Source organism: Bufo gargarizans, chromosome 6 (assembly GCF_014858855.1).
Source record: "Bufo gargarizans isolate SCDJY-AF-19 chromosome 6, ASM1485885v1, whole genome shotgun sequence".
Classification (NCBI taxonomy): domain Eukaryota; kingdom Metazoa; phylum Chordata; class Amphibia; order Anura; family Bufonidae; genus Bufo; species Bufo gargarizans.
Genome location: NC_058085.1, coordinates 121,775,909 through 121,881,974, shown reverse-complemented (window position 1 = coordinate 121,881,974; position 106,066 = coordinate 121,775,909). Strand labels below are relative to the sequence as shown.

Below are 106,066 nucleotides of genomic sequence, written 5' to 3'. Positions count from 1 at the left end.
ATTGGATTTTATCGTACATTCCACTTGTCTGTTTTGAATTATGGTCGCAATGAGGCTGCTAGTCAAACAATACCATCTGTAAATGACCAACCTGAGCCTCATTTCGGTCACCAATACGCATAATTTTTATCTAAATGCTGCTTAATTACGTAGCAGTCACGTTAATTCATACTGCTAAATTATACTGCTAAATTACACTGCTGTTTTATGATTTAAACCATCTTAATCATTCTAATAAATACTAGTTACCAAATACCTTAGGTGTGCCCAATCATTCCCTTGCATGTTATATATTGTGCGTTTTTCACGCAACGCAGGCCCCATAAAAGTGAATGGGGCTGCGTGAAAAGTGCGGATGCGGTGCGATTTTCATGCACGGTTGCTAGGAGACGATCAGGATGGAGACCCGATCATTATTATTTTCCCCTATAACATGGTTATAAGGGAAAATAATAGCATTCTGAATACAGAATTCATAGTACAATAGGGCTGGAGGGGTTAAAAAAATTTATAATAATTTAACTCACCTTAATCCACTTGTTCGCGCAGCCCCGGCTTCTCTTCTGTCTTCATCTTCCCTGTGCACAGGAAAAGGACCTGTGGTGACGTCACTGCGCTTATCACATGATCCATCACCATGGTGATGGATCATGTGACGGACCATGTGGTGAGCGCAGTGACGTCATCAAAGGTCCTATTCCTCAAAGAAGAAGACAGAAGAGAAGCCGGGCTGCGCGAACAAGTGGACTAAGGTGAGTTAAATTATTTTTTTATTTTTTTTTAACCCCTCCAGCCCTATTGTACTATGCATTCTGTATTAAGAATGCTATTATTTTCCCTTATAACCATGTTATAAGGGAAAATAATATAATCTACACAACACCTAACCCAAACCCGAACTTAATACGGAGGGAGTCAGGGTCACCTAGGATTAAGCCCACAGGCAAACAGAAATAAAGAAAACAGACTTAACTTGTGGAAGCAGTAGTAACAGCTTCTAGCATCAGCACACTCCAGTAAGGGCAAAGTGATGCAGTAAGGGAGGGGATTTAAAGGGATGCAATCAGTGTAACTAGATGACAGCTGAGAGAGGGAAACGAGATGATAAAACAAAAGCAAAACAAAAGAACCTCAGGCAGGAGATTCCGAAGAACGTCTGTCAGAGCTTCTCAAATGTCTGGCGGTGACAGTACCCCTCCTTCTACGAGTGGACTCCGGACACTCAGAGCCCACCTTCTCAGGATGGGACCTATGGAAAGCCCTGATGAGACGAGTGGCCTTAATGTCCGTCACTGGGACCCACATACTCTCCTCAGGACCATAACCCTCCCAATGAACGAGGTACTGGAGAGAACCGCGGACAACACGGGAATCCACAATCCTAGAGACCTGAAATTCAAGATTACCATCAACCACAATCGGAGGAGGAGGCAAAGAGGAGGGTACAGTGGGTTGAACATAAGGTTTTAATAGGGACATTATGGATCTTCCAAGTCTGAGGAAGATCAAGACGGTAGGCAACGGGATTGATGACGGACAAGATTTTGTAAGGCCCAATAAACTTAGGACCCAACTTCCAGGAGGGAACCTTTAATTTTATATTCTTAGTAGACAACCATACCAGATCACCAACATTCAGGTCCGGACCAGGAACACGTCTCTTATCCGCCACACGCTTATATCTCTCACTCATGCCCTTTAGATTATCCTGAATCTTTTGCCAAATAGATGACAAAGACGAGGAGAATCTCTCCTCATCAGGTAAACCAGAAGACCCCTCTCCAGAGAATGTCCCAAACTGCGGATGAAACCCATATGCACAAAAAATATGGTGACTTATCAGAGGACTCCTGACGACTGTTATTTAAAGCAAACTCAGCAAGGGACAAAAAAGAACACCAATCCTCCTGATTCTCCGCCACAAAACAGCGCAGATATATCTCCAGATTCTGATTGAAGCGCTCTGTCTGACCATTCGACTGCGGGTGGAAAGCAGAAGAGAATGACAACCGAACCCCCAAGCGAGAACAGAAAGCCTTCCAGAATCTGGAAACAAACTGTGTGCCCTTATCAGAGACTATGTCTGAAGGAATACCATGCAATTTGACAATGTGATCAATAAATGCCTGCGCCAGCGTCTTAGCATTGGGCAAGCCAGGAAAAGGAATGAAATGCACCATTTTGCTAAAACGATCCACCACCACCAGAATCACAGTCTTCCCCGAGGAACGAGGCAGGTCCGTAATGAAGTCCATGGACAGATGTGTCCAAGGACGGAAGGAATGGGTAACGTAAGGAATGGACCTGATGGCCGTGTATGAGGGACTTTGGCACGAGCGCAGGTCTCGCTGGCTGCCACAAAACCCTCAACCGACTTACGAAGCGCCGGCCACCAGAATCTCCGAGCGATGAGATCCACTATGGCTCTTGCCCCCGGGTGCCCAGCAAGGACAGTATTGTGGTGCTCCTTAAAAATCTTGTGTTTTAAAGCGAGAGGCACAAACAACCTCCTAGGAGGACAAAGATCAGGAGCCTCTGACTGGGCTACCTGAACCTCTGCCTCCAATTCAGGATAAAGAGCAGAGACCACCACACCTTCAGCCAAAATGGGACCCGGGTCTTCAAAATTCCCACCTCCCGGAAAACAACGTGATAGAGCATCCACCTTCACATTCTTAACCCCAGGGCGGAACGTGACAACAAAATTAAACCTTGAAAAGAACAAAGATCATCTGGCCTGTCTCGGGTTCAGACGCTTGGCTGACTCCAAGTAGGCCAGATTCTTATGGTCAGTAAACACGGTAATAGGGTGTCTGGCTCCCTCTAGCCAATGGCGCCATTCCTCAAAAGCTAACTTGATGGCCAACAACTCCCTATCTCCCACATCGTAATTTCTCTCTGCGGAGGAGAGTTTCTTCGAGAAAAAGGCACACGGTCGCCATTTGGCAGGAGAGGGACCCTGAGACAAGACCGCACCCACACCCACCTCAGAAGCGTCCACCTCAACTATGAAGGACAGAGAAATATCAGGTTGTACCAAGATGGGAGCGGAAGCAAAACTCTCCTTGATACTAGAAAAGGCCTTACGCGCCTCTACCGACCAGGAGGAAAAATCTACCCCCTTTCTAGTCATATCAGTGTTTAACAACAGAGGAATAATTCAAAATAAACTTCCTGTAATAATTGGCAAAACCCCAAAAACGCATCAGCGCCTTCTGATTCTCAGGAAGCTCCCACCCAAGCACAGCGCGGACCTTCTCGGGGTCCATGCGAAAACCAGAAGCGGAGAGAAGAAACCCCAGAAATTGAATTTCTGGAACTGCAAACACACATTTTTCCAGTTTAGCGTACAATTTATTCTCCCGCAGGATGAGCAAGACCTGACGTAAGCGTTCCTTATGAGTTTTGAAATCAGGAGAAAAAAATCAAAATGTCATCTAGATACACTAATATAAATTTCCCCATTAAATGATAAAAAATGCTGTTCACAAAATGCTGAAAGACGGCTGGAGCATTCATCAAACCAAAAGGAATAACCAAATTCTCAAAATGGCCCTCAGGGGTATTGAAGGCCGTCTTCCATTCGTCTCCTTCTCTGACCCTGACCAGGTTGTATGCCCCTTTTAGATCCAACTTGGAAAAAACTTTAGCCCCAACAATCTGGTTAAACAGGTCCGGGATCAGAGGAAGCGGATAAGGGTCACGAATTTTGATACTGTTCAGCTCCCTGAAATACAGACATGGTCTTAAAGAACCATCTTTTTTCTTAACAAAGAAAAAACCAGCGGCAACAGGTGACTTCGAGGGTCGTATGTGTCCCTTTCTCAGACTCTCAGAGATATAAGCACGCATAGCGACCCTTTCAGGTTGGGAGAGATTGTATAAACGAGATTTAGGCAGCTTGGCGCCTGGGGTGAGATTAATAGGGCAATCGTACTCCCTGTGAGGGGGCAAGTCCTCAACACCACTCTCAGAAAACACATCTGAAAATTCAGAGAGAAAAGATGGTACAGTCTTAGTAGAAACCTCAGAAACAGATGTCGTGAGGCAATTCTCTCTGCAAAAGTCACTCCAACCAATTATTTGCCTCACTTGCCAATCAATGGTGGGGTTATGTTTAGTGAGCATGGGTAGCCCCAACACTAGAGGAGTAGGCAACCCGCTTAGGACGAAACATGACACATCCTCAACATGAGTATCACTCACAATCAAACGGATATTGTGAACTATGCCCGTTAATGATTTCTGAGAAAGTGGAACTGAATCAATAGCAAAAACAGGTATATCCTTTCCCATAGTGCATACCTGGAAACCATGAGTTATAGCAAATTGATTATCAATGAGATTGACAGCTGCTCCACTATCTACAAAAATCACACAAAAAATATTCTTGCTCTCTAGCGCCACCCTGGCAGGTAGGACAAAACGGGAACTACAAGCAAACGGAAAACCTTAAATTTCCACATGAACCTTGCCAATAGTAACAGATGGAACGTTTTTAGAGGATTTTTTTCTTTTTGTTTCTTTATTACTCTCAAAAAACTCCCTGAATCTCCTAGAGGGATAAACATTTGCCAAATGATTTATACCTCCACGACAGAAACAAACCTTCCTTTGAGAGCTGAATCCTCTATTGTCAGAGGCAAGCAAACCCAGCTGCATGGGCCCCTGCTCAGAAGGGATTGAGAGCGACTGAGACCCCTGTGCACTGAATGAGACCGCCACACTGTCCTTGGACTGAGTATGACAGGAAGGAGTGATCTCTCCTCTCTCTCTAAGACGCCTGTCAATACGAACGGCCCGAGACATGGCAGAGTCCAAGGAGGTAGGTCTCTCATGAAAGGCAAATGCATCTTTCAATCCCTCTGAAAGACCATGGCAAAATTGACTTCGGAGTGCAGCATCATTCCAACCAGTATCAGCTGCCCATCTCCGAAATTCTGAACAGTATATCTCTGCGGACTGTTTACCCTGGCATAAAAGACGTAGTCTAGACTCAGCCAGAGCAATACGATCCGGATCATCATATATCTGACCCAGGGCTAAAAAAAAATTCATCCACTGAACAGAGGGGCCGTGCCCCCACCGGCAGCGAAAAGGCCCAGGACTGAGCGTTATCCCTGAGCAGCGAGATGATGATCCCCACCCTCTGCTCCTCATCACCAGAGGAATGGGGAAGTAGGAGAAAATTGAGTTTGCAAGCATCTCTAAAACTAACAAAATTCTCACTACCCCCGGAGAACGTATCCGGGAGCGAGATCTTAGGCTCAGAACAAACTCCATGAACGCAAGCTGAACCGGTCACCTGAAACTGAGAAACAGTTTTACGGAGATCTGCTACCTCCAATGAAAGACCCTGCATGTGTTCAGTCAAAAGTGAAACAGGATCCATGCTTGAGACGGTTTTATAATGTCGCGGAAGGTGTACAGAAAACTAGAAGACACAAAATGAAGATCCGACTGACTGGATCCAAAACTAAGGAACCAAAGGGAGAGCCCTGCAACAGACCTGGCTCTCTCCCTAACTGCTCAGCCTATGCAAAAATCTCAATGGTAGATGATCGCATATCCTCGTTCCTCGACTGTATAACACCTGAACACCCTATAATAGTGAGGGGACACGACCACCAGCTCCCTACACTTGATACAGAGGGAGTCAGGGTCACCTGGGATCCAGCAAACAGGAAAACACAAATAAATGAACAAAACTTATCTGTAGAAGACTCAGTAGTAGCATCCAGCATGCACACACTCCAGGAAGTTGTATAAACTGCAAAGTGATGCAGTATGGGAAGGGATTAAAAGGGATGCAATCAGTGCAACTACATAACAGCTGAAAGAGGCTAACGAGATGAGAAAACGAAAGCAAAACAAAAGGAACCTCAAGGAAGAGGTTCTGAAGAACATCTGTCAGAGCTTCTCAGATGTCTGGTGGTGACAGGAATGCTAAGTTCCACAGAGGACGCCTTATTCCTCTATTATATATATATATATATATATATATATATATATATATATAAAACCAAAGAATAATTTAGCCAGAGTAACAATGGAGCTGGACACTCCGTGTTAGAGTAGGTCTCATCTGATTAGAAGCCACCTTGACGTCTGGTAGATGGGCCTGACATATTTTTGATCAATTATATGCGCTAAGAGCTTCTACCCCGCTTAAGGCCTCATGCACACGACAGTATTTTTTCACGGTCCGCAAAAACCGGGTCCGTAGGTCCGTGATCCGTGACCGTTTTTTCGTCCGTGGGTCTTCCTTGATTTTTGGAGGATCCACGGACATTTTTGGCCGTGCAGAGCCAAACGGATCCGTCCTGAATTACAATGCAAGTCAATGGGGACGGATCCGTTTGACGTTGACACAATATGGTGCCATTTCAAACGGATCCGTCCCCATTGACTTTCAATGTAAAGTCTGGAGTCCCTTTTATACCATCTGATCTGAGTTTTCTCCAATCCGATGGTATATTTTAACTTGAAGCGTCCCCATCACCATGGGAATGCCTCTATGTTAGAATATACTGTCGGATATGAGTTAGATCGTGAAAACTCATTTCCGACAGTATATTCTAACACAGAGGCGTTCCCATGGTGATGGGGACGCTTCTAGTTAGAATATACTACAAACTGTTTACATGACTGCCCCCTGCTGCCTGGCAGCACCCGATCTCTTACAGGGGTCCGTGATCAGCACAATTAACCCCTCAGGTGCCGCACCTGAAGGGGTTAATTGTACTATCATATCCCCCTGTAAGAGATCAGGGCTGCCAGGCAGCAGGGGGAAGACCCCCCCCTCCCCAGTTTGAATATCATTGGTGGCCAGTGCGGCCCCCCCCTCCCTCCCTCTATTGTAATAATAGGTTGGTGGCACAGTGTGCGCCCCCCCCGCCCCCCCTTCCTCCCTTTATTGTAATAATAGGTTGGTGGCACAGTGTGCGCCCCCCCATCGACCCCCCCTTCCTCCCTCTATTGTAATAATTCATTGGTGGCACAGTGTGCACCCCCCCCGGCCCCCCCTTCCTCTCTCTATTGTAATAATTCGTTGGTGGCACAGTGTGCGCCCCCCGGCCCCCCCTTTCTCCCTCTATTGTAATAATTCATTGGTGGCACAGTGTGCGCCCCCCCCCTTCCTCCCTCTATTGTAATAATTCGTTGGTGGCACAGTGTGCGCCCCCCATAGGCCCCCCTCCCTCTATAGCATTAACAACATTGGTGGCCAGTGTGCGGCCTCCCATCCCCCCCACCCGATCATTGGTGGCAGCGGAGTTCCGATCGGAGTCCCAGATTAATCGCTGGGGCTCCGATCGGTAACCATGGCAACCAAGACGCTACTGCAGCCCTGGTTGCCATGGTTACTTAGCAATAGTACAATAGTAAAAGATTCATACTTACCTGGGAGCTGCGATGTCTGTGTCCGGCCGGGAGCTCCTCCTACTGGTAAGTGACAGTTCATTTAGCAATGCGCCGCACAGACATGTCACTTACCAGTAGGTGGAGCTCCCGGCCGGACACGAACATCGCAGCAGCCAGCAGGTAAGTATGAATCTTCTACTATTGTACTATTGCTAAGTAACCATGGCAACCAGGACTGCAGTAGCGTCCTGGTTGCCATGGTTACCGATCGGAGCCCCAGCGATTAAACTGGGACTCCGATCGGAACTCCGCTGCCACCAATGATCGGGGGGGGAGATGGGAGGCCGCACACTGGCCACCAATGTTGTTAATGCTATAGAGGGAGGGGGGGCCGATGGGGGGCGCACACTGAGCCACCAACAAATTACTACAATAGAGGGAGGGAGGGGGGGGGCGCACTGGCCAACAATGATATTCAAACTGGGGAGGGGGGGTCTGCCCCCTGCTGCCTGGCAGCCCTTATCTCTTACAGGGGCATATGATAGTACAATTAACCCCTTCAGGTGCTGCACCTGAAGGGGTTAATTGTGCTGATCACGGCCCCCTGTAAGAGATCGGGTGCTGCCAGGCAGCAGGGGGCAGTCTTGTACACAGTTTGTAGTGTATTCTAACTAGAAGCGCCCCCATTACTATGGGAACGCCTCTGTGTTAGAATATACTGTCGGATATGAGTTTTCACGAAGTGAAAACTTAGATCTGAAAAAGCTTTTATGCAGACGGATCTTTGGATCCGTCTGTATGAAAGTAACCTACGGCCACGGATCACGGACACGGATGCCAATCTTGTGTGCATCCGTGTTCTTTCACGGACCCATTGACTTGAATGGGTCCGTGAACCGTTGTCCGTCAAAAAAATAGGATTTTTCCACGGACCCATTGAAAGTCAATGGGTCAGCGAAAAAAAAAAAGGAAAACGGCACAACGGCCACGGATGCACACAACGGTCGTGTGCATGAGGCCTAATAGTAAGTATGGGCATCATGTATTTGACCCTGTTCACACATTCACCTGTTCACCCAGTCTTAGTGCATTTAGTAGTGTGCTGCTACTTTATTTGTGTTTTTATACATTGTTGTCTTGGCAGCTTACACCTGCGATTCTGTCTGGAGGTGCTGTTCTTTTCTTTGAATATATATATATATATATATATTGTAGGGGATTAGCTCTTTTCCAGGGGTTGCAAACACATGCTTCTTCACAGACACCAGGATTTAGGGGCAAAACTGTGCTTTATTGTGGCACACAGCATAAAGAAAAACACACAAAGCCAAAATAAAATACCTTGCCCGTCTGGGCCCTATCTAAACACATAGGTTTCCCTGACTCACCTAAAGCGTACCACAGTTCACACCCGTGATGAGATGCAGCTTTCCCAGCCCAACCTTCAGCAGCCTCCAGTCTGCTCTCACACCAGTGTCTCTTGGGGGATAGTGGTCTCTCAGCCCTCCTTGCTCAGACCACACAGAGCCACTCCAGCGTTCTGTGTGCAAGTCCCCCAAAGTCCAGGCTATTGCATAGCCTCGTGGCCTGGCCTATCTGAGACCACACTGACAGAGCCTCACCAGGCCTCTGTCTGCACACTCTCCAGAGTGAGACACACCCAAGATCCAGTAGCAGGATTAAATAGGATCCCTGGACATGAGCATGCCCTAAGTCCCGGACTGGAACCTGGGGAAAACAGCACTTCAATGTTCACATTGCCACTATATATATATATATATATATATATATATATATTTATATATAATGGATCCTTAATATGGCTGTGTACTTCTGTGGGTGTTTTTTTGTGGTGTCACATTGCACCAAAAAATAGCGCCAAATGTATTAAGAGTCCTACCTACATGTTCAATAAACACCCTTATCATAATTTTTCAAATATACATTCATTATTGATTTTACACACCGCTTCTTCCGCCTGTGCCCTCTGCGGAAACCTTTGCCGTAGAGCATTGGTGAAGGGTACCCTGTACTATGCCAGACTTTAACTGAGCGAGGACAGACATGAGCTCTGCATAGAACATAACTGCTCCTGCCTCTCCTTTAAACCCAGGCAAAGAAAAACCAGTATGTTTCTGCACATCCTCCACTGGGGTCTATGCAGTGCACTGGTGTTAGGGATAGATTTGCTGGAACCAAGATCAGCATAAAACATCCCTTTTCTACAAGTCATCTTTAGATATTGTAATCTGGCTTTCTTCAGTTCAGTGCATGCAGTGCTGCTGATTGCACCCAGTGTGATGTTGCTGATCAGCAGAAAGTCTCCAGCATTATCTGAGCGGTAGCTGCAGCTTTATATGTAAAGTTCTCTGCTTCCTGCTGCTCATCTATATTTAAGATGGCCTCCCCTGCAGTTTTATTGCAATTAGCTGTATAATCCGCCTTGTCTCTTCCTCGCCATGCGTGTTTTTCTCCTAACATCCCCAGAGGCTGTCACGCTGAAATGTGGATTCACGGGAGGGTTGAATCTTCTGGTTAAGTGAAACATCTTTCCCTTCATGTAATGGATATTAACAGCACATGAGATGATCTTCAAAGCTAGCCTTACACTTGCGAGGGAGGAGAGATGTCAAGGATCTTGGTCCTATTTTTGCTTTTCAAGTGATCCAGATGTATTGAATAACTAATAAGAAATTGACATTACACCATCGATGATACAGATGTAATACAGTTTGTCCTTGGCTGCTCATTTCCCCTCTGGCTATCATGGTATTACATGCTCCCATTCTACTGAGTGCATGGAAAGACTGCTTCTTAAGGGCTATCCTCTGTGGCTGATGTAAGGGGGCTTCTGCCCAGGACCCCCTGATTTGAGCTAGAGTGGATGGGTGTTTTTGACGTCGAAACGGCTCTAATAGGCCATGTGGAAAAGGGCGTGACACAGCCCACTTATCAAGACTGGCTTGTGCTTTGCTAGTCTCGATATTTCTTGTCATAAATTAAATGCTTCCTCCGGTAGTCCGCGCGCCTGATTGAAATCTTCCCTAGCTTAGAGCTGGTATACATTTCAATCTTCATTTATGCCATTAAACTGGTGATGAATGTGCCAATGACCCCACCCTCATTGAACAGCAGAATAAAGTAGAGACAGGTGAGTTGATTTTAGCGCTCTGTCATTTATAAGTTAAAAGTAAGTTGTTGCTGAGAACCAGCATCACAATCATTGCAGACTGGGCCTGGAAAAGAGTCACGGCCACCTGAGTCATGGTTATTCATGAATTCTTGCTCTCCCTGCCCACCTGCTGATGATTGACACAGTGGCGTGCCTAGGGTGTTTGGCACCTGGGGCGGGTCCTTTCTCTGGGCGCCCTCCGACCCAATACTTGACCACATACCTCTTACATACAGGGACATCTCCTGTCATGTAGACCTTCTCTTTCCTCTTCTCCTCCATTAGACTGCCATGACAAATTCTTTCAGCCGCATCTTGTCTCTACAGAGTTTGTAACACAGACATGTTAGATATCTCAATTTTTCCATCAACCTCCCCATCCTGGTGTCCCCACAGTGTCATCCTGCTGCCACCCCCAATACTGTGCCTGTTGTGCCCCCCAATGCCCCAGTTACTATACTGCTGAAAAAATAGTGACCCCAGTAGACATAATTGGGGTCATTTATCAAACTGGTGTAAAGTAAAACTGGATTTCCAAAAGAGCTGACAAATATGAAAGGTGAAATCTGATTGACTGCTATGGGCAACTAAGCCAGTTCTATTTTACACCAGTTTGATAAATTACCCCAAATGTCCTTATAGTGTCCACAGCAGCTATAATGTCCCCTAGAGTGCCCCCAGTAATAATAACACCCTATATTGTGCTCCAGGTAATAATCCCTGTAAAGTGTCCCCAGAAATAATAGAATTGCCTCTACAGTGCCTCCCCAATAGCAACAACCCCATAGTAATTTCCCCCCCTCCCCCCCCCCACACAGTAATTTCCCTCACACTGCCCCTATATAGTAATTTCCCCCACACAGTAGTTTCCCCCACACTGCCCCCACACAGTAGTTTCCCCCACACAGTAATTAATTTCCCCCACACTGCTCTCACATAGTAGTTTCCCCCACACTGCCCCCCCACAGAGTAATTTCCCCCACACAGTAGTTTCCCCCACACTGCCCCCATGCAGTAGTTTTCCCCACACTGCCCCCACATAGTAGTTTCCCCCACACTGCCCCCACACAGTAGTTTCCCCCTCACTGCTCCCACACAGTAGTTTCCCCCCCTGTCACGGCAGACAAGCACTCAGACACACAGAAAAACCAACAACCAGGCTCTGAGCGAGAAGCAGGCGAAGGGTCACCTCCTAGCTAATCCCTGACCTCTCTCCCTGCACTGCTCAGCCCACAGGCAGACCTTGGTGGTAGGAATGCTGTGTCCTCGTGCCTGGGCTAATACACCCTAAATTCCCTGAGATGGTGAAAAGGGGAAATAGGAGCAGCCTGCTCACACAGAACCTGGATGGGAGAGAAGACACCAACACTACTAAAACAGCAAACAACAAAAACAGAAACCACACTTATCTTATCAGAGCTGGGACAGAAAACCTTCCTTCCTTGCTTGCTTCCTAGGCCAGACTGATTTCTATAACCCGCTCAGAGCACTGGAATTGAGAGCCATTTAAACTAATGACCCAACCCAGTGCACCTGATGGGAGGCGGATCCAGCACGACTCCAAAACAAACACTAAACACGTGCTGCTATTCTGGCCGACCTCCGCACATAGTCAGAGCCGGGCATGACAGTATTCCCCCTTCTACGGGTGACCTCCGGACACCCCGGACCAACCTTATCCGGATGGGATCTATGAAAAGCCCTCACCAGTCGGCTGGCACTGACGTGGCAGCTTGTGAAACCTGTGCTCGGTCAAAGGTTGCTCATACTCGACCGGGTGGTTCACTTCTTCCATTGTCTATTCCGTCTCGTCCCTGGACGCACTTGTCTATAGACTTTATTACGGATCTACCGAGTTCCTCCGGGAGAACAGTAATTTTGGTGGTAGTTGACCGTTTCAGTAAAATGGCTCACTTTATATCTTTATCTAGTCTGCCTAACGCCGAGACCCTTGCGCGGATTTTTCTGGATAATATTGTGAAATTGCATGGTGTTCCTTCGGATGTGGACTCCGATAGGGGCACGCTCCGATAGGGGCACGCAGGATATGACCCTGAGGAGAGGATGTGGGTTCCTGCACGGGATGTGCAGGAACCCACATCCTCTCCTCAGGGTCATATCCCCTCGAGTGTACCAGATACTGAAGGGAACCCCGAAGAACTCTAGTCGAGAACCCTGGAGATCTCAAACTCCAAATTTCCATCGACCAGAACAGGAGGAGGAGGCAATGGCGATGGTTCCACCGGTTTCACGTATTTTTTCAGTAAATACCTGTGGAACACATTATGAATCCTCCAAGTTTGCGGAAGATCCAGCCGAAACGCTACTGGGTTGATCACTGCAGATATTTTGTACGGACCGATAAATCTTGGACCCAGTTTCCAAGATGGCACTCTCAACTTAATATTTTTAGTGGACAACCATACCAGATCACCCACACACAGGTCCGGACCAGTCACATGTCTCTTGTCAGCCATTCGCTTATACCTCTTACCCATCTTCTCCAAATTCCCTTGGATCTTCCGCCAGATGGTAGACAAGGCATCCTAGAGGAACCAGTCCCAGAAAAGGTACTATACTGAGGATGAAAGCCGCATGCGCCGAAAAACGGCGACTTACCCGTGGACTCCTGCCTACGGTTATTCAAAGCAAATTCTGCTAGAGACAAGAATGAGGACCAGTCCTCCTGATTCTCAGCCACAAAGCACCTCAAGTAGATCTCCAGGTTTTGATTAGTACGTTCTGTCTGTCCATTCGACTGCGGATGAAAAGCCGAAGAGAATGAAAGTTGAATGCCAAGCTGAGAGCAGAACTCCCTCCAAAACCTGGAGACAAACTGCGTGCCCCTATCGGAGTCCACATCCGAAGGAACACCATGCAATTTCACAATATTATCCAGAAAAATCCGCGCAAGGGTCTCGGCGTTAGGCAGACTAGATAAAGATATAAAGTGAGCCATTTTACTGAAACGGTCAACTACCACCAAAATTACTGTTCTCCCGGAGGAACTCGGTAGATCCGTAATAAAGTCTATAGACAAGTGCGTCCAGGGACGAGACGGAATAGACAATGGAAGAAGTGAACCAGCCGGTCGAGTATGAGCAACCTTTGACCGAGCACAGGTTTCACAAGCTGCCACGTAATCCTCAATGCTCTTACGTAACACGGGCCACCAGAATCTCCGGGACACAAGATCAAAGGTCGACTTACCACCAGGATGCCCAGCAAGGACAGTATCGTGATGTTTCTTAAATACCTTGTATTGCAGGCCCTCAGAAACAAACAACCTCCCTGGGGGACAAGAACCAGGAGCCCCCTCCTGGACTCCCAACACCTCCATCTCCAATTCGGGGTACAGAGCGGAGACCACCACCCCATCAGCCAAAATCGGAGCAGGATCCTCTGAATCACCTCCCCCAGGAAAGCTGCGAGACAAGGCATCTGCCTTGACGTTCTTAACCCCTGGGCGAAAGGTAACCACAAAATTGAACCTGGTAAAAAACAGTGACCATCTGTCCTGTCTAGGGTTCAGATGCTTGGCAGACTGCAAGTAAGCCAAATTCTTATGGTCTGTATATACCGTAACGGGGTGAGACGCCCCCTCCAACCAGTGACGCCATTCCTCAAAGGCCAACTTGATAGCCAGCAACTCTCTATCTCCAACACCATAATTCCTCTCGGGGACCGAGAGCTTCTTGGAGAAAAAAAGCACACGGAACCCATTTGCCAGGAGATGAACCCTGCGACAGTACCGCTCCAACCCCTACTTCAGATGCATCAACCTCCACAATGAATGGCTGAGACACATCGGGCTGCACCAGAATGGGAGCAGACGCAAAACGCTCCTTAATAGACGAAAAGGCCTGCAATGCCTCATCCGACCAGACAGAGACGTCAGCGCCCTTCTTAGTCATATCCGTGAGAGGTCTTACAATGGTGGAATAGTTTGAAATAAATTTCCTATAATAATTAGTAAACCCCAAGAACCGCATCAAAGCTTTCTGACTCTCTGGTCGGTCCCATTCCAGAACCGCCCGGACCTTTTTGGGGTCCATACGAAAACCAGTGTCAGAAAGCAGATATCCCAAGAACGGAAGCTCCTGCACCGAAAATAAACATTTCTCCAATTTAGCATATAATTTATTCTCCTGAAGGATTGTCAAAACCTGTCTCACATGATCCTGATGGGTCTTCAGATCAGGAGAATAAATTAAAATGTCATCCAAATAAACCACCACAAACCTCCCCACCAGGTGATGAAAAATGTCATTGACGAATCGCTGAAATACTGCTGGCGCATTCGTCAACCCAAAAGGCATAACCAGATTCTCAAAATGACCCTCGTGAATATTGAAGGCCGTTTTCCACTCATCCCCCTCCTTGATTCTGATCAGGTTGTAGGCCCCCTCAAATCCAACTTGGAGAACACCTTGGCTCCCACAATCTGATCAAAAAGGTCAGAAATCAAAGGCAGGGGATATGGATCCCGGACCGTAATATGGTTCAATTCCCGGTAATCCAAACACAGTCTCAGCGATCCATCCTTTTTCTTTACAAAGAACAAGCCTACTGCCACCGGAGACTTAGATGGCCTAATATGACCTTTTGCCAAACTCTCGGCGATATACTTTCGCATGACCTCTCTTTCGGGTTGAGAAAGGTTGTAAAGCCGAGATTTTGGCAATTTAGCCCCAGGGATGAGATTAACTGGACAATCATAGTCTCGATGAGGGGGTAATTCCTGAGCCCCACCCTCCGAAAAGACATCCGCAAAATCTGAGAAATACTGAGGTAAAATCGTAGTGGACACCCCAGAGATAGATGTGCCAAGACAATTATCCAAACAAAACTCACTCCAACCAATGATTTGTCTCGCTTGCCAATCTATAATTGGGTTATGTTTAATCAACCATGGCAACCCCAAAACTATAGGAGCTGGCAAATCCTTCATGACAAAACAATAAATAATTTCAACATGTGCATCACCCACCCTTAAGTAAATACCATGAACAATGTGAGTAAGACTCCTTTGAGAAAGAGGGGAAGAATCAATTGCAAAAACTCGAATCTCATTCTCTAAAGTGCAAGTACTTAGTCCTAGATTTTGAAGAAAAAGAGAGTAAAATAGGTTTACCCCAGCACCACAATCAAGGAATACTTCAACAAAAAAATTTGCGCCACCACAGCTGGAAGGAGAAAACGGGAACTGCAGGGAGCTTGCATACCTGCCTGCTCCACCACACCATTCACGCTACCAAGTGACAGGGAAGTTTTTTTTTCTTTCTTTTTCACTTCCACCTGCGGTTTAACATAAGGACAAGAAAAAATAAAATGACCACTCTTTCCACAATAGTAACACAGTTTGTGCAATTTCCTAAAGTCTCTACTATTAGAATGGCAAGAAACCTGACACAGCTGCATGGGTTCCTCCGCTATCCCAGAGTTACCTGTAACATCACCCGGGGAGGTAGTAGAGACAAAACCACTTGCAGAAGGGATCCCTTGCGCGGAGGGAGCCCTACACCTTTCTCTGATACGTCTATCTAACCGTACTGCTAAAGACATGGCATTCTCCAAAGAGTCTGGGTATTCATGAAAAGCAAGGGCATCCTTCAATCTCTCAGATGACCCTTGACAAAACTGACTACGTAACGCGAGATCATTCCACTCTGATTCCGTAGCCCATCTCCTAAACTCAACACAGTAAGCCTCTGCAGTATGTTCACCCTGAAATAAATTACGTAACCTCGATTCCTCCACCCCCTTTAAGCAGAGAAATGATTATTCCTATCCTCTGACTCTCATTACCTGACGACGATGGACGCAGCCGAAAATACAATTTGCAGGATTCTCTAAAACGGATGAAGTCATCCGTACCCCCTGAAAATCGATCAGGAAGAGCCACTTTAGGCTCCACACAAATTTGACCTGCACCTGATGCCAGAGCATTCTGACACCGTGTGACCGAACCACGTAGCTCCGCAACCTCTAGGGATAGCCCCTGCATGCGGTCAACTAACGCTTCAATTTACGCCATCATGAAACCACTGAGCAATGACAGTCAAAGTTTGGACGGGTTATAATGTCACAGCGGACAAGCACTCAGACACACAGAAAAACCAACAACCAGTCTCTGAGCGAGAAGCAAGGGAAGGGTCACTTCCTAGCTAATCCCTGACCTCTCTCCCTGCACTGCTCAGCCCACAGGCAGACCTTGGTGGTAGGAATGCTGTGTCCTTGTGCCTGGGCTAATACACCCTAAATTCCCTGAGATGGTGAAAAGGGGAAATAGGAGCAGCCTGCTCACACCGAACCTGGATGGGAGAGAAGACACCAACACTACTAAAACAGCAAACAACAAAAACAGAAACCACACTTATCTTATCAGAGCTGGGACAGAAAACCTTCCTTCCTTGCTTGCTTCCTAGGCCAGACTGGGCCAGACTGATTTCTATAACCCGCTCAGAGCACTGGAATTGAGAGCCATTTAAACGAATGACCCCACCCAGTGCACCTGATGGGAGGCGGATCCAGCACGACTCCAAAACAAACACTAAACACGTGCTGCTATTCTGGCCGACCTCCGCACATAGTCAGAGCCGGGCATGACACCCACACAGTAGTTTCCCACACACTGCCAGCCACACACTGCCCCACACAGTAGTTTCCCCCACATTGCCCCACAAAGTAGTTTACCCCACACTGTCCCACGCAGTAGTTTCCCATACACTGCCCCCCACACAGTAGTTTCCCCCACACTGCCCCTACGCAGTAGTTTCCCCCACACAGTAGTTTCCCCCACACTGCCCCCACACAGTAGTTTCCCCCACACTGCCCCCACACAGTAATTTCCCCTACACTGCCCCCATATAGTAATTTCCCCCATACTGCCCCCACACAATAATTTCCCCTATACTGCCCCCACACTGCCCCATATAGTAATTTGCCCCACACAGTATTTACCCCCACATTGCCCCATATAGTAATTTGCCCCCCATAGTAATCCCTCCTATAATTATTTGCCCCATAGTAATCCCTCCCATAATTATTTGCCCCCACATAGTAATCTCTCCCATAATAATTTGCCCCCACATAGTAATCACTCCCATAATAATTTGCCCCCACATAGTAATCTTTCCCATAATAATTTGCCCCTACACAGTATCCCACCATAATATTTTTCCCTCACATGTCCTCCTGTGTGTCCCGCCCCATGTCCCCCAAAGTTGGCACATAAAAGTAAAAATAAAATAAAAAATACAATAAAAGCTAAGTACTGACCTGTGCTTGCTCGCAGAGGAAGGCTTGCACACTTCACTGTGCTGCTGCGTTCCGGCACAGGCACGCTCGATGACATCATCACGCATGCCTGCGCCAGGATTTCACTACCGCATAGGACTCAGGCCTACTAGGCTTTAAGCCTATGGCAGTGATCGGCAGCGGGCCAGGGAACTATGCACTCCCGTGCCCCGCCGCAGTATGTGGGCGTCAGCACTCCAGCAATGAGTGCTTCCATCTGTATTGATGGAAGCCCTCATTGCTTCTGGCACCTCCCCCCCCCCTTCCCCGAGAGCCGGCAGCTGGGACGGACTACACCCCTTCCCCCAGGCACGCCACTGGATTGACAGTCTTCTACCTAGTTTTCTCCCTTTCTCTCTAGGAGAGAACTGCCAGTCATCAGCAGATGAGTGAGAGTGCAGGAGATTATGAATAACCATAAGTTTTCTCATGTAGATTTGACTCTTTTCAAGGCCTGTGCTGCAATGATTATGATTCTTGGCAACCACTTACTTTAAGCTCATGAGTGATACACCGCTGAAATCAGCATTTCTGTCACAAATTTATGATGCCCTCAGTGAGGTTAGCATAAAGTTGATGACAGGTTCCCTTTAACCTCTTAAGGACACAGGGCGTACAGGTACGTCCTGTGTATTTCCGATCAGCGGTGGGCGGTGATCGGAACAGAGTGCCTGCTGAAATCATTCAGCAGGCACTCTGTGACAACGCCGAGGGGGGTCCTGTGACCCCCCCCCTCCCGTATCGGCGATTGCTGCAGCGCTTTCGGAAGTTTCTGATCCCCGCGGTCCGTGATCGCCAGGATCAGAAACTTCAAAATGCCTTTTGTTATGTTTAACCGCCCCCCGCAGCCCTCTTTGTGATGTGCCGGCGCGCGCGCGCGCGCGCGGGGGGGGGGGTGTCGATGCGGGAGGGCGGGCCTTTTTTTTAGGATGGCCAAGCTTGTAAAGCAGAGTGTCAGCACATTGCTGACACTCTGCTTGAAACGGCTGACATCATCACACAGATAGGGTAACGGCCAAAGAGTGAGAAAGGCGCTCATAGGGTAAGTAAATCCTTCAAAGAGCTGGTGGATACGATAGACTCACCTGTTGTGGTTGCACCTGAAGTTAAGTGCAACCGTATTGCAGGTGAGCTGTGAGGTATAAAAGGTGCAGGTCGGTGCTGCCAGATGCGTCAAGAAGCCCCTTGGGACGAAGGCCAAGTCGCCACTTGGGTATATATTGGAAAACATGTCTTAGCTTGTCACTGTGGAGTGATCAAGCTGGTAGACGATCATAAGGCGCATTACCATGACCCGGTACAGGATACAATAAAGTTTATTTTGAGACAACGCGTTTCGGGGTCTCGACAGCCCCTTTATCAAGTCTGTGTCACCCTAGCTTTTTGTGCAGCTGGGTGTGTACTGCCTGGTTTCTTCTAAAAAAGGCGCATGTCCGTACCTTGATTTTGTTCTTGTTGCACTTGGAGTGAGTGTAGTGGTTCACCGCTACAGTCCTATGTGCGGCACGTGTAGAAAGGGCGCGCAGGCAGAGCCCTCACTCCAAGTGCAACAAGAACAAAATCAAGGTACGGACATGCGTCTTTTTTAGAAGAAACCAGGCAGTACACACCCAGCTGCACAAAAAACTAGGGTGACACAGACTTGATAAAGGGGCCGTCGAGACCCCGAAACGCGTTGTCTCAAAATAAACTTTATTGTATCCTGTACCGGGTCGTGGTAATGCGCCTTATGATCGTCTACCAGCTTGATCACTCCACAGTGACAAGCTAAGACACGTTTTCCATCATCACACAGATGTCAGCCGTTTAACCCCTTCCATGCCCGTCCATAGGGAAAGCTGTATGGAAGGGGTTAACAGGGAGGGAGCTCCCTCCCTCTCCCATCGGGGGCTGCTGTGCCTTTTCAGCCCCCCGATTCTTGACGGGATCACAGAGGGAGGGGGCCGCCCTCCCTCCCCATCACCCGCTGCTCTGTTGTGGTAGCGGGTGATGGTTACCATGGCAACCGGACACATTCACAGGCTTCGGGCTTTCCATGGTGCTGATCAGACTTCTGCTAAAGGCAAAATTCTGATCAGACTGAGTGTAAAGTGAAAATACAGCACATTACACTATATAGTGTACTGTATTGTATTATACAGACATCAGACCCACTGTATCTTCAAGAACCAAGTGGGTCTGGGTCAAAAAAATAAAAAAAGTGAACATTTTTTCAAATAAAAAGCCTTACATAACAAAAAGTGTAATATCAAGCGATCAAAAAGGCATATGCCCCACACAATTGTGCCAATCTAACCGTCACCTCATCCCGCAAAAAATGATACCCTACATAAGACAATCACCCAAAAAAAAAAAAAACTATGGCTCACTAAAAGTTTTTTTTTGTTGTTTCAAAAATGATATTATTGTGTAAAACCTAAATAAATTAAAAAAAGGTATACATATTAGGTATTGCCACGTCCGTAAGAACCTTCTCTATAAAAAAATATCACATGACCTAACCCCTCAGGTGAACACCGTAATAACACCGTAAAAATAAAAAATAAAAACTGTTTCAAAAAAGCCATTTTTCATTGTCACCTTACATCACAAAAAGTGTAATAGCAAGCGATCAAAAAGGTATACGCACCCCAAAATCATACCAATAAAACCTTCATCTCATCCTGCAAAAAATGAGACCCTAACTAAGACAATCGCCCAAAAAATAAAAATAAACTATGGCTCTCAGACTATGGAGACACTAAAATGATTTTTTTTGTTTAAAAAATGATATTATTGTGTAAAACTTAAATAAATTAAAAAAGTTAACATATTAGGTATCCCTGCGTCTGTAACAACCAGCTCTATAAAAATAGCACATGATTTAACCTGTCAGATGAACGTTGTAAATAATAAAAAATAAAAAGTGCCAAAACAGCTAATTTTCCATTTTAATCCATTTTTTCCCGTAACAAAGCAAGGGTTAACACCATGTCCCATTTGAAACCCCCCTAATGCACCTCTAGAGTAGAAACTCCAAAAAGTGACCCCATTTAAGAAACAACACCCCTCAAAGTATTTAAAACAGATTTTACAAACTTTGTTAACCCTTTAGGTGTTCCACAAGAATTAATGGGAAATGGAGATGAAATTTCTTAATTTCAATTTTTTTTTTACTTTGCCTCACAACAAGTGTAATATAGAACAACCAAAAATCATATGTACCCTAAAATAGTACCAACAAAACTGCCACCATATCCCGTAGTTATGTGCCCTGCTGTGTGCCTGTACGGCAGTTTACGACCACATATGGGGTGTTTCTGTAAACTGAAGAATCAGAGTAATAAATGTTGAGTTATATTTGGCTGTAAACCCTTGCTTTGTTACTGGAAAAAAATTATTAAAATGGAAAATCTTCCCAAAAAGTTAAATTCTGAAATTTTATCTCCATTTTCCATTAAATCTTATGGAACACCCAAAGGGTTAATAAAGCTTGTAAAATCAGTTTTGAATACCTTGAGGGGTGTAGTTTCTTAGATGTGGTCACTTTTATGGAATTTCTACACTAGGGGTGCATCAGGGGTTCTTCAAATAGGACATGGTGTCAAAAAAAAGGCCATCAAAATCTGCCTTCCAGAAACCATATGGCGTCCCTTTCCTTGTGTGCCCTGTCGTTTGGTCATACAGCAGTTTACGACCACATATGGGGTGTTTCTATAAACTACAGAATCAGGGCAATAAATATTGAGTTTTGTTTGGCTGTTAACCCTTGCTTTGTTACTGGAAAAAAATGGATTAAAATGGAAAATTTGCCAAAAAATTGAAATTCTGAAATTTGATCTCCATTTGCCAATAACTCTTGTCAAACACCTAAAGGGTTAACAAAGTTTGTAAAATCAGTTTTGAATACCTTAAGGGGTGTAGTTTCTAAAATGGGGTAATTTTGAGTGGTTTCTATTATGTAAGCCTCACAAAGTGACTTCAGACCTGAACTGGTCCTTAAAAAATGGGTTTTGGAAAATTTCAGAAAAATTTCAAGATTTGCTTCTAAACTTCTAAGCCTTGTAATGTCCCCAAAAAAATAAAATGGCATTCCCAAAATGATCCAAACATGAAGTAGACATATGGGGAATGTAAAGTGATAACTATTTTTGGAGGTATTACTATGTATTATAGAAGCAGAGAAATTGAAACTTGCAAATTTGCTAATTTTTCAAAATTTTGGGTAAATTTGGTATTTTTTTATAAATAAAAATGAAAAAAAATTTAACTACATTTTACCAGTGTCATGAGTCATGAAGTACAATATGTGACGAAAAAACTGTCTCTGAATGGCCTGGATAAGTAAAAGCGTTTTAAAGTTATTCACATATTAAGGGACACTGGTCAGATTTGCAGAAGATTGCCTGGTCCTTAAGGTGAAAATGAGTCCGGTCCTTAAGGGGTTAAAGATAGATGTTCTGGGATACACACTCAAACTATGTGAAGTCATTTAAAGGGGTTGTTAAGCATTTTGGTCAAAATTACCACATCTGTCACCTCAGTCACATTAGGCTGCAGTTCCAGACAAAATCCAGGCAACTGGAAGAAAGCAGACATGCTTTTCTACCCATTTACAAATCCCTTAAAAGGGTTGTCCAGCAGCTAGTTTACGTCTGAGGGGATGTTCCCTTTAAAAGGGTTGTCCCACAAAATATATTGTTTATCATTAAATCCTGACCATTATTATAAACTTTTTTTTACATTTTTTTTTACATGTATTAAAACAATGATCATTTCCCCAGATAATGCAGAAATGTTAGTATAGTGCCACCTGCGGTTTATGTAGAACAGCCTTTCTGTGTCCACCTGTCTCACGCTCTTATCAATTGCCCAGCATTTCTTCAGACACGTAGAGAAGACGTTTCAGCCTCAGAAGCAGCTGGCTTACCATACCAGGGATCTCTCCGCCTACCCAAAGGACCAATTCTGAGCATGTGTGTCCACCGTAGCAAATTTCCTGAGGTGGACAGACATTTGCACTATTACTGTCACTAATATCGGGGAGGGGAGAGACACCAGAAAGATAACAGAAGGGAGACGACAAAGAACTAGGCCTCAAGACTAGGGAGAGGGAAAAGGTCACCTAGGAAACCCCTAGACCTGGCCCTGACTCCTGTCAGTATGTATAGGCCCTGAAGGTGGGAAAATACATACGCCGGAACCTAAAACCTAGGAGCCCTAAGATGCCCTAGAGGTAGCGATAGGGAATGAGACTATTGGTTCCTTCCCAGGTGAACGAACCAGTGTCTCCCTGAGGCCTAGTAACAACAAGCACAAGGGAAGCAACCAAATTCAAAGAGCAGTACAACTTATCTTCTTATCTTATAGAAAATGGATGAGCAGGAACACAGGTAAGGTCCACATACCAACTCTTCCAAATTCAAGCAGAGAATATCAACCGCATGGTATGAAGTGTGAAACCAAACTAAATAGGTAGGCAGTAATGACTGCCAGCTGCACCTGACAAGGTGTGGTCATTAACAAAAAGTCATAATCAAGAGACTGTCAGTTAACCGCACGTGCAGTCTCTCCAATCTTCTAACCTCTGTCACAGAAGGTGCCGTGACAATTGCATTTATAACTGGACAGTTATCATGCATATATGAGGGCAATCATCACCGACGGCCGAGTGTTCGTGAGACATGCCAGTCCTTGAAAATATTGCAGCACCAGAACTGTAGCATGGATCTGATACTCCCCTGATACTTCCCATCACGCCTTGAAGTGCCAGGGTGCACTGTGCAAGATGGGTGTGATTGCATTTGTGGGCATTATACTCTCCACAGAGAGTGGAGCATTCTAGTCATTTATAGCTAACAATGGAATAGATCACAAGCACAGTTAAAAGACCTTTCTAGAGAGCATGTCAGGGACCCATATAAACCTGAACCCAGCCCTGTTTTCATTTTCTGTGTAGATCTCATTTGGGAGAGCTCTTGACTGGTAGTAGGACTCTGTATACAACCCCTCAACAGTTGGGAGCATGAGGTCTATCTCGCATTGATCCTAGAAATGTGTTTACATGGACTGGTTACAGCATGGGGACTACTTTGACACCCTCCAATAATGTTATAAATTCTGATCATCTGGTAGGTTCAGGTGAGAGTTTTACTATAAAGATCACAGGTTATGGGGTGTATTGTCCCCACATAGTACAACATATCAAATATTACTTGTAATGGCTGCACATTAGTATGCCTATTGGCTTCATAGTTGCTTTTTTTGGATTCATCTTAATTTTGTAGCATATTCTTTTCGGGAACTTGGGTTTTAACACATTTTGTAACCCCACCTGGGCCTACAAGGGGATTTCCGTGAAATCAAGTAAGCATCTATATGGAGTTTATATGTCTTCCCCATCAATGTTTGGCTCTACTTCAAAGACTGATTTCTTCATGCAAGTCTATATATATTGTTTGCTTCCTCTACAATTGTGTACTCAAGATAGGGGAATAGGAATGCAGGCAACATGGGGACAGGGGCTGATATGAGGGAATACTTTCTGTTTGTAGAGCAGTGCGATATCTTTATGCTATATAAATATAGGAAGTTAATTCTATAGAGTTATTTATTGCTTAAAGGGGTTGTCTGAGATAAGTAAAAAAACCTTGGATAAGCCCTTATGTTATTCTCCCTCCAGAGCTGTTGTGGGCAGTTCTGGTCAGGTTATCAAAGAGCAGCAGTGGGTATGAGCCAGGATACAGTACCTGACTGCTGCAGCCAATCACTGTCCTCAGCGATCTACCTTGTGGCCTCTAGAGAATGGGAGCTGAGCTCCATTACACAATGGACCCATACTGTTTAGTTTCTAGTGGCTAATGAAAACATCTGCTCTTGGGGGTGACGGCGGTTGTTCTCCTACCAATGTGAATATTGATAACCTATCTGAAGAATAGGTCACGAATATCTAAAAGCTGGAATACCCCTTTACAGGATTTGTAAATCTGCCTCATTATTTAGAGCTACATATACAGTTCCGCTGTCATTGGAAATGGGCAAACAGTTTGTTGACAGACACATCCTTAAGAGTATATTCACACCCGGCAGATTTGTTGCAGAATGATCATATATAGCTAAACCCTCACGCTGGTGATCAAAATGAGATTTTAGCCAATATATTCCGTGGGCTCCGATATGTTCTTGACCGGAATGTATTGGCTAAAATTTCATTTTTAACACCAGCGTAAGGGTTTAGCAATATATTATCATTTGCAAATTGTTGTAGTGCACCTTTTGCAGCGATTTATCTATTCTTAGTCTCATCCACACATGTATACATTTTTGTGTAGGAAGTTGTTGTGGCACGTGTGGTCCGTTGGTGGCATCCTCCATTATATGCATTTTTGCTGGGGATTGCCATTAGCAACGAACGGACCACATGAGGAGGATTTGCTCCCCCAGTTATAAATACGCTACAGTATTTGGGGTTCTGAGCACTTCCTCTCATTTAGGCTACTTTATTCAGTTATTTGGTTCTGAAAATTATGTCCCCAGCTGATGTCATCTTCTGACAACCATACATTTTTTTTTTAGTTATTATTGCGGCATACATCATGCAGGAAAAATGACATATTAACTTTATTCTGCTGGCGAGCATGATTACAGAGAAACACATTTTAATTTTTTTTTTTTAAAGTTTTGCTACTTTTACTCAGTTAATGCATTTTTGAAAAAAAAATAATCATGTTTTGTGTCTCCATTTTCTGGCAACCAGGGAAAATGTGAGAGACATATTTTTTTTATTTTTCTGAAAATGGTCTTGTGACATCTTCATTGGTACCATTTTAGGCTAGTTTCACAGTAGCGCTAAACTGTTCTGGCAGGCTTTTCCATTATAGGAGTTCATCACATCCGACATAGTCAGAAGCTGCCCAAGCACCAGCAGGCCCCATTGGCCATAATGGGACCCAGCGGGGATTCGTCCTGTTTCTGGCATTAGTGCCCTGATTCAACCGGACAAATTCTGTGCAAACTGCAGCGGGGAAGGGTAGTATCAGGCTGTGTCTCTGGTAAAAAATTAGGATTAGACTACATATAACTTTTTGATCGTGTGATGGTATGATTTTTGGGAAGTGAGGTACCAAAAAATGGCTGACAGGACGAGTCACATAATATTTTTATAGAGCCGGTCTTTACGGATGCAGCAATGCCTAATTTGTCTATTTTTATTTATTTTATTTTTTTGAGACTTTTATAAAAAAAAATATTTTATATAACACTTTTACCTTTTATTAGTCCTATTATTGGTTTTCAACTTTTGAGGGTCTGATCGCTATTTCATGCTGTATCATCCAGTACTGTACCTGTCCATTTCACATTGGCAACCATCCAGCCGATGGAGTTAGAGAGGGAGCACCCTCCCTCTGTACACCCATTAGATAAGGCAGTCAGCATTGACTGTGGCATAAGGGGTTAATCCGCTGGTTCAGCAATGTGTGTATATATATTTTCAAAATAGGGCAGCACTCCTTATAGGTAGCAATCCGGGTGTCAGCGTTCAACCCTTGATCCTGGGTACATGAATATACAAGAAATCCATGGCACTCCTCTGTAGATGGTGAAAAAACATGTGTACTTATTCACACAGGTCACAGCGACGTTTGAGTCCCCTCACGGAACCTTTCTCAAAACTTGCTTGAGAAAGGTTCCGTGAGGGGACTGAAACGTCGCTGTGAGATGTGTGAATAAATTATTTAAATTGTTAGCAGGCACACTTTCAATTGGAGTAACGTATTATTTATTGAACCAATTAAAATAACGCATACATATAGGATAAATAAATATATAGCAAGTAGATATAATAATGTGTATGTGAAATATCGTACATAAAACAGCATAAAAATTCGAATTAGCAGCGTAGGGACTCAATTAGCAGCATATATAGTTGTACTCCTCCAGCTCAATAGTAGTTCCAAAGCATCATAAGAAATCAAACTAGCAGCATAGAAATTCAATTAGCAGCATATATAGTTGTACTCCTCCAGTTCCATAACAGTATGAGAATTCAAATTAGCAGCATAAATCACTGAGTAATTAATAAAAAATCTTCCAGATGAACCAATGATTCAAATAAAAGGGTGTCAGTTCAATCCGTATATAATATGGGACCACTGTGAACGTGATACTGTCTGCAGGGGTGTATCTATCACGAGGCAAACAAGGCGTTTGCCTAGGGCGGCCCTTGCCAATAGGGCGGCAAAATGCCTTGTTTGCTTAGTGATAGTTACACAATATGCTAAATATTTTTTTTGCCCCTTCTCCGAACCGATCCGGGGGTCGTCTTATACGCCGGGTATACTCAGATGCGATGGTATATTCTAACCGCCAGGCATTCCCATGGTGACGGGGACGCTTGCCTGGGGGTTAGAATATACAGGGCCACGCCACTCACAGGAGTACATTTATAAACTAATCAGTAACTTTAACTTTAATCATCGCTGATCTCTTTATTTGGATACCTTACTCTTAGCTCTGGTAACAGCAGGCAGTGTGGGCGGCGCTCACTCACTGATGTCACGCGCCTGCTTCTCCCACTAGGCGGCGCATGCGCGTGACATCAGTGAGTGAGCACCGCCCGCACTGCCTGCTGATTGCAGTTTATAAATGTACTCCTGTGATCGTCGGGGAGGGGGATCTGTGGATGGCACTGTTTAGGGGGGATCTGTGAATGGCACTATTTAGGGGGGATCTGGGGATGCCACTGTTTAGGGGGGGGTCTGTGGATGCCACTGTTTGGGGGGGGATCTGTGGATGGCACTGTTTAGGGGAGGGGGATCTGTAGATGTCACTGTTTAGGGGGGGATCTGTGGATGACACTATTTAGGGTGGATCTGTGGATGGCACTGTTTAGGGGAGGGGGATCTGTGGATGTCACTGTTTAGTGGGGGATCTGTGGATGACACATTTTAGGGTGGATCTGTGGATGGCACTGTTTAGGGGGGGATCTGTGGATGGTACTGTTTAGGGGAGGGGGATCTGTAGATGTCACTGTTTAGGGGGGGAATCTGTGGATGGCACTGTTTACGGGGGGGATCTGTGGATGCCACTGGGTGGTGGAAAAGCCTGGTTGCCAGCCTCTTGCCCCAGGATTATGGGCCCTCTCATCAGCACATGCTAAACCTAAACCCCATGGCGATTTGACTGTGTTTGTGGCATCTGAGCGCTGTTTGGATATATTGAGAGCTCAGATCCAAGTCATCTGGGGATATGTTAAATGTCTATGTTTACTGTAATGGTTGGGACATTGTATATTTGAGTAGTGATGTCTGTCCTATTGTCTCCACGTGTGTATTGGCGATTTCCTTTTGTCCTGAGAGATAATTGAATTACTCCTCGGTTGTCTCCAGGACAGAAGAAATTGTGTATAATCCTGCCTGTGATAATTACATCAACCCATTGTGTAAGGTAATTGTATCACAGGCAGAGGGGAGGATTTTGTGTGGGAGTGTTTTACTGTATTGTACGTGTTTATTGGTTGTTTTTACAAAACCCTGTGGGTGGTACTAGTGTGTAACAATGTTATATAAGAACAATAAACACACAACTCTGGCTGTCCACTGCTTGACCCTCAACACGGAGCCTCGTCTCGTTCTTGGGGGGATTCACTGTATGCTGTTAGAGACTGATTGCTAAGAGTGTAAGCCGCTTGGGTGTGTTTCCTATTCGTCTGCTAGCAGCTATTCGTGAGGTTCCGTTCGGAGTTTGGAGCATTCCCTTGTATGCCGTTACAGGGGGATCTGGATGGCACTGTTTAGGGGAGGGGGATCTGTGGATGGCACTGTTTAGGGGAGGGGATCTGTGGATGGCACTGTTTAGGGGGGGGGGATCTGTGGATGGCACTGTTTAGGGGAGGGGATCTGTGGATGGCACTGTTTAGGGGGGGGGATCTGTGGATGGCACTGTTTAGGGGGGATCTGTGGATGGCACTGTTTAGGGGGGATCTGTGGATGGCACTGTTTAGGGGGGATCTGTGGATGGCACTGTTATCGGGAGAGGGATCTGTGGATGACACTGTCATGGGGTGGATCTGTGGATGGCACATATAGCATAAGATGCTATATAGTGTCATCCACTGATCCCCCTCCCCATAGCAGTGTCATCCACAGATCCCCCTCCCCATAACAATGCCATCCACAGATCCCCCTCCTCATAACAGTGTTATCAACAGATCCCAGTCAGTTCCCTGGACTGGAGAAGATCGTCTTGAAGACAGGGAGGGCTGGGCATTCAGGGGTAGTCTTTTACAGCGAGTATAGCCCAAAGCCTTTATTTTAAATGGAAAAGTTGGGGGTCGTCCTATACGCCTAGTCGTCTTATATGCTGGAAAATATGGTACTCCCTGAGCCTGCTGTCTTCAAAAACTGTAAGTACTTAAATGACAGTAATTCACAAAAAAATCTATTACTTAGTTGTTTTATGGGGTAAGGGGGTTGGGACCCGTTGGGTGGTTAGAGGGGGGAGAATTAGGAAGGGGCTAATACTGTACTATCTCTAGCTGCACATTGTTTTAAAAAAAAAAAAAAAGTCATCTGTAAAATACATTTGTGTTAGAAGTTGTGCTTTTTTAATTTTTAGAATAATGATACAGCCATTTTATTTAATGTATTTGTGCTAATTTCTGTGCTGTTGGAGGGGGGGTGAGGGGCAGTATTACACAATCTTTATATATTTTCTTATACATATACAGATTGTGTGCCCCTCACCCCCCTCCAACCAACACAGAAATTAGCACAAATGTATTAAATAAAATGTCTGCCTGTATTATTATTCTAAAATTAAAAAAAAGCGCAACTTCTGACACACATACTTTGTATTTTACAGATTTTTATATATTTTTTATACATCTGTAAAATACTAAATATTTGTGTCAAACTAGGAATGTGCATAGTTTTTTTAAAAATAACTTTTAGATGATAGACATTTTATTTTATTTCATACATACATTTGTGATGATTCTTTTACAGAAAGGAAGATGTGACGCTCTAACAGGAAAGGGTGGGGCCTAAAGATAAAGGGGTGGGGTTTACAGAGGAAGGGGTTTGGCCTTGACAGGAAGGGGTGGGTCAAATTTATATTAGGGGGGTGCCTGAGTTTAGTCTCGCCTAGGGCAGCACAAAACCAAGATACACCACTGACTGTCTGAATCAGCGTTAATAATAAATGCCTGGGCATTTATTAATACCACTGATTCAGACAGTATCACGTTCACAGTGGTCCCATATTATATAAGGATTGAACTGACACCCTTTTATTTGAATCATTGGTTCATCTGGATCTGGAAGATTAAATTCATTACTCAGTGATTTATGCTGCTAATTTGAATTATCATACTGTTATGGAACTGGAGGAGTACAACTATATATGCTGCTAATTGAATCCCTACTCTGCTAATTCGAATTTTTATGCTGTTTTATGTACGATATTTCACATACACGTTAATATATCTACTTGCTATATATTTATTTATCCTATATGTGTGAGTTATTTTAATTGGCTCAATAAATAATACGTTACTCCAATTGAAAGTGTGCCTGCTAGCAATTTATATAATTTTTACCTACTGGATTGGGTGTGCCAATAGCAGCTGCACCTTTTCTTGTGTGTGTGTATATATATATATATATATATAGAAAAATGAGACGAAAAGGAGCCGCACTGCTGTAAGTACGTACAAGCGGAGTGCCAGCGGCTGTGAAGGCGATCCCCCTTCAAATAGTTAACAGGAAGAATTCCACGGCACATCCAAGGCGTAAAATAAGATCAACTTTTATTCACCAGACAGATCCCAGGAGGTGGATCGAAACGTCGCTGTCTGGTGAATAAAAGTTGATCTTATTTTACGCCTTGGATGTGCTGTGGAATTCTTCCTATATATATACATATATATATATATATATATATATATATATACATATATATATATATATATATATATTTATATATTTAAGCAGGGGCCTGACTGTCAGTAATAGCCAGGCCCCTGTCCCTGATTACAGCTTCTTTTACTTTCTGTACATAATTATAGAAGCAGCCATCTTGCCGGAGCTGTTGTTCACAGCATTTAGAGAGATGCTTTACAGCAGCCATTGTAGACCATGTGCATAATGGACGGGAGGAAAACTCATTGACTTCTATGGGATAGTTTTGTGGACATGCAGTGTGACCTGTGCAGAGGGTATTGTGCAGGGAGGGAGAGTAGATAAGTTGTGACCATCACCTATTATGAATGGTTGATCCTGTGGTATTTGTAAAGAGGTGTTTTCTGTCATTGTAATCTTGCTTATGATGATAATCAGATGAATGCTGAATAGTGATCTCTATAGATTGTGAAATGTCATTCTATTATTAGGATTAGTGGCCAGTGCGAAAAATGCAGGTTCATACATACATCCAAACACAGAATATACCCGTAGGCTATGGACATAAAAAACATAAACTGACCACGGTGCATGTTGTAAACGTTTAATGGTTGAGTGCTTTCTTTATATGGCCTCTCCAGTGTTTCTACCCTGGGTCTTTTTGCCTATTTAAGTGCTAAATTTCTGCAGCTTGCCATAATAACCTTAAAAAAAACAGATATAAAACATTTATACAGTTCTTCTCAGTACAAAAACCTTTACACAAACTTCAACATCGTACATGAACCTGTCCAGACAAGCTCTAACCTGATTAAACTATATAGCCTGAAAGGTACATACGTGTCTTTGGGCTACATAACTGCACAGGTATCTACATAGACTTATATGAACATGAATACTTGCACAGGTTATACCTATATAGATATATAGGCCTATATGCATAACTGGATATGTGCATGCACACATCAGGGCTTTTCTGATTAAATGTTGCTATGTCTATAACAGGGTCATTATGTTATAGCAACTAATTGCAGCATTTTATCTGATAATCTTGCTTGGTGTGTGTCATGTGTATTACTTGTGATATGGATAAGAATTATAGTTTCCTACAGCTAAAGAGTCACCAATTTGAGAGCACTGGCCTTGTGTTTGGTGGTTGGCTGAGAGGCCTAAAAAAATGGCTGTCCACATTTTATATAAGTAATGTAGGTACACTTTATATATTAATGTCAAATTAAAATGTGAGCATGGTGTTCATTAGACTGTGATCTGGTCTTGACGAAAACCATGGGTTTGTCTGACGACAGTCTAATATGTATGGGGCCTTTATGGAAAAATGGGATAGGACATATCCTACCACTGCAAAGTTGTACTCCATATACACTACTCACAAAAAGTTAGGAATATTTGGCTTGTGGGTGAAATTTCAGGATGAACCTAAAATGCACTTTAACCTTTACAGGTGGACTTAATGTGACCTTTTCTTAACTTTTGAATGCATATGTCCAACTGTTCAGTGCTTCATTTCTTTTTGGACAACTTGCTATTCTCTAACAAGAAGCTAAACAGCAAAAATCACAACAGGTGTTTGATCCATGAATCGCCAAATTTCCTGGTTCAAGTAGAATTGCGAGACTTTAAGCAGTATGTTCTCAGACAGAAGTGGCCACCTCTCATACTGATTACCGCTTCATTGTGAAAGATGAACTGCGGAACCTGATGATGAATGCCACACAATTCCAGTTACAATTATTTCCAATAAAAGGGAGGTGAAAGGCACCCAAGTGTCATGTCAGACCATTCAAAACCGTTTACATCAGCGTGGTCTGCGTGAAAGGGTACCTGACCACAGGCATCATTGTCTTGCATGAGCCAGGGAGCATCTACGCTGGACGAGGAACCAGTGGGATTTATTGCTGTTCACTGATGAAAGTCAATTCACGATGAGCAGAAATTAGGGCCATCAACAATGTTGGAGACGTCAAGGAGAGGGCTATGCATCAGCTACTGCTGTCACCAGTGGTGTTACAGTGTGCGCAGGTGTGTCTAGTCAATAAAGAACTGCCCTACACTTTGTGAATGTTACAGTGACAAGCCTATACTACTTGAATAACATCATTAATCCAGTCATTGTGCCTCTGCATGAACAACACAGGCCTAATTTCATCTTCATGCACGACAATGCGCCAGCTCATTGAGGTCGCATCATTAGGGAACGGCTGCTGAAAACTGGGGTACCTCAAATGGAGTGGCCTGCACTTTCTCCAGATCTGAATCCCATTGAAAACCTATGGTATCAGCTGAGTCGCTATATAGAGGCTCGTAACTCTGTACCCCAGAACCTCAATGGCCTGAAGGCCTCCTTTCAAGAAGAGTGGGATGCCATGCCTTAGCAGACAATTTGTTGACTTGTGAACAGCATGAGACATTGTTGTCAAGCTGTAATTGATGCTCAAGGCCACATGAAAAGTTTTTTAAACATTTTTTGTGGGGATATACCCACCACTTTTGTTGGCTTTTTGTTTAATTGTTTTAGATGAGGAAATCGCCATTGCATGCTTCTACTTAAATGCCCTACTTTCATGATATAATATTACTGTGACATGAACTTTTTTCCCATAAATTTCACCCGAAAGCCAAATATTTCAGATTTTTTGTAGTAGTATATACCCATCTACAGGGATGTCTTTTTCATCTGAGAGAACTCTTGTGGTGGCCATACAAGATAATTGGAAGTGAATGGTCATCTCATCTCTGACTTCCTTGCCAGTACTAAAGAGCCTGCCTTAGTGACAGGGTACTTCTTAAAGGCCGGGAAATCCTATATCCTTGTAACTTCCAGTCACCTGATATGGCCACCACAGACTGCTACTGATATGGCCAACAGAGGGACCTGCTAATATGACCACCACAGAGTGCTGTTGATATGGCCACCACAGAAGGTTGCTAACATGGCCAACAAAAAGTAGATGGTGTAGGTTGGGACATCTCTACTTGTCTTATGGATTAGGGATCTACAAAAGATTTTCTTCTGAGTTTTCCATGTCCTGGTAGAGTTACCCTCATATGCTGGCTTTCTCCTGGTTTCATGTTCTCTTGTACCATAACATATATTTTTCTATTATACACATATGTGAAGTGTGTTTATTCGCTGCCCAAACAGCAAATCCTGTATTATTTAAATATACCCACTATACACCAACCTCCCAAAATACAACACACACTATATACAGCGAGATTTGTATGTTTCCATGAATACTTACTGTATATACATAATAAACTTGTAGCCTGCGGAATTTCAATTGCAGGGCTGCAACCCAATATATATGTATTTATATATAATTATTACCCTTCTGTTTCCCCCAATAAGAAAATAGCACAAAGTGGATTGTACATATATTCTTCTTACAAAAATATCTCCCGGTCTATAACCTATTGTATAGCACTCACTGTCCCTCCTGCAGTTTTGTAGGGTGTTAGAAGTCTCCTTTATTAGTGCCTAAAAGCACAGGAGGGTACTTATGTCCATCACTGACCAGACTCACATAGCGCAACCCATGTAGTGTCTTCATCATCACTGTATGTCTCGCAGTGCCCCCTCATATAGGTATATCTGTATTTCTTTTCCAAGTGCCAAGTATACAGCACCCTGTGCCATACACTTTCGGATTAACACACAGTGTTCCGGTCACTGCGTATTGGGTTCCAGTTTGTAGGACAGCTCAAAAAGCAAGTTCTGATTGTCGATGACTTGAAACTGGCGCACGTAAGCTTTATTCTGCAAATGAGTCGGAGAGACATCTGAGTCCAGCCCTACAGTAAAATGAAAGGCAGAGTAAAAAAAAATCAAATTAAAAACTAGGTTTACAATGTATTATACATCGTATGTAACCGTTTTAAAAATGTTCAGCTGTTTATATATAATGTGATATGCAAATTGCGAAACAGACAACATGACCTCTGTAGCTCAGTGTGCAATATGCTTTATATTAGTGTGTGATGTTGATGCTCTGTTTTTTTTTTATTAATGAAAGAGTTAAAAAAAAACTAGGATTACACGGAAGATAAGGGCTACTACCTAATATAATGTGTCTGTGTAATAAGATCAATCAGGGGCAATACCAGGTTTGACCACACGGTGGAGCCATGAGTATAGTTCTACTCTTATATTAACCTGAGGGCTAGAAATAAGATGTGAAGCTGAAATCATACTTGATCACCATGACCGCTTACATGTAGCAGTTGCCAAAATGATTAGACTATAACAAAACTTAACGTGGCCACATTGTCACCACGTTTTTTTGTTTGTTTTGTTTGTGTGTGTGGCTATACCAATGGTAGGCAGCTGGCAAACCTTTTGTGTTAAAATTCTGGCGTTTTGTCTTCTCTTCCATCTGTAGAGTGTACAGTACACAGCTCCATGCATGGACATACACCGTTACTTTCCATAATGAAAGGGAGATACTGAAATAGCCGCGTGCACCCTCTGGGCTGTTTCTGTATATCTCATACACTATATTAGATAGTAAGCATGCATGTCCTGCCATCTTTGCGCTGCAAATAGGGAACATAGGACATTCAGTGTAATGTGCAGACCCTGGATGCAGTCAAGGGTCACATTTTAGACTCTCAGCTGACGATCTATATTGGCTATACCGAAATCCTATAATAAATAAACATTTCTCCTTTTTGTGGACATATGGTGCTTTGATTTGTGTACAGCTTAGCTAATCAAATAGTAACCTTATGGATGGCTGGCAATTTAAGTCATTGTAATTCCAACTGCTATAGTCGGTAAACTTGGAAGTAAGTGTGTACCTAGCTCAGATACCTAGATGCAGAATGATATTTGATGACCCCTTTATGCACTTACTCATTTGGCTGCTCCGGTATTTCCGCACAGTCCTCACTTTCTCTGCTATAGCGTGCTGTGAAGTAAAGAGAGAACAGTCACCATGACAACCCCACACTCCCTGTATCATTAAAACAACTGTTCTGTCACTTCTGGTAGTGGATATTATTCCAAGTGAAAACCCTCTTTCAAAGGGATATTTTTAGTATAAGACTCAAAAAAGGTCCTGGTCTTCAGACAGCAAATATTCTACTGCAGATTATGTTCTTGGTGGACACATACAGGGATCTGCGTGAGCTGTAGGCTTTATCTCTCATGTTCACAACCATGATTGGCCCATGTAACATGGTCTATGTGTTGGCTGCATCTCCCTGGATGACCAAGACTTCCCTAACTGTATCATAGTCATTTTTGATATAGTCAATTCGGATTAGGGGAGCCGTGGTCAGCCTGGGAGATGCGGCTGATACACCGAACATGTGGTTCCCGGGCCGGGTCATGTGCATGAGCCCTTGAATGTACTATTAATCGAATTTCTTGCAAAAACTCCAAATTGCAGATTACTATTATTGGTGACTCACCATTTTCTCCACATTTACAAGTCCATCGAGGAAGGTTTTGCTTCCCTCATGTAAAAATGTAAGATCTGTGAATGAAAGGTCAAATATATAAATGACAACTACATAGAATACAGTGTAACTAGTTTAAGACCTTGTGATATCTAGCCATATTCACATTAGCATCACAACTTCAGTTTATAATAATAGGGTCATTTAGGCTGCTGTCAAAGTTAGTGTCATGTTGTGCAGTTCTCAGAAGTAATGGAAACTCTAATGGAACCCCCTTTGGAGACTCTACACAGATATGGACCAGGGTAGCAGTTAAAGCAGCTGCTTTGAAATTAAGCAACTAAAGGGCCGCATCTCCGATCAGAAGTGAGGTGCAGTTTATGGAGAAAAGTATTGGAACACACCTCTTAATCATTGAATTCAGGTGTCTGATTCAGTCCCATTGCCACAGCTGGGTAAAATCCAGCACATAGACACGTAGTCAGCCTTTACCAACATTTGTGAATAAATGGCTCATTCTAAAGAGCTCATTGAGCATGGTCCTATAATAGGATGCCACTACAGCAACAAGTCAGTTTGTGAAATTTCTTTGCTCCTAGATATTCCACCATCAACTGGGAGTGGAATTATTGTAAAGTGGAAGCATTTAGGAATAGCAACAACTCAGTCATGAAGTAACAGTCCATGTAAAATTACAGAGCAGGATCGCATAGTGTATAAAAGTCACCAATACTCTGCTGACTCAATAACTGCAGAGCTCCTAACCTCCTCTGGCATTAACATCAGCACAAACATTGTGCATCGGAAGCTTTATGGCATGGGTGTCCATGACCAAGCAGCTGCAAGAAAGCCTTACATCAGGCATCCTCAAACTGCGGCCCTCCCAACTCCCACAATGCCCTGCTTTAGGCCGATACCTGTAGGCTGTTTGGACATGCTGGGAGTTGTAGTTTTGCAACAGCTGGAGGGCCATAGTTTGAGGATGCCTGCCGTACATCATCAAGCACAATGCCAAGTGTTGGAGTGATTTAAAGAATGGGGCCACTGGACAGCGAAACGTGTTCTGTCAAGTGACGAGTTATACTTCTCCATCTCGCAGTCTGATGGACAAGTCAGGGTTTGGGGAATGCCAGGGGAATGTTACCTGCCCTACTGCCTTTTGAATCCAGGGGGGAAAAAAGCAGTCTGGTTTGAGAGCTGCACTTATACAAGCAGACAAACAACATGAGTTTGTGAGCGTTCGCGTGTTTGAGTTCAAGTGTGTGTTTGTATTAAGTGTGTGACTTTAGATTACGTGACTTGAGATTCAGGAACTTAGGGTACTTTCACACTTGCATTAAACTTTTCCAGTATTGAGTTCCGTCCTAGGGGCTCAAAAAAAAAGAACATTTTTATCCTAATGCATTCTCAATGCAGAGCAATCCATTCAGTATGTATTTGAATGTCTTCAGTTCAGTCACGGTACGGTTTTTGTATGGAGAAAATACTGCAGCATGCTGCAGTATTTTTTCCGTCCAAAATTCCGCTACACTTGCCAAAATGCTGAATACGGGATTATTTTCCATTTGAAATGCATTAATGCCGGATCCGTCCCCAAGTGCTCCAGAAAAACGGATCCGGTTTTGCAGTCTGCGCATGTGCAGACCTTTAAAAATGTGAAAAAGATAAATACTGGATCCGTTTTCCCGGATGACAACAGGATTGACGAATCCGGTATTGCAATGCATTTGTGAGACGGATCCGGATCCGCCTACAAATGGTATTCGTTTGCATACAGATACCCGGATCTGCGGAACTGCCTGCCGGAATCCAACAAGGAAAGTGTGGAAGTACCCTTAAGGAGGGTACTACAGTAAGTTAGATTCTTATCACTGCACCATATTGTATTTTTTCTCTTTTTCTTGCGTAATCCCCATTTAGCATGTGTTCCATTATTGACAGCGCAGTCCAGTGCACATTTATGCAGTCCTGGAACAGCCATTTGAGGGTGCATATCTTTGTTCAAAATGTGAGCAAATTTCCCGTTTGGAATCACACATTGAATATCTAAACAGGCGAATTTCAACACTGAGAAGCGTTGACAATTTGGAAAAGAGTTTGCTGCTCAATGAGCAAGCACTCTATGGGCTAGATGTTGGGGAGGTTTGTAGCGAGGAGGATAAGGGAAGTGAGGTAGCTGGATAACAGTTAGAAAGCGGGGTAGAGGGAAGAGTGCCAGGGAGGCTAGACCTGATCTGACACACCCCAACAAGTTTGCAAGGTTGGCAGATGAGGGGGATGTCAGTTTAGGGAGAGCACTGCTGCAGCCATACCCTTCCTTTGCCAGTCAGGGGAAGGTCAGCTCCAGTAAGCAGGGGACCAGGGGAGCAGGGCAGGACAGACAGGTGCTGGTAGTGGGAGGCTCAAGTATTAGGGGTACAGATAGGGCGATCTTTCACAAAGACCGGGATCGTCAAACGGTGTTTTGTCTTCCTGGCGCTCGAGTTCGACACATTGCGGATCGGGTTGACAGATTACTGGGAGGGGCTGGAGAAGATCCAGCAGTCATGGTCCATATCGGAACCAATGACAAAGTTAGAGGTAGGTGGAGCGTTCTTAAAAATGATTTTAGGGATTTAGGTCACAAGCTTAGGGCAAGGACCTCAAAGGTAGTGTTGAGGTCCTGTACCACGAGCCACACAAGAAAGGCAGCGGGAGATTAGGGAGGTTAACAAGTGGCTCAAGAACTGGTGTAGGAAGGAGGGGTTTGGGTTCCTGGAGAACTGAACCGACTTCCCTGTCGGCTACAGTCTCTATCGTAGGGATTAGCTGCACCTCAATGGGGAAGAGACAGCTGTGTTGGGGGAGAAGATGGCTAGAAGGTTGGAGGAGTGTTTAAACTAGGGACTGGGGGAGGGTAATTACGTTATAGGATGAGAAGATAGAGTCCGGGGGCTAATGGGACTGGGGGAGGAATGGAAGGAGGAACTAGAACAGTTCAGAAGGAAAGGTGTAGGGTAAAAAGTATACATAAACCTCTTAATTGTATGTATACTAATGCCAGAAGCCTGACTAATAAAACTGGGGAGCTGGAGTTGGTGATGTGTGAGAAGGACTATGACATAGTGGGAATAACTGAGACGTGGCTGGATGATGGCTATGACTGGGCAGTTAATGTACAGGGTTACAGTCTGTTTAGAAAGGATCGCTAAAACCGGAGAGGGGGAGGAGTCTGCCTTTATGTAAAGTCCTGTCTAAAGCCCATAGTCCGAGAAGATATAAGTGAGGGACATGAACATGTGGAGTCACTGTGGGTAGAGATACATGGCAGCAAAAACAATAATAAAATACTAATAGGAGTTTATTATAAACCACCTAATATACCAGATTCCACAGAAAATTTGCTACTAAACGAGATAGATGAGGCGGCAGATCATAATGAGGTCGTTATTATGGGGGACTTCAACTACCCAGATATAGGCTAAGAAATTGAAACCTGTATCTCATAAAGGAAACAAGTTCTTGGCAATAAGCAAAGGCAATTTACCTTTCTCAACTGGTTCAGGACCCAACTAGAGGGACAGCCATACTGGACTTAGTATTAACCAATAGACCTGACAGAACAACAGATGTGCAGGTTGGGGGACTCCTGGGAAATAGTGACCATAAAGTAATAACCTTCCAAATGTCATTCAAAAGAGTGTTTCTTCAGGGAGGAACAAAAATGTCAAACTTCAAAAAAGCTAAATTTAGCCAGCTAAGAGAGACCATAGGCCTAACTAACTGGGACAAAGTCCTCAAAAATAAAAATACAGCCACAAAATTGGATATTTTTAAAAGCATGCTAAAAACTTATGGGAATAAAAAGTTAAGGAACAAGAAAAAAACTATGTGGATAAATAGAACTGTAAAGAAAGCAATAAATAACAAAAATAAAGCATTTAAACTAATAAAACAGGAGGGTAGCGAGGAACCACTGAAAAACTATAAAGTAAAAAAAATGTAATATGTAAAAAACAAATAAAGGCAACTAAACTAGAGACCGAGAGATTAATTGCCAAAGAGAGCATTACTAACCCTAAAATGTTCTTCAATTATATAAATGGTAAAAAGTATAAATCTGAAGGTGTCGGCTCTCAACAGAGTAATGAGGGAAGAGTTTCAGAGGAAAATAAACTGTCAGATGAAATGCAGAATGTAAAAGTAAATTCCCCATTAAAAGTGCCCTGTCTGACCCAGGAAGAAGTACGGTGGCGTCTTAAAATAGGCAAATCTCCAGGACCAGATAGAATACACCCCTGTCTCCTAAGAGAATTAAGTAATCTCATAGCCACACTTTTATTTCTGATATTTAAGAACTCTGACAGGGAGTTTTCCACAGGATTGGCGCATAGCAAATGTGGTGTCAATATTCAAAAAGGGTCCAAAAGCAGAGTCCGGAAACTATAGGCCAGTAAGTTTAACATCTGTCGTGGGTAAACTGTTTGAAGGTTTTCTAAGAAATGCTATCTTGGAGTACCTCAATGAAAATAAGCAAATAACACCATATCAGCATGGATTCATGAGGGATCGGTCATGTCAAGCTAATTTAATCAGTTTCTATGAGGAGGTAAGTTCTAGACTTGACAGCGGCGAATCAATAGATGTCGTATATCTGGACTTCTCCAAAGCATTTGACACAGTACCACATAAAAGGTTAGTATATAAAATGAGAATGCTCGGACTGGGAGAAAACGTCTGTAAGTGGGTAAGTAACTGGCTCAGTGATAGAAAACAGGGTGGTTATTAATGGTACACACTCAGATTTTGGGTCACTGTCAGTAGTGGAGTACCTCAGGCGTCAGAGCTGGAGAGGGTTCAGAGGAGGGCAACTAAAGTCATAACTGGAATGGGTGCACTACAGTACCCAGAAAGATTTTAAAAATTAGGGTTATTCACGTTAGAAAAAAAGACGACTGAGGGGGAGATCTAATAACTATGTATACATATATCAGGAGACAGTACAGAGATCTCTCCCATCATCTATTTATCCCCAGGACTGTGACGAGGGAACATCCTCTGCATCTGGAGGAAAGAAGGTTTGTACACAAACATAGAAGAGGATTCTTTACAGTAAGAGCAGTGAGACTATGGAACTCTCTGCCTGAGGAGGTGGTGATGGTGAGTACAATAAAGGAATTCAAGAGGGGCCTGGATGTATTTCTGGAGTGTAATAATATTACAGGCTATAGCTACTAGAGAGAGATCGTTTATCCAGGGAGTTATTCTGATTAGAGTCGGGAAGAAATTTTTTTCCCCCTTGAGTGGGGAAAATTGGCTTCTACCTCACAGGGTTTTTTCTTTAACTAGAACAAAGATTGTGAGCCAGGTCCTCTCAGTTAACATCACTGTCTCACCTCACAAATGCTGTTCTGGATGAATGGGCATAAAAGTCCCACAAACATTGCAATATCTTGTGAAAAGCCTTCCCCGAAGAATTGAAGCTGTTTTAACTTCATAGGGTGCCTTTATAGTTAGAGCGGGATGTAAATGCTCCTTTAGGTGTCCCAATACTTTTACCCATATAGTGTAACTTTAGCTAATGGAAGGGGAGAGTTGGGCAATAATTACAGATCACACAGAGAACAAGCACCAGTTTCTGTTGCAGAAAGAACTGTGTAATTGATCATTTTCTACAGTAGTTGCACAGTGCTAGTTGATTTTTTTTTTTTATGGAGCACTGGTGGTCCTCAGAATCTGAGAGCCACACTTGATAGGCAGAAAGGCTGTAGCACAAATTAAAAGGACAGAACAAAAAGATCTACTGAAAGGCTAAAGCACAAAGTTAAATTACAGAGCCATAAGATATACAGAATTATCAGGAGAAGAAAGTTGAGGGAATAAGCTTAATCATATGTGGCATTAATATCTGCTTACCTTTCAAGATCAAGGGAATAAATGGGATTACTGGGGGTCGCATACGGGACACCATTTCCCGATATGACTTGTGATTCCTGCAGGGATCCTAAGGAAAGAAGGTCACAATATTATTAGAATACAGAATATAGCTCAATGAATGTTAGTTTAAGAACATTCTGGTGCACCTGATAGCCTGTGTCACACTAGCCTGTGAGTCGGACCGTAGAACCTATCAGACAGTGTTCACACACTATAGGTAGGTTTAGCGGCCCCGCGCCAACTGAGATACCTTGACGGGGTGCGCGGTCTCCGATATGTTCTTGAACTGAATATATTGGCTAAAGTCTCATTTTAACATCTAGCATGAGGGTTTAGCCTTGTATTTTCATTTGCATATACAATGATCCCTCAAGATACAATGGCCTCAGGATACAATATTTTCAACATACTGTACAATGGTCTGTTCTGACCCATCGTAAGGTGAAACCAGACTCAACATACATTGTCTCAGACTCAGATGTAACCAATCAAGGCCACTTCTCTGGTAAATAGCTGTATCAGTTGCTAGTTAGCAGCTATTCCTGACTGTTATATGTAAGGACTTGTTTTATCTGTCTTAGTTATCTGCTTATTTTTCTTAAATTCTCATTTTCTCTTATCTTGGATGACATTTTGGGGCTTTGAAACCGATTACTCAACTTACAATGGTTTCAACATACAATGGTTGTCTTGGAACCAATTAATATTGTATCTTGAAGGACCTCTGTATTGTAGTGCACCTTTGCAGTGAACATTATTGAACATTAGGTTTACCCTAAAGAGGTTTAGCACAATTTACGGGAATGAACGACCATTGAAATAAATGGCCAAAAGGCTCAAACCGCTGGTTACTTATGCCTAATGTGAGTTATACATTTCTCTGTATTCCTGTATAAAAAAAAAAAAAATAACACACAAAAAGAGTACCATAGAAACTTTGGGAATCATCACTTCTAACACTATCTGCTCCAGCACTGGCAGCAATCGTGTCTAAAGTATGCACTGCTGTAATATAGAGGTGGAGAGATAATGGAATGAAGGGTCTTCAATTGTCAGTTTGAAAAAACTACACTACACCAATTGAAGCACTAAACAAATGCAAAAAAAAAAAAAAGGAGAGAGGAGACGACCACCATAGACTTTATTAACATTATAACTCACCGTTAAGTTTTCAAACTTTCTAAAGAGATTCTTAAACTTTCCAGGTAATTTCTAGAAAAGAGAGAATGGATTTGTTGACACATATTTATCATACAGCATTATTAAGGGTTGCTCACGTAATACAAAATGAAATGTGTTTGCAGTCTCATTTGTATGTAGCTGAGATACTTGTGCTTATTGAACCTCATAATAGGAATCAAGAGGACTATATTATCTTTTTTTACTTTGGTATTATATTAGCTATATTGCTCTCATTGGTAGGTAATCTCTTATCTTCATGGAATTGTCTGCTTGGGAGCATAACTAATAGGTAAAAGGGCTACCAAAACTTGTTCTAAGGCCTCTTGCCACAAACGTAAGGGTTCCGTGCCTGTGCTGCGGAACGCATACGGCGGTTCTGCACTACACGGGTCACCAGCTGTGTGCATTCCGCATCACGGATACGGACCCATTCACTTGAATAGGTCCACAAATCCGGAGATGCGGTGCGGAACGGAAGCATGGAACCCCACGGAAGCACTACGGAGTGCTTCTGTGGTGTTCCTTTCCGTGCTTCCATTCCGCAAAAAGAAATAACTTGTTTTATCTTTTTGCGGAACGGACGGATCACGGACCCCATTCAAGTGAATGGGTCTGCGATCCGCATGCGGCTTCTCCGCGGTCGGTGCCCGTGCATTGTGGACTGCACTGAACCCTTATGTTCGTGGGCAAGAGGCCTAAGGCTGGTTTTCAGGTGAGATTGTATCTGTCCATTATACTTACTCTCGCTTTATGATACACATCTGGTTTTGTCTTCCACAGTCAGGATTTTTATGCAGTTTTTGAAGTCAGGAACAGATCATAAACAGAGGACAGGTATAAAGGAAAGACAGGCTCTTCTCCTTGGTTTGAATCCACTCCTGGCTTTTGCATGAAAAAAGCCTGAACATGGAACCCCAACGTTAGCATATTAGACGCTCCTGGGGAGGTGGCCACTTCAGTTAAAGTGTCATGCAGGAAAGCAGTTGTTTGGATCAAGTGAGTGATAACAATATTTGAGTATCAGGTAGCCATGTCCATGTGTGCCTCTGCAGACAAGAGAGTCTCTGCCTTGGAGAGTCCAATATGCCCAGGACAAGGTCAACAGTATTCTGAAGGACATTATGCCTTGTATATAAGGCCCATGCATATTCTAAAGGAGATTCTGAAAAGTCATATATTTAAATTCCATAATGACCAAAACAAAAATGTAGTCATGTAAACTACCGTATTTTTCGCTTTATAAGACGCACCTGATGATGAGACGCACCTAGGTTTTTGAGGAGGAAAATAAGAAAAAAATATTTTGAACCAAAAGGTGTGCTTTTGGTAGGTTTTGAACTAATGGTGGTCTGTGGATGCCGCACTGTTGTGGGGAATCTGTGGATGACGCACTGTTATGGGGTGATCTGTGGGTGACACTAATGGGGGATCTGTGGGTGACACTAATGGGGGATCTGTGGGTGACACTAATGGGGGATCTGTGGGTGACACTAATGGGGGATCTGTGGGTGACACTTATGTCATCTACAGATCCCCCCTCAGATGCATCAGTGTGGAGGGAGGAGGCGGAGACTCATGGCGGGGCCCGATGCAGTGACTCTACGCTAATACACCGGGCCCCGCAACTCTTAAATACATTCAATCCAATCTAAATGTATACAGCACTCTTCGGTACTTACTGTAGTACCGTAAGTATAGCATTAAGACGGCGCAGACCGGCAGCTCCCTTGGTCACGCGCCGCCTGCCCCGCCTGCCGCAGCTCCCTCCTCATGCGCCGCCTGCCTGCTTATCTCACTTTATGAATGAACAGGCAGGCGGGGACAGCAGCGCATGACCGAGGGAGCTGCGGCAGACGGGGCAGGCGGCACATGACCGAGGGAGCTGCGACAGGCGGTGCATGACCGAAGGAGCTGCCGGGCTGTGCCGTCTTAATGCTATACTTACGGTACTACAGTAAGTACCGAACAGTGCGATATAAATTTAGCTATAGATCGGATTGAATGTATTTAACAGTTGCGGGGCCCGGTGTATTATAGAAGAGTCACTGCATCGGCCCCGCCATGAGTGTCCCCGCCTCCTCCCTCCACACTGATATTTCGCTGGCCGCGCCGTGCAGCATAGCGGCCAGCGAAGTATCCGCTTTATAAGACGCACAGCCATTTCCCCCCCACTTTTGGGGAGGGGAAAGTGCGTCTTATAAAGTGAAAAATACGGTATATCAATTCTACACTTTATTGTTCCTCATAGTGATCTTTTATGAGATGTGAACTGGAATACCCTGTTTTACATTATAAATACAAGCAAGAAACATATGTTATAGATCTAGACAGATACCACAGAATGATGGCCCATAATAGTATACTTTGCCTCCATAGTTCATTTTGATATGTGATTGAGTGTTGCCCTTTTTGGTGTGACCTCGGTACCTCTTCTATGATGAGTGAGTGTTTTTATTGTATTGTGTTTATCATACACCTACTAAAGTACATCTAGTTTCTTCAGTGAATGTATAGTGTTTGTCATACGTCTTTCAAGGGTAGAAAGCTCATCTTACCTCCCAGGTAACACGAAGGCGGCTCACGGCACCATTATCCAAACCCATCACTATAGCAAAAAAGGATAGGAGGTCCTGATTCTGTTTACAACTGCGGAGAGTCCAAGTTAGAAAGAGATAATGAAAAGTGGTGGCCAGAAAAACAGGGGGTAATTTATCATGAGGGTAAAATTTGAAGTCAGTTTTGCTTGAGTCTGCGTTGGAGTACTTTATGCCGCATTTATCAATTGTCCCATGTTACTTGATAAATTCGGCTTATCCTTAGACCTAACCTGAAGAAGCTACTCCAGTTGTCATACTCCACCCTCCTCCTGGAGTGAGCTTGCGACTTAAATCTGATAAATCTGGGGTGAACCTCATAACTTAGCTAACCACACACACTTTTCCACTCATAGTGGTGTAAAAATGAAAAAAGTCGCTTAAATTTTATGCAAGTCAGTACAAAAAGTTGCAAATGTGCTATTTTTGCGACTTTTGGATGCCAGAATTCTGGAGTGAAAATATGATAAATCAGTGTGACCATACAGAACGTTCACTGGAAAGAAGGCACAACCTGGTCTACAGTGGCACCCTGCCACAGGTGCTGAGGTGGAATAAAGTGCCATGGCAATGACGGTGTAATTCAATACTTCCTTTCTGCAGTGAATATAGCAGTGTACTGTCATCACACATGGTGGAACACTGGTAAGGTGGTGGACCTGGGTATGCTGGAGCCTAAAATCATCCAGTGACAATTACAGGTATTTGGTAGGACAACAAAATATATACAGATGTAATGTTCAGGTAGAATAGGGAAAGAATTCAGACAAGTGGAGGATGCAATCATGTAGAAGAGCAAAACACTTACATGGCTGCTGTTTTTATGAATTTCTTGAGGAGCTGAGTGCGTCTCGCTGGTGCCTCACATAGAAGGGTTTGAGTACTGACCCAGTGCTGTACCTCGCTACATCGTTGCAAAAGGAGCTCTAGATTCGCTGTCTCCCTGCGTCCTCGCTCCACATGGAATACATAATCTACAAACTCCAGCTGTAGAGACATAAGGACATTTCATAATGAGCCTTCTACTATTTAAAGTGTCATCCAGGATTTTACTAGTGATGGTTTATACTCTGGATACAGCATCAAAGTCTAATCAACGGGGTCCAATACCCTATACTCCTGATGATCAGCTGTTCTGCAGTAGTATTTGTGCTGGACAGAACTACACAGCTCCATCTACTTCAGTGGGAGCAGCTCTGCAGTAACCAGCCCCATCCACTACACAATGGACAGAGCTGTGTAGTGCCAGCGCTGGAGTTACACTGACACGGCTGATTGGCGGAGGTGCAGGTTTTTGGAACCACAACGAGGGTAGGCCATTACTTGTAAAACACATTTTAAAGGTTATGTACACATTTGCCAAAATTGTTTTCATAATCTCAGTGCTGCTAAAATACACCTGTAAGAAAATTAAGCAAATTTGCAAAAAGCCCCATGCGGACCATGCATCTCTATAGTATTAGACTACAAACAAAACCTGTGTACGATGGCGGATGGGGATCTTAAAGTGGCCCTGGAAAAACACCCAAAAGTGGCCCCATGTCGTAGGCGGATCCAAATTGACAAAAGACAGGGCTAACAAAAGTAGGAGGGCCAGTAATATTGTAGTGCAGCACAAAATACTGCTGAGAGCATCAGATCATTATAGAACACCAGGACGAGGAGACAGAAGCATTCAAATAGCGTGCTCTCTTTCCCCGCTGCAGGAGATGGAATCGAGACTGGCCCATAGACTTTTTATTGAGCCTGTCTCCTGCAGCGAGGAGAGAGAGTGTGCTATGTGAGTGCTTCTCTCTACTCGTTTTACCGATCAGTGGGGGTCTCACAATTCAGACCCCCACGATCAAAACCTTTGATATGTTGCTATGACCTAGCTCTTTAGAGACTTTGGGGCACATTTATCAAGACCAGCGTTTAAGAAGCCGGTCTTATTAAAGCCCCATCCCTGGTGGTGGATTGCCGAAGTTATGAAGAGGCGCTGGCCTCTTCATAACTATGGTGTATTCAGCGCCGCTTCTAAATGTAAGACAGCTTCTGAGCTGTCTTTCATTTAGACCTTTTTGTGCACCTGAAACAGGTGTAGAAAATGGTAAATGAGATGGGCCTGACGGCCTGTCCTTATCCTCGCCCACCTTTTTAGACCTGATGTAAGCGGGTCGAAGTTGCAGATTGTGACTTATTTAGGCGTATTTCAGCTATAGATGTGAAGTCTAAATTCTGCTTTAGATTGAATAGAGAAGAAAACATAAATTAACATCAGTACAATGGAGTTACTAATGTTGGTGAGAAGTTTTTCTTTAAGTACCAATATATGGAAGAGGGACTGGTGGCATGGAGTCTCATTGAAACAGACATATATTGATGCAGCAAGGTGGTAGCTGGGTACATGGTAATGTCACATCTTTTTTTTCTTGACTTCAATGGGCAGCATTACCAGCAGGATCTTTTAGCTCATACTCGCGCTTCGTCAACATTTTTTTTTTATTTGTTACAAAGTGAAATAACTGCAGTACGTCTTGCTGTGAAACAATATGGTGTCTGACTGAATAATTTTCTAACCTGCTGAGTTGCCAGTGCCCCCTCCCAGCATCTTGCAGGAATTTAGAATTATATGCACTGCTAAACCACAAATTATAGGTCACAGTTAAATTTTCCATAATGTCTGTTGTTTTCTAAGCAATCAAAGATGCGAAAAAAGAAAATGTTGGGTAAGAAAATACTTGCCTTACGTCATCTTCATCAATAATAAACTAGTGGTTAAATCTTAAGCCAACTTTCTATCAGCCCCATAATAAATAAAATCTACATTACGTCTAAAACACAGAAAAAAACTATTTATAATATACTAGTTATTATTCATGGGGGAAGCTTAGTATGGTACCTGCAAGGGAAATGTAGTCTGCACCCATCTGATAAATGGTTGCATTGACCTTTAAAACGCAGGAGCTGCTTGTAACGGCACCCCGGGCATAAAAGGGGGTAAACGCCGTTTAAGAGATATTCCCTGTCCAGATGCAGAGGCAGCAACTAAAGACACTAATCTCCCGAACTGGAAACCATATGAATGCTGCATACAGCCGAATAGGAAAAACCATATGAAAGGTTTACACTCCTAGCAGTCGAGCTGGAACAGCATACAATAAATCCCCCCCAAGAACGAGACAAGGCGTCGTGTTGAGGGTCAAGCAGTGGACAGCCAGAGCTGTGTGTTTATTGTTCTTATATACACATTCTTACACATTAGTACCACCCACAGGGTTTTGTAAAACAACCAGTAACCCCGTACAATACACTCAGACACTCCCACACAAAATCCTCTCCTCTGCCTGTGATACAATTACCTTACACAATGGGTTAATGTAATTATCACAGGCAGGAAAATACACAGTTTTACACAAAGTCTTCTGTCCTGTAGACAATTGGGAAGTAATCCAATTTATCTCCAAGAGCAGAGGCAAAACTCCATTAGCCACATGGTAGCAAAAGACAATAAGAGACATACAAATATTTAACTGTGCAGCTATTGCATAAAACATAGACATTTAACATATCCCCAGATAGCCCAGGTCTGAGCGCATATTATTAGGTGAATGGCACTCAGACTAAACGAATACAGTAGAATCGCCATGGAGCCAAAGTCTTTCACATAGTCTTTTGTTATCCAAATGGGTTCCATGGCATAGCCATCTGGGGTATCACTGTGCAAATAGGGCAAGTACCAAATGACCCGGCTTTCATGTCTTTGCAGGGGAAAATCAAGCGTTTCAACATAGGACCATAGTCTAAAGGGAGCAGGCGGGCAACCAGGCTTCTCCAATGCAATGTGGCGAGATTGGTCTCATCACACCGCTCTTTGACGGGACTGTTTGCCGAGTAGGAGACCCCCTTATATTATGTCTATAAACCCTAATAGAACATATTTAAGGGGACATTAAATGCAAAAGTAGAACCTAAACAGAAAACCTCTGCAAGGCCCGTCAACATTAGATTACTAGAGGCTCTATTAACTGGGATTTGTTGGTAGAAATGTAATGTCTTTAGTTAACTGAAAAATAACCTCTCACCATGAAGTGTAATCTGTAGTCGGCATGTTATGGAGCAGGAGGAGCTGAGCAGATTGACATATAATTTTATGAGAAAAGATTAAAAAAAAAAAATGAATTTTATACATCACTGATTGATTGTATTCTCTCTCTAAATTAGATAACTGTCAGTCATTGATAAGACGGCCCTTAACACAAAAAAAGCAATGGCTTAAAGGACATCTGTCAGCAGATTTGTACCTATGAAACTGGCTGACCTGTTACATGTGCAATTGGCAGCTGAAGGCATCTGTGTTGTTTCCATGTACATATGTGTCCACATTGCTGAGAAAATGATGTTTTAATATATGCAAATGAGCCTCTAGGAGCAATAGGGGAGTTGCCATTACACCTAAAGGCTCAGTTCTCTCTTCATCTGCTGCTTCCTCCCCACTTTGATTGACTTTAGGTCAGGGTCAGGCATAATGATGTTTTTAATGTCTGGCCCTTTTAATCAAAGTGCAGAGGATGCGGCAGTTGCAGAGAGAGCAAAGCCTCTGGGTGTAACAGCAACTCCCCCGTTGCTCCTAGAGGCTCATTTACATATAATAAAAGATTATTTTCTCAGCAATGCAGGCACATATGAACATGGGACCAACACAAATGACTTCAGCCGCCAAGTGCACATGTAACAGGTGATTTTATAGGTACAAATCTGCTGACAGATGCCTTTTAAAGAGAACTTTTTACCATAAAATGCTGTGCTATCTCTAGGCAGTATGTTATACAGCAGGAGGAGCTGAGCAAATTGGTATATGGTGTTGTGGGCAAAGATTGTCATTTTATACACTTTAAAACAGCTATCTCTGTATATACAGTTACACAGGGAACGCTATCAAGCAGGGCCGGCTCTAGGTTCATGTGGGCCCTTGGGCGATAAATCTCAGTGGGCCCCCTTGTGGCATTTGTCAAACGTCACCACGGCATCTGAGAGTGTTGCCGAAGTGCGGGCTTCATGCTCAGACGCGCCTTCCCCCAGCGGAGATCGGGAAACCCTGTTCTAAAAATGAGTCGCAGCCTGTACTAGGCTTCCAGGCTCATTATTAGTATATCCCAGATCAGGCCACCAGGTGGCAGCACTTAACTGTGATATATCCAGAGAAGACACAGTCGGCACTCCGTATGTCAGTGATGCGGCCCAGGGTAAATCCACACGTACTTGCACAAAGAGGACCGGCACTCACTCAAGTAGTAATTATGGAATATTTAATGGTCACATACAGAAGGCAAGTAACGCGTTTTTTTGCTCCATCGCCTGCAAACCCTGGAACCTAAAGGGTTAAACCGTGATTATGATTTAAATAGCTTTCTTTAATGTGTGATGAGCCTTGCTAGTTTTGCAGTCACCTTTTCAACATGCTTTCCTTAGTTTTTTCCACAGAGAACTTGATTTACGTCAATTACTCCCGTCATCTAGTATATTTGCCTTGTCAGGGCGTAAGTTCACTAAGAAGCATATAGTATACAGTATAATGTATCAAGTATAATAGTATTAAAGGGTTTCTACCACCAGAAATACTGTTATGTAGCTGACTGACATTAGCGATGCGCTAATATCAGCACTACATAAGAGTATGTTTCTAACAGTAGTTCCTGCAGCCGTTTGTTAAAAACGTACTTTTATAGATATGCTAATGAGCCCCTAGGTGCTATGTGGGCGTCATTAGCACCTAGAGGGCTCCGTTCACTAACCATTTCAGCCACCCATCGCGTCCCTCCAGCCCGCCCCGCTCCTGTTGATTGACGTGAAACTTCTCAGTATCGAGTACCAATTCCCGCGCCTGCGCCGTGCGCTTCTGTATTCGGCGCAGGTGCAGTGGGTGAATGCCGTGCTCCTGGTGCCGGCTTCCTTATTGTAACATAGTTGGCGCAGTGAGGGAGACGGCGCCGGGAGAATACAAAAGCTCACGGCGCTATGATCATAGAACTGATTCCATATATGGGCATATCCATATATGGAGTCAGAGCAGGAACTCCTAAGCCAGGAAGAGTCCCAACTCTTCGGGATTCCCCACTGTTCAGCAATCTGCCATTAGACCTGAGTGCCCCCCCCCCCCCCCCCAAGAGCAGTGGGCCGGGTGATGACACTGGCCCTGTGAATGGGCCTTGAGCTCAGCAGGAGCAGAGATTTATAAAATGTATGAAATTACTTTTTTTTAACCACAAAACTATATGTCAGTTTGCTCAGCTCCTTCTGCTCTATAACAAGCTGCTTGCAGACTGCACTGCATTTGGTGGTGAAAGATTCTCTTTGAAGCCTCATGAGCATGACATAGCCTTATGCGAGAAGCTGTAGAAATGCCGTACAGTGCTCCATGCTGTAACATATTATAGAGTTATTCTTCCTAGAAGCAATACTAATAGCTCCATGATGAAACATCCAATGCAGCATGCCACCGTAAGACCCCTCTCACTATTATAGGACTTGTATTACAGTTTTGTACAACCCGGAGGTTACACTAAGTTTTAAAACGCTCATGTACAAGAGGTGCTCATGACAACCACCATGCATAGGTACCAGGTTCCCACACCTTAACAGACTGCAAGATGAATTGGCCGCATCCACAAATCTTTCATCTATTGTAACACTACGATATACTGTAGCTATATTACCAAATGGTGTGAAAATGCGGTTTAAGTGCGAAAAAACACAGTGCAATGTGAAAGCTCAAAGATTTTCCATCCCATTGTAATACTTCCACATCAGGTTGCCCCTTAAGATATAAATGATGTACAGCTCTGAGAAACTTTCACATATGTTTATGTAAATGCATTCATTAACCCTTTATGTCCCCGTCTTCTGTTTTCTTTTTTATAGGTCAACTCCACAATTTGGAACTCCGCCTTAAAGGGGTTTTCCGGGTTCAGGGCTGAACCCAGACATATACCGATTTTCAGCTCTCCAGCCACTCTGACATGAGCATTGGAGTATTTCATGGACAAGGGCTTGTTTGTCTATATTTTCACACTGCTAGGTGGAGGCTTAGCAGAGTTGTCGGTGATGTCACCGGCACTGATGGGCGGGTTTTAGCGCTGTCCGAGCTGTTTTACAGACGAGGGCAGCGCTAAAGCCCACCCATCAGTGCCAGTGACGTTACCGGGCTCACTTCTAGGCATATTTTTTATGTTGACAACTTCCCTCTTTTAAGATATGGTCGAAGACAAACCCCAGAAACTAAAATGGAAAAATGGCCACATGATCTTGTTTAAGGGCTCTTTCACACGAGCGGATGCCGTGTGTGGAAGCCGCTGCGTGAAAGACAGCCAAGCCCCGTCCCGGACAGCAGAGACATGGAGCATTAACATGATTGATAATGCTCCGTGCCTCTCTGTGATCTTTTTACTAGAAAATCACAGTGAGATAAAGTTGTCACCGTGAGTCACAATATTATGACCACGTCCTACTTTTGAGGTCAGCTGCTCGTAGTTTATGAATGGATGGCTCATGGGCATATAAGGTGTGCGATAAGCTGGCTGCACACATATCCCTCATTGCAGTCATTGGTAAAATGGGCTTATCAGAGTAGTATCATATGATATACTATACCATGTTGCCGCAGCGAAGTAGCAGCCAGCAGAGTACAGACACTACATTGTTCTGTCCCACTGTCATTCCTCTTAAAAATATATGAATAAATTGACAACAGGACATTACCATTCCACATGTCAATGTGGTGTGTTCCTGCTAAGTTAGGCACACACTCTGCTTACGGGAGGAATAACAGAGGAACAGCACACTGCAGAGTTATAAAAAAAAAAAAAGATTCTACAGAATAGTTTTTTTTCCCGAGCATGCAAATATTTAGTACAACAGACATGTCAGTAAAGCTAACAGAGCCTCTTTAAAGGGGTTCTCTCACAAAAAGAATTACTATGCAAAAAATTCAAAATAGGGCATTTCAACTGAAGTATTATTGCAATATGCATTTAATAAAAAATATTGTTCTTTTTTTTATATACATTACATTTTTCTCTCTGGTAGCGCCCCCTGCTGTTTCTCCTATGGCTTAAATTCTAGTCCACATTTCCTGCATTCAGTGGTGGAAAAATTGCTCTGTAGCTTCCCTACTTCCTTCCTCCCCTACTTTCAGTTCTAATGCAGTGATCTCATAGAGAAGCAAAAGAAGCAGAGGAGCTTTTCATGCATTCCTCCCTACCTCTAAATTCATATAAATATATGGCTATATTCTTCTTTAGATAGTGGGAGGCAATGCATGCCATAGTGCAGTTTATTAGTGGACTCTCTGGTGCTGTGTGTGACTATTGTGTTATGCTGGGGAGGAAGGTGTTAACAAGAAATGACAATGCACTTCTAACAGATGCAGGTTGATTATCACATGGAACAATCTGTTTCCCACCCACAGAAACTGAATAGTTAAGAGCTCCAGAGAGGTGAGGAAAAAAAGAAAAGGATAAAAACTACACTGGAGAGTGGTGATTTTTTTTCTGTGTGTGTGTGTGTGTGTGTGTGTGTGTGTGTGTGTGTGTATCTATATATATATATATATATATATATATATATATAGATACACACACACACACACATATACACACACAGTCAGGTTCATAAATATTGGGACATCAACACTATTCTAACATTTTTGGCTCTATACACCACCACAATGGATTTGAAATAAAACGAACAAGATGTGCTTTAACTGCAGAACGTCAGCTTTAATGAGGGTATTTGAGGGTATTTACATCCAAATCAGGTGAACGGTGTAGGAATTACAGCAGTTTGCATATGTGCCTCCCACTTGTTAAAGGACCAAAAGTAATGGGGCAATTGGCTTCTCAGCTGTTCCATGGCCAGGTGTGTGTTATTCCCTCATTATCGCAATTATTATGAGCAGATAAAAGGTCCAGAGTTCATTTCAAGTGTGCCATTTGCATTTGTAATGTGTTGCTGTCAACTCTCAAGATGAGATCCAAAGAGCTGTCACTATCAGTAAAGCAAGCCATCATTAGGCTGAAAAAAAAAAATCAGAGAGATAGCAAAAACATTAGGCATGGCCAAAACAACTGTTTGGCACATTCTTAAAAAGAAGGAACACATCGGTGAGCTCAGCAACACCAAAAGACCCGTAAGACCACGGAAAACAACTGTGGTGGATGACCTTAGAATTCTTTCCCTGGTGAAGAAAACACCCTTAACAACAGTTGGCAAGATCAAGAACACTCTCCAGGAGGTAGGTGTATGTGTGTCAAAGTCAACAATCAAGAAAAGACTTCACCAGAGTGAATACAGAGGGTTCACCACAAGATGTAAACCATTGGTGAGCCTTAAAAACAGGAAGGCCAGATTAGGGTTTGCCAAACAACATCTAAAAAGCCTTCACAGTTCTGGAACAACATCCTATGGACAGATGAGACCAAGATCAACTTGTACCAGAGTGATGGGAAGAGAAGAGTATGGAGAAGGAAAGGAACTGCTCATGATCCTAAGCATACCACCTCATCAGTGAAGCATGGTGGTGGTAGTGTCATGGTGTGGGCATGTATGGCTGCCAATGGAACTGGTTCTCTTGTATTTATTGATGATGTGACTGCTGACAAAAGCAGCAGGAAGAATTCTGAAGTGTTTCGGGCAATATTATCTGCTCATATTCAGCCAAATGCTTCAGAACTTATTGGATGGCACTTCACAGTGCAGATAGACAATGACCCAAAGCATACTGCAAAAGAAACCAAAGAGCTTTTTAAGGGAAAGAAGTGGAATGTTATGCAATGGCCAAGTCAATCACCTAACCTGAATCCGATTGAGCATGCATTTCACTTGCTGAAGACAAAACTGAAGGGAAAATTCCCCAAGAACAAGCAGGATCTGAAGACAGTTGCAGTAGAGGCCTGGGAGAGCATCACCAGGGATGAAACCCAGCATCTGGTGATGTCTATGCGTTCCAGACTTCAGGCTGTAATTGACTGCAAAGGATTTTGCAACCAAGTATTAAAAAGTGAAAGTATGATTTATAATTATTTTTATGTCCCATTACTTTTGGTTCCTTAACAAGTGGGAGGCACATATGCAAACGGTTGCAATTCCTGCACCGTTCACCTGATTTGGATGTAAATACCCTCAAATTAAAGCTGACAGTCTGCAGTTAAAGCACATCTTGTTCGTTTCATTTCAAATCTATTGTGGTGGTGTATAGAGCCAAAAATGTTAGAATTGTGTCGATGTCCCAATATTTATGGACCTGATTATATATATATATATATATATATATATATATATATTTCAGGTGAAACAAAAAAAAAATTGAATATCATGCAAAAGTTCATTTATTTCAGTAATACAACCTAAAAGAAATTGCAATAATGCAACTTAAAATTAGAATATTGTGAAAAGGTTCAATATTCTAGGCTCTAAGTGTCACACTCTAGTCAGCGAATTAATCCATACCCCCTGAGCAAAGGGGACCTGAGATTGTGACTTTGGGGTTTTCATAACCTATAAGCCATAATCATCCAAATTATACCAAATAAAGGCTTGAAATATCTCGCTTTGCATGTAATGAGTCTCTCATATGTTAGTTTCACCTTTTCAGTTGCATTACTGAAATAGATGAACTTTGCACGATATTCAAATTTTTCGAGTTTCACCTATGTGTGTGTGTGTGTATGTATATATATATATATATATATATATATATATATATACTGTTTATATACAGTTTATATAATATATATATTGTGAGGATTCGCTCTGATAGGCAGGGTAAGGCTGCTTTCAAACTCGTGTTTTGTGCGGATTCGTCTTGTATCTGCACAGACGGATCCGCACGAATAATGCAAACGCTTGTATCCGTTAATAACGGATCCGTTCGCATTATTCATAAAAAAAAATCTAAGTCAAAACGGATACATCTTGACTTAAATTGAAAGTCAATGGGGGACGAATCCGTTTTCAATTGCACCATATTGTGTCAGTGAAAAACGGATCAGTCACCGTTGACTTACATTGTAAGTCTAGACGGATCTGTTAGGCTCCGCATAGTCAGACAGTCACCAAAAGGCTGCAAGCGGCGTTTTAGTAACAGTATAAAAAACGCAATGGAGACCAAACGCAGCCAAATTGATGCATTCAGAACGGATCCTTATCCATTCAGAATGCATTGGGGCTTAACTGATCCATTTTGGGCCGCTTGTGAGAGCCCTCAAACGGATCTCACAAGCGGACCCAGAAACGCCAGTGTGAAAGTAGCCTAAGTGGATGCAGTACAGAGGCAAAACAAGTTGTCAGCGTTTATTCACACAAAAGGCAAAAGAAAAACGACTAACAGTCATTGTGTTAATTCACACAATGAAAAGTCCATAGAACAGACACGTCACCTTGCTAGCCGTTTTATCCCCAGCAGTCCACAGCAGGCTTTAGGGGGCCTGTTTGCCGGCATGCAGCCCTCATGCGGCTCTCAACCTTCCAGCACAGCACCATTCTTCAGATCCCAAAACAGAGACTTAGCTGCCGAGCCCAGCTGCCTATTTAGAGGACAGCCAGGTGCTGCCAAAACCCGGACCAGCACTTAAACTCCGGTCCGGTATTTGATGTCACCTGGTTGGAAATCAGCCCAGCTGCCCATGTTGGGAGGAAAATACCTGCCTTCCCAAACAAAACCCCTTGCTATGTCACATGAGCCAGCCTCACTGCGTGTGCCCACATCCTCCACCAAATGTGAAGATTTGCTCTGGTAGGCAGGGTAAGCGGACGCAGTACAGAGGCAAAACAAGTTTGTAAATCAAAATGTCAGTGTTTATTCACACAAAAGGCAAAAGAAAAACGACTCCTTATAGTCATGGTGTTATTTCACACAATGATAATTCCATAGAACAGACACGTCACCTGGCTAGCCGTTTTATCCCCGGCAGTCCACAGCAGGCTTTAGGGGGCCTGTTTCCTAGCGTGCAGCCCTCATGCGGCTCTCAGCCTTCTAGTATGGCACCATGCTTTAGATCCCAAAACAGAGACTCAGCTACTGAGCCCAACTGCCTATTTAAAGGACAGCCAGGTGCTGCCAAAACCCGGACCGGCACTTAAACTCTGGTCCGGTATTTAATCTCACCTGGCTGGAAATCAGCCCAGCCGCCCATGTTGGGAGGAAAATACCTGCCTTCCCAAACAAAACCCCTTGCTATGTCACAATATATATATATATATTGTGGGGACTCGCATACCTGCCTTCCCAAACAAAACCCCTTGCTATGTCACAATATAAATATATATATATATATATATATATATATATATATTGTGGGGACTCGCATACCTGCCTTCCCAAACAAAACCCCTTGCTATGTCACAATATATATATATATATATATTGTGGGGACTCGCTCTGGTAGACAGGATTAGTAGACGCAGTATAGAGGTAACAACAAGTTCTTTGGATCAAACAGTTCAGTGTTTTATTCACACTTTAAGCAAGTGACAAAACAAGCAGTCATAATCAAACAAAAAGTCACCTTGCGGTGTTGGTGGTAATTCACACCATGCGGCAATTCTGCCTCAAAGAGTCCTTGCTGATAGCAGCACCAACCTGTTTTCACGCCAAACAGGTAGCAAGCCTTCATCCAGACACAAGGCTCCCAGATCCCAACACAGTGACATGGCACTTAAAATCCGGTCCGGTATTTGACCTCACCTGGCTGTAAATCAGCCCAGCAGCACATGCTGGGAGGAAAATACCTGTTTTCCCAGACCAAACCTCTCACTGTGTCATAATATATACAGTATATGTATGTATGTATATATATATATATATATATATATATCTGACTCCTAGTGTTTCAGTTGCATATTAAACAGTTAGTTTTGTTTCATACATGAACCCTATGAATTTGTAAAGCGCTGCGGAATATGGTGGCGCTATATATAAATAAATGGTATTGTTGTTCATATAAATATATATATATATATATACATATACATATATATGTAATTTTTTTTATTCCTGGGATAACCCCTTTAATGTAGCCGCTGACTACATCTTCAGGTTCATTATAATACTCCATTATTTGACTACTTCTTTACATAGTCATTTGTTCTATAATTTGCAAAACTGACACCAGATCTTATTGTTTGTATGTAGTCAGGATGTATGGAATAAATACACAGAATAGAATTTGATGGCGATTTTAGGAGTCTAGTAATCAGAGCTCTGTGTAGTTACAGCAGCAAGTATTGGCTTCTTCATGGGAAGACAGCATGTCAGATGACACTTTCATCAATAACCCATCTTCCTTGAGGCAATGAGGACTCAATAACCACACAACCAGGCTTATTTAATAAGAGAAGCTAAATGCTGTGTGCAGACGTGGCCAGCTTTGCTCTTTTGCAGCGTTTGCAAGATAGCTTCCATTTAAAAACAGCGCGTGTGACCGCCGCACCACAACCATGCCGGGTGAACCCGCTGTGACATTATCAGGGCACTTACACATTTCCATAATCCCACTACCCTAATATATTATCGGTGGGTAATACCTGGGGAGCTTTTATTAATGCTTCAGGGTGATGACTGAGGTTAATTGGTAAATATACATTTTTTGGATCACCCTGTTGTATTATTATTAAAAAATTAATTTGACGTTTCTTATGTTTTTTTTCTTATGGAAGCTGGGTGACAACCAACATGTCTGGCGTTATACTTTTTATAGTGGTTTCCACCCAGCTAACCCTGTAGCACTACGTAAAAAATAACTCCGTAATGTATATATTTCCCATTGACATGCCTATAAATAATATAGAATAAGCTTGTGGATACAGCATCATGGAACATGCAAGAGGTGAGTATATCCGAGGGGCTGTGGCTGACACTGTGGGTGCAGTCTGGCCTACACTATAGAACAGGAATCGGCAACCTTCGGCACTTCAGCTACCATGAAAGTACAACTCCCAGCATGCACACTTTCTTAGCTGTTCTTGTAACTCCCACAGAAGTGAAATGAGGATTCTGGGAGTTGTAGTTTCAAAACAACTGGAGTGCCGAAAGTTGCTGATCCCTGCTGTAGAGGATATTGATATTTGCATTGTATGGTACCATTAGATGGTTCCACGCTCACTATGGTTTGCACTGTAGAAGTGTACACTGTGGCTGGCACCGTATAGGAGTACTGTGTAGTATGCATGGTTTGAGGGCACTCTATAACTGTTAATCATTGCAAAAGGTGCTACTGACAACAGTGGCATATTATTGTGGTGCACCTTTTGCAGTGATTTATGGATTTTTATATTCTCATCCATACTTTATTCCATCTTGTGTAGGATGTTTTTGTGGTGCATGTGGTCTGCTGCCGACATCCCCCATTGTATGCATTTTTGCTGGGGATTGCCGTTAGCAGCGGACCACATGCAGAGGGATTGCTCCCCCGGGTATAAACACGCTACAGTGTTTGGGGTTTTGAGCACTTCCTCCCATTTAGGCCACTTTATTCTGTGATTTTTATTTTATTTTTGCACTCTATAACTGCCAATACACTTTGGTCGGCTGTGATCAAGAATTACTAAGGTCAATACAAATTAACGTTAATGTGGATTTACACGTAACATGTTTCAATGGGTTGCAAATGAAGATTATTAGGGAGATCTATCCAAATCAGTCTAAAGGAAAACCAGTCAGATATTAGCTTTCATCTTCCAAAGGTACACTGAAAAATGAAAGGATCAATCTGATTGGTTGTTATGGGCAACCAAGCTAGTTTTTCATTATGCCAGGTTACATCATAAATCCCCCCATATTTTTTAAATGTCAAAGGGTGAATTCTCAAATACTTCTGGGAGCACAGTGTGGTTGATACTGTATGGGAATACACTGTGGATAGTGCTGTATGAGGGCACTCAGTGACTGGCACTGTATTGGGGGACACTGTGGTTGGCACTCTCTGATAATAGGCTGTGATTAGCATTGTATATGGGCATTCAATGACTGGAACTGTCTGGGAGTATACTGCACTGTATGAAGATTGACACTCTATGGGGGAAATTGATTATGACAAGTCCAGGAAATATGCTTCATTAAAAGCCGGTATTATAAGGAATGATGTTCCTCCTAAAATAAATTGATAGTTAGAAGTCATTTGAGAGTTCCTCGGCCTGGGTGAAGTCTTTTTCCATGTACAGATGGATTGAGTGCACGTGGGTTTAGACATATCTGAGGTCTACTCCAGCAGACTGCTGTGGCAATTTGTGCTGTGAAAGATTTATAGATTTTGCTGTGTGTTTTGTCAGACAAATTCTCACCTCAAAATAACCCAGCATGGTGTTCAGTTCTGCACAGGGTTTGACAGGTAAAGATTTAGCTCCTGAGGCAATAATAGACTCAACTTTTCACGAGACTATATCAACTGCAAACCAGTCATTCCGTTTCACAACACCCAGACTAATTATTTGCTCTGCCACTCCCCTTATGTCGTGAGTGTGTTGTTCCCTGGATTTCCACCTTCCCAGGGGCCTTCTTTGTACATAACCCACAAGATCTGAGGTCTCAGTGAGTTACCTTTATCTTGACCTGCTCTTCTCTTAAGCCATATTTTACTTTCACCTATATATACTCCTTTATGGTCATGGACTAATATAACCCAGTTTACAATATTTTTTTCACATTAAGATGATTGTCTGCAGAGTGGTGTGCAAAGACATCTGAAACCTTGATAATGATGTACAGATATTTTTGCCCATGTATTTTCTTGTCCAGTAGCTCATTGAAGAGGTTGTATGAGATCAGACAAACATGGCTACTTTCTTCCATATCACCCTTGTTTGTGGGCTGTGTCTGGTGTTGTAATTCAGTCATATTCACAAAATCTTACCCACATTATATTACTATATAATGTCCAAATAATACATACTATTCAAATAATACCCCCTAAAGAGCCAAAATAATGCAGTGTTGAGTTTATCTCCCACATTATCTTCATTTACTGATAAAGTCCACTCCAACATATTGTCAAAACTCAGTTCATGTTTGAAAATGTTAGAGTAGTGGACAACTAGGAACAAGGTGGTCAGAAACCATATCAGTAATCATGAACAGGTCATTGAGAAACTTGAAAGCCAAAACAGAACATATGACATTCTAGAAAAGCAATGGTCATGTGGTCTCCTAGAGCAGGGTTTCTCAGCTCTGGTCCTCGGGACCCACCTACTGGTCAGGATTTGAGAATATCCCACAGAATAATTACCTGTGGTAAGTCCTGATGCATGGACACTAATTATATCACCTGCTCAATACTAAGGAAATCCTGAAAACATGACTGGTAGGTGGGTCCCAAGGACCGGAGTTGAGAAACCCTGTCCTAGAGTCAAAACCCACTTGTGGCATTATCTTTCAGAATGTCTAATACTGCCCTAGCAGTGTGAAGTACTGTTAAAACGTAACTTAAAAGGACAAAAACCCGACCACCAGGTGTCCAGGAGACAGCGCAGTGGGCCGGCTCTCCGCAGCTTCAGTAGCTCCCATTGCAGTGCATGGGAGCCACGGAAATAGCATAGCACAGCATGCTATGCTGTTTCTGAGTTAGGGGCTTAGTTCCATCTCTCCTTAGTAAAGCGAGATGAGACAACACCTTTCAGCATTTTTGGGTCAATGCTTAATAACTGAAGATGCAGCCCATGGGTGACAGTGCTAATGGTGTTCTTGTGGAGATACAATGCTGAAGTTCCTGTAACATGGACTCATATGAAACACTAGATCTTCAAGTTCTCACTGCCAAGTATAGGGAAATGACAGCCAGGATCCACCAATTATAAAGTACATAATAGAAACTGACTCACCTCATGTACACAGCTGAACAGCTCCCAGTGAAAAGCACTAAGATGATTGGCAAGATCTTCTGCCTCGATGCGATGAATATGAGAATCCTCTGGTGGTAACTGAACCTCTTCTGGTAAAGGAACCTAAAGGACAAAGGGATATTAAATGTAATAATATAATCAACTAAACTTTTGGGAAATAGCCTGGCTCTTCTTCAGATGACTTAAAAAATTTGTATCATTACACTGCATTCAAAGTTATACTGTACGTAGGTGTCGAAGACTTGAAGATTAGAAGGGTTTGTAGATCTTATTTTTTAGATCATTTTTGTTTGTCAACCTTAAGGAACATTAAACATAAATCACTTAGTAAATGATATTACATAATGTATTCCAAGACATGCCTCCAAGCACAATTAGGGCTCATTCACACGAACATATGCTGCCCGTTGCCGTATTGCGGTCCGTATTTGCGGATCCGCAATACACGGGCACCGTTCCGTGTGTATTCTGCATCACGGATTCGGACTTATTCACTTCAATGGGTCCGCAAATCTGGAGATGCCAAACCGCAAAAATAGATAACTTGAGCTATCTTTTTGCGAAACAGATGGATCGCGGACCCATTAAAGTGAATGGGTCTGCGATCACTATGCGGATGCCCCACAGACGGTGCCCGTGCATTGTGGACCGCAATTTACACATGGTGGTGTGAACAAGCCCTAAGGATAACCTTTGTTAGTATATGCCTAATCTTTAGTAGTTAAGAAATCTACAGTACCAAAGCTGATGCCAGCTAACACAGGTTCAGGTTGTGAAAACTGTTCTTACCAAAGAGCGCAATTCATCTCGATTGCACGCAAATAGGTGGCTGTTTATCCCCAGTGTGGTGAAGATACAACCATCATCTGGCTTCAAGAGAACTTTGTCTGAGAAGAAAGAGTGGAAGAGTAAGCAGAGCAAGAACCATAAACACTAACCTTTCCAATGTGTAACTAATGACTAATTGTAGAAAACTGGAAATTATGGTGGTCCCTCATGTTACAATATTAATTGGTTCCAGGACGACCATTGTTCAGTATGTTGAAATCATTGTAACTTGAGTCCATAACTCAATGAAAAACTAGTAATCGGTTCCAAATCCCCAAAATGTCATCCAAGATAAGAGAAAATGAAGATTTAAGAAACATACCGTAAGCTGCGATGTAGGAGCGAGCGGGGACTCGGAGAGGGACTGGGAGGAGGATCTGGGGGCTGGCAATAGCGGCGGGGCGGTGCAGTCAGTGTAGTATAGCCCCGCCCCGCCGCTCCGGTATACTAATATAATATGTCATATTCAATTAATAGTTATTAAACATGCCCCCTCACTCCTATTACTACCTTACATCCTAATCGCTTCTGTAGAATTCAGGCAGGCCGGGCGGGCGGCAGAGTAACTCTTGTCACGTGCCTGCGCCGCCTACTTTATAAATGAAGCAGGCTTCGCAGGCAAGTGACGTCAGTGAGACGCGCCAGCCGCCCGGCCTGCCTGCCTAAATTCTACAGAAGCGATTAGGATGTAAGGTAGTAATGGGGGCATGTTTAATAACTATTAATTGAATATGTCATCTTATATTTGTATACTGGCGGCGGCGGGGGAGGGGGGTCTGTGGATGGCACCCATAACAGTGCCATCCACAGATCCCCCCCTGTAACAGTGCCATCCACAGATCCCCCCCTGTAACAGTGCCAGCCACAGATCCCCCCCCCTGTAACAGTGCCAGCCACAGATCCCCCCCTGTAACAGTGCCAGCCACAGATCCCCCTGTAACAGTGCCAGCCACAGATCCCCCCATAACAGTGTCCGTCATCCACAGATCCCCCCCATAACAGTGTCCGTCATCCACAGATCCCCCCATAACAGTGTCCGTCATCCACAGATCCCCCCATAACAGTGTCAGCCATCCACATATCCCCCCATAACAGTGTCAGCCATCCACAGATCCCCAGTAATAGTGCCACAATTAGTTCCAAACCCACTAAACACACAGCACACCTTTTGGTTAAAAATATTTTTTTTCTTATTTTCCTCCCCCAAAACCTAGGTGCGTCCTATGGGCCGGTGTGTCTTATAGGGCGAAAAATACGGTAAGTAGATAACTAAGACAGATAAAGCAAGTCCTTTCAGTCAGGAATAGTTGCTGGAAGCTCTAAACCACTTTTTAGGATAAGGACAGGGGTTCCTTCAAGATCCTGTGTAGCACACAGTGTTCCAGAAAGAAAAAAAGAAAAGGAGCCACCCTACTCTGACTTTAAATAGAGGAGCCCATCCTGGCACAGACAGTGGGCAGTGCAGAACGTGCTATTGTATCTTGAGGGAGCACTGTACTTTAGGCTTTGTTTAATTTGTTATCATGGGAACATGGATCTCAAATAGAATGTAACCCCTGAAGCATTTTTATGGAGAAAATATGTAAATGAAAGAGATCATTATGACAGTAGTCTCTAACTGGTTTCATTTTGCATCAATTAAAGATCCACAGGATGAAGACCATTTCACTACGTAGGAGTGGTTGAGGCAAGACATCACCCTACTATTTAGGTAAACTGGGTTCAGTTATGGGGAGGTTTAAAAACCACACTTCATGATCTGAAGTAGCCTGTGGTGCGTACCATGCAGTGCCCATTTTTTGCATTAATTGTGGGTGTGTAGAATACTCAAAACACACCTCACCAATGAACATAGATTTTTTTTAAATCTACATTTAAAGGGGTTCTGCAGTTCTTTTAAACTAATGACCTATCCTCTGGACAGATCATCAGCATCTTATCGGCGGATGTCCGACACCCGGGACCCCTGCCAATCAGCTGTTTGGCAGGAGCGCCACGCCTTCTCTCGGTTTCTCTCAGGCCCAGTGACCAGTATTATTTCCTGGGCGGGGCTAAGCTCTGTTTACTTGAATGGAGCTTAGCCACGCCCAGGCCAGTGATAGTAGTCGTGACGTCACTGGGTCTGCTGTAAACAGCAAGAATGCCGCCGAGCTCCTGCCTTCTCTAACAGCTGATCGGCGGGGGTCTCAGGTGTTGGACCCCCGCCAATCAGATACTGATGATCTATCTAGAGGACAGATCATCAGTTTAAAATAACTGCAGAACCCCTTTAAGAATGGAAACTCCATTGCAAAACAGACTTGCCCTTTGTAATTATTCACTAGGGAGTCTTTCAGACTCCCTTATGAATATTTTTATAGCAGGGCTGTTTCCAAGGCAGCAGACAGAATATGGTTGATCTTTAAAAGACGTGGCGGGAGGTGTCAGCGATCTTGTGGCACGGAGCATTGCCACTCACATTGGGTAGAAGGGATTATGTCTAATGTTAGAAGATGCCGCTGACATCACCCAAGATACGGAAAGATTGCTGGAAAGTGAATTTTTTCATATATTTTTATGAAACCATGGTATTCGAGAAGACCAAGGAGGTCCTCAGTGAGGATGGGGGCACATTGGAACATATTAATTAATACTAGCAAACTGCTTGTTAGTGCGCACATAGGGCACAGCTTCCAAGTAGGGTATTTCTTACCTTTCATAGCTCACCTCTACTGGAAAAGTGGCAGTATTTTCTTTCAATAAATGAATTACCACACTATTTGCACTGCGTTAGAAAAAAGGTTCAACCTGATGTCCCCTCTATTCAATGTGTGACAGTTCTTTAATGTAATTAATGATGCATGTAGTCCATCGCTAATAAAATACAGCAGTAAAAATGCCGTGTGGACGCGCCTTTATGGTCAAACTGCTGTTTGAGAGTAGAATTTAGGCAGATTACAGGTAAAGTTGGGAGGGTCTGCTCATCAGTTTGACAGATGAAGGATGGAGTTAGGCGATGCTTACTGACTATGTGAACTGTCATTATTATTATGGGATTATGCTTGACCTATCACCTGATAAGTATAGCCCGCACCTTTTCCTTATACACAAAGGGTTAACCTTCCCTTTATTTTACAAAAGAAGAGCACAAAGACATACTCCGACAGCGCCTTCGACTCTCGGTGACACAATGACACTTACAAGCATTGACAGGTTCTCCTCAGATACGGAGGTTCTAGCAGCCTCCCCCCCCCCCCCCGCCTCCACATCACGCACACACACACACACGCATATACCCAGGCAGCGCTGAGCTCCAAACATGCATGATCACGCTGTGACAACCCCTCCTATCACTCCACACACATCCAGTCACGTGCAGGCATAGTGACAGGATCTCACTAGGAGCGACAGACTCCTACTCCAGAGATGCTCCCAACCCCCATTATCATTCTCCTTGCTACAACTGCATTTTAGTTATTAAACTCCCAATTAGAAATATGTTTAAAGTCAGCACCTAAACAGATGATGCTATAAAATATACATGTATCAAATAGAACCTTAGAAATGAAATTCTCCATCACATGACCTAAACCGGGGGTGCACTAACTGTTTTGTTCGAGGGCCACTTTGTCAAATCTAAACAATCCCAAGGTCCAAAACAAAACTTAAAGGGGTTGTCCATGCTACAGGTATTGATGACCTGTCCTCAGACTAGGGGGGCTTAATCCCAGCAGTTGTTTTGTGGGTAAGGAAACTATAATTGTGTACGGAATACAGCTGGTGGCCGTGCCGGGGTACTGTAACTCAGCTCCATTCCAAGTAAAAGGGAGCTGCACTGTAGTACACTGGTGCCAGCAACTGCACAGCGTACGGAGGGTTCTCTTCCTACACTACACAGTTTTCTGTTCCATGGCTGATCAGTGGGGGTGCCAGGTGTTGGACCCTCACCAATCTGATTTTGATGACCTATTCTGAGGACATCTATATCTGTACCTGGAGAGCCTATTTAAAAGGGGTATTACAAACTGATACATTTATGACATATCGAAGATGTATGCCATAAATGTGCTCGTTCCAACTCAAGGACTGTCGGGAGACCATGCGTGTGTTTTCGTTGTAGTTTATGTGAGTTACTGAAACAGCCGAATGTTTCAGTACTCCCACAAACTACAATGAAAACTTCTGCATTCATGCATGGCCACCTCTCCAGCTCATCTAGTTCTCTCTGAAATGCCACACAGAGCTCAGGAGACCCTCATCCTGTTAGGATTTAGGGTCCTAGAGATGTTCACCACGCACCTTTAGTACTTACCTGTCCCTGCATAACACCCCTTTCTGACATGGAAAATACATGTGAGATTCAACTAACCAAGATAAGGATATCTGGACCAGATGGTTGGGGGCAGCATAGAATATCCTAAAACAGGCATGCTCAACCTGCGGCCCTCCAGCTGTTGCAAAACTACAACTCCCAGCATGCCTGAACAGCTTACAGCTATCAGCCTACAGCAGGGCATAGTGGGAGTAGTTTTACAACAGCTAGAGGACTGCAGGTTGAGCATCCCTTCCCTAATCGATACCCTAGTGCCATAGGAGCTTGGATGGGTTTTCATATGCTCCCCTACACCCCACTCTCATCCCTTCAGACCACTCGAAGTTTCATTTCAAATACAATAACCTTTCCAACCCAGAATTACATACAAGGAGACAAGCACTTATCACCAGACCTCCCCAAAAGAGCTAGCACCACTTACCACCAGCACTGGTAACAGCAACTAAGATAAGAGGCTCCTCTCTCTGGCCTTGTTCCTCTGAATACTGCAGTTTCTCGGAAACAGAGCTGAGGATGTCAGAGACAGATGCAGAGAGACGACTTCGAATGGTAACATATGAGTGGTCGGGCATGTAGACCCTGCAGAAGACTGGCAGCAGAGAAAGTGATATTAGTACAGAAGCTTTGCAGTTGCAACAGTAACTGTAGTAGTTCTTCCTCATATAGTCAGATGTACTAAACAAGCGTTGATCGAAATGCCATATTGTCAAATGGTGCTCATTTATGGGCGGATTATGGGCGGACCTTACTTTTCCAGACTTGGCCAGTATCATGCAGGAGCTCCAGAATCAAAGGGTTAAAGGCCTATTCTCTGAATGTGTTATCTCATGACAAATGTGCTTTTAGATGTACTACTAGCTTTTAGTACAGGGACAAGAGTCAATATTAAAGGGCCTATTAAAAGGAGCAATTATCTATTGAGTTCTCATCTACTAGTTCAAATCAAGTGACGACCAAAAAATCTTTCATTTTCGGTTGATTGGACAAACCTTCCACCACGTCTCCTCGTCTAATCAGAAACCTGCCAGTTGTTAGCAGTGTAAATGTTCTAGGGGCGAACAAGCAGTGATGGAAATAACGAGCAGACAGCAAAAAATATTTCGTGATTATGGTTTCATGTAACTGAATGTCTTTTGGATGCAAACGACTTGCTAAATCGTTGCCCATCTAATAGGGAGAAGATTAGTCATTTAATATGGTAAAAAAAAATACTACAACAAAGCAGGACACACCCTTATAAATGTTTCCTCTCTTTTATATCACACACACAGCCCCAACCTGTAAAATGAAATCAGTTTATACTCTAAGTGGTTGTTTTAGTCTGCCCAACCCCTAATGCGGCTGAATCCTCGCATATGCCGCCATCCAGATCTGCAACGTCTATGCTCGACCCTGAATGCTAAGCACATTTGTGCAAACGGGTCATAAATGTCCATTGCAGTAGAGTCTGGCTATCTGCCATAGGGTGGCACTGCTGAAGCCAATGCATGGGACATAGAATTAATAGGCCTATAAAAACAGACTGCTCTTGCTTCCCTGAGATGACATCAAGAGTAATAAAGTGCCCATAACTCTTGGATTTATAGGAAGAAGCTTGGAATACTATACTGCATAGGCTAAGGACTTGTTCCAATAAGCAGATATAGTTGGCAGGTCCTGCAGATTTCAGTATGATCTGTTGAACAATCTATGGAGGTCTCCAGAGAGTACAAGGATCCAACAGGTTGTAGCTCAGACCCTTTGTTTCCCTAGAGGTGTTGGCCAGCAGCATATACGCCCTTGTGAAATAATGTATGCATTTGCCTGAGGAAGACATGCATATTTATGGAGCCTGAGTTTATAGCAGCCTATGGCCAGTACGGTTTTAACTGCAATTTCCAGTGAGTGCAAAAATAGGAAACTTACTCTCATCAGAGCCCCTGAATGCCACCCGAGGCTGCAAGCAGGAGTCAATGCGGCGGAAATGTCTGAAAAGTGGCTTGACTTGTTTCGAACAAGGAGCGGCACTGCCATCTGTGAGCCTGAATGCAGAAGACGAGAAATTGTGACAATATAGTGGTCCTCTCCTACTTTTACACACATGGACCTCTATTAACTGCTATTGTAATATGGTCTAAAGGTCTATATAATTAATGGCACAATTACATAAATAATAATAGTAACTATGACTCTTAGGGAAAGCAATTGCAGAAGGGCTGGCACTTATATCACATCCATAAAGCTGCATGGGCTACATACATTGCTTACTATAGTATGTACCAGGGGCGTAGCTAAAGGCTCATGGGCCCTGGTGCAAGAGTTAGACTTGGGCCCCTCTTCCCTCAGTGCTTTGTGTGTCTTCTTATGCAGCACAAGGGTCTTTGGGCCCCTCAGGCTCCTGGGCCCAGTAGCGACTGCTACCTCTGCACCCCCTATAGCTACGCCCCTGTACATATCTGATGCCCAGGACAAGTCGTAGGTGAATCGACAATCCCCCAGCCGAAGAAGTCTTCAAGATCAGGGACAGAGTTTGAAGCTTCTATATTGAGCATTGTTATTTTTGCCTTAGGGCTCAAGCACACAAATGTATTTTGTTTCCGTGTCCGTTCGTTCTTTTTTGCAGCCAGTATGTGGAACCAATCACTTCAATGGGGCCGCAAAAAAATGGAAATGACTCTGTGTGCATTCCGTTTCCGTATGTTCCGCAAAACAACAGCATGTTCTATTACTGTCCGCATTACGGACAAGAATAGGACTGCTCTATTAGGGGCCAGCTGTTCCATTTGTAAAATACAGAATGCACTTGGACGTCATCCTTTTTTTTTTTGCGGACAGTAAGATACATACGGTTGTGTGCATGAGCCCTTATTGATATATTGCTAAATGCTAGTGAACCCTTTTAATAGCATCACTAGAGCTTTTACTGCTTCTGTTTCCCAATTATAGATAGAGCTTTAAAACACAATTATAATTTGATCTTTTGTAATTTGGTCTCATGCTAAAATAAAAATGTTGTAATGACCATGAAAATTGATAATACAATACCCAAACCACAGACGAGGATCAAAAATGCATAATGTCCTCACCACTGCCACTTATTCAGATTAACAGTAGAGGAAAGATATCCATTATAAAACTAAGGGTACTTTCACACTTGCGTTAAACTTTTCCGGTATTGAGCCCATAGGACGTAACTCAATACCGGAAAAGTTTAACGCAAATGCATTCCGAATGGAGAGCAATCCGTTCAGTATGCATCAGGATGTCTTCAGTTCAGTCACTGTACGGTTTTTGGATGGAGAAAATACTGCAGCATGCTGCAGTATTTTCTCCATCCCAAATTCCGGAACACTTGCCGGAATGCCAGATCCGTCATTATTTTACATTGAAATGCAAGACAAACTGACCTTGTGCAGACCTTTAAAAATGTGAAAAAGATAAATACCGGATCTGTTTTTCTGGATGACAACCGGAGAGACGGATCCGGTATTGCAATGCATTTGTAAGACGGATCCAAATGGTATCCGTTTGCATACAGACGGAACTGCATGCCGGAATCCAGCAACACATGTGTGAAAGTACCCTAAACCTTTACTAATAATCCTTAAAAACTCACTTGGTTACTAAAAAATATTGAGTAAGCAGGATAACTTACAATAGTATGCGATGGCCCACAAATTGAACGTACCTGACTTCGTTCCATGAGGATATCAGAATAAAATATACATGTACAGTTTTTACAGTGGGGAAGGATCAGCTGGTGTCCATGCTTCTGGGACTTGCATAGACCAGAGCTGATGACTCGTTGTGAGATGATGACCGATTAATGTTGCTATCACCCAGGACTTCCTCACATTGTAGACTGTAAAAGGGCCGGAGCATAATCCAATCATCCTAATGTGCCCTGTCAAGGCTGTTCAGTGTCCCAATACGGAGTCTTCGCCCTGACAAGGATGGCCCTGTCCGAAACCTGTCACTCTTTTATCCAGACCCTAGATGTCCCTATCCACGGAAATAAATGATAATGTCCTGAGGAATAACAGGAATTTGTAATTCCAACGCGTTTTGTCTGATAGTAATGTCCCCCCCCCCAGTGAACCCAGGACAGTCTTGTGAGTTTTTAAGGATTATTAGTAAAGGTTGTTTAATAGTTATCTTTCCACCAGTTTCTTTGCTTTCCAACCATGAAAAATCACATAATGACGGATTCGCACAAAATGCGAGTGTGAAAGTAGCCTAAATGGCTTGTTGCTTTAAGAATATATCAATCTCATAAACTAGTGTTCTCCAGCATTTTAGGGATTACAACCATTGCTGTCTCTAGTGGATATAACCCATAAAATACCATTAGTTGGGGCTACAATAACACTATAAGGCCTCATGCACAACACGGGCTGTATCCAGTTTTGGCAAATCCGTATTTTGCAGACAGCAAAACGGATACAACCCATGTCGCATCAGCATTCTATTTGCGGGCTCATTGACTTTAACAGGTCCATGGTCCTCATATTGTGGACATATGCTATCTTTTTGTGGAACGGTTATATGGATGAGGAAAGCATGATCCAGGTGTTTTTCGCATCCGTGTGTCCATTCTGCAAAAAGATAGAACATGTCCATTACTTGTCTGCAAAATGCAGGCCACGGAGCCATTGAAGTTTGCGGATGCGACGTAGACCACGTCCGTATTTTGCAGATCCACAATTTGCGGATATCAAAATGGATACAGTTGCGTGCGTGAAGCTTAACCCTGATTCACTAATATGTCTGCGCCTATAATCTGGTGGCAGATCCGGACCCATTCATTTTCAATGGGGCCGGAAAAGATGTAGACAGCACACAGTGTGCTGTCCGCATCCGCACTTCTGTTCCGCAAAAAATAGAACACAGGTACGGACAAGAAAAGGCATTTCTATTATATAAGTGTCGGCCATAATATAAGTGTCGGCCATGTGCGGTCCGCTAAATGCGGAACACACATGGCCAGTGTCCATGTTTTGCGGACCGCAAAACCCTTGCGGACGTGTGAATGGACCCTAAGAGGGATTTATTTTACCTGAGTTCAGCCGTCTCCACCAAGCGATGCAGCCTGATGACATTCGCCTCGAGCTGAGGAATGTTTGGAGCGTCTCTCATCACCAGGACATAGAAATCCTGCAGGGAATCAAGGCATTATTAAGGAGGAAAAAGGGAGAAGTTTCTCAAAATTCTAATTCTTTATTCATTCTTAAACTTCCCCTTGACCTTTAATCCCGAGTAAAGCTCTTGACCTGTAATCGCATGTGTATATATGTATTTACCAGGTGCATTTGACCATGAGACCTCAATTACACAGATGATTGACCCTTTAACCTAGTTCTGTCAAACTGATCAGTCTCATACTCCCGCCTACCACTTAGAAAAATCGGAATTTCATACAGACCCCATTGTTCTGCACTGATGTGTATCTCATTTACAGCATGCATGCATGTCTGGCTCCTCATTATGATTTCTGAAGATTTTGCTTAAGACGTGGGTTGAAAACTTGCAAAATTTGTAAATACCTATAAATCAATGATATAGATCAGTGAGTTTTCACACTGTTATTGTGTGACACAGGGACACTAACTGGAGTTAGGAGCAGTCCCAAATACAATGGCCTGAAAATATGATTATTATAATACAAATGGTATTCAGTTCAATATTGGTGCAGTGAGACCCATGGATATAGAAAATGGGCCCATACCAGGCTAAAGAACAGTGTCTGGCCTGTACAATGCGGTGGCATCAGAAAGAGAACTTGTTTAAATGATTTTATGTTAAACATATTTGTTTAATTTTTGGTGTTTTTTTTATTTTCTCTCTCATGGATTTTAATAGATGTGGATGAGGTCAGCTTCAGCCCTTTGTGTCTATGGTCCATGTGGCTGCTGTAAAGCATATCTTGAAATGTTAAAGAACAGGAAGTCTTGACATAGAATTAGGCCTAGTGCCAGTGAGAAAACTGTATAGAAGTCACATAAAAATGGGAAAAATAATTCTCCAAAATTGCTAAAACCTAAAAAAAAAAATCTGTATTTTTGTGATGACACATTGTCCCTTAACATTGCCAATGTTTGGGCAGATTACCGCTAACAAGCATTCATACGAATGCTCATTCGTGATAATCTGCCAGTGTAATGGTGCCGCAAATTACCGCTTGTTCATTGGGTAATAGATCGTTGGTGCAGTCACCTAAATCATTGCCGCCTAAACAGCCTTTGCTACTAGCAAACAACGATTCTGTATGGGGACGAACAATGGCATGTAATTGCAATCTCCTTCAATGTCGAGCAGACAATCGTCGGGAAAGAATGCTTCCTTCCCAACTGTCGTTTTTGAGCAATGTAAAGGGGCTTTAAAAGGAACCTGTCATCAAATTTATGCTGCCCATACTAACGGCAGAATTAAGTAGAGACGGGTGAGTCACTCATGAGCTAAAAGTAAGTGGTTGCCGAGAACCAACATCACAATCATTACAGACTGGGCCTAGAAAAGAGTCCGGCCACCTGAGAAGAGTCCTGGTTATTCATGATGTCCTGCTCTCCCTGCTGATGACTGACAGTCTTCTACCTAGATTTCTCCTTTTCTCTCTAGGAGAGAACTGCCAGTCATCAGCAGATGGACGAGAGAGCAGAAGATTATGGATAAGCAGGACTCTTCTCAGGTAGATGTGACTCTTTTCCAGGCCTGGGCTGCAGTGATTATGATGCTGGTTCTCTGCAACCACTGACTTTTAGCTGATAAGTGACACACCGCTGAAATCAGCATTTCTGTCACTATTTTGTGCTGCCCTCAGTGAGGTCGGCATAACGTTGATGACAGGTTCCCTTTAAGCTGCAGTACCAGACACAACCTGTGGACATGAGCTGTGGTGTTTTCTGCAAGACAGCTGCCATGTCTTTCTGACATTGAACAACCACAGTGTGCATTAGGCCTTATAGCAGACTGAGTCTGACATTAATGTGGAGGCCTACAGGTGAATCTCAAAAAATTTGAATATCGTGCAAAAGTCCATTTATTTCAGTAATGCAAATTAAAAGGAATTGCATTAATGCAGCTTAAAATTAGAATATTGTGAAACGATTCAATATTCTAGGCACAAAGGGTCACACTCTAGTCAGCTAATTAGTCCATACCCCCTGAGCAAAGGGGACCTCAAAATTGTGACGTTGGGGTTTCATAACCTATAAGCCATAATCATCCAAATTATACCAAATAACGACTTGAAATATCTCGCTTTGCATGTAATGAGTCTATCTCATATATTAGTTTCACCTTTTAAGTTGCTTTACTGAAATAAATGAACTTTGCATGATATTCAGATTTTTTGAGTTTCATCTGTATATACATATACAATAGCTCTATATGACCTGTGCCTTCATGTACAGTCATGTTTTGCTGTGTTATGTACTAAAGCCTGTGCCCTCATGGTTTGCAGTGTTATGCCTATGCCAAGTCAGGTACACAGAAGTCATTGGTCTCCATAGAAAAACTCAGAATGGGTCCCAAACCAAAGGAAAAAGGCAAAGAGACAATAACACATCCTATAGTAAAACTGGATGTGTGTAATGTATATTTCCCTAAAAGGTTACAGCTCCCCTCTTATGACACATATAAATGATACATTTCTGACTGTCTGGGACCACCACCATTCCATTAAATTTTGTATCACTGACAATGGATTCATACATAATTTCACTCAATGACCATGTGAAGAGGAGCGAAGCAATTTACTGCTGGGCCGCCTCTTGCCATGGGCCATAGCAGGTAATGTATATAAGTCGGCTCTCCAGAGTTAGTTCAATGTGGTGCACTACTCTCTCCACGTTCATGTGAAGAAAAGATCAGCACTCACTTGGTACAGGAGATGATATATCGTGCTGTTTATTGCCACATTATAGTAATCATGTAACGCGTTTCGGCTCAATTAGCTTTCCTCAGACCCGTCTTTTCTTCACATGGGCCCATAGCTGTGACATGATCTTATAAAACAATAGGTACACCACTGACTGCACCCAGGTATTTGTAATCATTTGTCTATTTAGTGTGGTCTTCTCTAACCTTGATAAGCTGAAAGGTCTTCTCCTCTTCTTGTACAGAGTCCTTGTATGTGTCTAGTAGATGAAGAAGAGCACACAGCACAGCTTGCTTCTTTTGTACAGCATCACCTCCTTCCCACATCGGAGAGGTATGTCGACTACAGCCACAGAAAGTGTTCACATTCAGGAAAATAATGCCAAACATAAGAGGAAACTCAACGTAGAAATGTTCATGTGTCCATATGTGAACATAGTCCCTGCAGGACTAGTAAACAGGCCTCAAATGAAATTCACATTAATCATAGTCATGGTCTGTAGGTCGGTCATATGTTCAAAATAGGGGACGCCAAAGAAATGTGTCAAACCATTAACATTACTACTTGTACTGCTTTGAGATATTCTAGCTTTGGTAAGTCTGGTGTAGCCCCATTAAAGCAGTATAGGGTATGATGGCTTGAAATAGTCCAAGCAGAAGATCTCCTCTTCTGCCTGCCCAGCCAATGTTAAATAGTTGACAGCATATCTTTAATACCTTTTTAATGCCTTGCCATACTAGACCAGAAGAGAGACTCCCCAAACTGTCTACATCAGCACTGACCACCTGCTAAAACTGTTAGTGTAGTTGTTGAATCTGTGTTCCCTTAGGCTGGTTTTGCACACAGAGGGCATAGAACAGTAGAGTGCTGTGCTCAGAGAACCATGCAGCAAAACTCACAGCCTTTTACTGCAAACTGCTGTGGTTTCCTGACAAGTTTAGTTGAAGCAAATGATTTTCATATGCTTCATCTGTACTTATGGGGAAATTGCGTCAATTTGCAGCAAACCACTGTAGTTCTGCTGCACTGCTCACTACTTCCCCACAGCCACTCTATGGTAACCCAGCCGAAATATTAAGGGTATGTTTGCACACATTTAAAACCGACAAAGAAAAAAAGTAATGTGGAATGTGGTTTTGAAGCAGTTTTTGATGCACTTGTGGTTTTTACAGGCAAACACATTTATTTACCATTTTTACCTGTAAAAAAAAAAAAAAAAAACACAATGAAAAGGCCATCAAAACCACATTGTGTTTTTTCAAGTGAGGTCCTAACCAGACCTCAGCCTCTGCATGTGACCATAACATATAAGCAGAATCAATTTCTGTGCCTTCATGATAATATAGAGGGTTGACTTTTTTTTCCAGAAACTGCACCTCTCTTGTCCATGGGCTATGTCTATGATTGCAGCTCAGACCTTATGGCCACTGACAATCAGGCAATTATGAGAAACGTTTAAGGTCCTTTTACATGGACTGGCAATTATCAGGAATGTTTAAGGTCCTTTTACACAGTCCTATATATTGGGAACAAATTAAACATTCTTGATAATTTCCTGATCGTCTGTGGAGATGAGGGCTGCATTTACATGCAGGAATCACCTCCGATGTATGGGGATAAGTGAAAATCATTGTTCCTGGGCAGAAGATCCCTGTATAGACAGCTCAATCTGCTGCACAGGAACAATGATTTCTGGTGCACGCTGAAAGACAGCATCTTTTACACAGGCCAGTTATGAGGAACAAACACTGTGAACACCTTTAGAAACAATTTTTTTATGATAACAATATGGCTTGAATGAGTGTTTATGAGCTGTCAGGAATTCAGAGATAGAGCTTTACATCCAGCAACATGACATGACTCATTGTAAAAAGGAAAGTGACAGACTGCAGATTGACTGAAACTTAACCCTGCAGGACAAAAACTGATGAACATTTTTAAGAAAAACAAAAAAAATTTAGCCCAAAATAAGTTAAATGTAATCAGTAAAAAAAAGGTGTTTATAGCGTTTAAGTTCATTTCCGATAATTGTCTGATATATATCAGTCTGTGTAAAAGGACATTAAGAAAGCCATGCAACAACCTCTGAGGGAGCTGTGATGGCAGCCATATTGGTTGTAACCCACCTTCTTAGAAGTCAATTCACTTGTCTATATTTGATGACAAAATAGAACATGAGGCAGCACACCAATAATACACAGTTGAATCACCTTATTATGACTAGGGATGAGAAAATTGACTTCCGATGGAACATCCGAAGTCGATTCGCATGATACTTCATTTGAATACTGGACGTAGCAAGCAAAGTTATTATGCAATGTCTTGCAAGACTACGCAAAGTAATAACTTCGGCTCATCAGAGCCAATACATTCTAATACTGTACGGTGCGCTCGCTCTGTACAGCATTTAAGTTAAGTATCATGCTAATTGACTTTGGATGTTTCATCCGAAGTCGATTCACTCATCCCTAATTATGACCAGCTGCAAATATCCAGAGTAAATGCCGTGTGCAGCATGGACAGCAGCTAGATGGGTCCTGGTAGGTTGTCATAGGTATCTGGAGTCACGCTGACTGCAGGGCATCCCACAGGTGCTAGAGGGTGTGTGGGGGAGGATCCATAAAATGAACACAATGATCAAAGTGGTCCAACAGATGCTCGATTAGGTTTAAGTCTGGGGAATAAGAGGGCCAGGGTAGTACTTGGAAGTTTTGGTCATACCCTTTCCGCCAATGTAGGACATTTCTAACTGTGACATGTCTTGCTAGATGATCCAATCAGCATGTCTGGGTGTACGTGATCTGCAAGGATGGATTCAGATACTACAGATACTGATAGATCAGGAGACTGCCCTGCACATGTATTCGGCCAAGAGAATGCCACGAAAATATTCCCCAGGCCATAACGCTGTCAACACCAGCTTGTGTTCTTCCAGGAATTGTTGTTGGGTGTTTGTTTTCTGATGTTTCTCGTCTGACACGCCAACGTCCATTCGTTCAATGAAGCAGAAAAGTTGACTGATCAGAAAAAGCAACCCTTTGCCAATTAGTGGAAGTCCAATTCTGATACTGCAGCAAAAATTGAAGCCTTTTCTGCCAATGCAACTTCGTTAGCGGAGGTGCAATGACTATCCGTGTGCTTCGGAGCCCCATACACAGTAAGGTTTTCTGAAGTGTTGTTTTAGACACTGGTTCATTTTAGTGGTGAGCTGATCCACGGTAGCGTCAGCCCACCCTTGTGCACCTTCAATGCCGATGTTCACCTCTAAGCAGTTTCCATGTCGCTTATTCTCAATGGTGCTGCAGTTTCAGAAATACTGCCACACTCGTCCCGAAAGCCAATAATCATCCCTTTTTGCAATTCTGATAAATCACCCCTTTTACCCATGACAGCAATGAGGGATATGTGTGCAGACAGCCTATCACACACCTTATATACCCACCAAGCCAGTTCACCACACATGACTTCCTTCATAATAATGTGACTCGACTGTGTATATGTCTTTATTCACCCACATAGCATTTCAGTTCCCATTAGTCTTTCTCTTGACCTTGTCCTATGACAGCAACTTATCCACAGGATAGGGCTGGGGCCCTCGACAATCACTAGAATGGGGGCCCCTTTTCCAGGTTTGAACAAAGCAGAAGAAACTCATCTGTCTCTGCCATTCAATTCAACTCTATGGGACTGTCAGAGATAGCCAAGCGCTTGTAAGTCAGCTCTATAGAGTTGAATGGAGTAGCATGGAGTGTATGTGTGTCTGTCAATCCATTCAAACAGAGAACATGGGCCCTCATTCCAGTGACTGTCAGGAGTTCAATCAGTGAGACCCACACCATTAATAAGGTCCTGGTAGCTGATAACTTGTCACAGGACAACCCTTTTAAGAGCAAAATGGAGATGCAGGTGAAGAGATCATCCATCCAAGATGCACATGACTTCTCAAGTGCTTTAGATACCTGAGTCCTGAAATATGACCTCCAGTCTCGCCATAAGCATAGTACTCAAGTACATAGCCATAATGAACACATAATATGCACAGAGCCCTAACACTAATGCATAGACAAACAGTGGAAGGATATTACTGTTGTAACTGGACCAAGAGCTCTTCTGTCGGTATAAATAAGGTGTGGGTCAGTATAAAATCATCCAGTGCTAGTTCTGATGGGAGAGAAAAGAAGGAACACGTGAGCCTGTATCAATGTGCAATCCTCATGCATAACACAAAAAGCACATGGCACAGTCCTAATACCATAATATATCACATTGTCTGATCATCAGTTATGAAACACAAATATGTACCTGTGGTGTGTGCGCTGGCATGTCGTAGCCTGTAAAATTCGGCACACCCAATGATAACATGCACAGAAATGTGCTACCCGATATATCATTGGAAATACTATAGCCAGGGACATAGACAGAGATTACTTATATTACATTACATAACCACAAAGCAATGTGTGATCTACAGTCAGGAGATCACTATATATTATATAGAAACCCAGCACTGTGAGATCCTGTCCTGATAACCTACAGTCAGTATGTCACTGTATATTATATAGAGACCCAGCACTGTGTGATCCTGTCCTGATAACCTACAGTCAATAGATCACTGTACATTATATAGAGACCCAGCACTATGTGATCTTGTCCTGATAATCTACAGTCAGGAGATCACTGCACATTATATAGAAACCCAGCACTGTGTGATCCTGTCCTGATAACCTAGAGCCAGGAGATCACTGTACATTATATAGAGACCCAGCACTGTGTGATCCTGTCCTGATAATCTACAGTCAGTAGATCACTGCACATTATATAGAAATCCAGCAGTGTGTGATCCTGTCCTGATAATCTACAGTCAGTAGATCACTGCACATTATATAGAAACCCAGCAGTGTGTGATCCTGTCCTGATAATCTACAGTCAGTAGATCACTGCACATTATATAGAAACCCAGCACTGTGGGATCCTGTCCTGATAATCTACAGTTAGCAGATTACTGTACATTATATAGAAATAAAGCACTGTGTGACCCTGTACTCTCAGGAGATCACTGTACATTATATAGAAACCCAGCACTGTGGGATCCTGTTCTGATAATCTTCAGTCAGGAGATCACTGTACATTATATAGAAACAAAGCACTGTGTGATCCTGTCCTCATAATCTTTAGCCAGGAGATCACTGTACATTATATAGAAACCCAGCACTGTGTGATCCTGTCCTGATAATCTACTGTCAGTAGATCACTGTACATTATATAGAGACCCAGCACTGTGTGATCCTGTCCTGATAACCTACAGTCAGGAGATCACTGCACATTATATAGAAACCCAGCACTGTGTGATCCTGTCCTGATAACCTACAGTGGAGATCACTGTACATTATATAGAAACCCAGCACTGTGTGATCCTGTCCTGATAACCTAAAGTGGAGATCACTGTACATTATATAGAAACCCAGCACTGTGTGATCCTGTCCTGATAACCTACAGTGGAGTTCACTGTACATTATATAGAAACCCAGCACTGTGTGATCCTGTCCTGATAATCTACTGTCAGGAGATCACTGTACATTATATAGAAACCCTGCAATGTGTGATCTTGTCCTGATAATCTACAGTCAGTAGATCACTGCACATTATATATAAACTCAGCAGTGTGTGATCCTATCCTGATAATCTACAGTCAAGACATCACTGTACATTATATAGAAACCCCACAATGTGTGATCTTGTCCTGATAATCTACAGTCAGTAGATTGCTGTACACTATATAGAAACCCAGCACTGTGTGATCCTGTCCTGATAGTCAGGAGATCACTGTACATTATATAGAAACCCAGCGCTGTGTGATCCTGTCCTGATAACTTACAGTCAGGAGATCACTGTACATTATATAGAAACGAAGCACTGTGTGATCCTGTCCTGATAATCTACAGTCAGGAGATCACTGTACATTATATAGAAACCCAGCACTGTGTGCTCCTGTCCTGATAATCTACAGTCAGGAGATCACTGTACATTGTATAGAAACCCAGCACTGTGTGATCCTGTCCTGATAATCTACAGTCAGGAGATCACTGCACATTATATAGAAACCCAGCAGTGTGTGATCCTGTCCTGATAATTATCTACATTTAGATCACTGTACATTATATAGAAACCCTATGATGTGTAATCTTGTCCTGATAATCTACAGTCAGTAGATCACTGCACATTATATAGAAACCCAGCACTGTGTGATCCTGTCCTGATAATCTACAGTCAGGAGATCACTGCACATTATATAGAAACCCAGCAGTGTGTGATCCTGTCCTGATAATTATCTACATTTAGATCACTGTACATTATATAGAAACCCTATGATGTGTAATCTTGTCCTGATAATCTACAGTCAGTAGATCACTGCACATTATATAGAAACTCAGCACTGTGTGATCCTGTCCTGATAATCTACAGTCAGTAGATCACTGTACACTATATAGAAACCCAGCACTGTGTGATCATGTCCTGATAATCTACAGTCAGGAGATCACTGTACATTATATAGAGACCCAGCACTGTGTGATCCTGTCCTGATAGTCAGGAGATCACTGTACATTATATAGAAACCCAGCACTGTGTGATCCTGTCCTGATAATCTACAGTCAGTAGATCACTGTACACTATATAGAAACCCAGCACTGTGTGATCCTGTCCTGATAATCTACAGTCAGTAGATCACTGTACACTATAAAGAAACCCAGCACTGTATGATCCTGTCCTGATAATCTACAGTCAGGAGATCACTGTACACTATATAGAAACCCAGCACTGTGTGATCCTGTCCTGATAATCTACAGTCAGTAGATCACTGTACACTATATAGAAACCCAGCACTGTGTGATCCTGTCCTGATAATCTACAGGCAGTAGATCACTGTACATTATATAGAAACCCAGCACTGTGTGATCCTGCCTGATAATCTACAGTCAGTAGATCACTGTACACTATATAGAAACCCAGCACTGTGTGATCCTGTCCTGATAATCTACAGTCAGTAGATCACTGTACACTATATAGAAACCCAGCACTGTGTGATCCTGTCCTGATAATCTACAGTCAGTAGATCACTGTACACTATATAGAAACCCAGCACTGTGTGATCCTGTCCTGATAATCTACAGTCAGTAGATCACTGTACACTATATAGAAACCCAGCACTGTGTGATCCTGTCCTGATAATCTACAGGCAGTAGATCACTGTACATTATAATCCAGCACTGAAATTCCACCCCTAAAATGCTAGTTATTTTATTTTATTTTTATTTCGAGAGAAATACACCACCATCTGCACAACATAAAATATTGCAGATATAGTGACTAGAACAGGTTAAATTTCATGTGCTCCTGGGAGAGCAAACACAGTGACAGTCCTTACTGCCCACGCACCTCCTTAGTAAGAGAGTAGGACAGGCTCGCACTACTCTGCCTCACATTCTGCACCACTAAAGGCCTTAATAATAGCTCAACATTGCAAGTGGCAACATGAAAATGGGGTTAAACCATATAATTTAACCTGTACAATAAATACCAGATCTATTCTAGTAAACAAGCCAGTCTAAATATGCCAGTTCTAGAGCGTATTCATGCGGGTATTAATTAGGGTTGGGGGTCGCTCATTATGGAGGCCTGGATTTCAGCATTGTATATTGACATTCTGCCATTTCTCAGTACAGCAGACTTCGGTTTTCATAGGAATACTCAGTTCGGTTGATTTGCTGATTGAAGTGATGGGGGTGGTAGTGAGGGGGGAGGGGATGTTCATGGGAACTTCAAGTCTTATTTCAACCTGCTACGCAATCTGTTCTCAGACATGCTGTATGTATGTAGAGATTTCCTGTACAAATTATTCCCAATTAGACCAACACTGATATTTTTCATTATCGGAACATTCATCTTATAAGGACATACGATGTGACCGTGACCAATATTATTTAGCAAAAAAAAATTACCTGCATTCGTAGAAAAGAACCATGCAGCATGCCTTGTTCTCTATGGCAGGTACGCTGCAGATTTGCATGCAGCATTGTACAATAGCAGCCAAAGTGGATGAGATTTAAAAAAAAATGTCTGCATCGGACTGCGGAGAGTGTCTGCAGCAGAATCCACACATAACTTGACACGCGGTATGGATTTTAAGTCTGCAGCATGTCAATTATGCTGCTATCTGTCGCAGATTTCATCCTTTGCAATGCAGATTCACTGTTTCCGCAGCAAAATTCGCATGCTTTGGTGTGTCTTTTACCCCTGTAGATTTTCCACCACATGGGAACATACCCTAAGGCCTCTTGCACACAACCGTATGTATTTTGCCATCCGCAAAAAACAGATCTGCAAAAAATACGGATGATGTCCATGTGCATTCCGTATTTTGTGGAACGGAATGGCTGGCCCCATTTTGTGGAACGGAATGGTCCGTTAGGCGGACAATAATAGGACATGTTATATATATAAGCGGAACGGATATACGAAAATACGAAAGCTGTATGCACACGGAGTACATTCTGTTTTTTTTTTTTTGCAGAACCATTGAAATAAACGGTTCCACATATGGACCGCAAATGGAAACCACAAAAAACGGAACGTAAACGTAAAATACGTTCGTGTGGAAGAGGCCTAGGGGAAAAGTCAGCTGCGGGTTTTTTCCATGTCTTTGGATTTCACCCTCTCCATTGCAGAAGGTGAAATCCGCAATAGAAATCCACAGCATAAATTGATGTTCTGCTTTTCCCATAGTCCTGATGATAGGTCATTAATATCTAATTGCCGGGGGTCCAACCCCGCCGATCAGCTGTATGAAAAGAACACAGCGCTGCATTCTCTTCGCCGTCAACATCATCAGCAGCCAGCTCATCCGTCCCATTCACTTGAATGGGATGGAGTGTAACTACAATTGCTCTGTTCTATTCAAATGACTGGGACGGAGGATCTGTAATTACACTGCTCACCGCTGGGATGTCGATGGCGAGCAGGTAAATGGAGAACAAGAGAACCCAGCGCTCACAAGGGCACCGTCTCCTCTTCATATAGCTGATCCTGAGGATAGATGCATATGGGAGAAGTGGAAAGCCCCTCTAAATTCCATGCCATATGTCAAGTTATATGGGGATTTTACTGTAGATACTCAGGGGGACATTTATCATTTGAGATTGTTTTTGTGTCAGGTTTTGCTTTGTGTGTCTACACCAAATTTATGAACTGGTGCACTGTAATATTAGATCTGTTGTGATCGCAATGTGGCTTACACCTTTATGTGTAAAGTGCACCAGGGGGTTGTCTGAAGCGGGTTGCAACTTTTTTGTGATTTTTTGTAAAAGTTGCATATAGTAAATGAGCCGTAATCCAGGTCTAATCTCACAGAACTCTGAGGGCTCATGCCCGTTGCCCGGCCGTGGCTGTATTGTGGTCTGCAAACAGCGGGTCTGCAATACACGGACACCGGCTGTGTGCACCCCGCACCACGGATGCAGACTTTTTTGCGGTGCGGACAATCGGGTGCGGATCGCGGACCCTATTCAAGTGAATGGTTCTGTGATCCGCATGTGGTGGCCCCACAGCCCGGTCGGCACACGGTCGTGTGCATGAGGCCTTAAGCATAGACCACTGTGAAAAGTGGCAAGGATCACAAAAGGCCACAGTTGTGACCTGCGTTGTGACTTTTTAAAGCCACAAAACTGACATGTCTGATTTGATAAATGCCCCCCTCATTTTTTAAATCTCATCCACTCATTTGCTGCTACTGTAAATGCTGGAGATTTTCCAGATGAAGATCTGCTGTGGAAAATCTACAGCACTTAGGCTACATGCGGCCGTATTCTGAGGGTCCTATTGCACCGACCAATAAGGAGCATAGATTATTATTGAAAAAATGATCACCCCATGTAATAGTGTACAGCGACAAAACAACGAGCAATACATAGTTCATTTTCCATGGATTTGTAAAAAGTGCCTTACCGAAGGGTTATATCACTAGTCTCCGACACATCACCTCATCTAATCAAAAATCTACCAGTCATTAGCAGTGTACATGCGCAAGGGGCGAACAGCTACAATCGCAGTAACACGCAAACAATGAATATTTAGCAATTATTGTTTCATTTAATTGAACGTCTTTTGAATGCAAAGAGCTTGATATATCATTGCTTGCCGCTCACTAATTAAAAAATATCTGCCTGCCTAATAAGACCCTTAGGCCGAATGCACACGGCCGTTTTTCACGGCCGTGAGCTGTCCGTGGAACCGCGGCTTGGATTCCTGCTGAAAACAGGAGCGCACGGCGTCATTGGTTGCTATGACGCCGTGCGCTCCCTGCTGCCGCCACAGTGCAGTAATACACTGGTATAGATCATACCAGTGTATCACCGTATTGCGGCGGCAGCAGGGAGCGCACGGCGTCATAGCAACCAATGGCGCTGTGCGCTCCTGCTTTCAGCAGGAATCCAGCCCGTGGTTCCACGGACCGCTCACGGCCGTGAAATACGGCCGTGTGCATTCGGCCTTAGGCTAAATTCACACTGGGGGAGATTTATCAGAACTGATGAAAAGGAAAACTGGCTTAGTTCCCCCAGCAACCAATCAGATTCCACCTTTCATTCTTCAGAGCTCCTTTGGAAAATGAAAGGTTCAATCTGATTGGTTGCTATAGGCAAGTCAGCCAATTTTCCTTTTGACCAGTTCCGATAAACCTGCCCCACTATGTTCAGCTTTCGGCATGTACACCTGGTTATTCTCACAACAACACATCTAATGTGAGCAAATGCTATCATTAGCCAGGCCTAATGCCAAAAGAGGGTTATTTTTGCATATAGTAACCATTACACATTTAAAAAAAAACTGTATCTAAACCTTTAGGGTACTTTCACACTTGCGGCAAAGGATTCCGGCAGGCAGTTCCGGACAGAAACGGATGGCATTTGTCAGACGGATCCGTATGACAAATGCATTGAAATACCGGATCCATCTCTCCGGTGTCATCCGTAAAAAAATTAGCCGGATCTATTTTGCCGGAACACTTAATGCCGGATCTATTTTGCCAGAACACTTAATGCCGGATCCAGCACTAATACACCTTAATGTAAATTAATGCCGGATACGGCATTCCGGCAAGTGTTCAGTATTCTTGGCCGGAGAGAAAACTGCAGCATGCTGCGGTATTTTCTCTGGCGTAAGAGGGACTGAACTGATGCATCCTGAATGGATTACTCTCCATTCAGAATGCATTAGGATAAAACTGATCAGTTTTTTTCCGGTATTGAGCTCTTGTGACGGAACTCAATACCAGAAAACAAAAACACTAGTGTGAAAGTACCCCTAGGTATAGCATCAGTTTACAGAGGCAAATTTAGGGATCATCCACATAACAATATTTTTTCCACACTTCAGAGGAGTTGCAAGAGATGCGGACAGCACACCATGTACTGTCCACATCCGTATATCTGTTCTGTGGCACCCGCAAAAATATAGAACATGTCCTATTCTTGTCCATTTGACGGACAAGGATAGGACTGTTCTATAGAGGCCAGGACATTCCGTTGCACAAAATGTGGAATGCACACGCCGGGTATCTGTGTTTTGCGTACCCGCAATTTGCAGACCGCAAAACAGGCTATGGTCGTGTGCATGAGCCCTTAGCCAGAGGCTGCTTTTACAGGGTCAGTATTTGGTCAGTATTTTTAATCAGCATTTGGCCTCATACACACGACCGTTGTGTGTTTTGCGGTCCGAAAACTGCGGATCCGGAAAACACGGATGACGTCCGTTTGCTTTCCGTCCCAAGAATACGACAGGTTATATTTTTTTTTTGAGGACCACGGAACGGAGCAACGGATGCGGACAGCTGTCCGCATCTTTTGCAGCCCCATTGAAGTGAATGGGTCCGCATCCAAGCTGCAAATACTGCGGCTCGGATGCGGACCAAAACAACAGTCGTGTGCATGAGGCCTTTGTAAGGCTAGGACTACAAGACGACATGTGTCGCGCGACAATTTTTATAATGGTAGTCTATGGTGTCGCACTGCGACATGCTGCAACTGCGATGCGACAGTCGCAGAAAAATCCATCTTGAATGGGTTTTTTGCGACTATCGTGTCGCAGTCGCAGCATGTAGCAGTGCGACTACCATTATAAAAATTGTTGTGCGACAAAATGTCGCCGTGTAGACCTAGCCTAAGTCAGAACCAGGAGTAGGTCCAAAATACAAAGAGGCACAAATCTTTCCCGTGTACTTTTTCCTTGTAGTTTACTGTAGTAGACTAAATACTGACTGTGTAAGGATACAGCTACACAGCGACACTGGTTGTATGACAGCTGGCACGGCTGGGATCGAAGGTGATCCCATACAAATGAATGAGTCACAAATGGGCCACGACAGCGACCACTGAATTTCAAAAAATTCTGCAGAGTTGGATTTTTTTTGCAATTCAGTGGTTGCAGTGTCGGCGCACTGTGACACCATTCATTTCATTCATACGATCCTGGCCACGACAACCAATGTGGCCATGTAGCTTGTACGCTAATAGTGAAATAGGTAGTCAGAGATTCCAGCCCCTAAAAGATTTAAAACATAGGGAGGAATTTATCAAGCCCTGCTCTCCAGAATTCTGGCTTCAAAAGTTGCAAAATATGACTTTTGGTTTTATTAGCCCCCCCACCCCCAAATAAAATGCAACATTTTGAATTTTTACACCATTCAACTTGTTTTTTAAAAGTGGGTGGAAAAGTGGCCATGGTTAGCCTGTTGAGCTGATTTAAAGGGAACCCGTCACCAGTTTTATGGTATCCTAACTAAAGCCAACATAAACTAGTGACAGGTCCCCTTAGCAAAATGCTGGGTCATTTCCTTTAATTGACTTTAAAATCTTGTGCTAAACAGCTCCAAGCGCATGCCAATTGAGTCCCCATATTTATGAGCTTGTGTATCTCCCCGCCCACCTGCTGCTGATTCATATGGAAAAAAAACTGTCAATCAGGCAGGTGGGCGGGGATAGCTGTGAGCTCATGAATATGGGCACTCATTGACATGCACCGGAGCAGTTAGAACCTAGCAGCGTAAAACTGGTAACAGATTCCCTTTAAACCATATTTATCAGCTGCCACTTTTTTTTTTTAAAGGGGTTGTCCGGGATTGGGGACATTGGTGTATGTGTACAATCAGTGTTGGACTGGGGTATCTGGGGCCCACCGTATGGATACATTCAAATATAATACATCATTTAACAGGTTTTTTTATTTGAACATAGGTTAATTGAGGTGCTGTACATTGAATATATGTATGTAGTGCAGTAAATCTAATGTGTTCTGTGCCACTTGTGCAGGGGATGGGAGACAAGGGGCCCACCTTGCTCAGGGGCCCACCGGGGGATTCCCCTGTAACCCTGTGGGCCAGTCCGAGCCTGTGTACAATGGTCCCCTAAATATTACATTCATGCCTGTCCTTCCCTTACCAGACATTTCTGATGGCTCTTTTTCACTTCACTTTCAGCCGAAAGTGCAGTTTCTATCACAGTCAGTGACGTACCGGGTCCCTTTCTGCATAGCGAAGCCTCTTATTCCGCTTCCCAAAGAGCCCGGTGACGTCACCGTCAGCCTCAGTAATTATACCGAGCGCATGGAGGGGCGGTAACTAGGCGGCAACACACCGCACTAAGCCATGCCTCTCTGGTCCGGCAGGGGGCATTCTTACCAATGAAGGAGGCAGGAGGTGTTTAGGGGCGTGACTAAGGGGAGGAATAGTTGCGGCAGGAGGCGGCATATGAATTAGGGGGAGGCTGTACGGTGCGCTGCGACCCAGAAAGCAGTGCGTCAGGAAGTTACCGCACACATAAACAGAGAGTTAAATAATCAATGGGGGACTGTAGGAGCCCTGCTGAAGTGTAAAAGTACCTAAAAACATCTGGGGGGACCTTCAAACCACTATTAATAGTGATTTAACTGGTTTAAAAATAACAAATAAAATTGATCCCGGACAACCCCTTTAAATCGAAACAAAAGGTTGCAATCTTAGGGCTCTTTTACACAAGCGGATGCTGTGTGGGTAATCCGCTGCGTGTTAGAGAGCCAAGCCCCTCTCCGGACAGCAGAGACCCTAACATGACTGATAATGCTCCGTGTCTCTGCTGTCCGGAACGGGGTTTGGCACTCTTTCATGCAGCGGATTACCCGCACGGCATCTTGTGAGAAAGAGCCCTTACTCTTTACATTCCTGCAATTTACATTAAAGGGGTGGTGTATTAAAGGGAACCTGTCACCAGGATTTTGTGTATAGAGCTGAGGACATAGGTTGCTAGATGGCTGCTAGCCCAGTCCCCATAGCCCTGTGTGCTTTTATTGTGTAAAAAAAACGATTTGATACATATGCAAATTAACCTGAGATGAGTCCTGTCTCTGACTCATCTCAGGGACAGGACTCATCTCAGGTTAATTTACATATGTATCAAATCGTGTTTTTTTTTACACAATAAAAGCACACAGAGCTATGGGGACTGGGTATTGTGGATGTGCTAGCGGCCATCTAGCAACCCATGTCCTCAGCTCTATACACAAAATCTCAGTGTTTAAAATTGGTTGCAAATTATGGAAACACAGAATCAAAGAAAACTTCCCCTAATGAAAATGTTGTTTTTGGCCAGTAGTTTTCATCAGTATTTGTAAGCCAGGAAGGGGTCCACAACACACAAATGGCACAAATCTTTCTATGATAATTTTTCTGTATGGGTTCCGCTCCTGGTTTGGGCTCAGGCTAGTTGCACACTAGAGTTTAGGATCCGGCAGGCTTTTCCGGCAGGGAACAGCCTACCGAATCTCTCTGCAATCCCCATTAACTATATGAAGAACGGTGGAGATCTGGCTGCAAGTCGGAAAATATGCAGAGAATCATTCAGATTCTAAAAACTAGTGTGCAACTAGCCTTACAAATATTAATGAAAATACTGCCCATGTTAAAGAGGCCTTTCCATAAACACTTAGGTCTTCTTTGGTGAACCTAAACTAATATATTTTGAAATTGCATAAAAATTAATTTCTTGCTATACATCTCTGTCTTCCTGAGTGGGAGTGATGCTGTCATAAAGAACGGGAGTCACAAAAATATCAATCTGTAAAGGAACCAATTCTATTGATAAAACGAATTAAACCGTGGAATTCCTAGTTATGCAACTGCCCAAATGTATTAGTGTAGGTTCACTGTTTGGGTCATCATAAACATCTTTCCCTGAGGCCTGCACCAAGGAAGAGGTGCCAGGTCAGGTGGCATGGAGTGAAGAGCCTTGCTGGATTTTGTAATGATAACCACCGGAGCAGGTAATAGTCCTTTTTACATGGGGCACCCAGAGAGCAGGCTTTTAACAACATATTTACACAATCATTGGGCCCATTAAATGGGCCCTAAATCTGGAGACGTTTAGGGCAGTAAGTTGTCTGAGGACTCTGACCAAATGTTAGTTTATGGATTTTGCCTCTTTAAGGCTAGGGCTACACGGCGACATGTGTCGTGGTACAATAAGTTGCGCAACAAAAAGGGTAGAATTGCACCAATATAACGCAACATTTTTTGTAATGATAGTCAATGGTGTTGACATGATGCAACAGTTGCACAAAAATCCAACTTCAATGCAACACCATAGAGTATCATTACAATAAATGTCACTGTGTAGCCCTAGCCTAAATCTTTATCTCTTCTCTTCATCTACCTCATTCTACATCCACTTGTACCTTAATGCATAGCAAGGATAAGACTGAGTGGTGGTCACATCAGAAACAGTAAAGCACCATCAAGCATAGATGAAGCAATTTAAAGAAGAGTTACGCAACTCACAGCTTACAAAGGCCGACATCAATCCTATCATTTCCTACTTATCCAGGTCTAGTTACCAGGCTTAGCATCTCTGTTTTAATCAGCCCTAAAAATATCACTCTTAGCCCTCCATATAAACTTGATGAGCCTGACCGGTCAAGTCAACACTTATAGATCACAGCATCTACAATAACCCCTGGATAAGGTTGTGCCATTGTGAAATGAATGCCAGTGGCATTTCAAGAATTTGATAGATGCTCCACTGTATGATGTTTTACATGGGTATTTTGCCCTAGAAGTATTGCTTCTAGATGAGAATTTGGCACCTCACTAAAGCATAGAGCGACAGCACACAAAGCTCCAAAATGAATGAAGTGACAGGTCGAGCGTGTCCCATAGAGATGAATGGAGCGGCAGTGCACATGCCTGACCTCCCACTCCCATTCTTGTGATTGGAAGGGGTCCCATCGAATAGTTGTGCCCTATCCTGTGGATAGGGAATAACCTAATCTACTCAGGGGCTCTCTGCTATGCTTCTCCTTTCACTGGCGCCTTTCCCCCCTTCCTCACTGGGTCCAGCTTCAATTAGCTGAAGGTCCCGTCCCACAAGGCCATAAACAACTTTTTTGCTACCGTGCCTCATCACCCAGTAGCAGGTAATGCCCCTCCCTTTTTAACCAGACATCTTATTCTGCCCATTTCTTTACCCCCAGTGAACTGCAGGCTACTGCCAATCCCTAACTTTGCCAAACCAGTGGCCATCCCACATCATGATTCACAATACAACATTGGCATTAGTGGGCTTCCCATCTTCAACCACCACCCACACACGCAGCCCATTTTTAGCATGGTCATTTCTGGGATGCTACTAGACTATGTTCATGATCTTCATCTATAATAGAAGGCATCAATCTGGCACAGATCCATCCTCCAACAGATCTAAGTAGTCACCAGTGGACCTCATTGTCTTTGAGGCCTAGTTCACACCTGATCAGTGATTTCCATTATTGTGAGTGGAACCTACATACAGATAAGGTTTCGTTCACATCACCGTTCAGTCTTTCCGTTCTCCTGCCACGTTTAGGAGCAGGAGAACGGAAAGGACGGAGAAGGCACATAACTGAGCCCTAGGACCCCCTTAGAGCCCTTAGGACCCCATAGACTATAATGGGGTCTGTTATGTTTCCACTCAGAAGATGATGCATGCACAACTTGTCTCCGCTCCAAAATCATCTTCTGAGAAGAAACATAACAGACCCCATTAGTCTATGGGGTCCTTAGGCTCCGTTTGGCTTAGTTATGTAGCTTATCCGTCCTTTCTGTTCTCCTGCTCCTAAATGGAGCAGGAGAACGGAAAGACTGAACAGTTATATGAACGAAGTCTAAGATATAATGGAAAAATTTGCACCTGTTCTGCGTTTTTGACTTGCAACTGGTTTTGGCTCACAATCACTGATCACGGATGTGAGAACTAGGTCTAAGGAGGTTTGTTGGGTTTTTGACAAGAGCCTAAAATTATCAATAATTGGTACTCTGGTTCTTCCACTTTATGGAAGAGACTTCTAAAGTCTACAATAATATGTCCGCCCTTGCGTTATGCCAACCTGAAAATCTGTGTCAATGGAAGCATTAGGTGTAAGCAATGTTGGCTGATCACCTCTTATCTAGTCATCCAGAGTAGAGTGAAATCACTACAGATTTGTACATGTCTCAAAATGAAACAAAAGCAATGTAAGAAATTGAACTGAATCTGTTATGTGATTAAATAGCTTCTCCTAAATGGAGGATCAGGCCCCTTTTAAAAATGCGTTTTTTGGTGAAAGGGATTTCTTCACTCTCATTCACAGGATGAAGGCTCTTTTGCCCTCTGTTTATCCGGTATACAACAGAGTGCTCATTTTTTCATTTTTGCTGGATGGAATAGTGCCGCAGACTGTGCCATTCTATCCTATGAAAAAATACATATTTGTTAAATGTTTATTATAGTAGTCTAGGGGTGATAGGTGCCACTATATGGCGACCTTCACAGCATCCCTTTAAAGGGGCTGTTCTGGATTTTCATATTGATAGCCTATCCTCATGATAGGTCATCAATATCTAACCGGGAGTCGAAATCCCCATGGATAAGCTGTCTGAAGAGGTTGCACGGCTCGTCTAGTACTTCCTAGGCCAGTGATGTCACATTTATCAGTCACATGGCCTAGGCACAGCTGAGTCCCGATCAACTGAATGAGCCTGATCTGCAATACCAAGCACAGCTATTATACAATGTATGGTCCTTTGCATAGTATACTGGAGAGTATACTCACAGAAGCATTGTGGCCAACATCAAAATCCCGGACAACCCCTTTAACTGTTAAGTCAAGAGCTGTTCAACAGCTTTTCATAACTTACAGTTATGTGCAAAATATTAGCAGTCTAACATTACTGTGTGTGTTTAATTGCTGTTTTTGGAAGAAAAGATAATACAACGTGGGAAAAAAATCATAACTAGGTGTAGCCGAGTAATGGGCAACCAACTTTGGCTTTAAAATGGCAAACTAAACCCAAAACACGTGGTCGGAAAATAAATACTGCCATCCATGTAGATCATAGAATAACAAGAATGGCAAAGAAGCATCCAATGAAAAGCTCCAGGGAAACTAAAGAAGATCTTCATTCAGAAGACACCTACATGAAGCCAAACTCTCTTTAAGAAACCCTCGTAAAGTACCATTGTTGAGAAAAAGACGTGTTGAAAGGGTTTCAGTTTGCCAAATAACACATTGACTGGCCTAAAGAGAAGTGGCACAACATTCTATGGACAGATGAGAGCAAGATTGTTCTTTTTGGGTCTAAAGGCTGCAGACAATTTGTGAGATGACCCATAAACACTGAATTCAAGCCACAGTACACGGTGAAGACTGTAAAACAAAGAGGTGCAAGCATAATTATAATTATAAATAATTTATCGAATACCAGGCACCATGGACCAGTTTGAATATATCAAAACACTAGAAGAGGGCATGTTGCCTTATGCTGAAGAAGAAATGCCCTTAAAATGGGTGTTTCAGCAGGACACTGACCCCACAAACACCAGGAAGCGGGCAACATCCTGGTTCTAGACCGACAAGACTGATGTTATGAAGTGGCCAGTCCAAACCCTAGACCTCAATCCGATTGACAATTTGTGGAGCCACATCAAAAATGCTGTTTTTGCTGCCAAACCCAAGAATGAAGAACTGTGGAATGTAGTTCAGTCAGCTTGGGCTGGAATATCTGTTCGCAGGTGTCAAATATTAGTTGACTCTATATCACACACATATAAAGCAGTAATCAGAAATAAAGGTTATACAACTAAATATTAGTTCAGTGATTAACAGAAAAGCTAAATCTGTAAACAATTTTCTCTTTATAGTGGAGATATTTCGGTTTGTAACTGAAAATGCAAACACTGCTGTTTTTTTTTTAACACCCTATTATTCCTTTTTCTTCATTTTTGTATAAAAATTTATATTTTGTTCATGTTTTCATTTGGAATAGAATGTGCAATGCTCCCAGTGCCTTTGTGTATATGGAAATAAATGCTATTATGAGGAATTAGCTGATACTGCTATTATTTTGCACATAACTGGTATATGTTAAACAGATGCCATAATAGTCTATAGGTGATGCAGGCATTAAACAGATGCCCAACAGTGGCATCCATCACCCATAGTCTACCATGGCATCCGTTTAATGGATATGTTATGAAAAGCTATTGAGTGGCTCATGAAGTATCCATTGAACATATACCATTATAGACAGACGTCAGTGTTAGGCATTCGTCACAGCTGCTTTTCCCGGCGCGGAATTCAATAACACAGCGGGAAAAGAGCTTTGTAAATTCTTTGCTTTACTTTATTGTTTTTGTATAGATTTTATGTCTTGTCATACTCATAACTTCTTTTAAATTTCATATGGCTGTCTTTATGTTCACTATATGCCATTACTTGGTGATCGACGGAGGTCTGACAACTGGGACCCTCACCAACTGGAGTAAAGTAGCCATGGAGCTCTGTGCAGCATCAAGGCTCCTTCTAAATTTGTCCTTGTACAGATCCATAGCCATCTAGGTGTGGTGCAGGTACCTCAGCTCAGCCCTGTCTACTTGAAAATAGAGTTCTCTGCACAACACCAAGATGGGCGCAGTACTGTTGAGAGAAAATTAGATTGTCATTGGTGATTAGATGGAGATTGGTGGAGATCCAACTGCAGGGACCCCCACGATCAGTAATTCATAGCATAATTTAGCGATATGATTATTTTCTACAGATGGAATACCACTTTCATTGTGTAACTGCTATCTGAGTTCCCCTAGTGCACTGCTCTCTGATAACAGGAAAACCAGTAGAATTAGGAGTTTAAATTTAGATGTGAATGGAGAAGAAAATATTGGGAATCATTGTTGCCCATAGCAGCCAATCAGAGCTCAACTTTAATTTGCTAAACTGCTCTGCAAAAATGCAAGCTGCAATGTGATTGGGTGTTATGGACAACAATGCCAGCTTTTCTCTTAGAAACCTGCCTCGTAACTTAGAAAGGGCGTACCATAAGTCGAATCAAGTAGTTACAAATATGATCAAAATTTGATGTAAATTCCAAATATGGAATGTTGTCCAAAAGAAGAGTTTTTCTTTATAGGGTTTGCTTACCCTTTAGATATTGATGACCTATCCTCCAGATAAGTTGTCAATATTAGATTGGTAGGTAGGGGTCCAACAAACAGCACCCCACCAATCAGCTATTGGCAACCAGCGGTGGCAGATGCAATTTGGACAGAGCCAGAAACAAAATGCAAAATGTGAGAGGAGCTGCAATACGCTGGCAAGACCACTACACGCGGAGACGGGCCTTCTGTTTCCAATGTTTCCAGCTCAGGCAACTGCCACAAACAGCTGGGTAGGGGAGACATTTTTGATTGGTGGGGTCTAATCACTGGATGCCCACTGGTCAGTAGAACTGGGAACCCTTTACCCCCCAGCCGCATGACGGCAGCAGGGAGGCATATGAAAGGAGCATTGGTCAAACATGTGCTGCTGATGAAGTCTGCAGGACTGCAGAAACAACCAAGCGGATCCATCCAGTGGATAGTTGATAAATGTTTTATACTAATGTAGCATCTGTAATTATACTGTACACTCTTATTACTATGAGGGCACCTTTTGTTTCAGTGTGCTCTGCAGTAACAGGCAAGTGCCAACTGGTACCAGTACCAATGTGTAGGGAAAAATAGCAACCCTTGCACCTTTTAACACCAGACTGATTCCTTGCATTGGTACTGTTACTAAAGTCTGCTCATCTCATAGTACTGATGCCATGGTTTTGGCTAGGCCAACATCTGCATGGGCTTTACATGTTCTTTATGAATTTATACTCGTCTGAATGCTCCAGTTTTCTTGAACACTTCAAAATCAAACTAATTGGAAAATTGGCTTCCTATAACATTGGCGTAACATGACATCCATGTATTAAGTGTACTTAGGATAAAATATAAATCTTATATCTTCATGTAAGGTCTCAGACACATAAGCTACAAAACAGGTATTTATATTTCTCTATGGAACATGTCATATACCTGTTTGTGACACACAACATAAGTTACTGACCTCATCAAAAACAATCACTTTGTTATGCAGTCTGTGTGCTAACCTTCTATGTATCAACAAAGCTTTGGAAATTCCATTATTCATGACCCAGACATGATGCATTATTTGTACTACCCAAGTGCAATTCCAACTGTTGCTCCTTGGCATCACCAACAGACGCACCATAAGTTATATTTATATATATCTATATAAAAGTAATACCCAACCATAATAACTTACCTGCTGCATCACTCAGTCTAGGTGCAGTAAGTAATTGGTCCAGAATCCTGCCCAATAAGGCCTCTGGAGTATCCGGGGCAAGAAGTGGTCCAGGAGGAGTAAGAGACCATCCAACAGACCCTGGTGGTGGAGTCAGAGGTTCTGAAGGTGACAGTTCATCAGATGAGAAAGAAAGTGGTGAGCGTAGTCCATCAGGAAGCTCCAGGCAGTCATGAGAAGGTTGTGGAGCTCCAGATGGGTCTTCTTCAACTTTTTCCCCACTAGAGGAATCTCCTGGTGTATCCCTCAGAAATGAGGGCAAAATTTTGGACACACTTTGCCTACGGTGTAGATGTCTGGGACCTGACAGATGGGAGCTCTGCTTCTTTAAGAATTTCTCCAAAGGCTTCATGGTTTGAGGGTACAAATGGATGAAAATGGAAAGAAAGGGGGCAGAGCCCCCCCAAACATATAAGGCACTAGTAGACAGAAGGTTTATCGGGCACCACGAAACAAAATACAAACGTGCTTAAAACACTCAAACAAAAATAGTTTCTTTTTATCAAAATGATGAGGTAGCTCAAAAACAAGGTCCTGGATGTGGGAAAAATGTCCACTCAATTAACGTACATTTAATGAGTATCCTAATTAGAAAATGAAAGACTATTATCAAAACATAACAAGATTATTTAAAAAAATATGCAGAAAAATCTAAAGTGGGTGGGATGATATAGAACTGAGATGTAGATATCCTCCAAAAACAGAGCAAGGTCAGGAACCAGCAATGGTCAATGCATGGGCCACATACGGAATTGTACCAGACATCTAAGAGCCACTAATATAAAGTGAGTGCAATGATATGGATGACAAATAAAATAGGAATGTGATGCGGTGCAAGTGTTAGCCCCCGGAGGGTTGTAAGCAGGAGATTGGTGCCCTCTCTATCTTACCCAATGCCCATGTCTGCAGTCAGCAGGTGCCAGACGCTCTCCGCACTGGAAGATAGACAGCACCTGTCTCTGCTGCTGTCTCTGCACTGCTCTCCAGCTGTCTCAGCTTGCAGGTTCCATGCAGAAGGTTCTCTGTAGTCTCAGCAACGATAATGCCCAGTCTTTCACCTGGCAGCTCTTCCACAGCCTTGTGCCCAGTGCCCCTCTCTTCTTTCTCACACTGTCTCCCCTCTTTCCTTGCCCCCTCCTCCTTTGTTCCCCCTCTGCTTTTCTTTGCTTCTTCCCTGGCTTCCCAGAGGAGGGAGGGTGAGAGAAGCAGAAGGAGGGGGTATTAGGGGGGGTGATGCTTAATTAAAAGCTGTGATCCTGACAGCACAGAAGCCTTGTGTGTGAGGAGGCATGTGCTTTGTGATGTGTAATTTTCAATGTTATATCCCCCCCCTCCCTGCTTATTCTATGTGTAGTGAGTGTGTAATGTGGGGGAGGCGTGTGCTGCACCCTAGCTTATGAGGAGGGTCTCCCAGTACAGGGAAGGAGGGTCCCACTATGATGAGAGGTCCCTGGATGTGTGGGGGAGGCAGGGACAGTCACTGCGTGCATGCGTATGTCCCTCCCCTCCCTGCTGCCCTCATCTCTCCCCTCCCTCAATATTTACCTGTCTCTCTGTTTCCTCAACGTGCTCAGCACTTCACACACTGCCCCCTCCCTCTATAAAGGCAGCTGTATCACCAACCTCACACCTCTTCCAATGCACAACCTCCTCTATAGTAACAGAGGTACCCCCAAATATAGTTGTACCCCTTCTACAAAGACAGATGTACCCTGACTTCATACCTCAGAAAATGTACCATTTACCGGTACTCAATTGAATCCCCAAATGCACCCACTGCTGTAGAGACTGAGATGACTACACTACATGCATAGCAATACTAAGGTTTCCTCAACCTCAGCCTTCATAAAATGTAGCCTCCTCCTCCAGAGACAGGGGTTTCCTCCTCATATATACTACACCTGCCCCCCAGTGGTCCCTGCCACCACTTTACCCCTGATTCAGAATATAACTTACCACCTGTCTGCACCCACACACCCCCTTCTTACTATATATATTTCATTTCATGCAAATACCCCAAACTTCATGATGTTATTCTAGATAAAACCATTAATTGCTGCCTATAGCTTTACTCCAGTCTCTAAGCCTGATGCCCCCGTCCCAGTTTTCAGTTCTTTAGGCTACCCCCCTCTACACTGTCTTTACCACCGGTCACCTCGATACATCGCTGTGATCCTGGCTTCCTTCTTCCCTGAAATGACAGCCTCCCCTCCCCCTATCCTAAGTCCAGGTACAGGGTGTGAGTCACCCTGTATGTGCAGTACGCCTAGCTGCCACCTCATGCTCCGTACACTGTGCATTTGGAAGAACAGGGGAGATACAGGGGTGGCTATATGGAGTTAATGGAGCTATAGGGAGAGGTTATATGGAGAAATAGGAGATATAAGGGGAGGATATATGGAGTAATAGGAGGAGATATAGGGAGAGGTTATATGGAGTAATAGGAGGAGATATAGGGAGAGGTTATATGGGGTAATAGGAAATATAGGGGGAGGTTATATGGAGTAATAGGAGGAGATATAGGGAGAGGTTATGTGGAGTAATAGGAGGAGATATAGGGAAAACATGTGGAGTAATAGGAGGAGACATAAGGAGAGGTTATAGGGAGTAATAGGAGGAGATAAAGGGAGATGTTACATGGAGTAATTGGAGCAGATACAGGGAGAGGCTATATGGAGTAATAGGAGGAGATCTAGGGAGAGGTTTTATGGAGTAAGAGGAGGAGATATAGGGAGAGGTTATATGGGGTAATAGGAAATATAGGGGGAGGTTATATGGAGTAATAGGAGGAGATATAGAGAGAGACTATATGGGGTAATAGGAAAAGATGGAGGGGAGGATATATGGAGTAATAGGAGAAGATATAGGGAGAACATATGTGGAGTAATAGGAAGAGATATAGGGAGAGATTATATGGAGTAATAGGAATAGATATAGGGAGAAGTTATGTGGAGTAATAGGAGGAGATATAGAGAGAAGTTATATGGATATAAGGATAGGTTATATGGAGTAATAGGGGGAGATATAAGGATAGGTTATATGGAGTAATAGGAATAGATATAGGGAGACGTTATGTGGAGTAACCGGAGGGAATATAAGGAGAAGTTATGTGGAATAATAGGAGGTGATATAAGGATAGGTTATATGGAGTAAAAGGAGGAGATATAGAGAGAGGCTATATGAAATAATAGGAGGAGATATGGGGGGGAGGTTATATGGAGTAATAGGAGGATATATAGTATATATCTATTTTTTTACTGGCACAACACAGATGTTGCATCCATTTTTCACTGAAGACTAATAGGAAACAAACTGGAAATAAATTTACAGCTGAGCAGCGTCCGTGGATTATGGATGACACACGGACCAAACATGGATCCTTCACGGACATCTTTTATGGTGGTTATACAGAGTAAAGACTTAGGCCTGTTTTAAACAGGGGCATTGCCGTTACTCCTGTAGGCTCAGCTCTCTCTGCCACGCTCTCTGCACTTTGACAGGGCCTGTCAGTGTAAGGCCTCTTGCACACAAACGTTGTAAATCTGTTTCGTGCATTGGGGACTGCAATTTGCGGTTCTATTTTTTTGCGGTGCAGAGTTACGGACAGAAACACTGTTCCGATCCGTGCTTCCATTCCGCATCTCCGTGAATGAGCCACGGGCACACAACGTTTGTGTGCAAGAGGCCTAAATGTGATCACGCCTGGCCCTGACTTCTAAAATCCAGCGCTGCTTCGTGCACTTCAGTATCCGACAAGGGCGCACTACAGGAAAAAGGCTCACTGTACAGAAGAGAACTGCTGGCGGCGGCGAGCCTCTTTCATGCTCTCCATTTTGTGCTACTGGACATAGACTAGTACAGTACCTTCTGTGAATAATATACCTATAAATATATCCTCATGTATAGTTCTCATTCAGGCACAACTACTCACTATTAGCCCTATTACCCTTCTGTAAGGGTCACGTACACATACACACACACAGGGGGGAGGATAGTGACCACGGCGCTCCTCCCTCACCCCTGGCTCTGCCTACTTGCCTCGCAAGTCCTGATGACAGGGGACAACTGGACGGCAGTCCCTAGCTTAGAATACGTGCTGGGAGGACAGACAAGACAAATAACAGATAGTGAACGGACCGGGTCAATACCAAGAGAGCAACGCAGTACAAAAGGAGTAAGCAGAGAAGAGTCTGGAGAAGCCGGGGTCAAATACCAGGAGAGTAATGAAGTACAACAGGAGTCCGCAAAGAATCATCAGGTGGAAGCCGGGGTCAGAATACCAGGAGAGCAGCGCAGAACAGGAGGAACAGGCAGAGGATCGTCAGGGAATACAGGAACAGGTAAGTATGCCAGGCAACAAAATCGCAATGAACCTAATTAACAGGCAACCTGTGGGGAGCAGGCTGCCTGTTAAATACTGACCAGATGGGGTCATGTGACGTGGCCAGCGCCACATGACCCACACTAGTGAATACAGCTGAGCACTGAGTGCCCAGCTCGGTGCTCAGACTTCCCCTGGTTGCCGGGGGAACTGAGGACGCCGGCTGCGTGGAGGAGACGTGCGTGGCCGGTCTGTCCCGCCCACTATCACCTAGGAGACGAGAACACTGTGCGCGTCCTCGCTCCTGCACAGAGACGGGGCGCCGACGGCGCTGAGGAGAGAGAGCGCCTCGGCGTTCCGTGACACCTTCCTTGTTGCCATTGTTCCCTCTCTCATTTTGTACACTATGAATTTTTTTTTCCATTAAATAGCCATTTTAATGGTATAGTTTTTTTTTGTTTTTTTGTTGCTTTTACTGACCCCCCTCCAAAAAATGCAAGTAAAAATGAAACCGCACCTGAGAAATAGAATTTATTATAACTTTAACTAGAATTTATTGAAGCATCCATTTACTGGAATACGCTGGAAATCTTAGAGTTGCGCTCGCTTTCCGGATGTTCATTGTACACATACAGATGTTCAGCGCTGCAGAGCGCGGTGCATGCATTTTATACACATACATTCTGTATTTTTTGTATAGACAACCTACAAGCTGAAACAAGCACTAGGTTCTTTTCTTGGGAGGGAAAACAGGTTGATTAACTGTTTTCTAGCCAGAGGGGCCACAGTATCTTTTGTAGACTTATAGTCTGGTGGCACACAATGTCCCAGTGCATTTTGGGTTAACATAAGCAACACCTACACACCCAGATCCTTTCCATACATTAACTATACTTACCACTCCCTCCCTTTCCCGCCACTCTAATAACTATTCACAGATAGGCCAACGCCCGCACAAGCCGAGGTTCAAACTCCAGGTAAACATGTTGTGTTGGAACAGCACATCAGGAAATGCAGGCCTCAACCTGCTCCAGCTGCTTGACTTACACCTTGTCCTTCTTTAATCTAGTGAATGGAAGACCGCTGTCTTCTAGACAGTTCCGTGTCATGTACCCAAATACTTAGGAAAATCTCTCTGCAATTACAGCTGGAAAGAAAGATTGGACATGTTACAATTGAACCTTTCCGATCTCTCTGCAAAATAAGTGTAGCTTATCTGAGATGGATCTAGATTATGGAGATGTTAGGCAAGAAAGTTGTCAGGCAAAAGTTATCTTATGTCTATGGACATAGGGTTTCATTGCTGCTAAAGCTACTTTTACATGGGATTATTGGGAGCGAACAGTAATAGGAATGATCATTGCCTCTTGCAAATATATATCAGCAAACCAGCAGAATGAAGAGACCTGAGGGTCATCTCAACTCTATGAAACCAGCTGTGGACCCAGGAAACTAAAAAGTCTGCTGTGGATCGCTATTGAATGGGGAATACAATTATTTAGTGAAACAGACATGAGTAGGGGTGACAGGTAGTGGCGACTCTAGGAACAATATATAGGGGGGGGGGGGCGCATAAGATACCATAGTGAAAAATGGGGGGCACTAATAATTTTCACCACTGAAAAAAACTAAATAAGTATATATAAATAAGATTACAAAATACGAGCGTATTGCGGTGTGCAGGGGTACATTTTGATTGTACTAACCTAATACTTAAAAGACAAGCTTTCAAGAGTTTTCCTTTCTTCCTCGTTATTGCTTTAGACCTGGGAAAGAGATAGACACTCTCGAAAACTTTTCTTTATAGTTTAAGGCAGTTTCAGCAAACACCAGAACTGTGTAAATAATCCCATATGTTAAACATGTCACTAAACGCTCACAGGCTTATTCACAAAAGGGTGAAGAGTTTGGAGAAGGGAACAATCTAGGACAACATAACTGAATAGGAAAGTGAGCTGAATTGGAGAATTGTTTTCAAATCAGCTATGTTGTCCTATATTGTTCACTTCTCCAAACTCTTCACCCTTTTTTTGAAATAACCCTGTGGGTGTTGTTGGTGTGTGCAACTAATACTACTTACCATGTACCAATTTTACACAGTTGGCCACTTCCTACCTACTTAAAAGTTAAAATTAGACATTAATAAACTACATTTATAATAAAACAATTTACTTACCAAAGAAGCTATTCAGTCTTCTGCTGTGCCGTCCTCTGCTTGCGTCCGCGGATTCTTTCCCCTCCTTTCTGTCTCTCCTCAGTGAGCAGGAAGTTATGGGGGATCTGTGAATGACACTGTTATGGGGATCTGTGAATGACACTGTTATGGGGGATATGTGGATGACACACTGTTATGGGGGATCAGTGAATGACACTGTTATGGGGGATCTGTGAATGACACTGTTATGGGGGATCTGTGGATGACACTGTTATGGGGATCTGTGAATGACACTGTTATGGGGATCTGTGAATGACACTGTTATGGGGGATCTGTGGATGACACACTGTTATGGGGGATCAGTGAATGACACTGTTATGGGGATCTGTGAATGACATTGTTATGGGGGATCTGTGAATGACACTGTTATGGGGATCTGTGAATGACACTGTTATAGGGGATCTGTGAATGACACTGTTATGGGGGATCTGTGGATGACACACTGTTATGGGGGATCTGTGAATGACACTGTTATGGGGGATCTGCGAATGACACTGTTATGGGGGATCTGTGAATGACACTGTTATGGGGGATCTGTGAATGATACTGTTATGGGGGATCTGTGAATGACACTGTTATGGGGGATCTGTGAATGACACTGTTATGGGGGATCTGTGAATGACACTGTTATGGGGATCTGTGAATGACACTGTTATGGGGGCAGGGGCGTACATAGAAATCATTGGGCCCCATAGCAAAAATCTGAATTGGGCCCTCTAACCCCGCCCCCTAGCCTGGCCCATCCCACCTTCTGCCCTGGCTTCTCCCCTGCCACACCCCCATTTGCAAATAAAGAAATGTATACATGACCTACCAAAAAACGTTAGGGACACTGGCGTAATTAGAAATGAATGAGCCCCACAGCAAATTTTTGAATGGGCCCTCCCAGTTGTCCAGCACCACTGACCGGCAGAGACCCTTGACTTCTTCCCTAATACAGTCCAATTATCGTCCAATAGACAAGTGAAGGAAATATATGTATACTGTAGTATGATATTTTGACACTGTCTATTGGACGATAATTGGACTGTATTAGGGAAGAAGTCAAGGGTCTCTGCCAGTCAGAGGTGCTGGACAACTGGGGGGGCCCATTCAAAAATTTGCTGTGGGGCCCGTTCAAAAGTTTCCTGTGGGGCCCAGTCATTTCTAATTACGCCAGTGCCAGTAAGAGAGACTGTTATTAGTAAAGGAATTTTTTGCTTAATGATCTGGGTTGGGGTTGAAAAGATAGTGACCGGGGGCTGGGGTAGTCTTACTGTGTGGGCGGGCTGGCAGTGGCACAGGTCCGGACTGGCTGCAGGATGCGGTTTGGCTGGCGACACTGGCGAGGCAGGCGGGCACCACAAGTCACTTTCAACTTCTTCCACGCTGGGTGTGCCAATTAGCTGGGCCATCAGCATCTTTACACACTCCTAATGCTGATTGGCCCAATGTGCTGTGCAGGTACACGAGCCGAGGGAGCGCGCAGCCAGGCTGGGTCCTAGGGAGCGCGCAGAGTCCATGAGAGTTCAGGGCGGGGGGCCTTCAAGCTGAGCCTGCAGTGAGCGCAGTTGCAGGGGGCGGGGCCTTCCGTGTGCTCTGGGCCCCCCTGTGCCGCGGGCCCCATAGCAGTGGCGTAACCTGCCTATATTGGCGGTACGCCACTGTATGGGGGATCTGTGGATGACACTGTTATGGGGGATCTGTGGATGACACACTGTTATGGGGGATCTGCGGATGACACACTGTTATGGGCGATCTGTGGATGACACACTGTTATGAAGGATCTGTGGATGACACTGTTATGGGGGATCTGTGAATGACACTGTTATGGGGGATCTGTGAATGACACTGTTATGGGGGATCTGTGAATGACACTGTTATGGGGGATCTGTGGATGACACTGTTATGGGGGATCTGCGGATGACACACTGTTATGGGGGATCTGTGGAGGACACACTGTTATGGGGGATCTGTGGAGGACACACTGTTATGGGGGATCTGTGGAGGACACACTGTTATGGGGATCTGTGGATGATACTGTAGCAATTGTACACCACACTGCCCCCACGGTAGTAATTGTACCCCACACTGCCCCTACAGTTGTAATTGTCCCCCACACTGCCCCCAACAGTAGTAATTG

At 43.4% G+C, this 106,066-nt stretch overlaps 1 protein-coding gene across 1 annotated transcript; it reads right to left on the bottom strand.

Moving 5' to 3' along the window:
• Positions 1 to 33,079: 33,079 nt before the first annotated feature.
• On the bottom strand, positions 33,080 to 99,613 carry RAPGEFL1 (Rap guanine nucleotide exchange factor like 1). The gene is made up of 15 exons (XM_044299169.1): positions 97,370 to 99,613; positions 79,771 to 79,849; positions 75,895 to 76,045; positions 72,869 to 72,966; positions 69,739 to 69,854; positions 68,255 to 68,422; positions 63,483 to 63,580; positions 62,673 to 62,795; positions 46,633 to 46,811; positions 45,786 to 45,876; positions 43,210 to 43,260; positions 42,028 to 42,115; positions 36,145 to 36,209; positions 35,585 to 35,639; positions 33,080 to 34,524 (listed from the first exon to the last, which is right to left on the bottom strand). The coding sequence occupies exons 1-15, from the start codon at positions 97,758 to 97,760 to the stop codon at positions 34,400 to 34,402; spliced, it is 1,878 nt and encodes a 625-aa protein (XP_044155104.1). The 5' UTR covers positions 97,761 to 99,613; the 3' UTR covers positions 33,080 to 34,399.
• Positions 99,614 to 106,066: the final 6,453 nt, after the last annotated feature.

Excerpts from the sequence above, each read along its gene's own strand:
- RAPGEFL1 (XM_044299169.1), bottom strand. The coding sequence starts at position 97,760 with ATGAAGCCTTTGGAGAAATTCTTAAAGAAGCAGAGCTCCCATCTGTCA. Across the intron at positions 69,855-72,868 it reads GTGGAGACGGCTGAACTCAG|GCTCACAGATGGCAGTGCCG; the intron begins GTAAAATAAATC and ends TTCTGCATTCAG. Across the intron at positions 62,796-63,482 it reads GAGATGAATTGCGCTCTTTG|GTTCCTTTACCAGAAGAGGT; the intron begins GTAAGAACAGTT and ends TTTGTCCTTTAG.